We start from the raw sequence: 138,397 nt of genomic DNA, 5'->3' as shown, positions 1-138,397 counted from the left end.
ACTTCGAAAGTCAGGATTAAGGAGAGAATAGACAATACAGACAGCGATGACTGAGGAGGAATGTGTGCATGTAGCCGGGCCACAGGGCTCCTAAAAAATTAATTTGTTCTAAGTACTCAAGGCTGAAAAGGGGAGCGGAAAGTCCATCAGTCCTTCATATATATATATATATATATATATATATATATATATATATATATATATATATATATATATATATATATATATATATATATATATGTATATATATATATATATACATATGTATTTTAATGCTTCAGACAGTAAAACAGGAAAGAGGGAAAGTGTGACAGCACACACAAGCGCAGAGGTCCGTTTGAAACCATATGCCGTGGCAGTGTTTCATTGATTTTAATGGGACAGTATGATGTGGAAACATGACAGGAAACACAGGGGAGATAACCCAAGAAGCACTGCTATAAACTATTCCCAGCTGTGTGCATTAATCTGCTCAATGATCACGCCACCAAAAAGTTTCCTCAGTGTTTTTCATCATTGGCAGAGAAGGAGAGAGAGGAGAAAAACCTCCGCTTGTTCCTCTAAGTTCTGTGAGACAGGGAGACAGAGTTTCACTGAGAGATGGAAATAGATCATGAAATACAGAAACTGAAATGATTTCCCAGTCACACAGCCACTTACAGCGAGGAGGAACACACGAATGAAAAAGTCAAACAGACTGAAGCGGAGTGGATGGCGAAAAGTGATAGCATAATTCACAGTATATAGACATCTAAGACCAGTGCCGGAGCTGTTCAGATTTAACAAGGAGGGGTGGTGGTGGGGGGTAAAGTGCTGATCTCCTTCATTTTCCCAGAAGATATCACGTTAACTGGGAAGAAGCTATGCATATTTTTTAATGAAGTGGAGATACCACCCACATTCATCCCCAACAAATCAACCCCTGGGACTACAGTAGGAGTCGTGTTTGCATTTCTGAAGTGGCTTACACTGGCAAAAGTTACGGCAGGAAAGTGAACACCAGTCTCTGGTGTGCACTGTGTCGCTGTAAACTGCGTGATATTGTGTGCTGCTTCAATACGTTTCTCTTGTAGACCCATCCCGCAGGCTAAATGAATGAAACATGCATGTCCATTCTGCCCTTTTGGAAACACACACCCATACTTGCACACACATACACACAACTCAGACTTGTCTAGCAACACCTAGTGGCCTCACTTTGCTGTTACATTGTCAATATAAACAAGCTCCTTTCAGATAGCCGCTTCATTCTCTGTGCATCTACGTGTGCATTAATTCTTAGCAAGCCCTGTGTGTGAGCTACTTATGTGCTTTAGAAATAAGTATTGCTAAGATATTGGTGCAAGGCTGCTGCTTTTTTTTTTTTCCTGTAGTGCAATATGGATAATTAGGACTCTATTTAGGGAAAGGGCCAGCCCAGGAAATTCACAGGAGATCCTCACTTCATTAAAAATCAATTATCACAACACACGTGCTGGTGCAGTACAACCCTCAGCAACACGCGCTCACACACTCATGCATGTGCGTGACTCACATTACAGCAACTATCTTTGCCTTCCCAGATTCTTAAGCGGAATTCATCTCTAGTTGGTTCGCTCCATCTTTTTCTCCCTCAAGAGATTGTGCAGGCCTGATCCTCCTCTTAGCTGAGGAATCGCCAGCGCTGCAGTCCCGTTCTTACATAATAACCTCAGGATAACGCTCGTGCTCTGGCTGGCTGAGGACCCTGTCACTCACTGGGTCAGCTCCGGTTGGAAAAAAGTCCCACCCACTCTCAAGAAAGGCATGTGGCTAGGAGCAAAACAATCTCCAAAAACAGAAATGAGTGGCTTGTTCCTCTAAGAGTGGCTAGTGGAAGAACTGCAATAGACTTGTTCATGTTGTTTTCATCTGTTTTAGAAATTTATTTCCACCGCTTCTTTTAAGGTTTAAGTTTGCTTCTGTAATGGAAAATCATGAAATCCAACGCCCAAGAAGTATTATCATACATTCCAACTTTGAAAACAATAAGAACGCAGCTTTTTCTAAACAGCCAACAGATAAACGCGTCTTTAATTCTGCTACATGTATAATCCACTGCTGCAGCTACAGTATAGTCTGTATTGTTGACTGGATGTGGAAGTGGGAGTCCTTAAGTGAACAATTCAAAAAACCTCCGCTTAGGGAGGGCGACAGGACGAACGGTGATGATACACCGAGTTGGCTCCAAACACCAATGACATCATTTCCTTTAAGATTGTGACAGCTTAGCACATCATCGCGGTGACAGCCAGACGAGTGCAGCGAGTGGGTGGTCACCCTGGCAACAGCTATGCTGTCATGACCGTCTCCCTATATCCTACCTGACAGTCCCCATTGGCAATGAGCACAACACACACACACAGACACAGTAAACAATGCACACACCCACACATACACTCACACACACACACAATTTACCAAACACACACAGACATGTACACATACTTTATCTTTCTGAGTCTTTTTTTTATAAGTGAAATGCTCACTCAAACCATCCCTGAAACACACACAGAAACAATGCACATGCCCACACGCCCATGCTCTTTTGGGCATAATGATTTGATACAAAGACGAATACAATCTCCCATGGGGTAAAAAGGAATACAGTCAAGATATAATGTAATCAGTGTAGAGGACGAGGAAAAAATGTAAAGCGCTTGTTCTGAGAAATCAACAGAAATAATAACGCCGTATATCCACATCAGACAGCAGCAGGTGTGGGCTGAACGCATTCAGATTGTCTAAACCCACGGAGATTAACTTGCTTCACGATTAACATTTTGATCAAAGAGTTTGACTAAAAGTATGGGACTAACAGTGCCAACCGGAAAGAATAAGAGGATTGCGAGCGCAAAGAATGATTAGAAGCATGGCTGATGCACTGTTGTACTGTCTTCTGGTTATACGCAGAATGTGGTCTGTTGATACCGGCCATGTCCTGGGTGCAACTGACCTGTTTTACAGACTAAAAATAGGGGCGCACAGGCTGCGTTCATTGACAGCTCTGTGTATGTAGTCTGTGTGTCGTCCCAGTCCAGTGCCTTTCTGTGACCCAGTTTGGCGAGCTGGCCGAGAATTGGTGGAAATGGGTCACATCTTGGGCTGCACCAGAACTCAGAGTATACCTGTGATACCTTAAGCACACATTCAAACAGTGTGTCATTTTGTTGCTAGGGCTGTCATGGGTGGTCTCCTGAGACGGATCCAGTGATCCATTGTTCTGTATAAGCTACTAGGGATAGATAAGGGGATTAAAGACCCTTTTACATCAGCAGTTATAACTATGGAGATATGTGTAACAATACATCTTGAATCAGAGTACATAGTCCAGGATCACGGCAGCATGTAAAAAACGTTTCATGTCTCTCAGTGGCCACCAGGGGGCGGATAGGCAAACAAATGAATTTCTTTTCTATCATTATCTACATGTTCTTAGTTTTTCACCACACTGTACAGTCTTTGCGTTTCATGTTTGCGTAATAAGAATACAGTATGAATCAGGGATCGGTCATATATAGCAGTATGTGGCATATATACTGTAGCAAATACCCGAATCTTAAAGCAGGGATTTAAAAATCTCCTACAAGGCAAGCATATATAAAGATGCTGTTTCATTCTAATTAAAGAGAAAAAATCAATTACCTGGGTAGATCTACTCCTATGCCCTGTTAAAAAAAATGACTATGAATATGCAAATATGTTGGGTTTTTTTGTTTGTTTTTTTATAGCAATTTAAGATGTCAGTGTTTAATCCTGGCTCTGTTTTCCACATCTTTCCACACCTAAAACTGAGAGAAAGCATAGAGTAACGTTTCACTTTCTGAAAATTCTTAAAACATTTGAAAGCTTTTTTTTTTAGTGCTCCTGAAACAGATACAAGAAGTAACACTGACTAAAACCCATTTTTGATAATAATAAAGTGATCAGACTCCCTGAAGTGCAGGGGGATTACATTGAAGTGATTGTACCTGCGCAGTTGCTAGACAGAAAACTGCTTCCATTGATCCTGATAAGAGATTATCCAATTATGTATACTGCAAACTCATTCTGCCAGACACCTAGCATACATATATATACCCACAATCAACTCTGCCAAACCAAAGCACCTACACAAGATCAACAAAATACAAAAGTAATACTACACAAATCCAAAACTTGTAAGGTTGCTCTTCAGTGTGCACACACATACTTTAGACATACATCCATCGATGTTGTACGAAAGGTTTGGTGGCACGCACGAGAGAATCAAAGTTAGCTCAAGTTTGTACAAACACGAACATACGTTATATCTGAACTTCTCAGGAGATTCCTAAAATGTACAGAATTTCCCACAGGTGGGAGTATGCAAGGAGATTACATGTGAATGGCTATTTCAGCTGTGGCTAAGCCAGCGCTCAGCAGAGGAGGGGAACGAGCTCGTCGGGAAATAATTTAGGATTAGATAGGCGGTCTAATCTCTTTATAGAGACTGTGCCATCTCAGCAGCATACCTGCCTACCTCTACACCTATGTCATATCTCTTAACAGGAACTGCAGCTTTCACTTTCCATACAGTATGGACGCTAAGTTCAAAGGCACCCATGACAGGTGCTCGTGTGTGTTGAAATAGTTTCTGTTGTTTATATTCAGTGCCTTTGGTTGTGACTGTACATGGAGCTGCCTATACACAGTGAGTAAAACCTAAAATGAACAAAACGTAGTTCAATTAGTGCACATGTAGATTAAGGGCTGCTAAACACTAACAGCATTTGAGTTGGTGGACCAAATGTGTTTGTATATGCGTGCGTGTGTGTTTGAAAGAGAGAAAAGATAAAGGTTGAAGAGTAAGTGTGATCCTTTGGTTTTCTCTCATTATGGGCAACCTTTCTAACCCGCAGGGGTCTGTCCTTTAAGCGTAACACAAAGAATACACATGCACAATCTTGTTACTTTGTGTTTGTGTCCATGTGTATGCAGTCCTTGGTGTCCCATTCATTAGAAAACTCCTAGAAGCACATAATAATTGCCCAAATGTCACTGTGCCCTTGCGAATTTGAAGTTAACGTGACACAAATGCAGTATGCAGGCACACTGTTATCTCAATGAGGTCGTACACCCAACTGGGTTATGTACATTTACCATCAAATTAGACCACCAGCCGAGGTCTGACATCTGTGACATGACTCAACAAGGTGTTCACGAAACTCCAAACTAGGACGTATCCAAGATCTGATTAGTAACGCAAGTCTTTCTTGTTCTCGCTTTTTTTCTTACAGCCCAAATCGAAGTTATACCATGCAAAATCTGCGGAGACAAATCATCAGGAATCCACTATGGCGTCATTACATGTGAGGGATGTAAGGTGAGACTCTATGTGGCTAAATCAAAGTCTGATTCATTTGCTCAGAAACATCATATAGTCTATGCTCGACGGGTACCTGAAGCCTGTATTCTCTGCTGACATGTAACCAGGGTTTCTTCAGACGTAGTCAGCAGAACAACGCCTCCTACTCCTGCCCCCGCCAGAGGAACTGCCTCATCGACAGAACAAACCGCAACCGTTGCCAACACTGCCGCCTGCAGAAATGTCTTGCCCTAGGAATGTCCAGAGATGGTGAGGTCCAGTAAATACATATTTATATCTATGGTGCATGAGTGTGCAGGCAAATATATGCAAATAAATACATGTGCAACCCTCTCTGTGCAGAACAGCCAAAAATAGGATTATATGCAATCTTCTCTGACGCAGTCTGAGCTAGTGGAGCAATTTCTTTTCATCCTTCATTTTATTTTTTGTCCCCATAAAGCGGTCAAGTTTGGCCGCATGTCCAAGAAGCAGCGTGACAGCCTGTATGCAGAGGTCCAGAAGCACCAGGCACGGCTGCAGGAGCAGCGGCAACAGCAGACAGGCGAAGCAGAAGCTCTGGCACGCGTTTACTCATCCAGCCTAACCAACGGACTTTCCACCCTTAACCATGAAATTGGGGGCACCTATGCCAATGGTCACGTCATTGAGCTACCCAAAGGTGGCCATGGTAATGGAGCAGGAGTCCCCGGGGGTTACTATGGGATGGATTCCACCCAGCCGTCTCCAGACCAGTCAGGTTTGGACATGTCGGGCATGAAGCACATTAAGCAGGAGCCAGTGTACGACCTGACGCCAGTACCCAACCTGTTCAGCTATGGAGGCTACCAGGAGAGTCAGCTTGGGCCCAATAATGTCAGCATGGGAGAGCTGGGTAAGAAAGCAGAATCATTCAACGCTACCTGACTTAGCCACGTGGAAATCTGCATGTCTGTTCACAAAGTAGTCCTTTCAGCAGCGTGAGTCAGGGTCCTAATCTGAGAGCAGCACAGGAGATCAGACAGGCTTAAATTTACAGCTGACAAGGTGTCATACTACCGTATGCACAGCTAAGGCTGCTAGCACAAGTTAAGATTTATTTAAGATTAAGCACTTCAGGCTGATTCTAGAGAATATAAAAACAAGCAGAAAATGTACAAAAAGGACGATAGATTGCCCATAGTACTTGCCGCCCAATGTGCACAATGCTTCAGATTAATGTGCAGGTCTGCTTGTCCCTAAACTAACACACTCCATATACTCCTATATGCTATATATATAGTAACATTGTGTAGGGAAAGAATACGTGAATAATCAACATGAATGAATAATCTTCTTTTCTAGACCGTATTGCTCAAAATATCATCAAGTCCCACTTGGAGACATGTCAGTACACAACAGAGGAGCTGCAGCAGCTAGCCTGGCAGACACATTCCTATGAAGAGGTCAAGATGTACCAGAGCAAGGTGAGGTTTGATTTTATGACACCATCGAAACATGACATTTACAATTACAAAGTACCTTATATCTTATACTCTCCCTATATTTGGGTCTTTTTTCCCTTTTAGTTACATTAATTTAATTAACAGCTACTTCTAAAGTACTGAAAAGGATTAAGAACACACACATATACATTATATATGTGTGTGTGTATATATATATATATATATATATATATATACACATATATAGTTTTCAATGCCGTAATGCTTTGAACTTTCATTCAAACTCAGTTTACTGAGTTAGTGGGGTTTCTTTTACTAGTAATAGAAATGAAACACATTTGAGCATGTCAGTCATAGCAATAAAAATGTCGTTTATTTTATTTCCTCACATTAAATAACTAGGTACAAAAGTACACAAACATAACCTGGGTCTTTGGTTCTAGCCCCGTGACGTGCTGTGGCAGCAGTGTGCCATCCAGATCACCCATGCGATCCAGTACGTGGTGGAGTTCGCCAAGCGCATCTCAGGGTTTATGGAACTGTGCCAGAATGACCAGATCCTTCTTCTAAAGTCAGGTGAGCCACGTGAGCAGGCCAGGCCTATCTCTTTATGTAAGCAGAGGTCAAACTGTCAGTCAGCAGACAGTAAATATACTGTGGCTTCTTACTCTGGTTGGCTTTTAGTGAGTATATCAACTTCAAATTTATCACTATCTCTCTCCAGGTTGTTTGGAGGTAGTCTTAGTGCGGATGTGCAGGGCATTCAACCCTCTCAACAACACAGTACTCTTTGAAGGGAAGTATGGAGGCATGCAGATGTTCAAAGCCCTAGGTAAGATATTACTAGCTAAACATTTTGTCTTGGTATGAACGAGGAGTACAGCCAAATATTATTAAAAAAGAAGTGAGAGATAATTTAATTTTTTTCTTTTCTTATTGTCTGCCGTTCCCTGTGCGTCCCTCCAAGGTTGTGATGACTTAGTGAGTGCAGTGTTTGACTTTGCGAAGAGTATGTGCTCACTGCAGCTAACAGAGGAGGAGATTGCACTGTTCTCAGCAGCTGTACTAATTTCCACAGGTCAGTGTGAATCTGCTTATAATAATATATTATAATATTATAATAATGCATGATGCAAAGTGCATGGACATGAATTAAAAACACTTTAAAATAAGGTAGTTACTCTCTTTACATTCATCTGTATCAAGCAGCATAATCAGTCCTGACCACGTAACATTTTATACAGTGGCCTCACGGCCGTATCAATTTTACATTTAGCCCTTCAGTCAACTTTGTCGGCATTAAAAAAGTCTATTCTTCTTTCAGATCGACCGTGGCTGATGGAGCCTCGGAAAGTTCAAAAGCTCCAGGAGAAGATCTACTTTGCTCTGCAGCACATTATGCAGAAGAACCACATGGATGAAGATGCACTGGCCAAGGTAGGGCTGGAACTTATGGTGAGAGAACTTAGAACGGCATAGAGGCCTAAAATGCATGAATCTATAGGCTAAGACCAAAAGGGAAATCAAACATGTAGACAGGATCTCCTTTGGTAGGAAGTACAGGTGATTCAATGGGAAAACACAACAGAAGTAGCAGAACAAAGACTGACTTGTAGCCTTGTCCTCATCTGCACTTTGTCGTTCCTTAAATTTCCTCATCCTTGATCATCTCTCCCTCTTGTCCGGCAGCTGATCAGCCGAATCCCAACGTTGTCAGCCCTGTGCACACTGCACACTGAAGAGCTTCAGGCCTTCCAGCAACTCCACCCAGAAACAGTCAATGTCCTGTTTCCTCCACTCTACAAAGAACTCTTCAACCCAGACCCAAACTCTGCCATGGCCATGCCCAAGTGACTGCCTGTGGTCCACATGCAAAAAATGACGCCAGCAGAGGACCAAGAAAGTAAGACAGCCGCATCCAACGAGACGAAAGCAGCTATGTCGACTACGTCATCATCGTGGCAACCACATATTTCCGAGCCCCCCCAGGCACATTTCAAGCTGGTGGGTGAGGAGTCATCTGCTAGCAGCTTAGAGTTACCGCCAACAATACTAGGAATGTCCAGCACTTATCCCATTCTGTTCACCGATACAGTCTGAAGAATGTATATACAAATGAAACGTGCCCCGGGCCACAACCTGAGCGGGGCTTCCACCTTTCTCCTGAACTGAACTGACTGACCAGTAATGTACAGACTTTAAAATATCTAGGAACAATTTTAAGCTGTCAATCTTTAAACAAAAAAAAAGAAATTGGTAAGTTAAAATGATTTAACTTTGAAAAAATTATTTGAATTATTTTCCATGTGAAGATGGTGAAGCTGGATGGGGGAGGGAACTGTGGATTTAGAGAAGCTATTGTAGATATTCTTCTAGTGGAGAGCGGATTCCAGTATTACTTCTTGTTCTGTTAAAATAAGTTAGTCTTAATTTAAATATACAGCAGTCCACTGTGGCTGACTATACCGTGTCTACGTGTTTTTATTTTATTTGATAGTTTCTTGTGTACAGAATTTGTAAAGTTGAGACTTGTAAAACAACACTGGCTAAAAACCGGGATTCAATTTGGGTTTGTTGATATATAGAAGCCTTGTCTGGATTTTGTTCATATGTAAAGAAGGTACTACATCCTTCTGAACCTATAGTAATGTAAAGAGAGCATATGAAGGATTTAAAAAAAATGGCTACTGCTACTTTTCAAGCTGGAGATATATACAGAAATATTCTATTTTGCAAGAAAAAGAATCTGGCAGATTTGCCATCTTATCAATCGTTTATTTCTCGCTGCAATAATTACGTCCAATAAAAGCTGGACTGCTTTCGAACAATCAGCCACACACAGCTAATCGGAGACTAGGACCTTGCAATGAACCCCGAATCTCTTCCCAAATTCCCCATGTACCCAAACCTTTATCTCTCATGTATTAGGACCTGTCCGTAAAATTCTGGCAGATATAAGTGGATAGAAATCACGGTGAAGGCGTGTATAGCTATCCACCAAAATAAAGGCAACGAAAAATGAAACAAACCTGAATTGGATTCACAAATTTCCACTCACTCAAACCTGTATGAGTGCTGTATGCCTCATCCCTACAATCACTATTTGCACAATCATCACAGTCCATGGGGGACAAAGACCCTGTGGGCTGTGAATATGTAGGACCCTTTGTCTAAAGAGCAATAATTTTCACACTGCCTTTCTGATCTTATTCCTTTCCTCCTCTTCCTGCTTTCAGTTGTTCAGATCAAGGTAGCTGTTTTAACTAAAATGCACTATATTTCACTTAATGGTTATGCCTAACAGTCATTTCCATTGGCGGTACTCATTCCACCACCACAGACTCTGCAGTGTTTTCAGTAAAGAGAGCATTGACTTAGCGTTATAAATTAATCCAGAATAGCCTCCAATCATCTAAACACCATTTAAAGCTGCAATATGGCATTAACAATTTGAAAAAAGGAAAGTGTGATAGACAATCAATTTTTGCTTTTTATGTAGTCATTCCATAATTCTTAGCACTTACATTTTGTCTTAGTTTCTATGTTTTGTTGTTTTGGCCACTTTTTAAAAATCACATTGGCTCCACTGGGTATTTATCCAGGCATGTTGTAATTGGTCTTTTCTGGTGAAGGAATAATTTGAAATCTCATTGCGTAGACATGTTTCAGTGGTTTCTGCACACTAGAACTAGAAGATGCTCTGTGAATCTCTCCTGTAAAGTTATAAGTGCTGTGAAATCTCAGCAGCGCGGCTAAAGAGCTCTCTTTCAAAATAAGCCCAAAAAAGAGACACTTGACAGAACATTAGCACAGAATTAATCAGCTGATGATACTTTCATTACCCGAATACATGTTGGACTGACTAGCGACTAAAAATCGCACTTTTACCTCAGTTTTGAATGCTATGAATAATGGACTCTGATCTAGTGTTATTTAGGCAATTTTAAAACATTAAGCTTTTCTGATTTTTGCAAATGCACAGCGGCCAAATCTTTGACTTTACATCAAAGTTATGTACCCCTTAAGCCCGCTGGTACGCCTAACAGTTATTATCCTTCCATCATTTTTTTTCCATGTGGAGAACAACCATGAGGGAGCAAGTACCAATGTTAATGTTAGAAAATCAGCTTATACTGATCTGTTCCACGCTGCATCTATTTAAAGGTCCCCCGTAATTCCAGCATCTTTCCTCCGACCCCTGACCCGACCACAGATCATAGGCCAGTGTCTCTTTAAAAGACAATCACTTGCTCATTAAGGCTTGATGCACTACAAAGCATCTCTCAGGGAGCAGCTCTTTTTCAGATTTTGCATTAAGAGGGTTTAATATTTTTGCAAATTTACAAAAAAAAAGAATAATTATAAAAGAATAACTTTTTAGGATTAAAAAAAGGTATACGCCACCAGTGTATGCCAGCAATGAAATCTGCCCAGACAAGGCTTTGACAGATGTATGTCTGTGTGTATGTGTGTGTACAGAGCATGAATTCACTGTCCAAATATCTTTAGACTCCAGATTATATAGCAAAAATCATAATAACATAGCACTAAAAAAACAACAACTTGTATATCAGTGTGCTCTTTTCACCACTGTACGCTCATGTTTACTGATTCTTTTTGCTGCTTTTGGGACAGTGAGGGAAGTCCATTAGTAAGCTGTGACACAAGCGCCATCACAACACCGCAGGGACAGTGAATTCCAACTCTGACTACGAAGTTTTTGTGTGTGACGTTTTTATTATCCCTTGTTAGACTGTGAATCAGAGGGCTGGGATGGGGCTGTAAGGGGAGGTGGGGTGGGGATGTGCCGGCAAGAACGAGTGGCAACGCAACACTGTAAGTAAGATACTGTAGCAATAAGAACTGGAGGCATTTACTACTGTCATGTTTGCATTGTAAGATTATTTTTTATTTTATTACTACTTACTATTATTATTGTTCTTATTATGACTACTATTCTTCTATTACTATTAGCCTATTGTTGTTCTGTTCTATTTGCATGATGTTTCAGAGCAATGAAACATTTGGGGCTTATTGTGTTTTCTCTTCTCATGATAATGTGGGTTTCGTGGGAGAGGATTTTTTCTTTTGTTTTGTTTTTTTTTTTTGGCAGGGTGGGGAATGGGTTGTGGGCAAATTCCACATCAATTTAGTCGGTTCAAAGCAATTTTTTTCACATACTGAAAGGATTTTTAAATAAATGCTCTAATTTATACGTGACCAATTTTAATTTGTTGCTGGATTTGAAATGTTTTGGGGAGTTTTTTGTTCTCAACCTCTGAATGTGTGCGTTGAACGGCCCTTTCTGAACTGGCCTTACTGAATCGGATAACCCTTGAACCTGCTGTGGGAGAATAATCGATTCTGAATGTTATGGAGTAGTTTGTTCAGTGTGAGGGGCTGAACGCATCATGCGCCTTTACCACTCCATCAACACAGAATGACATCACGGAGCGCACAAACGAGCAGTCGTCGGCTCTTCGACGTGACTCGGACAAATTGCGCAGACAATTTTTTAAAACATGCTTAGTTTGAAATGTTTCCTACACTTAGTCGAACACAATCCAAACCTTCTTCTCCCTTTCCTGAGAAAAACCTGTGTGCGCGTGAATGTGTGCGTGTGAGGAAGAAAACGAGATGTGAGATGATGTTCTGCTCTACCAATGCTTTGTAAACTTTCTTGATGCATTACACATTTGTGCAATTGGAGTAGTGTTGAAAATTTGTTAATTTATTGTTTAGAATGTCTTTGCATCCCAGCAAGAGCAAATAAAACAAAATGTAGCAATCTGTAACCAAAACCTAAAAGGTACTTAGGCTACAGAACCTCTTTTACACAGGACTAACAAAACAACAACAACAAGGACAAAAACAGAAAAAAAAATACAAAAAAAGAGACATTTGTTTGTTTTCAAAGTGCCATAGCTAGTGAGGAGTGGAAGGATTGGCAGAGTGGGGCGTAGATGCTTTACGGTGTGAGTTTACTTGAGAAACCAATCAAAAAAGGGGAACTCTGAGGAAAAACCTGTATGTGATTACGCTGACGAACCGTTTTTACATTTTATGCTTTTTCATTTGGTGAGGACTCTGCTTGACTCTGAACTCTGACTCTGCCATAAATCCACGAGCTCTACTGTCCAACGCTTCATTTTCAGACGAGAACGAAAGAGTGACCGTGTGTGTGTAAAAGCATTCATCTGCAATAAAGTGAGTCACGCCCATAAACGATGGATCAGACTGGGTCGAAGTTCAGAGCCATGCAGGGGCCTTAGTGAGTTCTCCTTTGAGATGTATATACAATGTGAAGGTCTGAAGTGATTTTTTTTTGTTAAATTCTATATTTTATCGCTTTTGTAGACATTTTGTTGTGGGAAGAAAAAAAATAAAAAGAAATTTTATGGGTGAGATTCTGCTTCATTTTTCTAACTCACATACAAATCATAATATTATATATCAGATTAATCCATAATGTCTCCTGAGAAAATACAGCTATTAGTTATATACTGAACTAAAAATAGTACAAAAACTGCATTTTTTTTACGGTTTTTTCTATCACGAATTATCACATACAGTTAAATAACAAGTTATATTTTTATCTTTTTATATAAAGTTTTCTGATTACCGCTTTTCCTTCATTAACCCAGAAAATCTATAAACATCCTTAGTGCAAAATCTTTGGTATTATCAAGGATCTTTGTGAAGAGGCAGAACTTGTGTTTATGGAAGACACCTATAAAAGTTCCCATGCTTTCTTTTCCCTACTTCCTGAGTCAAAGGTCACTTCCTGGTTTCGTCGTCTTCTTGCTCTTCTGTCCCCGACGTTGGCTCCGCATCAGTGCTGTTCTCGCAGCTGTCCGGATGGTTTCTTAAATCTGAACAACAGAAACATCAGTTAGCGACATGTCGCTCCAATAACACAGTCATTACCACAAGAAAGAGAATACTGACAGGCCTGGGAGGAAATCCACGCATCCAGCATAAATAATTTGGTTTGATTTGTTGGTGAAATCTTGGAGAGGACACAAGAAGAGGAAGAGGAAACACAACGTACCTTTGAAATATCAAAACAACTGTGTCTGAGTGTTTGCGTGTTTGTTTGCTGGGCTTGTTTGTTTGTGAGCACAGTTTCTTTCCGCGCAGTTATCCTCTAGATGCCGGTATCATGTCTACCCAGAGACGTTAATTAATAGCTAATCAAAGCTAATGTCTCAGCAGCACATCGCCAGCACAAAGACATGATTAATACGTAATCAAAGGCCGCTCAGCACAAAGAAGGGCCCTCCCCCATGCCTCAAACACTACTGTTGTTATAGAAATAAACGAACACTCGCAGCTTAATTAGCTGGCTGTTCGTGTGTGCCGTCTTTATTTGAAGTTGCTGGGGATTTCTCTCTGAGCCAAGCTGGCCTCCTGAGTGATGACACCGAGGTGACATACAAAGGCATGTATGCACACATGTGCAAAAACAGGTACATACAATGAAATGATAATCCACATGTCACACACTGGATCAGAAAAAAACACTAGACAAGGTTTTGTATGTTTCTGACCTTTTAGACCTAGTCTGTGGCACCAGGCGCTGCAAGAGTGTTTCTGCAGGAAACCATTGATGCCAGCATCTCCAAGATTATCAGGTCCAAAAAGCATCTCACCCCTGCTAACACTGCAACAGAGTCAGTCAGAGTGCAGACTTTCATCAGTACATATGGGATAAAATGTGAATTTCTAAAATCAGAGAATATAAATATCACTTATACGCATAGTAAAAATGGTTAGTGCACCTCTGGTCCTCTGCCATAATGACTGTCGGATCAGTCAGCTCCTCTCCCACCCCTGTCAAAAGGAATAAAGGAACAGATTTTTAAAAAAAAGACTCAACATCTCACGTGTGCGACTACAAACATGCAAAGTAAAGTAAAAGTATCTGCCTTGTATGTCGAGCACCAGCAGCTCTCTGCGCGAGTACTCGTAGGTCCAGTGGGAAAAGGCTAGAAGCATTTCTTCCAGTGAACAGCAGGGGGTGATCTCTTCTCCCGTGTTGTTGTTGTATTTCATGAAGTCACCAGACATGTTCCTTTCAATCGTCAGCCACTGACCATTAGAATGCCAGAGGACCAGTGACACGTCAAGAAATCTGGTGGATAGAAGGGACAGTTATTAAATGCACGGACACACCTAACACACACACATAGGAAAGATAAAATAGTGACCTTGGTGAGTGGTGCAAATCATCAGGTTTGACTTGGTTAAACACTTGCATCATCTTCTGGGCTGCTCTCTGCTGCTGTATCTCCTTCGCAAACAGAAATTGATCATAGTGTTAGAAGTACTTGAAACTCAATTCAAAACTGTGAAAAGTAAAAGATTTGCTAACCAGCAAATGTAGACGAATCCTTGATTACTTTAAAGATTTACCCTTAAACAAAGCTGCAGTGCTGTGCTACCATGGAAGTACTTCTTACAGACACGAACCACCTCTGGTCTGAAACCTTTCACCACGTATACCAGACCGGGTCTGAGCACATCCTGTTCTGCCCATGTACAGAGAACTCGGCGGCCCTGCCGGAGGCCCCCATCCAAAGAGCCTTCTTCGCTCAAGAGGGGCTGCAGGATAGCAGACAGGCCTCGTGATGACCAGGAAGAGACTGAGCTGGATTCAGGGTCAGCATCAGAGGCTACTTCCTCCAGAGAGTAAATGCTCACCTCTTCACCTCCTACAGAGAATGTTCAAAAACTTGATTAAGTGCACAGAAATGGATTTTGGGGGTAAAACAACAGTAATGAAAAAGAAATAAATCCTAAATCAAACAAGCAAGTTACCCATGATTGAGACAGGAGTGAAAGGGATGGTCTGAGCCAGTCTCATCAAATTGTTTCTCTCCACGGCTGTTAACACACAGGCACGATACAGGCAAAACTACAGATGAGCTAATGTATGAGTATAATCACTGAAGAAATCACTAAAACAATAGATGCACAATACATGATCCTTTCAGGATCTATTATTTAATTTAGATAATTTTCTGCAGATCGTGTAAATACCTGAGTAGTGTGGATACAAACTGTCAGTGGACTGGAATGAGGAGTTCTTGGCTGCAGCAGGTAAGATTACAGGGCATTAAAAAACAAAACAAACACATCTCACTATAACAGACACTACATGACCACACGTTACAGAAAATGTATTCAAGCTGCACGTCCAGAAATACCTTCAGCTGAAATGGCACTCTGTATTCTGCAACAGGCATCAAGAAAACATTGTTATGTTTAAGTAAAAAGCTTGGATAAATTCAGGGTAAATCTGGAAGGCTAAAAAAGAAAGGAGACTTACGAAGACCTGCGGCTCATGGACCTGGCCCAGCTGTTCCAAGCTGAGTGCGTGGGGCTCCATACATCCTACCAGTAATCAAAGCAAGAACATAATTATTTTAGCATTACTATCGCTAATGTTACCACAAATAACAAAATATTGTTACCACACTTTACCACATCTTTACCTGATGCGAAAAGACCTGTTTCTGCAGCAAATCCAGTTGTTCAAAATCTGAAAAAATATTGATATTAACAGTTTTTAAGTAAAACATGAGAAACTTCAAGTGGTTGATAATTTAAACATCGCACATATACATATCAAACTTTGTTTCTTTTAATATGAAAAAACAACCCTTGTCGTTCTTCTTGTTCTACTGTACATACATACAGAGGAAGCAGAGTGATGCATACTAGCAGATGCTCTCTGAAAGCTCTGTGTACAAATACAACATGTACTCTATCTAAATGCAGGTCTTACTGAGCTGACTGAGGCTGGTTGAAGCCGACCGACTTGTGGGTTCTCCTATCAACCTCCGGCGCCTTCCCCAGCTGACATCAGACAACTGGGAATGCATGGCTCCCTATTTTCCAAAACAAATAAAGAGATGGAAAAGCTTCTCTGTAAAGAATCACCAAACGAAAATGAAAAACCCATTCACACAGATAGCAGGGATTTAGTTTTATGACTTTGTGCCATGTTTTGCACCTGACTGATCCTCTGCTATGAGGAGCACAACTTTTTTTATATTACCAAATCTAGATTGCTCTCTCGTATCTTCACGGTCTTTTTGTTTTTGCCTTTGCTGTCCAAGACCTGAGTAAAGTCAGATGATTTGGACCACTCTGCAGAAACACAGACGTACATTATCTGTTATTGTGTGTAAATGCATGATAAAAAAAAATAGACAAGGTACACACAGATTTTCAAAATTTCCTTTTGATCATTTTCAACAGGGACAAGATACAGAGAAAATGACTGCTTATGACCTGAATAAACCTTAAAGTTCTTTTATGACATTGTTAGTTCTGACTTGCAAAATTGTTAAGATTTGCATGTGCTACATATCACAAAGCTCTTCATGCAAACTCATTGCTTTAAACCATCAGCGTCCAAAGATTAACTTGATTTTCAAACCCATGCGTTATCATACCTTGGCTCCTGCTGCATCTTAGTGATGTATTGTTCTTTAAACCCCTCCTACCAAGCAAACTCTCATTGTTCATTGATTCATTGAGAGAAGGAAAGGATCCCCTGGTTGGGCTGAGGGGTGCTCCAGCGAAAGTCATATTCTCCATGCTGGATGACAAAGATCTGCAGTAGCCATACGGACGGTCCCTCAACAAACATGCCCACCTTGGGGATTTTATGGGTTTTCTCCACTGGTTGGAATTTCTGGACCGAGAAGTTGGCTGACTATCATCACAAGAAAAGGCAGGATTTGTCAAACCCTCTGAGATGTCTTGTGGGTCGAACAGAAAAGCACTGCTGGAGGCTCGGTGCACGTCTATGTTAGGCCGTTCTTCCTGTGTCTTTTCACCCTCTTTCTCTTCTTCTTCTTCCTCTACTTCATCCTCTTCTTCCATGGATGTTTCTTCCTGACTGGTAAACAAATATGGCTCACAAGTCCAGAATTTGAAATGGAGTGACTCCAAGCCTCTGGGAGAAAGAGGAGACCCACACTGGGATGGTTCACAGGACTCACAGGGTGTCTGATCTCTGACACCAACCGAAGAAATTCCTCCACTATTAAAGTGGGAGAGGGACGCACAAGACCCTGGCCCAGAAGCTCCCTGCTGATTCTCACATGGATGATCCTATGGGAAAAAAATAAGTGATTAACAAATTATTTTAAATTCTTTAAGTCAGTGGCTATTTAGTTTTAATGTTATAAAGCTGTGAATAGAATACATCACATTAAAATAAGGACTTTATGGATACTTTATGGATCTCTTTTAGCTTGTCTCCCCCTAAAGGCCACGTTCAGGTTTGCAACAACTACCTCTTCTTTCAAAGAGTCTAACATGACAAACGTTTAAGGATCAAAACATTGTATTTCCAATTAAGTGTGAGGGAGTAGTGCATTCTCTTTCCTTCTTATGAAACAACATTACTAGAAGACAACAGTAAGCACCTCTGTTGCCCTTTCTTCTGGTTCTTCTGTGTGTCCATATCTTCCTCCCCTGCTTCCCCTAACTCCTACATGGCACTCCTGTGATTCCCGTCTATTCCCTGCCAAAGTGTAGCCCTTTAGCAATGAAGGCGGGGTACTTTTATACGGCTTGGCCACTAATCGCTGTATATTAGCAGCATCACAGTCTGCTCCACTTCTGTGTGGAAGGGTCCAGCTGTGAGGGATGGCGTGCTGGGATGCTGTAATGAGTCGACACTGAGCCAGGCGTGTCTCCTCCTGATGTAGGTTGTTGGATGCAGAAAGAAGAGTGAGGGTGTCCACAGCCAGAGCAGAGAGGTCCTGGAGATGACCGAGCTGAGAGTCTAACTCTGACAGGTTATCCTGAATGAAGTTGACCTTCTCTGAAACCTCCCCCACCATCATGCACATCTCTTCTGTTCTGATGGAACAAACATGAGCAAAAATGGTGAATGACGTTTTTACGATTTATTTACTGACATTAAATGCTTTTTGTACACTAAACACAACCACATGTTCAACTGTAAATTCACACCACAAAAGGCAAGGGAAGCCTGTGTTAGTAGGATCACAATATAAGCACAAGCTATATATAAGCTGGTATGTGAGACAAAGTAAATAAACATTTAAGAATCTACCTACTTACTTGTTTGTAAGAAGAAGCATTGGAGGCACATTTAAAAAGTACTTTGAAACATGGAGATTAAAGTTATCGTTTCAAGTCAAACAACTGCCACGGTTGCTAGACCCTCTACATAATGTCTTGTGTAGATGAGTTAGTGAAATCCTACTTCAGAGTTGGTTTTAGTTACAAGGAAATTATTTATTTTTAAATACATAAACACGGTGTGGTGATAAGCACAGAAATACAGTTTTAACGCAGAAAGCTGCATCTGGTCAGAAGGAAAAACCAGAATTTAAGCCCCGATTTATGCAAAAATGAAATAGCTGGCAATGACAGATGCAAGAAAATCAATGGTTACACCCTTGTGCAGTAAAGAGGGTTTATGTTGTATTACAAGACATGATATGAAAACTGATCAAGGTGTTTCAGTAACTCTTCTACACAAGGCAATTTGCAATGTTTGCAATGGGTGCAGCAGTCATCGCAGTTGTTTGACTTAAAATGACAACTTTAATCTCCACATTGTAACTTTATTCTGAAAATAAAAATAAGTTTAATCTCAAAATTTTGGCTTTATTGTGAAAATGAACAATAACATTTTTATCTTAATGCGCCTCTAATACTTCATTTAAATCTAGTTACATGAGTTAACTGCTTTCATCTTGGCACAGTATGAATACCTCATTATTTATTATACTTATCAAACTTATCAATATTAAACTTAACAATGTGATGACAGACAGAGCGATTGTTCGTGTTATAGAAGGAATAATCTATTGGCTCTTGCATCGGACACAAAAGGAACTCTACATCAAAGCAATGATCCTGTGCATGCTCCCAAACAAGACAAATTTACAAGGCTACAAAGTTTCCAGCCATAGTGATATGGCAGGTTGGAGAGCGAGACACAGATCCAGCAGAAACACACAAGCGCTGGTAGCTCATCTTAAATAATTGGACAAAACAAAAGAAATGAGAAGCCCTTGTTTGCAGTCCTACCTCTCAGCTGTGACTTTGATCCTGTTCTTTTGACTGCTGAGCGGGCATTCGCTCTTCTCATGAAAATAGGCCTGCACACATTTCTCCTCAAACTCATGCAGCTTCTTGCGATCCTCATGGCCCAGATAGAGCTCTAGTAAAAATGAGTGAGACGGAAGAAGTGACAAGTGTAGAGATAGCTGCTAAACTATCACCATTTTCTTCCTTTACAGAAAACATGCTGTGGTACTTACTAAGTCCAGAGGCTCTCTCTTCCCGCTCAGCGTCACCACTAAATTTCTTGTAAACAGCTCTCAAACCCAGGTCCATGTGACTGAGGAGGTTTAGGGGCGGTGGCAGCCACGGTCTCACTTGATAGGTCATTATGTAGCGGTACCGGTTGTACTTCCACAGCTTGTTGGATGTTGATGCCATGTCAAAGTAGACGTTGCTGTTAACAAGAGTTTGGTTTATTGAAGGGTAGCCCCTCAAACAATTACAATAAACTAAGATTTTTCAATATGCTTACTTGAAAAATGCGATGAGGATGTTGACCATGATGATATACTGGACAAACATATACACAGCCTGAAGAAATGGTGCAACAAAGGATGCAGGAGGACATGAATCATCTTCCTCACATGCTGTTGACACACAAAAATACGCAGATCTTACACACAGTGAAATAGTTTTTTGGGTTTTTTTAATTCTTATTAATCATACAAAAACTATCAGAGACTTGGTATGAATCTCCTTCTGCATCATGAATGCTAAATTAGAACCAGATTCATAGAAAACTCTACAGGGACAAGAAAAGGGCACAGAGTCTTGCAACATATGGTATGGCCGACACAGAGCTCAGATTTTAACATCACTCAGTCGGTCTGAGACCGAGACCGCCTAAATCCACACTGGAGCAGAGTACATTAAAAAAAAATCTTTAAGTAAGAGAATTGGCACTGTTTACAGGGTAAAGTGTGAGAGACCTTGCACTGATTTGTTTACTGCTCTTCTTATGGAAGACACAGACATAGCTCTTTGGAAGCATTCAAAGATTATTTTTTGAACAATCCAAGTTACACCTTCAACTAAAAGCAGCAAAAGGACCTACATGTACTGTAACTCCCTTAATCATTTATACCAATTACATTTTAAGTGATTTTGTTATTTGCAGCATATTTTTTATGCACGAAGAATCAGCCCCTGTAATAAGTGAAGTTGTCTAAATTCTGAAACAAAGAACTCCTTTCAGCTGCAGTCAATAACAAGCACTGCAATACAAAGGTGAGTCAAGCAAAGCTCACCTTGTGAGGTAAGACTGTTTGAATGACCTTAATTCAAGTGGAATAGGATAAGTGACAAATTAGCCTTGCAGCAATCTTCGAGTCAGTATTTCCAAGAACTCAGGGCAATGCAAAAATCATAAAGGTTAAATTCTACTGCTTTAAAAAAAACCTTTGGTTAATAAGTATCTAGTGTTATTGGGCCACTAACGGTCTATCTCTGATGCATAGACCTCTCCATAGATCATCCAGTAGGGCTGGAAGACTATGTCTCGAGCCAGGCTCCATGATGGCTCCTCGTCTGGTGACAGGACAGCCTTCCTGGATACTCCGTAGGTCAGCAGCACTATTGCCATCATCACCACAATGTAAAACATGTTTCTGGTCTGGGCACAGAGAGAGTGAGAGGTTACTAAAAAATAAAAAAATAAAAAACACACACACACTTCTCAACTTTTTATGTTTCCAGTGAGTGCTGTGCAGTCTGTACCCACCATCTTAGTGATCATGGTGAGGTAGGGGCCAGCATGCTGGTTAACGGCCAGCAGATCCATCACCCTGATAAACCAGAAGATGATGTCCAGGCAGTATGTGAGGCGTCCTGCTGTCCGGTAGGGATCAGAGTGCCAACGCATTGCTAGTCCAGCCACGAAAAGCAGGATGGCGATGAAATCTGATATGTTCCAGTATTCTGAGAACCAAATCTTCAGCTTCTGGCTCAGTTTTGTTGCCTCAGACATTAATATCTAATTACAAAAGATAGAAATTTACATTACTACTGACTTGTGATTTTATGTTCTCCTGTAACACTTTTTAATATATTCTGCTAAGAACTGAACCTCTGACCTCTCTGGTTTTCTCTGCTGCAGTTGACAAGATGTATGCTATAACCAGCCACTCCTGAACACTGGGTTGATCCTCCATCTTCACCAGGACAACATAGGAGAATAACATCAGAAAGGCCAAGTAGGACATCTACAGTTGAATCAGAGAAAAGACATTCAGAGAGAAGGATGAGAACAATGTATAATAATCATTTGCATGATGCACTTTGAGAAAGAGAAATGTTTTATCGTGTGTTAACTAACATAAAAAACCTACCGTGTGAAACCAAAACTTGACAACAGGAGCTGTGTAGAAATCATAGAGTGTTGTGATCCAGGAAACACAGCGCACAGTTATAGAGGACATGGTTTCTGACACAGGACCAACACGTTTGTCTTGGAAAGAGAGTCCTTGCTCTGCATCACGACTACCCTGCATGGGTAGAGTAAATGAAAAAAAAGAAAGAAAAAAAGACAACCATACAAGTGAGGTGAAATACTATGGAATAGTGTAAGATATTAGCCAGTTGAAATTTGAAAGTACTGCACTCCTACTGTACCGTGTGATCAGAGCCCTTGGTGCCTGGTGCTGGCTTGACTGAGTCGAGTCCAAACAGCATTGCCTCGTGTGTCTGTGGTACGTGACACATTTCAGCTTTGCTTTTAAACTCCAGAAGTAGGATGGCAGGAGGCAGAAGAAGGCTCAAAATGATCTGAGAAAAAAGGGAGAGCGTGTCTGGCTACTTTAACAACCTCCAACAAAACATACTGCTTTGCAAAATATGAAAAAAATAAAACAACACTTGAGGTAAAAACACAATCATTTAGCACAACCAGGCTTTAATGGGGGTGATGAAAGCAGCTGGTGATGTGTGAACCAAAAGAAAACAGCAAATCATGGCTGGAGCGCTCCCTAGCTACACTCTACATGACAGGAAGATGTAACAATGAATGAAAATTACCGATGTGGTTATGTGGTGGAAAAACATGGCTTTAAGTTCGACCCTAGATATCAAATCCCAGGCAGAACTTCATTATGTGACAAACTGCTAATTCAAAATCTCCAGAATCACCTGAATGTGCAACAAGTGTGTCAGAAGAAAAATTCAACGACAACAGTTAAATGTAACTCCAGCACCCTACCTCACTTATTGCTAATATGTTTAATTCAGAATACTTTAACAATCCCTAAGGAAATTAGGCAAACAGACAATGTCAGAAGTGGGATTCGAACCCACGCCTCTAGGGGAGACTGCGACCTGAACGCAGCGCCTTAGACCGCTCGGCCATCCTGACTTCCTGTCTAACTGAATTGCAAATTAGAATCTGGGACATGATGAAGGTCAACAGGACTGAAACATTGCAATAAATATATTAGAAATAATGGCAAGCTTTTGCAGAGACAGTCACATTTAATTGTTTTTGTGGAATCTTACTTACTTACTGACAATACTGTGCAGGCTCCTGTCAAGTTACCAGGTTAAGTTACTTTTTTGTTAAACTTAAGTGTTAAGCTTTTGTGTTATAAGCACTACTTAATTTCGGATAGTTTTGTGCTTACATTTGACTTATGCTGTGTCATTATATACAATGCTGTGTCAGCACTATTATATTATAATACTGCTGCTGCTACCAGCTTGTAGCAAGAGATTCAACCTTTGAATTAGCTAGTCAGTCATCAATGATAGCAGGTAATAGGAAAAGAAAGATGGAACATGCCCTTCATGGACTAAAAATGCTGCATCCTGTGAGCTGCAATTGTTGATAAGACCTATTCACTATTTTTTTTTCTATAATTCTGCTGAAATATTTTTGTATAATTTTGAAGCTATATCGCCCACCCCTACCCTGTACAGCTTTCAAGAAACATCAAGAAATCAAATCTGATTATATTAAATACAAGTTTAATTTTTTTATTAAAAAAATAATAAATCACTGTTGGTCTCTTAGCATTCACCTGGAATGCTAAACCCACTTCCTATTTTTATTTTTATTTTTGCAGTGATGCAATTAAATGACACTGAAATATGATTTTTATCTGGTTTATCTGCAAAGTTTACCTTCAAGAATGAGTTTTTTCTCATGTTAAGTGGACCAGTCCAGAGATCAGTGAGGAGAGTCTGGGTGCAGGAGTGTGAGACGAATGGTCTGTGACATGAGGAGACAGCCATCTGCAGACAGGTGAAGTGGCTCCATGCCTCCATCTCATAAGTCAACAGCTTCATGGCCATCTGCTCGTTCTGACGAAACGCGCAATCTAACACATCCACCGCCAGCTTACCAAACTCACTGACACACAAAGACAGAAGAGATATGTGCATGTCAAGTCTGTGATAATTATAAAAATATGCAAGAACAACAACAAAAAACTCCACCAATAACACAAACAAAATCCACAACACAGGAGTACATACTTCATGTGTTTGTGTGTATTGTACCCATATCTTCACATATACAAAGTAACATATGAAGTCCTGAGGGGAAAGAATTATCTTGCATGGTAACGGTGCTTCACAGCTATAAAAGGTTTGGAGGTTTCTTGCATTTCAAATCTTCCAAGAACATTTCAATGAGACTCCAGTCTGGATATTGCCTAGGCCGTTCCATTCAAGGTCAGCTTCAAATTAAACTAAAGTTTCAGACACACCTTATCCTTAATATATCCTTCATAGCTGAATCAATGACTGCAAGCTGCCCAGTTGCTGTGAGACCGAGGCAGTCCCCAAAGCGTAACCTTTCCACCACGCTTCAAAGACCGCGAGAAATTCTTGTCCTAAAAATAACTCCATCTTTGATTTGTATGTCCAGAGCACATTATGTCAAACGTGTTGTTTCTGTCTCTGTGTTCACTGGGAAACTGTAGTTCTGCCTAATGTTCTTCTTAGACAGCACCTTAAATGCAGGTCAAATATGTCAATCTCTATCCGACTGTAGACGCAGGCACTTTGACACCAGAGTTACCTGCAGGCACTGTGATGACATTTTGAGTTGTTGGAGATTTATTTTTGCATCATGCAGTATACCCTTGAATTTGCTTGGGCAGTCAGTCCTGGATAAATTAGCATTCATTTAGAATTGGTGCCACTGTCTTATACCCGAGTGATTTATTTCAACTAAGTTGGAGACATTTTAAATCCCTTGCTAGACTCACAACACAGGCTTAGAGAGCTACTTAACTCTTGACACGATGACATCACATATTTCAGTAGAAGAGAGAAAACTAGAGCTTAGATGGAAATTCAAAAGGTATTCCATTATGTGCCACTTTTTCAGAGTGTATCACTGCTGTTAATAAGCAATGGATCACTGCTTGTTTAAAAATGTTAAATAAGTCATACAATTCAATGACACTCACAGTGAATACGTCTTGAATCGCTCTATAATGTTATCATCCAGGCTGCTTTGACGTGCTTCAAAGGCCATGGAGCGGTAAAGCTTGCAGGCCACCGTTGCACGTGCCAGCGCTTCTTCTCCATGTTGCCACAGGAACAGTGCCATTTGCTGCCTTTGCTGAAGGACTGCCCACACAAACAAGTCGTTGAAGTTGAAAGGAACCAGCAGTGGAGCATCATCAAGGCCTGGACTAGACACCTCCCCACTGGTACTGGGTGACACATCTTGCTCCTAGAAGAAAAAGTTAGATGTATGAAAAAAATAAGGGACAAGGAAATGAAAAAACAATAGATGGGAATGTGAGATTTTTTGTCATAAAAAATCTCACATTTTCAGTTCCTAGAAAAATTAGGAACTGTTAATCTAAATCTTAAAAAAATAACTCTAAACCAACCTTGCGTTTGTAAGGCTGGGCGGTCCTAAAGAAATGCAGGTCCTGGAGGCTCCTGTTCCTCGTAGAGCTTGGCATCAGTCCATGTCTGAGTTTAGAAAAGGTGGCTGAACTGTCTCGTCTACCATTCTACAGGCATCAAAACAGGCATTTGTATGAAAACTGTAAAAGTCATTAAACCAAAGGATTTTTAAATGGCTTTTATCAGGGTGCAGCGGGCAAAGAAAAAGAATACAATCAATCCTCACTTTTTCGTGCAATCGGCTGTACGCAGCTCTGAATTGTTTGCGTGTGTAGGTGCTGCGGTATGCTCCTCCTATGAGATATTCTATCACCAAGCCCATGTCAATGATCGAAAGACGATAACCTGCAGGAAGGGAAGTCTCCCCACAAACATATACAAACACGATAAATAAACATATACTGTGCACATGTAAATGTGGCTGCTACAGTAATCAGTATTTATAACACAGAAAAGGTGAGGGACCACCCAGGTCAGTGCACAGTTCCAAAGCTGGCATTTGCAATGCTATGGAGGAACATAAGTGCACATGGGAAAGTTGCACATCTGTAAAGGTCTCTTTAATGCTGAACAGGTCTTGGAGCAACATATGCTGACAATGCCTTTTTCGGGAGGGAAAGGGAAGCTAGATGTGCACCCACAGCTACTCTCAGTATCAAAACTCACCTGTTTTGCATCTTCAACGAGGTGGTGCAAGAAGCGGGCTGTTGGCCCTTGTGCCTGCAGGGAGGATTTTGTATAATTATATAAAAAAGAAAATGACAGTTAAGAGAAAATACAAAGCGCAAAATCAAAGCAAACCAAATTTACTAGTTAACGGCTGCATAATGCACATGCAGTCACAGCTCCACAGCTCAAATTGTTTCTTTAAGGAACTGCTTGTTCCAGCGTTATGAATAAGTGAAAAGGCTTTTATACACAAATATAAAGACAACATAGAGAAAGCTGAGGGTGAATGTATGGCAAAGAGTTCTGTGATTTTAGAAACATCCTAAACCAACTACTGGGAAAATATTTTGGATGCAACTGACCACAAAACACAAGAGATCCTGGTGCAAAAACACTTACAGTGACTGTGATTTGGATCAAAGCAGCTTTGGGAATTGTGAGAGAAACTCAAGAGAAACAAACATAAAGGGATTTTGTATGTTTGCACAGCAAAGTGAAAGCCAAACGCAAGAGGAAATACCCCAAGATAATCAAAAGTACTCCAGTGACTAAATGTTATTTTTTGAAAAATATATTTCACAGAATTAATTGTACTGTTCTCCTTGATTAATAAAATGATGAATAACAAATAAGAAAAAAGAAATGTCTTAAATATTTAAAGCAGATATATTAACATATTATAGTAACCATGTTGTAGAGCTCTTCAAGGCGATCGACTGTGAGGAAGCGGCTCATAGTCATGCCGTTATCAATCAGCATTTTGACAAAACTGACACGGTCCATCACCAGAGCATCCAGCATGGCTTGCTCCAAGGAGCCCACCTACACAAGTAAAAAATAATTTACATATCTCCTTTTTTTGCTTTAATGGAAAACAATTGCACTACAGTTTTGCATTAATGATTCCCTTTGTTTTTGACTTTCTCACCTGCCAATGCTGTCCATATACAAGGACGTCTTTCTGTGCAATGTCAGCCCTGTCCCACGCCAGAGTCATACTCAGCTGCTCTGACGGACTGGCCTTTGTGCCTGTTTTTGATTCAGAGCAACAAAACATATAACATAACTCAGATTTTCTGACTTACTAAGAGAAACGCTCCAGTCCCACGTTACTGAATCAAAGTCACTTGAGAGAAAATGTTTGATAATTAATTAGGAAACAAGTACCCTTGAGAGTAGCGGTCAAAATGGCAGCATCTGGTGCCATCTGGTCATCTGACTCAGAGTCAAAGATGGTTATCTGTTGTTCAAAGAAACACTGATTTAGTAGTCAATGTCCTCAGTCACAACACACACATGCCCCAGAGGCTGCTTTACTCACAGACTGTCTATGATCCATACACTGCAGCAGGAGAGCATAGAGGTCAGTGGCTTCAGTCCTCTCCATTCCAAACACATCTCCAATCGTGGTGAGGAAGTTCTCTTTAATGTCAGCTTCCAACGGTCTGAAAACAAACAAACAAACATAAAAACACAATCAGTGTACATTTGGGCCGGCTCGGCCCTTTCCGTGTGGAATTGCATGTTCTCCCTGTATGGTGCTCTGGCTTCCTCCTACAGTCCAAAGCTTGTTAGGCCATCCATCTAAATTGGCAGTAGGTGTGAATGTGATCCCAAATTGTTGTCTGTCTCTCTGTGCTAGCCCTGCAATATGCTGTTCAACGCGTACCCCTGGGGAGCACAATAGTTAGCGCTTTTGCTTCACAACAAGAAGGTCCTGAGAAGGTCGCAGAAGGTGGAGTCATGTTCTCACCGTGTTTGCGCAGGTCCTCCGGCTTCCTCCCATAGGCTAAAGACATGCAATTAGTGGAGTTGTGTTAATTGGTGATTCTAAATTGCCAACAGGTGTGAATATGAGTGCAAATGGTTGTCTGTTCCTCTATGTTAGTCCTGCATCAGACTGGCGACCTGTCCAGGGTGTACCCCACCTCTCGCCCTATGATAGCTAGGCTTCCGCTCCCCTTGAGACTGCATTGGACAAAAGGCTAAGTACATGGATGGAAGGATAATGTACATTTGAAACAATTTAATATTTGTAGTCCTGTGTTTTTGGTAAATGTTAAATAAGTCAAAATAAGAATCTAACAAACTAATTTATGAGCTTAGCAGAGCGGCCTTTTGCTTTTTTGCACTAAGAGGACACAGCTTTCTAGTTTCTACTTTCTATCTCATTTTACAATCAGTTAATTGCATCATCATCATCAAGTTTTTATATACACCTATTGGGTAACCCTTCCTAAAATATAAACGTCACTCAAATGTAGTTAGCAGGACACGATCATATTAGTAACTGTGTGTTTGGGTTCATCTGAGATGATGAAAAAACAAAGAATGTGGCTGGGGTCTAACTGCCTTTTCAAATAGTTGGCATATGCGGCTCAGCAGTAGTGTGAGGTATCTGATAATTGGAAGGTCAGTGGTTCAATCCCTGACTCCTCTAGCCTTCACACTGAAGTATCCTTGAGCAAGATACTGAACTCTGTGATCCATCTACTGGAGTGTGAATGAGGCTTGTTGTAAGGAAAGTACTTTGGGGAGATTCTCCCTTTGCCCATTTTTCTCTTTTTCACCTTAAAATATGCCCCAATACTCATGAAGAAGGTGTTATAACTTCCACTTTACCATAAGTATAAATTATGCTTGCTTATTAAACCAGTTGGCTCAAAAAGACCCTGCTATGCATCCACTACAGGCCTATACCAACCTACGTACTGTACCTGTCAACAGCAGTCTGCTTGTGTAAGAAGGCGAGTAGGTCAGCAGCCCTGCCTGATCCCTCAAACACAAACACTGGCACAGGGGGTACAGTGCTGACATAGTCCAACACTGTAGACACCACAGAAGGACCTCCCTCCACCACCACACACACCACAGGCACTCCTTGGTTCAGTCCTGCAAAAAAGAGAAGAGATGATGATAAGACTTCAGTCACATCTGTGTGCTTCCTATTTTGTTTCTTTTGTTAGTTTTTGCGGAAAAACAGAAAGGGACCCACGGGGATGTATCTTCTGTAGTTGTATGTGCTTCTCCAGCTTCCTTCTGAGGCCTTGCTGACAGCCATGTTTGCCCAGCGTTCCATCGTCCACCAACAGGAAGTGGGAGTGGAAACCATTGAGACAGGCTCTCTTGCTCAAAGGGTTTCCCAGAGGCTGGTAAGGCCTGAAAACCTGAAGCGATGTTGAATCAGTGTCAGTCAAAGACAAAGTAAAGCAGCGCAGTGGGATATGGTACTCTGCATATATCAAAAAAATGTGGTGAGGAATTAAGTAACGTGCAAAAACACAGTTTCAGTACTGACATCTCTGCCTATAAGGTCCATGTTGTTGTCAATCACTCCCCAGGGTGTGATGCCAACTGTGTTTCTCTTCCTCAGGTCATGGCTTCCAAAGGATTTAACTGCATCACCTACATATTTAGACACACCTGGAGGGCATGCAAATAGTAGCTGAATGCACAGCAAATACACAATAAGAACAAAAGCACTAAAATCCAAGGGGTACTTTTACAACAACCTAACAAAAATTAACCAAAACTGAACCTTCCAGAAACTGAACACAGATCAACGTAGTTTTTTTTTTCAGATGTAAGTAATGAGATTGCTGCCAGTCACTAACTGGAGATAGGCAGAAAATAATGCTCCACAAAAAATTGTAAAACTTACCTGTATTAATGCCGTCGGTGAAAATCCATGCCCCTGTGCTGAGGGCAGCAGTGATCAGCCCTTTGCTAAAGGCCTGATTGACTTTAGGTGGCAAGCTAAAATTTTCGGAGCCTCCGTGGACACTCAGCAGTAGCTTGGGTCTTTCCATCTGCCATTCCCTCAACATCAGCTGGAGTAATGCTTCTGGCTTGGAGTCGACAGCAACACGAACATACTGGAAAAACATGAAAGTTTTTCCGACTGAGAAGCTCTTTGTACTTTTCTGAGGTGCTGCTGAGCCCATTGTTTTGTCACTACATTAGATAGCATCTCTGCTTTCATGCATCGCGACCAAGCCTGCTTACATCATAGCAAAGCAAACTTTACGCAACCATCAAAATCTAGGTCTTATTAACAGAGTGCAAGCATTTGCTTCTATATTTGAAGCACTCTCTTGAGCGTGTGTACATTTACCATTTTACTTTTCAAAAAATGTTCCTTTGGCCTAGAAACACGCACAGAGCTGGTAAACTCACAGACCTTGGCTCGACAGACACGTGTGGCAGTATCTTCAAAGTCTACGGTGCCATAGGCATTGGTGGGACTGGCCCTGGTGTGGCGCTCCATAGACCACTCCTCTTCCACATCCTGTCCAGGACCAGGACAGAGGGACAATGGAGGAAGGGAGTCTTGCCAAGAGTGTTCCCCTATCAGGCGGCCGCAGCAACATCTAGCAAACAGAACGATATTGCATAGATGCATAGGAAGAAGCATCGCAAGGTAATTTTTTAGAATGATTAACTTCAATCATACTTTTACAACACTTTAGCATAATGTTGTTGATTTTAAATAAATTAAGTAGCTATTTCTGATAGTCTGCTATTAGATAATAGGGAAGAGGCCAAAAAACAGTAACAAAATTATCAGTGACACTTGACTACATGTTAGCTCCTCAAAATAGAGGCAGGGTTGTTAATAAGCAATAATAATATGCAGGCGCATGACAAGCCCTAAAAGATGAAAGAAATCCACCTGGACTTTTTAAACCAGCCTTCAGTGATTCTTCCATTTATTTTCTAAATCCCACACTTCCTCTCCACCTCCCTTTGCCCTTGAGTACACATTTCTATGTCTGGCTGTTGTTATCATTTAACAGACCATGAAAATCACACATTTCCTGCCATTTCCCCATAACGGTGCAGTGCAAATGTAGGAGAAAAAAGGCAGAAAAGGACATGATGAAATGCTGAAAGAATGAGGGTGGAGAAAACAATACAGAAGTATGTAGTAAGAAAATAAGAAAGAGTTTGGTAGGACAGCATCTTCACCACACAATTCATCAGTGATACCTTATCAAATTTTGGCAAACGTGGCATACTGGAATACATCTGAAAGAGACAGGAAGCAACGCGTTATCAAAACATCCACATGGCTGCTATTCCTGGAAGTAAGGGCTACATGCCAAATAGTTCTGCTCTCAGAAAAATGTTATTTCAAATAGCTGCTGTTAATGTTATACTACAATCTGTGTGTTTCTTCTCAGAATCATAAAAGCTAATCAGTGCAATCAGATCCCAGATTACCTGTGCTGATCCCAAGAGGAAGGGATGAACTTCACACACTCTCTCCTGAAGAAGGTTTCCTCAATCCAACACTTTCTGGACTAAAAAAAAAGAAAAGCAGAAAATATTTACTTACAGCACACAGATACTGGAGCTGTTAAGCACTATATTGTCTTCTTTATTGACTCGTATTCCAGGAAGTGGAAGCACATTAGTCCTGAAATAAAAAGCGCGTTTATCAGTGACCTTCTCAGTGAAGCTCATTTTAGTGTCGATCACATGCTGAGCAAACAGTGTAGTAAGTGTAGATCCCTCCCCATCACAGAAAGCTGAACTGCAAACACCTAAACCCTGAGCTGCAGCACTCAGCCCCTCCTTCCCCTTCACAGTAAACTTTCCTTCATGTTTCCCAGGAATATTTAACAATGGCCTCACTGCAGGGAGAGAACTGCTATCGGGAAACATGAGCACATACACAGACCTACACATCCTCTTCCTCTGATTAGTCTACACGGTTACTGAAGTAAACATTGCCGAAATGGAGCTGTTACAGTTTTATATGCACTAAATAAAACCGCCCATTGTGCAGCAGCAGGACCAACAGTTTAACACGTTTTATGCACAATGAACATCCGTGTTATGTTACTACACTAGTTCATTAAAAGTTTATTACTATTACCCGTTTTATCTAACTTAAAATCACCGCTAAGCGCTGCTAATATCACTGTTAGCAAACCGGTAACAGGGAAATATTGTTCAAATTTCTCATGAGTTCAAGTTCACATTTCGTTAAAAGTACACTTGTTGAAAATAAGCTGACCTACTTAGCAAATATATATATTTATATATAATATTAGCATATATCTTACCATGGCTGCAAACTTCATTTATAAACATGTTCGAGTCTAGCAAAGACACTCCGCTTCATCATCAAGCTCCCGACAAGGACTGAGCGCCCTTTAAACAGTCGCTGGTCCAAAGGGCAGGTTTCCAATAAGCCTTGGGGAGTTCATGGCCTCCTCCCTCCAGCTCGGTTAGGAGTGTTTCACCTCCTTAAGTTGTCAGTCAGGAAATGGTTGAGGCACTAAGGGTGTCTCCCCCTCTTTCTCATGAAGGAATGTGGTGATTGGTGACAGTGGACACTGGTGAGTCAAAAATCATACTTGAGTGTCGTTGCCAGCTCTGGCTCAAGCAAAGTTTCACACAGCCAAGTGAGGCTCAAAACGCCTGCAGTGGCAGTGAAATAAACAGGGTTGTATACTTAGTCAGGACAGAAGAGCAATTTTTCCATTGCAATAATAATATTAATAATAACAATAATAATATATGGCAGATGTCTGTCAGATAGATAAATCTTGAGCTACCCCTCAAATATTTATATTTAGCTAGGAAATTTAGAAATAGGTGCAGGTTCAGTTTTATTGAAACATCCAAACACACATGTAAATATGATATATAAGGCAAAACCAGAGTTTTGACAATTCTAGCGAGCTTCAAAGTCAAACTCTCTTAGGCAAACCTTCTTGTAATTTCTTCAAGTAGTCTTCAGGAACAGTTCTTCAAGCTTCTTGAAGCACATTCAAAGTTCGTCTTTACTTGTTTCTGCCTTTTGATCTGTTCTCTATCACCAGGATCCCACACTGCTTCAATATTGTTGAGGTCTGGGGTCTAAGGAGGCCAATCCATGAAAGATAGTGTTCCAGTGTGGGTTTCTTTTCAGGTATATTTATACCGTACCGACATGTGTTTGAGATTATCATCATGCAAGAATGAATCCACTGCCAATCAGATGCTTTCCAAATGGTGATATATGGTGAATCAAAATCTGTTGTGCTTTCATAATTGCATTAGTTTTGACAACCTCCAGAACACCACTGGCTAAACTGCAGCTCAAAACATGACACAGCCTCGGTCATGTTTTACACCTCTCTCCTGCCCTTCTCTTTACATTCTCATGGCAATTCCTACAGAAAATTTCAAATTTTGATTTTTCAACCCATTGGACAAAGGATGTTGAAAAAGGAGCAGCAAGACATAAGAAGACCATGAAGAAGATCCATGGACGTAGTGAAGGAGCACGTGCAGGGTTGGTGCGACAGAAGAGGATGCTCTTGATGGGGTCAGATAGAAGCAGATGTTTCACTGTGGTGGCCTCTTGAGGGAGCAGTCAACTGAAGATTCATCACTGCATCAGAGCCATTGCAGCTGATTTTCAGCTCAGTTCTTGTAATTGTGCATACATCAGCCTATGGCTGCACAATTATCCGATGCCCGGTCCACTGTTTTAAATTTAAAACCGAAGTGCTTTATAATGCAACATCTGACCGCCTGGATACGCCAACCACAGCTGTTCCCTGCACAACTGATGTTAACCAAACAGAAATGGTATGCAAAGAGAGCTGTGAGAGTTGTGCCAAAAGTGCTAATTCAATATTGTACCAAATTTAGATGAATAAGGAGGACCAGCTGAATTTTAACACAAAAACCTTAACAGATGTGAAAGCATTTTTTTTGTTACAGTGCAATAAAACATTTTTTTGTCACTATTTGAATAATCGTGACAAACAATCATGATTATTATTTTGGCCACAATCTTTCAGACCTAATAAAATGTGAATACATGTGGTATGAATGTGTTACAGATGGTTCACCGCTTCCTGTCCAGTATGTGGTGTAGAGGGTGGTCAGCATTATCGTTAATAAAACCATAAATAAAACCAAACAATTAAAAGAAAAGTCACAAATATATATTTTTTTATTGCCAATGAATACAAAGGCATGTAACAACCATCTCTAACTGGCAATCAGATGTGTACTAAATAAATGTACAACCAAAAAACATCTACAGTTCAGTCACACAATTTAACAAGTGCAACCCTACACAACTGGACCAAATTTGTTCTGAAAGGCAACTATTATCTGCAGACCAAGCATACATCTTTAATTAGATCTCTAATTAGTTAGACACATGTTTATATAATCCTACTCAACTGTAGGTTTGCAAAGTAAGGACTCAGCATTGAACATGGGAGATCAGTCACTGCTGTTATCAGGCTGTCTAAATGCTGGTCACACAAAGCTGCTGGATCTGTAAAAGGTTTGAAAAAAGTTCCACTTAGGTCTGTGAAATCTTGCATTAGACTGTTTTCCACTTAAGGGGGAAAAAAATAAATAAATAAAGCCTGTATTGCTCTACAGGGGCAGCCTTGGCAGGTTTCGGTTATCGCATCTCACCTTGATGCATTTCAAGTAACCTGTTCTTGATGCCTCTATTTGCTGAAGAACATCACATTGTCCTCATCATGTTCCCTTGCTTTAAACGGGGAGAGGCTGCTTTCAATAGGCCTCGCTGTACCAATCATCTTCAAGTCTCCATGGCGTCAGAAGAAGATGCTTTTGACTTGTCTTTTGTTTTGGAGTGGTCGCTTGCATCTTCTAGCAGTGAAAGGTCAAGCTGAGGTAAAGGCACCCTCCAATACTGGAAGGAGTTGTAAGTGCAGTCTTCAGTGTTTGCGTCCTCATCAGCCTGAAAGGGAACAGACAGATAGAAATGTAACGTCCAAACGCAACTCAGTGGCAACATTTTGTTACCTGCTGACCAATCAGTCCCCTTTTTCACTGGTATACACCATTTACACTAAAAACAAGTCTAGAATGTGTAAATGGTGACATCTAGTGGACACTTACTGTAATTACACCAAATTCAGTTGTATTGCATGGTCGCTAAAACTGCCGTGAACATCCCCGACTTCTGTTATATTCTCAATAACTTACTTTATCATTAGATTTGGGAACAGCGGTATCTGGCTCCTCGCTGTCCTCTCGTGGTCGTTTCTGGGAGCTCGTGACTGAGCTGGAGCTGCGACGGTCCTGGAAACTTCCAGACGTCTGCACCGCCGAAACATTTACTGCACGCTTCCTGGCATCGCAGTGTGAAGTCTTGCGATAAGAAGCGGTCTCTTCTTCGTCGAAATATTGCGGCCTCTTTCTGCAGCGGGTCCCCAGCAAAGCCAGGAGGGACGGCGGACTCACGCCCCCGGACGGAGCCATGCTCTCCGCCTGTATGTCAACAGCGCAAATGGAGCGGTAACACCTCTTGGAGGGAGAGTTGTGCAGCAGGGTGTCCTCGGCGCGCCTCTTTGCCATGCAGTCTGCCGGTACGCCACCGATGTGCACAGAAAACCTGAAATCCCTGTGATTATCCCTGTGGATAACACCGAAAGTGCGCAGGAGCGTGTTTACCGATGCACGATCTCGAAATGAGGAGCACCGGTAGTAGAATTATTGCAAAGAACCAATCAGAATAGAGCACCGCTTTCTAGCCCCGCCCAGAGCACCCAGGCTCCAATCACTTAACTCTCACCTACTTCCTGCAATTTATAACACTGCCTGATACTCATTGGTTTGTGTACATCAGGGCTCAGGAAAATATGTGCATTCACAAAAACACAGACCACACTGGGTGAGGAAAGTCCTTAATGCATTTTAACAGTGGACCAGCCCTGAGGAGTACGAACACACCTCAAAGAGCGTGAAGAATGGGATAGAGCCTTTCACTGGCCTGCTATCTGATCCATGCTACTCCCTAAACATCAGACCCCTATTTCTAACCACTGAGTGCAAAGAACAACCTAAACTCCCAAGTAAGCAGAGAAAAAGTATTGACCAGTCACACATATTAGATCTAAATGTGCATACATTCTGTCTCATTTCTCACTACAACCGCTCTTAATGCACTGCTTTCCTAGCTGGGTCTGAAAGGCTGATATCAAAAAACAAATCCATAGCTTTCTATTTGTAACTATCTTCAAGCCTATGAAATACTACCAGCACTGTGCCTGGCATAACTTATTTAGACACCTAAAATGTATCCATCATTTCAAGTCACTTAAAGAAAAACATAATTAATTCAGTTAATAATTAATAATTAATAGATTATTAATAATTAATAATCAATAGATTATTAATTATTTGATATTTAATTGTCACCAAACATTTGTGCTTTTTGCTTATATCTCTGCTCTGTTTTGACCTCATGATCTTTGTCCTTCAACATCTTTCAGCTGAAACACTTGAGATGTGACTGAAGTGCAGGCCTTCAGATTCATGGGGTTTGGTAAAAGTTCTGCATTAATAATTTAGGAGAGCCTGTGTTTTTTTATATACAGTCCTCCATTTTTAGAACCTGAAAACTGATTGGACAATTTTTCATGCAGTTTTATGGCCAGGTGAGGTTGGTTCCCTTGTTATTACATGATAAATTAAAGAGATAAATTATCTGGAGGTGATTCCAAGTTTTGGACTTGCATTTGGGAGCTGTTCACTGGAACTCTCAATATAAAGCCCAAAGAAAAAGCATACATTAGGCTGACAAACCGAAATAAACCTCTGAGAGAGATGACAAAACACTTTATGAGTGGTAAAATCAGCAACGCAAAAACATGCATAGGCCAGACATGGAAGTCTGCCAAAGGCAATTAAAGTTGACCACAGAATTTTTTCCTTCACAACATCCATCCTAGTGAAGAACATTGTCAAGGAGGTAGGAATGTCTACTAAATGCTACTACTAATCAAGAGATGGCTTTGTGAATGGAAAATACCAAGACTTTAATACAACATGCAAACTACTGGTTACACTCAAGAACAGGAAGGCCAGATTAGACTTTGCCAGAAAACATCTAAAAGAGCCTGTGTGGTTCTGGAAAAAAATATCTGGACACATGAAACCAAGATTTACTTATAATCTTGAGAAAAGTATGGAGAAGGAGCCCTGAAGCATAACCACATCATCTATCAAACATGGTGGAGCCAATGGTATGCCATGGGCATGTATGGATGCCAGTGGATCCAGGTCACTAGTATTTATTACATCCGCCAAGGAGGTTGTGTTGTTGGTAGCTTTTGCATGCATGTGTCATTCTGTCTGTAAAAACAATAACTCAAAAAGTTTTGACGATAACAATCCATTAAAATCTTGCTTACAACCACCAACGTCTTCAAGGTCAGCTCAATGATTTATTGGTCGAAAACTGACAGAAAAGCCTTTTACATGACAAGTGTCATGTGTGTTGTCGACATATAGAAAGCACGCACCATATTGTTAGTCATTGGTGCTAATTTCAGTCATTATAGAGATGTACTGTTTAAAGGTTGGGGAAACCTGCAGTCAGCTGAACTAAAGAAGTCACTTAGATTAATGACAAAAACCTTTCTCCCACTGAAAACACTACGTCCAGATAAACAGAATCAACTTTTTGGGACACCTTATAAAGATTATAAATAAAAAGTCACATTTGACCTCTGACCTCTCCTTTAAGGTCAATAGATTGATCTGAAGGTTATAATAGTGCTATATAGAGCTATTTAAAACTATGTTTGACCTCCAATAAGGTCAAACTTCTATTAAAAAAAGATTCTTCAAATTCTACTACCTTTGTTTATATTGGCAATATTCACAAGATGACACTTGTATATAGAGATTCTAGATATCGTCGACCTGTTGCCGTCTTTTCTGTTATGTTGGTGTTAATGTATTTGAAAATGTGTTTAAGTAAAACTGGAGAATCACATTTTTAAAATGTGCGGCTTTATTTCAAAGTGTGATGACAGTCCAAAACAAACAATATAAAAAAAATATTAGATGTAGTTATTGGCACATAAAAGAAAAAAAGAAAAAAAAGGAAAGATTTCAAAAGCAGGCATTCACATCACATTCTCCTATCACATGCACACACTAAAAACAAAATGATGGTCTTCGTGGCCAGCAGCTGACACACAAACCACAAACACAAAGTAGCAGCCAATGGTAAGTGATTCATCTCAGACCCAGTATTTTGACTTTTGTTCAGATGGTACAGATCACTTTACTTCATATCACATCACCTTACTTCATATTACATTCCCCATTTTGAGCCACTTCAAGGTCTTGTGGATTCGGGCAGACATTTTTAAAAATATATCTGGCCAAAAGGAAAAAATTCCTTTTCCTTTGTTGTCATTTCTCAGCCAAGGATTGTGCTCTTATGCTTTCACTTGGTTTTGTCAAAGGACATCTTGTCACGTCGGGCTGTCGGGACCCTCTCGGCGTGGCGACTTAGCAGCCGGTGGAGAGTTTTGTAGCTGGTCTTCGTTTTGACCGTTAAAGTACTGCAGCTCTGCAGGCTTCCGCACAACAAAGTAGGCACAGTCGTAAACGTATCTCAGCATCGACCGGTCGTTCTCTGTGTAGGTGGTCTGCATTGACTCCTTCTCCACCTGCAGGAGGAAGTTTAATTTAATTTTACTTCTCGAACAAGGTTTCGGACAAGCGTATTGCTGAGGCGGTAATATTTAGGTCTTCGGGTTACCTCGATGTGGAAGCCAAATCTGACCATTGCTGTCCTAATGTCTTCGTAGCTAAGCTCAACTGAGAGCTCATTGGCCATGTTCTCAAAGTGATACAGCAGTGGACCTTAAAAATATTAAAGAACATTTACACTGTTAAGTTCACCGACTTAAGAGGAGAAAATCGCATCCATGTGAAAGCAAGACTTGTGTTTCCTTTCTATTCAATCAAAACAATTTTGTTTTAAAACTCTGAAAAAGAAAAAAACTGAAGTATAAAGATCCCCTCTATTTATTGTTACGGCTCATTTTCTCTCAAAAAAAAAAACAACAACAAAAAAAAACAAGTCCAACATAAATAATTACTAATGTGAACAAAATCCAGCCCTATAAAAAGATATTACAGAGTGAGTGAAGAAGATCTAATAAGGCCTTAATGGGGGGGGGGGGGATGATAAGATGCAGCAACTATAACTAGCTTAGCTTAATGAGGACCTGCAGTAGTTATTAATAGTTTGAATACGGACACTCACCCAGGTTGATCCACACTCCACCAGGCTTAAGAATCTTCCAGATAGTTTCCACATACTCCAACACATTATGAGCCGTGTCGATGAAGAAGCAGGTAGCCACACAGTCCCAGGACTCTGCCAGAAACACACAATATAATAATCTTTATTAATACTTTTATGCATTTTTTTATTACTAATATTACTAAGGTGGACATGAGTGAGATGTACTCATTGTTTCCAGCACCTTGTTAAATCTGTGCCATCAAGAACTAAAGCAGTTATGAAGGCAAAGGGAATCCAAACCAGCAGAAGCAAAATGTACCTAATGAAGTAACCAGTGAGCATATTTTATAGTACATCCACATTGAAAAGTTTGAGTCAATTATATTGTGCTTTTTGTAGATGTAAAAATGTATACTTTCGACCTACATGAGTAAAGTTTGGTCCCTTTTTTAGAGATATCTCATAGGTTAAAGATACATTTTATTTACCTGGCTCATTGTAGACCTCCACAAAGTCCCCTGCTACCATGGAGAAGTCTGCACTTAGTGACAAGCTCTGAGGGTTGACATCAGGGAATCTGATTGGTCGTGTTTGGTCAGAGGATCGCTTGTTGTTGCTAAACTGATGGATCCAGGGGTAGAGTGTCAGAGCATTCACCTTTTCACACCTGAATAGAGCAGTGAAGATTGACAAGGAGAGTAAGAGTAGCGATTACAGACGCAAAAGAAAATATTAGTTAAGGTGTCTGTTCAGCCTGTGCATTTCTGTGTAAGTGTTACCTATTGAGAACAAAGTTTGAGGAGAAGAGCATGAAGAAGCTCCATTCGTTTCCCTGGCACATGTAACCCAGCCGAGCTATCTCCCAGGCTAGACGGCCAAGCCCAGCACCCGGAACCAGCACGCTCACCTTAGACACATCACTGATATAATAAAATGCACAAAATGCACATATCACATAGAAAAAAACTGTGTAAGTCACATAATCACACCAAGATGTTGAAACTATAGCACACAAAAAGCTGAATGCACATATTCAGCAACACTGACTTTCTCTTTATTGGCATGCATGTGTGTGTCCAATTTACCATGTAAGCTCCTTACTATTGATCACTTGGGAAAAGTCTTTGGATCTCTTGGATGATGGGCTTATAGCAGGAGTCCCTCTCAGCCTGGCCTGACTCACTCCAGTCTCTCACAAACTGTTTTATGGTGGACTTAAGTTTGTCCATGTCAAATGTAGAGGATGGACGAATCTTCCTTGGATCCTCCTGCTAAAAGAATGGAGACATAATTAAGTCACAGTCTTTTTTCATCTGCTCCCTTTAGGGGTCACTACAGAAGATCATGTGCCTCCATCTCATCCCATTCCAAGCATCCTCCTCTGTCACACCAACCATCTGCATGGTCTCCTTCACTACATCCATGAATCCTATCCATTCTGGTCACACTCAATGAAAACCTTAACATCTCCAGCTTGGCCTCCTGTCTTTTTGTCAGTGCCACCATGCTCAAACCATACATAACAGCAGGACTCACTACCATCTTGTAAGCCTTCCTTTTCACTCATGCTGCTGTTCTACGGTCACAAATCACCCCTGACCCTCATCTCCACCCACTCCACCCTCCCTGCACTCTCTTCTCCATGTATCTTTTGCACTTTCCATTGCTTTGGATGGTTGACCCCAGGTATTTAAACTCATCCACCTTCACTACCTCTACTCCTTTCAGATTCACCTTTCCAGGTAACTCCCTCTCATACACACATGCATTTGGCCTTGCTTTTCTACTGACTTTCATTCCTCTTTTCTCCAGAGCATACCTCCACCTCTAAGGCTCTTCTCCTCCTGCTCTCTACTCTCACTACAAATCACAGTGAAGTCTGCAATAAATCATAACTCATGGAAACGTCTGGTTGACCTCATCTATTCATCATCACTGCAAACAAGAAAAGGCACACCTAACTCCAACCGATTATTAACTCTTACCTCAACCTCACCACTGTCTCGCTGTCCTCGTACATGTCCAATATCCTGGCTCATCAGCTTTATCTCTCTGTAGTTGCTACAGCTCTGCATAGCTTGTTCTTGAAAATCAGAAGCAGTAGACTTCTTCATTCCTCAGGCATCCTCTCACTCAAAAGATTGAGTTAAAAAGTGCACTGCCCTCTCCTGCACACATCTCTATACCACCCAAGGTAAGTCATCCAGCTCAAACTGCCTTTCTATTCTTCATCTCTTTCATAGTTGTCCTCACTTTCGCCTTACTAATCACAGGAAAAAGACAAAACACTAAAAAAAAGTAGAAACAGCCAGCTCTGGATCTGTGATTACAGTTCATACAGCAGATTTAAGTCATACCCTCTCTCCGTATTCCATGTTCTCAAACATGTGGAGGCTGTGGTGGACGATAGCCTGCAGCACCTCCTGGTTGTGGTCCGCACACTGGCCAATCTGGGCTAGGTTGGACAAAACGTGCGGCAGCAGATCCTGGTGGTGTTGCGGAAGACTCTGAAACTGACGCTCCGCGCGTTTGACCTGCTCCTGAACATGGATCCTGGCAGGAAGACACAGAGCTGAGACCCAGGCTTCACCAGCTACACTGATCACCATAACCATGCTGTGCACAAGGTTCACTTTTTTTCTCTTTCACTGTATTTAAGTGTGTTGTGAGCAGTGTGAAAGGCAGAAAGGGCTGATCAAAAGAGGTCAAATGCAGCGAGCAGAGTTAGTTCAAAAGTAGGTGTCGCTATTTAACGTTTAAATACAGTTTAAGCACATCAGTAAGCCCTTTTTTTCCTTTAGACTTTGTGTTCTTCTCTATGCTATTATTTGCTAACACTGCCATGTATTGACACAAAACACCCGCGGCCTGTCTTTATTTCAAAACACCTTTTCATACCTGTAATATCTAAAAGCATCAATTATTCTCCAGAAATGTTTCCTTTCCAGCCTGGCCTCCTCCTCCGGGCTGTATTTTATTCTTTCTTTTATATAATGTGGTCCACCTTTAGCTCCTTCTTGTCCTGTTGTTTCAGCCATATCTTGAAAAAAAAAAATCCTTCACATCCAATCAAAGCGAGGCAAACTTCTTCTTCTTCTGATTGGTTTTCAGCGCAGCAGACTCTACGAGGTGCAGTGCTGCCACGTAGCGTCAGGTGACTAAACTACACTTTGACTTTAAAAAAATCTATAAATTAACAATTTATTTTACATAAATACAATAAATGAATACAATATTATACAAATATAAAATAAATAGAGACAATAATGCAACTCAGCTCAGTAAAAGCATTCTGAACTCAACTCAGAAAACATACTCTGTTTGCTGGCATGCACCTTTCAAGAGAATAAATAAAATGTATTTAATGTAATAACATGTAATAAACGCTATTTGTACTCACAGTCAAATAAAATGTGAAATATTGAAATGACTATTTAGTCTTTTCAGTCTTTTTTGACATAAAGTGCAATAGTGCATGACTTGATAGTTTAAGACGTATGCATCTTTATCTCACGCCTTTTTTGGTTTTCCACGTGCCTGGCCCAGAGGTTTCCAAGTGTGTTAGTGCAGAAATGTGTAAAATCTATGCATGTCACACATTAACGCATCATTATTAATAAAGATGATTGAAAACATGCTATATTATTGTTTACCCCTGAGAAAAGCTGATGCCGGGAATCCTGTTGTTTGTATTTTATTTTCTACTTGTCAAAAACATGTAGAACAATACTAAAACCATGCAGTCATAAAGGAAGAGACATGACAAGTGAGTGTTTTTTGTTTTTGTTTTGTTTTTCCGAGTATTTTCTGTTTACTGCAACAACCATGGAAGAACACAAAGCATTTCCTCCATCAGATGTTTGGGTTAATAATCTTTCCCATAAAAACAATGTTTTCCGTGTTACGCTCAGTGATGATGACCATAAATGGGCGGTTAAACTTCAAGACCGGGACAATCCGGAGGGACATGAGCATGATACGGACTCGTGTAGCAGCTGCTGCTGTGGCTCCAGCCTCATCAACATCCAGGGTGGCTTGGTGTACCACCTACAGCGCAGTGGAGTGAGAGACATGTGAGAGGATGGAATAAAAGGGAGAAATGTGTGTTTAATAACACTGTCCTTACCTCTGAGACTGCCACTTTATGCCCCTCTGAAATACCGGTCAAATTTGCACTATCACGAAACATGTCTGCCATTCCCATTTCAGTCAGCACTTTGTTCAGTTTGTAGGAAGTCTTGATGGAGAACTTTGGAACATATATGCTGTATCTCCTAAAATTTGTGAAAGGAATCAATAGTATTGATATTCATCCGACAAACATATTCAGGGTATGACAAAGTATTTTTACTCTTCTTGATTTCTTAGTTTTTGCATGTTTGTCACACTTCTATGTTTCAGATCATCAAACAAATTTTAACATCAGACAAAGATAACTTGAGTGAATGCAAAATGCAGTTATTAAAGGATCATTTCTTTTATAAACAGAAAAAAAGCTACCCAAACCTGCCTGCCCCTGTGTCGTAAACTGCCCCTCCTTGTTAAAACATGAATTTACTGTGATTAACCACACGATTAAACACAATTTCATAAGCCACACCCAGGCCCGATTACTGCCAGACCTGTTGAATCAAGAAATCACTAAAATAAAACCTGTCTGACAAAGTGAAGCTAAAAGATCGCAAAAAGCAACACATCATCTAAAGAAACTGCTGGAGAACTAAGTCAGTGACACCTATCAGTCTGGAAAGGGTTACAAAGCTTTTTCCAAAAAGTAAATAAATCTTGATGATCCCCAAGACTTTCAGTATGTGGACTGACATGACAAAGCTGAAGTTTTTGGAAGGTTTGAGTCCTGTTACATCTGGCGTAAAACTAAGACAGTGTCCATGAAAAGAATATCATAGCAACAATGAAACATGATGGTGGCAGTGTGATGGTCTGGGGCTGCTCTCCTGTTTCAGCATCTGGGAGACTTCCTGTAATTGGTCGAACCATGAGTTCTGCTCTCTACCAGAAAAGTCTGAGGGCGAATGTTTTGCACCCTGAAGCTCAAACACACCTGAGTTATGCAGCAGACAATCATCTGAAACACACCAACTGAAATCCACCTCTGGTTGGCTCCAAAAAAACAAAACAACATAGAGGTTTTGGAGTGGTCAAGTTGAAGTAAGGATTTCATGTTTAAAAAAAACAACAACTCCAATGTGTTTGAGAGTGGGCCAGAATCCCTGCAAACGCCTGATTGCACTTTGTGCTGCCAAGGGTGGCCCAAGCAGTTATTAGGTTTAGAGGGGAATTACGTTTTCACATAGGGATGGGCGGGAATGGGTAGTTTTTTCCACTTAATAAATGAAATCATCATTTAGAAACTGCATTTCATTTTTACTCTAGCTTTCTTTGTTTAATCTTAAAATTTTTAAGTATATGTAAATATGATGAATGTGTCTAAACCAAGAAATTAAGCATGATTTGAAATTCTACCCAACCTCTGCTTCTTCCATTTCAGCCATTTGTTGACATGGCCCGGGCTAATGGCGTTCTCCAGCGTTGCCATATTATCAGGCAACATCAGCAGCATGGAGTGGGTGCCGTTGAAGGGCAGGTGGAGGACTGTTGTGTTAATGGGCTTGTCATCATAAATATCAACATCCTCTTCCATATTCATCATCTGGACTGGAACCTGGAAATGTGACAGTTTATTGGAAAACAGGTTGAATTAGGCGCAGTGATGTATAATTATTGCAACTCATCTCAGTTCTGAATCAGCTGTTTGAACCTGAACGTTCTCCGCATGGAAATGGTCGTCTCTGGTGTTCCGAGGATTGAACGGAGTTTCCCACTTTCCTGTTTTGCGGTTATGAGCAGAAATAAATCACACGTTACAGATGACACATCAAACTTAAACCTTGGAATAAAAGAGAGACCAGCCAAGTCTCATCTCAGTTGACCTCTTACCTTTAAAGTATATGTAGCTGATAAGATACATGACTGTGTTTACATCCAGGCTCTCAACCAGCTTGTCAATCTTCCCATTGGTCTTGGTCTCCACATACTTGTTGATGGTACTGACACTCTCCGTGGCTTGGGTGAAGTCAACATTAAACCCTTCGGCAAAATAGGACTGCTTCAACACCTCCAGGAACTCGGGTTGCGGCTTAAAACGGTTGTCCACGAACACGGCAATCCCCTCACTGGTATCACCACTCTTTGCGTTTTGCAGGAGCGTACGGAAGGACTGATCTACATCTGCTTGCATGAGCTGGGAACTGTTGAAACCTAGACCACTGAAAAGCTGCCGGTGGGTTTCCCCCCGGGCTCCTACGGACAAGGCAGCCAAGGCAGTAGAAATACTGACTGGTGAGAAGAAGATGTTTTTGCCTTGAAAGTCGGGATGAGCTGCTAACTTTCTGTACAGACGGAAGGCAAACTCTTTGTTTGCTGTGGACACCTGTGAGAGGCTGCTGTCAGTTTCTTGGTCTTCATTGGCATGGCCCAAATGGTGATGGCCTCTACCCACGCAGAATACTGCTGATAAGATCCAGATACCCAAGGCTGCATGCATCATGGTCAACTGAGACAAAAGTTCAAAAGTGATTGTTTGTTCATGTGGGTTATGCAATATTTGCTCCTGAAAACAGTCAGTTTTGCTCTTTCGTACTGTGAACTGAGTTTCTGACCAACACGCTATGCTGCAACAGTTTTTGCTAAATTCCCAACAAATTTCTGTGTTTCTTTATCTCCTCACTCATTTGAAGCGGAGGGGCCAGATTTAATCCCTAATGTTGCCTACTTCTGCTCACCCATCAGAATTTACTTACATTAAAATCCAAATTGGCTGTTTTGTGTATGGGCTGGTTAAATCTGTTTATAGACTTCATGATAATTAGCTGCAAATATTCAGCGTCATTAAGAAGAGCTTAAAATCAAAGTTACAACTTACAGTCTACAGATGTTACATATTAAATATAACCGTGCATCTGATGGCGGGACAGTTAAACACGCTATTAAAAAAACATATCGCTTACCTTCTTCTGGTTGGAGCTCACTGTATGTATTATCAACCACAGAGAGTAAAGCTGGACAGAGGGAGACCTTCTATTTATGAGGACGATCAGGCCGAACTTTGACTTTGTTTGCTCTTTGTCTGAGCCTCTTATTTGCTCAACCTCTGCATTTGTTCTGCGCAATGACTCCCCTGTAATCATGGCATCAAACTGAGTTTACACAGAATGCACAGAAAAGCCATTGTTTGTTAACGCAGGGGTACAAAAAATGCCATAGGTGATCACTAATCACCAGGTGTGCTATACAGTATAGCAGCTGAACTTTGATATCACCCTGTTAACACTGATGTCAGAGAGAAATGTTTATCTGTTGTGCAATGAAACACTAAAACACTTTTAAAAAGTTAATTTCTTTATTTCTGTATCAGCTATTAGTCGAGTTAAAAACGGGCACTGATTTCAGTGCAGTGCTGAAAAACGCATTTAATATTTGGCCATTAAGAGGAACCATGGAGCCACATTACTGTGCAAAGGTCTTGAGGTACCCATTATTTCTTAGTATTTTGTTGGGAAAACGGGAAAACAGTTATCGAAACAAATGCAAAAATACATGTTAATACACTATCTAAGGCAAAAACAGAGCTTAACAAAGCTTGAATGCTAATATTTGGTATGACTACCTTTACTCTTCAACACAGCCTGAACACTCTTAGGCTGCTTTCTTGCATTTTCTGTAAGTAGTCTTCAGAAATAGCTCTTCCTGCTTCTTGAAAGACCTTCTTTGTTCTGTTCTCTGTCAAGATGATCCCAGACTGCTTCAATAACGTTGAGGTCCAGCTCTGAGGAAGATCCATGACTGATAATGTTGCATTGTGTGTTTTTCTGTCCAGGTATACTCTGACTGTGGCGGAAGTGTGTTTGTGATCATTGTCATGCTGAAAAATGAAGCAATAACAAACCAGATGCTTTCCAGATGATATTACATAGTGGGTCAAAATCTGATGGCACTTTTCTGTGTTCATTGGTTTTGACAAGATCATCAACACCACTGTCGTAAATGAATCTCCAAACCATGACAGCAACTCCATCGTTTTTCTCAGATCTCTAGTGTCCCTCTCTCCTGACCTTCCTCGTACATACTGGCAACAATTTGAACCCAAAATTTCAAGTTTGGATTCATTCCATAAGACTTGTTGCCACTGATATTCTGTAGAGCTCTTGAGTAATTTGGCAAGAATTAAAAATGGCATCTTAAAAGATCTCAGCCTTCCAATGAGAACATTTCTGATGAGGCTTCAGCGAATAGTAGATGGATCACCTGAAGTGCCCAAAACATAAATCGGGTCAGGATTTGTTCCTTTTTCCACAGACAATGACTTTCAGATGCTGCATCTGCTGTAGATAGCTTTTTGTATTTTTGGCCTGGCACTTCTCCTTTAGTTCTCACACTGGTCCATTCATTGAGTTAGGTGCCTTTTTTATACTGAAGTGATCCATGAGTCAGTGTTAAATGGCTTAACAACATTAGAAAACAACAACAACAACACATTCCTCTGAAAATAGTCAGGTAGAAGCAGCCAATGTCCAAAGAAAGAGTTTCAGAAAGCCTACAGAACTATTGATCAAGACCACGTTTAAAAATTACGAAAAAGGTTTGGTTCCTCAAAAGCAACATATAAAGAAATCAGTGGTGGCTCAAAACTTTTCCACAATATTTATGTAAATTAAGCTGACTGCTAAACATCTTGTAAAACATCAGTCCATTTAACATGTACAAATTTAATGTTTTTATCTTAACGTTCATAACAATAAAGACTAAAGAAAGGATCACATGCTGTAAGACCCCAAAGTAAAAAGCAAGAAATCTTTCATGCAACACATATCATCTTGACATTAAAGATCAATCTTCTGGACCCATGAAAGGTGACTAGTAATGCTGTTAGACGGGTTTCAGCGATGTTTGCCAAAGAGCTGCTCGTCCAGTTTGATGAGCTGTCGAAGGAAACCTCGGTTAGGAATCACACCACGGCTCTCTTTCACAGCACAAATAGCCTTGACAAGAGTGAGGTTCTGCTTCAGCATCAGGTAAGCCAGGACCAGGGTGGCAGAGCGGCTCACTCCTACATGACAGTGGACCAGCACTTTGCCTTCACAGAGAAATATTATGTTAAATTCCACACATCAAATCTATTTGCCTTTGAACTGTATTTATATCATTTTTAACCTTCTCCTCTTACCTCCTCTGCTCAGACCTCTATGGATAAAGTCTGCTCCTGCCTGGAAGTTGACACTCATGTCATAGTTACAGGAGTCATGAGCCTCTATGCCCATGTAGGTGATCTTCATTCCCTCATAGATATCTGGTTGTCCCTTACGATTACTGTGAGCTGCGTTCAGGATGTGAGTGATGTGATTCTTGTACAAATCAGCCTGGTTCTCTGCACTGTGTCTGGAAAACACACCACTCTGTATTCAGACAGTAGGTTATACGGCATGTATGCAATATTTCATCGTGATAAACTGATCCTTAGAAAAACACTTCAAGCATGCGAGTTCGAACATTCGAGACGTGCTTTCATGCCAAGGCATCAGTGGAAACGCTTAGATGGCGTTGTTGTAGTTTATGCAAGTTCCCACTGTGGAACGCAGCAGGACAAATGTCACGTTACTCATTCTGCATTTGAATCAGATTTATGATCAGCTCCTCTTTCATGTATGTGGAGTGAATCCAGGACTTTTACTGATTTGAGTATTTTTACTAAGTGTAAGATGACTCTCTCAACACAAGAAAAACATTTGGAGATTTACAAGTCGGGAAGTTTCCTCAGAGTCATAATCTCAATTTGAATCTACTGTATATAAGTAAATACTAATGCTAGAGGAATAGGTGCAGTTAGATTATGTCAGAGTTCATCAAAAGAAATAAAGAGGAGTTACTTACTGGTCACCAATGTACAGCCTAGGCCACACTTCATCTGCATGACTGATTATGGCTTTGCCAGTATACAAGAGTTTTTCCAACTCAAACACAGCTAATCCAGGTGAACTCAGGTCAATTTCCAATTTCCGCGGAGGCGGCTCTGCATTCCACCACACAGGAAGTTTTGATGTATAGGACATCGCTTTTTCTGTCGACATGGCAATTTTATCTTTTGTAATGATTTGCTAAGGGTAAGCAAAAAGTTTAAAAGGTGAAAAAGTTATGGAAGAGTTTGCAGAGACTACCTTTTACAGCTTCGCTGATGAAGAAAACTGCAAACAAATTATTCCACAGTTGGTCGTCTGTAACCAGTGACTCAAGTGGAGCAGGCTTGTTTGGCTCAGATTCACTCACCGGAGGGTGTCCTGTGTGTTGTCAGGCCATTTGACCCTTGAATTAAATTAGATTGCACTTGGAGCCTTCATGGGCGGGCATTAATGCTTTTGCGTCCAAATAGCTGTCTATTTAAAGAGCTCAATGCAGGCCTGCAGCTGAAGGCAGTGTGACCTCCAAGCACCAGTTTCTACTTGATAAAAATAAGCAGTCTTCCAATTTTTAAAACTGAACGACATTTAGAAATGTTATATGACCGATACCTAAACCGTCTGATATTCATGTGTTTGGTAAAGGCAAAGCAAAAACTAATTTGATCAAAAGTTAAAAAAATATACTGACATTTAATCATTTTTCTGCCCCCCTCCCACATTTCACTTGTGATCTTTTCACTGTTTATCAGGCAAAATTCCCCATCTTATGTTGGAAACATGCATTAGATCTAAAACTACACAGCGAGCTGCATTTGAGCAGAAGGGGAAATGAACACACAGAAAATGATTTTCTTTTCCATGCAAACCTTGTGATATTTTTATATTTTTTTTTCTCCTAATTATATAAAACCATCCTCTTAAATATGGCACTTTTTGCTAAAACACATCAAGAATGTCTGAGGAGGGAAAAACAAAACATACATACACACACAAGAAAATGGACAGTGATGCACACACAAAAATCCGTTTGATATAAACATAGATTTTTGTCCTCATTATCAAAAGGACAGAAAGAAAAAACATTTAATCCAACCTTGTCCTTCAGCGTAAAACATGACTGAAAATGTTCAAGTAGAGATTTCAGTTTTATATATATATTTGAATGTTCAAAGATGGAGAAAAGGAACAGCTTGTCCAGTCATACTTAATCAAGTCTTTATCAGTGAAACACATGGCATACATATGTAGGTCTGATTCTAGGTCTTCATCAAAAAAGATGAAATAATTGGGAACAGCAATCTTCTGGGGGATTTTCACTAATCTGCTACACTCAAGGCCCAGTTCTGAGCTCTGATATCATGATTGTATCAAGTGCCTATCTGACATTACAGTGCATGCAGGGCTTAAACTGAGTGAGAAAAAAAGAAAAGACAAAAGAAATCACTACACCTACAGAGGCGGAGGCATGGAGAGGTACATGGCTATGGACAAAATGTATTTACTCTATTAGGCGAAAGCACAATTTCCTGATCATGCAAAGGGACCATGAGATGAAACGACAGACTGCTAAAGAAGTGCAAGAGCTGATACACTTTGGATCAGACTGAAACTGACCCACATTCCTGAGGGACAGCGTGATGATAATCTGCGTCATGAGTCAGAGACAACAGAGAGCTGCAATGTGGCACTACACAAGTTCAACTTCCAGTGACTCGCTCCTGCTTTTGCAGCTGATAGAGTCACTCACTGAGGCTGACGCAGACAACCAAGACCTTTCACGTCTAATACCACCATACCTTTTATACCAGCATTATTAGGCTTCAAAGTTTGATTCCACGTGCCAGTAACTGCTGTGTCTTTTTCTTTGGTCCATGCCACCTTTCCCAGGTGTTCTATAGTAACATGGTGATGGGGGGAAAAAAAAAAAAAAAAAAAAAATATCCCTACAACACTGGTCAGCAAAAGAAGACAAGAACCTGAACATGTCCATGGAAGATCAGGAAGATGAAAACAAAGGGACCCACAAGCAAAACAAGTCCAGCTCAGAAAGCTTTCTTTTCCAGCTGGTCCAGAATGGCCTGGATTCTCTGTACAGCCTCCTTTCGGGCTTGCCGGACATTCTCCTGTCCCTGAGTCTCCACAGAGTCTAGCACCAGCAGCTCTTTGGTAAGCAGTTCCTCCAGACAACGATAACTCTTGTCTGTTTTTTTGCCAACAAACTCATCAACGTCTTCCTGAAGCAGCAGTACTCTGGCCATGACCTGCTGGACCTTAGCCAGACTGGGGTTATCGCTCAGGGGCTGAGGGCCAGCCTGACTTGGAGTTGACGCTGGAACCAAAGGCGGGGCCTCAGCTTGCGAAGCATTAGGATCACCTCTCCCAGTTTTATACATTTGTGGAGGAGAACTTATTTCAGTAGGATTACCACTGGGGGGATTCGGGGATGGTGCTGGCTTCGGTTTAGGTCCCACCGGTGGGGCGCGTTGGTGCTGTTGGTCCTACATTAACACAAGAGTTTGAAAAAGATTGCGTTTAAAAATGTTTGATAATATAAGGATACAGGCTGTAAACTGACTCAAATAAATATACTTCAGCAAAATTTGGTATTTAATTTTTAGAAAATTGAATCCCTCCAAAAACAGATGCTATCCACCCAGAATAGACGTGTGATTACAGAAAACAAAGTGCAATGGCTGTTCTAGTTTTACAGTTCATCATGACAGTTGTAATACATTGTGTGCACATCTGTGTTTCACAAAAAACCCCAAAACAAAACAAACAAACAAACTTCTTAAGATGCTTACCTTGGGCTGGTACGGTGGAGGAGCACCTGTTCCAGTTCCTGGCCACGCTGGAGGATGTGGTGGACGGACTGGATTCCCATAATGGTTTTGTGGAGGCTGTTGCCCTGGCGGCCATGGCTGCTGTGAGGGTACATATGGACCAGAGTGTCCCCATGCATCAGCCTGCGGGCTGGGATGAAGTGACTGACCAGTTGGGTATGGGGGATTTGGAGGCAATGCATGGCCACTCTCACTGTAGTGAGGGTACGGTCCGGGAGGATATCCAGGACCCTGAGAGCAGAAATAAGACAAATGTCTCACATTCAGAAAAAGTTTCTTTTGCGTTTGAAAATGACATCTGTTTTTAGATTAAAAAATAAATAAAAATAAAATTACACTGTATAATATACCTCATTTGTAAGACTTTATTTAAACTATTGTTATATTTGAACACTGTGTGCGCTTAAATGCACCAACCCCTTGGCAGTGTGGCCCAGGATAGTGATGATGTTGGTGTTGAGAGTGAGGCTGTCCAGAAGACCCACTGCTTTGCTCTGCATGGCAGCCTTGGTTAGGATAAGAACCCGGAGCTGGTCTTTGAGGGTCAGCACAGTAGAAAGGGTTGGATGGGTGGAAACCACTTGTTGAATACTGACTCTGTGCTGGACTGTAGACTCCATGGCCGTTTGGATAACCACCAGGCATTACCTATGTGAAAAACACAAGAAGGGGACCTAGTTATTTAAAATAAAAAGTATAAATCCATCAGAGACACAACAACTTTGACACGATAGATGTTAATATGAAAATATAAATTAAAGACATTTAAGCATGAATCCACTAACCCAACCTTAGAGTTAGAGGGACTGGTTATGCTGCATCTGTATATCCATACCTGTGGATTGTACTGTGGCTGAACATCTGATCCAGAGGGATAGGTATTTGCATAGTGCCCTGTGGAATGAGACTGAGGATACCAGTAGTGTGGAGGGTAGCCTGGATACTGAGGAGCATCCTGCAAATACAGTCACAAAGCATGGTTGGCACCAGAGTACTTACAAGTAGACATTGGTATGACACAAAACTTTAAAACTACGCCTTCAACGTCACTACCCATCCCAGGACAAACAATAACTGTGCAAACAGGGACATTGATTCATCTGCCTGCGGAACCAGTTATGCAAAATCCTTAAGTAAAGTAAAACTGACCGGAAATAAAAGGGCCCAACATGTCACAAGAAAGACACGAAATACTCACTCATTCTTTCAAACACGTGGAGTCTTATTAACAGTGGCGTCACGTCAAGATTAACGTAAAAGTCCCGGAAAACAGCTGAACTCTGTCCTTAGCCGTTACAATTACATAATGCTAGTTAGCTCAGTTAGCCGCGCAGCTAGCATAGACAGAGCTTTGTGCGAGCTGGCTGAAAATGATCTCGACCACAAATTCACGTTTTTCTCTAAGGTTTAAAGACACTAAAAGAGAGTGTGAATACCACGAGAATATGTCTGAGCTGTGTCCACTTACTTACCATACTGTTATTCCAGTTCCCGTGATTATTTCCCGAGTTGCAAGTCGAGGGCCAGCCGGGTTTCAGATTGGACTGCATTTGATAATGATGATGCTTGGACTAAGCGCTCTTACCGGCAGCCGCCCTGTCATCTGTCATTGTGGGGGGGGGAAACAAATCTGCAGCAAGCCTCGCGTTACTTATCGGATGTGTCAGGTCGTCTGAAACGCCAGCAGCAATGTTGCCGTTTTCCTATACAAGTGCGGACCCCTCGGTTGAAGTCGGGAAACGACTGAATGACGTGAGCACCCCCGTGCTGCGCCTTTAATAGCGAGCACTGCTAAACTTACAGAGGTCTCACTCCGCCAGATTTTTTCTGGCACAACCAACATTTGGACGGAGAAAGTAACGCCAGGGTCTACCCTCATTACACTAGCTATAAATTTATGATATGATTTTAAGACGTCAAACGTCTATTTTCTGGGCGTATTTCAACAAAAATATACATTTATTTACATAATGTACGGCGTTTTGAATTGTTCCGGCTCTGTGACCATTGTTGTGTATATACGATCTTTGCCGACGCATGCGCGCCAGTAGACGTTATTAGCCAATGGGGGAAAAGGTCATAAAAATAACATTTTAAAAACATTAACTGCTATTTTAATCTTCAAAACCCACCGATGCCTGAAGTTATATTTATTTAAAGATGTATTTTTTAAAGGGCCGTACCTGCGTGTTAGAAATGTAGTGAATCGACAGCGCACAAAGGGTTAAATGCTTACAGGAAGTTCATCCCTGGCGTGTATAAAGACGCTTCCTGTGCTAATTTTGTGAGAAACATGTATTGAAACATTAATGGCTTGACGGTATATATAGATACAAGACTCCAATAAGCAGCAGCACAAGATGAACTACGTACCAGGGACGGCAAGCCTCATTGACGACATCGATAGTAAGTTGGAGGAGTGATTTGATGGAGCCGATTTGGTTTAAAAAGAAATAATCGTGTCAAGATGTGCAGCATCGTGTCCGACGCAATCTGGATCATCTGCAGCGGGTTTAAATTGTCATTTAACTTGCTCCTCTTGTTTGTATCCCGCAGAGAAGCACCTGGTGCTCCTCCGAGATGGAAGAACATTGATTGGTTACCTGAGAAGCATTGATCAGTTTGGTAAAACTCTTTTAATTATATCCACCTTTAGTATTGTTTTTCTGAGTCGGGTCACTGCATTGGTTACAGCAGGCTCAGTTTATCTGTCATTATGATTCCCATGATCGGGTCTCTTCTTTTCTGCTCTTTATTTACCCCGGTTCTTTTGTCCTCCAGCCAATTTAGTTTTTCACCAGACAGTTGAGCGCATCCACGTGGGCAAAAAGTTTGGTGACATCCCCAGAGGAATATTCATCGTGAGAGGAGAAAATGTGGTGCTGCTTGGAGAGATAGTAAGTAGACATAATCTCGTTTTCACTTTGGTTTTTGAAATGGTCAGAAGGATGCAAAGTAAGGCTCAGTAGACATTGTTGCTTACATTTCCTTATGTCCTTCACACACTGCATTGATACAGTTGTGAGAGTAGGGGTTGACATAAATGGTGGCTAAGGGTCCTCGGGCTGGAGCCTATCCCAGTTGACACAGAGTGAGATCTGGCCTTTCTCTCAGAGAGATGCACAGCCATTCATGGGCCAATTTAGAATCACCGATTAACCTAACATGCACAAACAGATGCCAGAAAGACTGTCGGGCTCAAACTCCTTTCTAAGAGGCAACAGTGCAAGCTGCTGATGCATCCTTAACATCTGACTCTCCTTAATCATGCTTGTCTGATGTACGTCAACAGCCAAGGTGACGCATTACAGGGACACTGCGGTGACACAGGACCTTCAAGGCCAGCACACTGAGCAAAAGTGATTCATGAACTCGTCTTACTCTGTTATTCCTATCTAATGCTTGACAGCAGTACTCTGCTGTTAAAGGGATCCACATCATGCTGTAACAGTGCAGCATGTCATGACGTAAAACTGCTTCAGTCATAGCAGAGGCTCGACAGTACCTGTACTCTGATCTGCTTCTCAGCGCTTTAGAAGATGTTGCTGCCTTTTGTGACATTTGCCTGATGATTAGGTTCATTTGATTGTTAATTTATTTCTGTTCTGAAATGCTGATGGAAATGGAACGGCAGTGATTAACTACTTGGTGCCTTTTGGTGAGCTTGCATCTGGCAAATCATCAAATCCTGTGTCATATCAGCAATGATATTGAAGCACAAAAAGGCACATAGTCGCAGCATACGACATCTTCTGCACACATTCATTTATGTATAGTTTTGAGAATGTTTGTCAAGCATGAATGAACAGCATTTCTGTTCATGCTGCTTATTATCAGAAAGCAGTTTGTGATTGATGGTTGGCATGAACCATGCAGTCTTCTTGAAGATTTGCAGATGTTTCATGCCTTCAGTTCTAGGAAGTGGCAGGTGTGCAACCTGTCCTCCTTAACTGGAAAAAGAAAATGGCTTTTGGAGAAATCATTAGCACAGAGGTTCACTTTATTCTTCCACATTATTTGTGTTTGATAAAGACACTTGTTTGCTTCATTAGTGTAATCAGATTGTTTGTCAATAATCAAATTTTTGATCAGGTATTTTATTAGTAATAATTCAAAGTTACAGAACACCCAGTAATTCCAATTAAAATGTGTTCAGTAGTATTATCTGAGTGTTTCAGGCCTGTGCAAGATGTGACACGGTCTCTCGTCTTTACAGGACATGGATAAGCCCTGTGACACGGTGCTGCAGCAAGTCTCCATTGAAGAGATCTTAGAGGAGCAGCGGCTGCAGCAGCAAGCCAAACAGGAGACAGAGAAAGTCAAAATGCAGGTCCTGAAGGACCGAGGCCTGTCCATACCCAAAGCTGACAACCTAGATGAATACTAACGCAGCCTAGTTGCCGTGGGCCTCTTTCTCAGTTGGCATTGGACTGATAAGTTTGAAGTTGAACCTGAGAGCGCATGGGAGCCTGACTTTTTGTTTTTAAGTGGGCAGGACACACCATTATACTTAGTCAAGCTACTGTGATGTACTGTATCGATTTAATTTGAGTTTTGTAAGGGGGGGTGGGGGGTGTCAAGTCAAGAAAGTTTAAAAAAAAAAAAATCTTTTTTTTTCTCTGAAATCACTATGTTGACAATTAAGAATCAATAGCACTTTGTATTCTTTCATCATGTGGCAAATGTTTAAATAATGTGGAACTGCTATTGGAGAGGGGGGGGGGGGGGCAGGACTAGTGCTTTGCCCCATTAAAGAGTTTAATTTTTCATGATGGAAGCTCTACTTGTGTGGGGTGGGAGGGGTGTCATGCATTAAAGGGATGTGAAGCTCGTCACTTTGGGTCAAACAGGGCCCGGTGCCCTTTTTTATGATGGCGCCACAGACACCACCAAGCAGATCACGTTAGCCGCTGCAATGTGACATCAAACCGGACACTTGTGCATTTGTTATGTGAGGAAATGCCATAATTCATTGTGGTAATTGCACTCAGGCAGGCGGCATATCGGTGCATCAGGCTGCCCCACGTCCTGTTTATATAAATGAGAGCCCGGCCGCACACTGAGAAATCGATCCTATCTGCCTTCAGCGGTCAATAATAAGCTTGTTAATCGTTTTGACTGATCCATCGTGGCTTCTGTGGAACGGGGCAGCCGCGAGATTGTACTCGCTCCTGAACGAGTTATCCTCATGCCACATGATTAAGCACTTCCGGTGGCAGTTTAATGTATTTTTCTCCCTTTCGTTTTATTTTATACTATGAACCCAGAGCCTGACAGCCTGCAAGCCATAACGAAGTTTCCACATATCAAGTCTTATTATATAAAGTGCAGTTTCCGGTGAAACTTCAGCGTAAAGTGCTTGTCTTCAGGAGGAGGGCAGAGGACCCCACATGAAGGTTTGTCGGTAACGTTAATCTCGAAGCAAACGCTACAGTGGACACTTGGACTGACTCGACCTGATTTCTTCACAAGATCCTTTTTTTTCTTTATACACTCCTGCCTCCATTTCACCAGCAAACACTCATAAAGTTGTAAAAACACAATAATACAGCGACAGCGGGCTTATGATGATAAGTTTAAATATGAAGAAGCGAGTCATTTGTAAGAAATGAACACAGCTTTATAAGTTAACGGTTTGAATCATATTTCTGATTCAATGTCCTGTCGGACATTGCTTTAAAATCTTTGACAGATTTGTTATTATTTTAAGTAAAAATGCGATTTAAAAGGGGCCTTTTTCGTTCATTTTGGAGCAGTAAATGGCAGTGTATTTTTGCTCGTCATCAGCTATGCCAGAAGCTCATCTGTGGAGATGTTTAGAGAGAATTACAGTTTAATTACAAAGCTAACCCTTCTAAAATGTGGATTTGCTCCTTGCTGTCATAAATCCTTTGAAAATCCTTACCTTACAAAATTACTGGATTCCTCGCGAAACGGCCAATCACCTGGCATTCAGTCGTTATTTATTTATATATTTTCAAAGGTGAAATGCTTGTTTAGCTTTGTTGATTCGCGAAAGTGATCCATAACGTTATGCACACCAGTTCTCGTATGTAGTTTAAATTTGAACACCAGAGGGCGACTTTACCTCTTACCCTTTTAATCTTTACTGCCACTACGTCGGAGCACCTGTGCTTGCGTTACTGGGACAGAAATGGAATCACTTTGGCGGAAAGAAGAACACTAGTTGTAGAAACTCTTGGGTATGAGATTCATGGCTACTCGAGGTGAAACGTGCGGGACCAAAGAAAATGTGAATGTAGAATCCACAAAAAGCATTTTATTAAATGTGTCGCTTCCTCCAGCGAGCCAGGCAGTTGTAGTGTGCTTTTATTTTGCAGACACCGTGGCCTAACTTCTGGTACAGACTGACTGTGTGACTGTGTGACGCCGCTTGACTGAGAGGCCCAGCCTATTTTGATTACGCACCAACAGGGGAGGAGGGGGCCCGCTGATGTCCTCTCTCGTGCACTCAGCCAACCCCTGCTGCTGCTGCTGTTGTAAGGTAAAGCTGGCGGTATCCTAGTGTACCCTTGTTAAGGATCCGCCGCCGAAAGAACCGGGTTTGCAGACATCGGATCTTCCAGAAATAATTATTTTATGCGTCGGGGAGATTTCCTACCTAAATTACGCATGGAATGGTTTTGGGGGGATTGGAGTAGAAATGCAGCGCCGCACTTCCAGCCCACAACAAGAACCATGCCCAGCTTACACTGCAAGCAAATTTATGACATCCTGTTTTATCCTTTACGACTTTGATATGAGTGAATTTTACTCGGATAGTGACCAGGAGTGAAGAAAAAGAAACGCATCGCACAGAGCTGAAGGACGCTGTATTCGCCGCAGACGTTTGTGTGCCGAGAAACCTCTACGTTTAGGATTTTTTTTTCTTTTTCTCTTTTTTTTCTTTTTGATGGAGCTGGAGAACATAGTAGCCAACACTGTACTGCTAAAAGCCAGAGAGGGTAAGTTGACACAAATAGTAAGCAGGCCTGCTTTTGTCATATTTTGAGCTGTGCAGAACAAAAAATAATCGTAAAGATGACGGCAGCCTGCAGACTGTGTGGCTCATTACGGCAGGTAAATCCTAAAGATGCAACAGAAAAAAATCGGGAGGGGGGTGCTGTGCAGACAGTGCAGACAACATCAACGGAACACCGCGAAACTGCTCGTCTTGTAATCAGTTATAGACTCGAGTCAACCAAGATCCTTGCACATTTTGACAGATTGTATGCGCCCCCCCCCCCCCCCCCCCCATTATATATATATATATATATATAAATATATATATGTTGGGGGACGGGGGTGGCAGGGGAGGGAGGATGGGAGGGTGGTCTGCCTCCCACATCCGCTTTCGCTGTCTGTGCATATGAAAGCGGCTCTTTCGCAACGTTATGCATGCTGGAGCAAATACAGACACGGGGAATAACTCCTTTCTAGAGGGGGAATAAAATGAGCTTAGGCTGGCTGACATTTGAACGGTGATCCGATGACGTGACTGGTGTTGAAATCTGTGTAAAGGGCCCCTGCGGAGAGACGGACTCTGGTTATCTGTGTAGAAGGAGTCAAATGTCTGAAAAGGCCAGTTGCAGCCCGACAGCACGGTCTGAAATATGAAAGCGCACGGTGTCATTAAGAGTCAATTCTGAGGAAGACAGGGTTGCGCTGAGGGCACGAGGAAGGCCTGGAGGTAAACGCCGCGCACTGTGTGATGCAGTGACCGTTTTGGTCGTTGGGATCATGTGGGCACTTTCATTTCAGGTTTGGGGCCTGTGGGAAGTTACAAAACAAAATTCATTAGGTTTCGCCTCATAAGGCCAAATTAGGGAGTGTTTTGGTTGTGCAGCTATAAACAGCAAGATAAATCCTGAGAGAAATAGCCATCCTTTTCCCTTATTCAGTCTGGGTAATGTCCAGAAACTTAAACAAAATGAAAACGGATTACATTTTGTCCTGAGTGTACCTGGGTCCCTTTGGGATGCCCTTTGAACCCTCCTCAGTAATCCCAAACCTGTTTTGGGAATCAGCGGGGTTTAAAAACCACCACTCACACTCATCCCACTTTATTGTCATAATTATTCTTTTTTTGTTTTGTTTTTTGGAACTGGTTGCAACATTTTTCTGTCTTTCTGTAAATGCATCAAATCTTTTGCTTCAGTTTAAAGTGACTCGGTGTATGTACAAGTGCAAGTGTACACAGGTCTGGTTGCAGGGAAGCTCATAGTTTGATGTGGCAAAAGCCTCTGCAGAGTTGCAAGATGACGCAGGAAAAGACTTTGGTTCTCTCGCAGCTCCTTCCACGCGTGTTACAACGTTGGCACGTTTTTAAAATAAATGGGCTTCTTGCACATAGAGCTGGAAGTGTTTCATAGGCACTAATAGAGTAATAAAATGAACCAGAATGGCGACATGCTGTCAAAATCCACACGAAGAATGCCTTCGCCCGTGGGTTGGACTGGACGTTTGTTTTATGGCAGCAGAACATGACTGGGCCGAGTGAATCAAGCTTCATGAATTAATAAGAGCAGTTAATGACCCGTGACAGATCTCGCTTGTCCCAGCTGCTCCAATGGTGTGCATCTGCCCTGACTGTGTGTGTGCGCGTGTGTGTGGAGGAGAGAATAAGGCCTTATACAATTATTGGATGAGATGGATCTTTGAATTAATAGCTGAAGCACGACTTTCTCGGCAGCTTGATCAATGCCTCTATAAATGTAGCTGTGTGGGACTGATTCAACAGTTGAATTGGAGCCGGCTGCAGTGCACACACTGAACAATTTCACAGGTTGTTGCGAGTGCATTATTGGTTGTATCCTCTAATGGTCTAAATCATTAGAGGTTTTGTATTACGTGATGCAGTGCCAAAGGCTGTGCACATCCATGTCTGCTGCTGTTAATGCTGCTGCTTTCTGTGCATGCATGCATTTAAGCAAGGCACAGTACTGTACACACAGAGGCTCATTTTAGATCATGCACTAGCAACAGCGAGAGAATGCGAGTGGAGCAAAGCGAAGAGTGTTTTTTTCCTGTTTGTTTATGCGAGCATATCTCCAGCCAGGCCTGAACTGAGAGGCAAGCATCCTCTGTCTAAACTTCTCCAGCTACGAACAACAGGAAGGCCCAGTTTACACTGCAGTCTTTGGCTTGTTTATGCCAGCATCCTCACACCTCCCAGATCAGTAAAACTGTGCAAGTGGGAGAAAAGAGGAGAAATAAGAAAGCTATTGATATCCCCGGGCCAAGAGTGGCAAAACAGGCCTCGTGCCAGCCTCTTGTTGCTCTTTGAATCTTCAGTGTCAGTAATGGCTGCACTGACGGTGCTGGTCTGGCATTTGCCGCCAAGTTTGGTGAAGGCTCATCGTCGCTTATGAGTATTCAGAGATAATTTTGAGATTAGTAACTAGCTGGAAGATTGGAAACACTTTAGAAATGGAGGATTTCTAATCAAAAGAGTGCTCCGTTTAATCACAGTAAAAAACCTAACTTGATTTCCGCAAGAGGAATTTTTTTTTTTTTTTTAAAGAGAGGGGCTCTGACCATATTGGACCATTTTGTTAAGTGACCGCTGTCTTACATAAAGCTCAATGGTATAATACGCTATCAGTTTGATGCAGCCCATAAGCTATTTAATCAAATTGATTGTTACATAACAAACTGAGTGGGCTACTGCCATCCGAGCTCCATCTTCCTGTAGAGCTCCTCTCCGGTCTCTGCGGAAGATACTTTATGGATGATGAGTATGCGGTGAAATGAAACACTTCGATGGTCATCTGAGTATCATCCGACAGCGACAGCACTGCTTACTGTGTCAGAGCAGCAGGGGGAAACACTGGTGCGCTGGCCTTAAAAGCTGTGATGTCTGTGTGAGTTTGTCAGCTGAGGAAATTGGGGCTTTACAACAGATCAAAAAGAACAAATGCACTTAGGCCTGACAGGGCTCTTTGTTTCAGTGGGATCTGTTACACTGTGGCTTTTAATGTTATACATATAGCTGACATACAGTCAGAGCGAGCGAGCAGGTATAATATCAGAACATACTGTAGACTTATGTGTGCGATAGCCGATGAGGGGTGTGGGGCGAATTCCTTTGTTTAAATGTAACCTGAACTTAGCCACTGTGACGCGAGCAGCATCGGTGCAGTAGACCCTTTGCTTATTGTGTGTGTGTGTTCACAAGCCTCTGTCTGCCTGCCTCCCCATTCACAACTCTTGCTGGCAGCAGTCGCAGATTCCAAGCCAGGCGAGTGAACGTCATCGGTTGTTTAAGTGAATGAGAGCAGGGGAAAAACTGCATTGCTGCATCCAGATGCCTTTCTTGAATTGTGGTAACAGAGCCCGGGCATTTAGTTTGGGCGACTAGACAGAATTCCACTCCGCTGCCTGTGGGCTTTCTCATTCGAGCTGCAGTGTTTTTTGAATGTTGTAGTTACATAAGTAAAACTCCCGTTATATAAAAAATAAAAGCAGCTGAGGTGCTGTGGATGACTAAAAGTGATAGAAATACAGCAGGCAAGGATTTATTATTTAATCATCACTGAACTGAATTCTCAGTAAGCCTCCTTTCTGTAGCCTCTTAATTGAACTAGTAAATGTTTTGTATTGTTATGAAGTTACCATTGGTAATAACTAGGGAACAGCTACTACGTAAACCCAGAGAAACTACAGCTGAAATATGAAGAAAAACTCATTTCTTCACCGACCCAACAGCAGTAGAAACAAGCCCCAGTTTTTCCACGACATTACTCGACTTTTACAATAAATTCATGTGTGATCTCATGCATGCTGTGGTGCAAGTTCATGCTGGTTGCATAGAAAAGGGGACAGTCTATCACCATGTGAGACAAGACAGCGCAGTAATACCACGGAAAACTTTTACAGTCCAGTTTCAGCTTAGTCACTAGGTAGATTGTCATCTTTTTACTGAGTTACTTTGTTGTGGTTAAACAGGCGATGGCATGTTCTATTACAAAGGTTATGAACATGATAATAGTGCAAGCAATTGCACAGTTTCAGGTTACTGGTAACTTTTCGAAACATTACCCAAACGAGGTGTATGTACATATGCAAATGCACATTAAACACGGCTAGTAAGCGCTTGTCATTCTGCTGAGACGGCTTCCTCGCATAACTAAAACAGGTTATTATAGTAGTGAGAAGGCAGCCGTTGAGGGCAGCACAGGGGTGCAGTGGTTAGCAATGTCACCTCACTCCAAGACAGTTTCTGGTTTGAAACTGTCGGCCAGCTGGGAGCTTTCCGTGTGGAGTTTAGATGTTCTCCCATGTGCCCGCGTGGGTTCTCCGGGTACTCTGGCTTCCTCCTGCTGTTGAGAGACCATGCTTGTTAGGTTAACAGGTCATTCTCAATTGGCTGCAGGTGTGGATGTGAGAGAGTGTGTTGTCGTTTGTCAGTGTTAGGCCTGTGATGGACTGGTGTGTGACTGTGGTGTACTGTGCCTCTTGCCCAGTGTCAGCTGGGATAGGCTCCAGCCCCCTCCCACGACCCTACTTTGATAAGCAGGTTAAAAAATAGATCGTGCTTGTGCATAAGTGAGAATACAAACAGGATTCACTTCAAATTTTCTAGATTTCACGTGTGAAAACAGCTTTACTGAGTAGATTGTGAAACAGTCGCGGGGACCTACTGCTAGTAACACAAAACTTCCTGAAGAGTGTTACCAGGTGTGCTGATGTTATTTTTCAACCTAAGTATAAAAAAAAGTCCCTTGTCAAAAATGTAAATGTTTGAAACGTTTTTGTAAGGAAGTATAACCATGCAAAACAACTTTATAAAAAAGCAGTTCATTGGAAAGTACTGTTTTCATTCTTAGATAGTACACAGTTAAATTTGGGTTGGACGAAATTTGGATATTTACAGCTGTAATTTGAATGGACGTCTGTCAGAGGACCTCCTTTTTTACACAGTACCTGATTATACCTGACTTATTACAAAGCGAACACAGTCACAAATACATTGTAGTTAAAGTTAGTAATACCTTTTTTTTTCTTAGTGTTTCAGCTGTATATTTACTGTATTTACCTACTGATCATCAGTGGTAATTACTCTAGAATACACCCTAGAATTTACCGTGTAATTGCCAGTAAATAATTTGTAATCGGTGGAGTGAATGGAAAAGGGTTATGATATTATCAGCTATTTACATAATTATTTAATCTTTTGTGACATTTTAAGGCAAACGCCAAAAAAATTGCTTTTTTTTAGATTTACTCGATTAATCTACAAAAAGAAACAGCAGAACAATCGTCTTAACTAAACCAAAAAAAAAGCATTTACAGCGTTATCTCAAATATGTGGGGTGCAAATGGAGGAATCCATAAGGCCATTCTTGCATTTAGAAGAATAGAATAGAATAGAATAGAATAGAATAGAATAGCCACTTTAGTGTCATCCAGTTTAGTGCACATCACAACGAAATTTCTGTGCATTTACTCGTTGTCAGACTGTACAATATAAATCTAAAGGTATATAAAAGGAATCTAGGATATGTACACGTAAGAATATAAGAGACATTTGTGTGTATGCACTGCTGTTAGGAAAAAACTGTTATATACATTAGGAAAAATGACTATATTGCATAGTAATAATAGCAGCAGAAAAATATAGTGTAAATTCACCATTCCAGGTATGAAATTGCATTGCCCTAAATATACAGTCGCTGATTATTTTGATTATTTTGATTATTAACTCAACATGGCTGTGTCTTAAATATCTGGAAGTCTCCAAAAGTTTGTCAGAGTCCCAGATTCAGTCTGCACTAAGCTCTGATTGGAGCATATTGCGTTTGAAACCAGTCCTACACATTTTTTATGTTTTTTTGCTGCAGTTGTTCTCTTAAGAAGACATTTTATTACTACATAGATTACTGGCTGATAAGAACTGATTAGTCATTGCTGCTAGGAGAGTTACAGTTAGTCTATTGTCTTTGCAAGAGATTTACAGAGGGTTGTGTGTGTGGGAGAGGAGGTTGGAGGGATGTCGGGGGTGGGTGCTTCAGCGTTCGATAGAACAGCAAACCTAAGCAAGTCCAGCTGCTGTCGTTACAAGTCGCAAAATGTAGTGAAATGAGCTGCACGCTCCACTATCAAATGCACAACACTGATCTTTGTTGTTTGCACCTGCCAGCTAATGATAATCTGAGTATGAGCACTATATTGCAGACTCTGTAGTCTCTGTTACGCACAAACTTTCTGCCCCGTTTTCATATAAACAAAAACATTTGCCTGGAGTGCTCCTCTCTCAGGACCTGTCTGAAAGGACGGAACCGAGGAATAAAACTGTCAGCTTTTATTTAGTAGAGACTCTTATTGGAGGGAAACCAGCCTCTCATTTCCTCACCGGGTCCTCCTGACAGGAAAGAAGTAAAAGATTTTTTTTTAAAAAGAGGACCTGAAAAGAATATATCGCGCAGGACTGTTTATGGCGTTTTTGTTCACGTATCATATTTGTCACTTTTTTTGTTCTTGTTTTTAACAAAAGGTGATTCATTTGAATACGACATGGATGGGACCACATTGGCAATGCCCAACTATCCCATTGAATCCCAATATAGTGTGTTTTCTGGAAGTGAGATCACTGCTAATGCTGTTAAAAGTATATTACAGATAGCTTGAAAAAATTCTCAGTCCCCATAAGATGGAGTCTGCTGACTCTAGTTATTCTTTAGTGCCGTGCCAGGCTGGGAATTGTGATTTTTTGAGCTCTTTGAAATCTTTTGAAAACTTTTTGTTGCCCTCCAGGTGTGCAGATCTTAACCCTTTATAGCCTGAACCACAAAATAATTATTTAAATTCAGTATTAACTAAACCATATGACAATATTTTAAAAGTAATTAAATATCCATTTGCATATATGAGTCTTGATTTATATAATATTTGCTACATCCAGCATATTAATATTATTATTTTGTAATTTATTGCTTTAAAATGCATTGCTCAGTTTATCCAGGTTTTTCCAAGGGGTGAAAATCACACTGATGATGTAGTCACAACAACTCACAAAACCTCATGTATCAAATATGATACATTAGGTATTTTAAAGGAGGAATTTGTCATTTGTTTTTTTCATTTTCATTTGTCTGTAAATTCCCAGACATACCCACAGTTAGATCGCTGTTAGCCTGGCAGAGCTGCTTGCACGGCATGTCTTCATTTACATTTGGGGTATTATATATGACCCTGCATGTACAGTTCACACCATTTCAATTAATATTATTGAAACGTTTTTGCTGTTTAAGTTTGTTTTTTGTCTGTAAATTCAAGGATAGGGCTTCCTTTATTGGCTCTTCATTCTCTAACAGCAGTTTTGCACTGAGATTATAACTCAAAGACGAAGCAGAGATACCCATATCTCCACCGACAACACGCCACAAGGCTTGCTGTGTTTTGAGTAGGAGTGTGACTCATTTTTTCTTGAGTAGAAAAAAATTCAGCTCTCTGGCTCCTACTATCTCTATTGTTATTGCTGCCTCTACCCACACATACAGTATACGTAACTCAGCTGGATGCAACAAGTTCACGCCTGTTCTCCAGGGGTTGTCGAGTGGAATTCTGGGAAATACAGGAGATGATTTTCTAAAGTAAAAGTAGACTCGGTAAGCCGAGTGAAAGTAGATGGAGGAAAAAATGTGAATTTTATGCACTTGTCATTAAAGTACTCCAGGAATGCAGTCAGAAGCCTCTCAGACACACAGGTGATTACTTAAGTACTGTTTCATCGTGTCTCCATGTGCTTCCTGAGCTCTGCACTGCTGCCATATTGCTTTAATGGAACAGCTGATGAAGTTTTGATGTGCATTAATCCAATAATCAATACAGTAACTTCTGAACCTTTCTCTCTGATATCTCCTGCTGGATGAAGAGCTAAATGCCAGACTGTATACGTCAATGCAAACACACTCAGAACTTACATGATGTTAAATGAGGCTGTGTATTTCCTTTAATGTCAGGACAATTAAACATAAAGAAGAAATGAGGGATCTTTTATGTTTGAGGAAATACACAACTGTAAAAAAGTGCTGATCCAGCCTCCGGATCCAAAAAAAATTGGAAAAAAAGGCTCAGGGATTTATTAAAACATGTTTTTGGATGTCGGTGATGATGTTGAGGTCCGGGCTCTGTGGAGGCCGATCATGACCGATCCATGTTTTTACTGCATTGGCAGCATGTTTGAAATTATTGACATGCTGAAGCTGTTGCCAATCAGATGCTTTCCAGATGGGAGTGCATGATGGATCAAAATCTAACAGTACTGTTCTACATTCATAATTTAATCAATTTTGACAAAATCTCCAAATGCAACTCCAAACCATGACAGAGCCTCCACTGTGTTTTACGGATGGCTGCAGAGACTCACTGATCAATGTCTCTGAACAGTGAACAGCAGATGGATCTGTGCTAACACTTCTTTCTTGACTTGTCCAGTTTCTTTATAATTTTTAAGGACACACGGCACACCATGCCAGGTTTCCCACTAGTAGCCTTTTAGGAATCAGTGTGTCGGTGTCAAAATAGTATTTTGGCATTTTTCCCAGATTAAATTAAAGACATGGGAGCAAATGATGTGTGTATAGGCTGCTAGTAACAAAGTGCCTGCAATTTAAAACTGGTTCTTTGCAAAGTTGTCTGTTATGTGTGGACACAACACTGGTTCGTCCCTTGAGTTAGTTGCCTTTTTTATGCTTGAATGATTCATAGGTCAGTGGCTTAACAAACAAACAAAAAAATGGTCAGGTAGAAGGACTGGAGTGAAAAGGCATCCAGTGTCCAATGAAAGCCTGGAGAACTATTGCTCAAGACCACTTTAAAAAACAATACAAAACAATCTGGCTGCTTGGCAGCAAAATATTAAGAAATGAGGTGTGGCTTTTTATTTATACATAACATATTGTTATTTATAGGAACCTATGACACGGGGATTCTTTAGAGTGCATTAGAGTAAAATCAGCTAATTTATTTGTACAATATTGTAAAAACATAAATCTCGAGTAAAGCTCCAGAGAGTTGATAAATGAGGTTGAAAGAGTTCATTAAGGAGTTTGGCTCATTTAAGGCCAAAGCAGATTTTAAAGACTCTTTTTTTTCAATCGAGGCATGTTGTCGTGGCAGGAACAAAAGAACATGCAGTGTCATCGCAGGAGCAGGACAAGGAACAAATATCTTTATGAAGAGACTGCGTGTTTCATGCAGAAGGAAAGAAAGCACCCACCCAGTAATGTCAGTCCACAGTGCCCCATGAGTTCTATCACACTGATGAGTCGACTCTCTGCCTTTCAAGCACTTTCCTCAGTGTTTGCTCACTTAACTGCTGATTTTCACTCTGAATAAACTAAAAATCATTCCTCGTAGAGATGTAGGACTGTATCATGACACTGTTCACACTACCAAAACATTTATCGAGGTAAACAGATGCTATAATACCTCGTCAGAGCACAGGAGCATCCTGTTACGGCTAGCTTCATGTGGACTATGCTCTGTCCTCTTGGATCTTTATGGATGAGCAAACAGCAAGTATTACCCAGCGTGCCCTGCGCTGTGTGTGGTCCTTTGATCGGACAGCACGGTGGGTTATATAATTTCAGGGTTTTTTCGTGTTTTTTCCCCCCCGTCACATTCCATACTTTATATATTTATAGAACAGGAAACTTGTGGCACCTGACTGTTCCCAGACAGGATATGTACCCTGCCTTCTGCTGCGCTTGTCAGATTTCTGTCCTTGCATGCAAGTTTTGACACTGAGTGTCTTCCTACACCGTGGCTGTTTTGCTCGTGAACACATGAACTTTAACAGGCGCCGCTTCTCTAGTGACAACTGCCACAGCGCCCTAGCTCTGAGGTCATGGACTGGTTTGACCACCTCAGTTTGTATTAACACATTGCTGCTGCCCTTGGGCTGGTCTCTATTAATAGCAGTAATGTTTACAAGGACATAAAGACGGGGAAATGGGCAGTGTTGTGTTGTTTTTTTTCCCCTCAACTCTTTGTGCAAAAGTAGCTGTTGGCAAAAGGTTAAACCTGGAATTTATGTCTCAATCTTAAACACGTGTCGAATGCGGCTACTTCCTTAGGTCAAGCTAGATTTGGTTGTTGTTTTCAGCACACAGCTCACTAGGTTGTTGGGACACAGCTGAATAGAACGCCAATACTGTTGGTGATAACATCTCTGTTTTATTGTCTATGACTGATTTTGAGTTTATGACCCCTCATTAAGCGGTTCAACATGTGACCCACACAGCAGCCAAAAGAAGCCGAGTGTGTTGCCAGGTAAAAAGGTGCACGTCATCAATGTTTGCTTCAAGCATTTCAGCAGATGTTACAGGCGGACCATCCAGTTGTTATTATTGTGATATACGTGGACACGGGAGCTCATTTAGGATGGTAATAAGAACAGAGGCACCGACATGACATCATGGTGGAACAGACCAACAAAGACCGTCTTCCTGCTATAGTCCACCCCTGCTGCTCAGGTCTGGGCAGTGTTTCCCCTGCCTTCCTGTGGCATACACGCACGCACGCACACACACACACACACACACACACGCACGCACTTTTAATATGTGGATTAAATCTTCAATAATGAGTCTTTCACATCTTGTTTTGGTTTGCTTTCAGTGCTGCTGGCTTGACCTGATAGGCATGCGCATGCATATATGCTTATATTTTAAATAAACTGGTATGCAGTGTAGTACCTTTAATCTTTATTTACATCTACATTCCTGTTTATACTGCATATATAGGAGCAAAATTCACACATGGTGTGATGCCCAAAAAAGCAGTGTGCCAAGGTATGATTTTTGTTCTCTTTGCTCCTCTTCTGTCTTTGCAGCAGATGGATATCTAGTACGATTTAATCACATTTCCCGTGATAAAGCAAACCCGTACATTACACTTTACAGCGCCTCAAGAAGCACAAAGAGGATGTTTTGCAAATGCAAAGCTCCCGTCTTCCTTCGATAATATGCTTGCTGGGTGTTTACCACTTGTGTTTTGCATACACAAGACCATTGGCCCTTACCTGGAGCTCTCATGCAAATAAATCCCGATCACCGAACGGTTGGATGTGCCGGGAGGGATGGACCGAGGGGAACAAAGGCATTTGCATCATAGTCTGGTGCTGGTCGGCCACAATGTATTTGTAACTCGCTGACCACCACAGTATGACTCAACCGCGAGGCCGACATTTAACAGATCAGACAAAGGAGGTGATGTGGGAATAAGCGAGAGTTAGATAATCAGAAAGGGATAGTGAGTTGTTTGTGAACAAAGAGGGTCAGTGCAGCCAGGAGATGAGAGTGAAGAGTCACTGAAACCTACTCAAATCTTGCACACTTTTTTACACAGTGTAGGTGTAGAAAATAGCACATATTCAGAGCGCTCTGCTCTGCTCACGCTCGTGCTCTTAACATCACATTCTGTTGCAGATGTTATTGCATATATGCCAGATGCACAGTGTGACAGTCAGGATGTGGTTTCAGCTGGTTGTCCACAGCACATCTAACTTCATGTTTGGAGTGAGATTGTAAGTGGAGGTGTTCGAGGCCTCAGAGATGATGTGTGTGCACGTGTGTGTGTGTCAGGCACTAGATGTTAATGGCTTGGGTTCTTTTGAGTGTCAGCACTTTGTGTGTATAACCTCAAATCTAAGCAGGGATGTTTTCGAAGGTGTGGATGGATGGGGCCTGCAGGATTGCCACGAGTTGATTAAATTGAGCACGAGGACAACACTAGAGAGAGGTCACAGTAGTGACATTGTGCGCGCACACACACACACACACACACACAGATGTTTGGGATTCGGGTAACCCCCTGGTGTTACGCCAGACGGTTGACGTTTCCTCTCTGACCTTCTTTTTGCTTTACTTGACATGCCTTGATGATGTCAGAGCTCCTAAGCATGAGCATAAATAAAGGGTGGCGACCACACTGCCCACATGGAACAAATTAGACTGACAAGTTCCTGTGTGCAGCAAATCCACGCCACGGCACATATTTCAGCTCGTGTGTAAGTGGCAGACCACATAAGAGTGAGAACGCTTTAATAGCGAAAGAAATAAACAGACGGCCGTGAACAAGATGGTTTATGGAGGATATTTACGAGCATATTCATACTTTTAAGAGCCAAGTTTTGTTAAACAGGAACCTAGAGTTACAAATCTGGACGTAAAACGAAACATGTGAATGTTTTTTTCTTCTTCAAAACATGATTTCGAAAAGTTAGCACTTGCTTTCATCTTTGTATATCTAATACTGTTGTAAACTTTTCTCAAATCCTGCCAGAACATTTCGTAAAGCCGTGTAACAGCAACGTGTCAGACAATTTTTTCAACCTCTTTATAAATGATTGAAGGCTGTGCTTTCTTAAGCCCACAGACAAAAGAGGCCAAAGAGCACTAAGGCTAAACAGAACTTTATTTGTGGTTGTTACATTCAGATGAGGAATAATTGATTCGTTATATTTGCATGTTTGTGGGAGTGTTTGGGTGTGGTCTGTGTTCTGGTCTTTGCACCACACGGGCCTCGAATGTTACAGTGGGACGAATTATAAATATGCTTTCGAGCAGCTTTATTTGCAGTGATGAATGAGAGAAATCGAGGGGTTATAAAAATAACATGAACAGCGTGACAAGAGACCACACGTAGAAAAGCCCAAAAAGGAGGCGAACCACTAATCTATAGCACTGTTCTATTTTTATGGCCAAGGAGCTGTAAACGTCCTTAAAAAAAGTCCTAAAACAAAAGGGGGTTGATAGACTTGAAACAGCAAATGAGGTCAGTGATTGGCTGGCAGCAAACTTGGTGACAGTGATGTGATGATGACAGGAAATCTTCAACAGCGTGTCAGAAGAAAAGGGAAAAAGATACTGGATCAGCAGAAGAGCAGAAGGTGATGCCAGGAGTTCCAAAAAGCAGGAAAGGGGGGAGGCGGGGAGGGAGAGAGAATGAAAAATAAATAGGCTTGGAGAGCAATGAGAGGCAAAGAAAACAGGACACAGAAAGAAAAAGAAGGAACTGCATTATTTGTGGTTGTCTCAGCATTGTGTAGAAGTTGAATGCCTGGGTGGAGCGCCCGTGTTTGGTACAATTATTTGACATGGCGTTGACCCTTCACAGGAAATCTATGCCATTTGGTTGGACGCTTGTATCCACAAATGCCTCACACTAGCACAAGTGCATACATTTTTAGCATGGCGTCCCTCCCGTGGGGAATGACCTTCTTCATTCGCTGTATTCTTTTGCCTTTTTGGCAGATGTCATGTTTTCATTAAAGGAGATTCAAAAACTGGAGCACACAGCAACGCGCTGGAATTTTTGTGTGGGGAGCATAAGTTTACATATGAACTGTTTACAGAAGCGATTAAATAAGGAAGTGCGCCTGTTTATAGCTTAGTTTCGTCTACAGTAATGTTAATGAGGCGCAGGTGCTCGAAGTTAATGATTGTCTTTGGGGATATTTTTATTCGGGTTATTAATACATTCATGCTTCGTGTTTGTCTTTGGTGATACGACTATCATTCTGAATATGTGAGCTTTGCTGACGTAGGGTCCCTTATCTTTAACACCCCTCCTCCTAAAAAGAAAAATACTGCAGTTCTAATAAGAGTCAGTACAACCTTGTAAAACTTTCTATGACTCAAATATGTAAGAAGTGGATTGAAATACTTTTGTATACTTTGCTGTGAAATCATCTGTTCAAAAATGTTATGTCAGCTTGTGATGATGGAAATGATCTCTAATTAAATCCCTTTGTGCCTGTATAATGTATGGTTATGGCTGGCTGTTGCAATGTAATCCTGAAAGTATGACACACGAGGGTCATACTTGGTAAGTGAATAATAACCATAAGTGTGTAAAATGAGGCTTTTGTACTATGTGGGCAAAATAACCCATACCATGCAAAAGTCTTGAGCCACCCCTCATTTCTTCATATTTTGTTGTAATTTTTTGAAAAGTGGAAACTGGTCTTAAGCAATAGTTCTCCAGGGTTTCTGAAGGTCTTTCAAAGTGTTTCTTTCAACATTGGCTGCTTTGTTAATCATTTTTAGTCCAGTCTTTGAGCCTGATCATTTTTCTTAAGCCACTTAACACTGACCTATGAATCATTCATGCTGTAAAATTGTACCTAACGCTGTTGTCCATACACACAACAGACAATTTAGCAAAGAACAAATCTGGAATTGAGTCTTTAGACTCTTTGTTATCAGCAGCCTGTCACAAAAACATATAATTTGTTCCCATTTCTTTAGTTCAATATGTGAAAAGTAAGTAAATTAAGTAAATACTTTTTTTTATATTCATAGAGCACATTTTAAGATAAATATCACAAAGAGCTTCACAACAAAAAATAGTTAAAAGTTATCAAAGATTACACAGTCTGACAGGCATAAATTTTTCCACCAACAAAGTGGTTCCCAAAAACCTATGAGCTCAAAACTTCATATCTCAGCATGTTGTGCAGAGTGTCCTTAAAAACTTGAGGAAACCGGACAAGCGGAGGGGGAAAAAGTAGCAGGCCTACAGCACATGGAGAGTATCTGAAAGTCATGTGAAAAATTTGAGTAGAACTCATACAGGACCCGAGAGATGTATCTTGTCCCTCAGTTGATCCATCTAAAGGGCAAGAAGAATGGTGCGGTAATTATATGCTGTGTTTCCATATATATTTGCAAATGTTTCAGCAGATGACTGCATCTATTTCCTGTTTTCCCAGCAAAATGGAAAAGAACTGAGTTGTGGATTAAGACTTTTGCACACTAATATAGAACATCCATTCTGGGTGCAATATATTTCAGTATCAGACATTGTAGCACACTTTTATGATCTTGCAGAGAGAGTGACAAAAACATGAATGGATGTATTCATGTATAAGATAATGTATTTGCTGTTAGATTAAATATTACATATAGTAAATATAGAGTAAACATTTCCTTAGTCAGTGATGTATGTATATATGTATGTTCTGTCTATACCAACATTCATGTGTAACGTAATTCAGCAGTCAGCACTATGTCTGCTATGGTTCAGTTGTTTGACTGTTGGCTTACTTTATCTTAGTCAGTTTATGGCTTTCTGGGGAAGAAAGTTTCCCAGCTATGGTCTAATATCACACCAAAACATGCTAATTTGAGACTAATCTTCACCTTGTTGAGTGCAATTTAATTTTCTTGGCAAGTAAATCATATAATATTACAAAGGCAACAGTGAGACGCAGAACAGACTGCAGAGCAGGAGGAAAGGATGAGACAGTAATGCAGCAGGATTGATGGGAAAACTGCTAAAAGCTTTCACTCAGAGCCTCCACAATGACGTAGGGCCTCTCGCATTCCTGGGTTATTACTTAAAGATGTCTGCTTGTCATTGCTCTCAATGCCTCTCACATTGGGTGAGCTGCTTGCAGCAAATTTCCACTGCACAGAGCGGTTAAAGGAAATCCCTGTCATTTCATTAGAGCAGTCGTAACATATTAAGAAAAAATAACTTTGAGACGAACATGGTGTAAGGGCGAAGTGAGCTGCGGTAGAAGTACGAGGTTAAAAGTTGCGTTTAATCGCATCTGGTGGATACTGTGAGAAAAGGTGATTTAGACATGGCTTTGATGGATAATGGGAAAGCGGCCAAAGTTAAGAGGCAAAATAATCAGTTCCGTCGATGACTGCACAGTCAAATTTCTTCAGAAATCTAAGTAGGCGATGTAGATCTAAGTGGTTTTTGTTCGTGATGGTGTTACGTAGCTGCAGGAAGCTGATGCATGATTATTCAGTGCAGTGGAATCCAGTCTGGGTTCTGATGGGAACTGAGCCGGTCAGAATGGGCTTTCTGTCTGTGTGGACACAAAAACACACACACTCATATTAAACACACACACACACTGTTCCACTTCCAGCGAAACCACTCACATGAAAAGTGAGCAAGAAAGTCAGTGGAGAGAGGAGAGCGTTACGGAGGAAGTGAGACGTAATCTATGAATTATATATACACGCTGAGACTATGATTTCATTCAGGGGAGAGCCCACACACAACCCCCCTCTTCCCCCACTCTTTTAGCCATTGGGCCTTCATTTTCTCCTCACTGACGAAAATAAATGTGGACAACTTTATTAAGTTCTTTCAGTTGAACATTTTTAACTCTTGTTTTACTCTGTCACCACAGGTGGAGGAGGGAAAAGGAAAGGAAGGAGCAAAAAATGGAAGGAGATCCTTCGTTTTCCCCATATAAGCCAGTGTACTGAACTGGGAAACAGCATCGGTATGTGTTTGTGTACTTCCTTCATCTAAAGAGAGTGTGTTTGACTGTTTGTTGGCAAGGCTGCGTTTTAAAGTCTGTGTTCATTTTATGTTTTTTCTTTTGTTTGTTTTTCTTTTGCAGAGAGGGAATATTTCAGCATCTGTGAGAAACAGCCTATCGGACGACTTCTCTTCCGTCTTTTCTGTGAGACCAGACCGAAACTCCAGCGATGCATCCAGCTGCTGGATGCGATGGTAAACATGCACGCACACACGACTTACATCGACCTCTTTTTTATATTTGCATTAAAAATATCATTTTTTTAAAAAAACTAAGGAATAGAAAAGTCAACCATCAACTCCTTGTGACAGATCACACCAACCCTCAACCAGTGATTGTAACTGAACCTGATCTCAACAGGATTTCGGTCTGACATGTGTACTTTTGTTGTTTTTGTCATCTTACCGCTGCACAGAGTGTCTTTGAAACACAATTTAAAGCTTTGACTTACACATCCAGTGTCATTGCATTGATACAGTTGGGATCTGAATTCCAACACTAGGATCCCACCTAGAAATATTTTGCTTTAAAGACTTTTTAAAGACTTTTTTGGAGAACTTCATTCACCATTCAATGTTTTGCAGATTTTTCTTTCATACCCTTTTTTAAAATGTTAAGCATTAATACTGATAAACTCCACACAGAAAGGCTCCAGCTATTTGGCAGGTTTGAACCCACAAGCACCTTGCTTGTGTAGCAGCAGTGCTTCCCCAGATCATAACACTGCTCCCCACAGGGTAGTATGGTAGGCACTAGGCATTATGAGTTCATCTCATCATGATTTGCCCATCACATTGAATCATACATCAGACCGTGTGACCTTTTTCCGTTACTCCGATCTTTCTGTCTGTTTAGCCTCACTCATAAGTGGTTTTCTTTAGGCTACACAGTTGTTTAGTTCCAGTCCCTTGAGTTCAGTGAGCTTGTGGAAATACTTTTACTTTCACAGTCAGACCACATTTCTTTCTATGAGATGATGGTTCACCAAGTTTTAATGAAACTTATTAAAACAGTTTTAGTAGTTACAGTTGTTAGTTGTTTTCTTTGCTAGATGCAGACCAATAATTTAGCCCTTCTGAGACAGTGTAATGTTTTTACCACGACCATGGAGTACCATGTCTTCCAACAAGGCTGTTTAAGAAATGAGAAGCTACTCACTACAGCAGTTAGGGTTAAACAGCCTGTAGCCAGCTGAAACACATTGGACAACTGTAGTTGTCCAATGGAGGACTCTTACTTATTTGCCTAGTTAAATCCAAGTTTTGTTTGGTTGTTTTTTTCCCAGGCAGAAGCACGCATTATGACACCTTCATTAATAATGATTTTGTTATTGGAGTTTTCTAGGAGTGGAGTGCTTACTAGAGGGATTCTCAAACAGGAAGTTTTAAACTTTTCAAAAGTGTGAATTTGCACAGAACTGAATAAACAGCATAATGTAAAATGTTAGTGCCCTACGTTATTTCATGAAATTACATTTGAATAATCCACTCTGGCCCTCAAAAGTCAGTCTTGTGGAAGCTCATATTAGAGTAGAATAAGAAAGGTGTCTCTGCATTTCAGATCATTTTAGATTTGACAAACTAATCAGTCACATCCTTTTCATGGGTAAAGGTAAAACAAAGGTTTCAGAAACATAAACTACAAATGCACGGATTGCAATATTGTGAAGAAAGTGTGAAGAAATCATTGAACTTTACAATATAACCCAATCCACGGTAAGCTGCAGGATCATCTTAAACTGAAACAACTGAAAGTAAAGTGCTCTGCTAGTGGACAGCTGTACAAATAAACAAAAAAATTGCTTATATAATTTTCCAGTGCGTTTTTAACTTCACCAAATAACAGGAGAATGACCTTTTTCCCTTTTTCACTTGTCTCTATAATCTTCCCAGTAACTTCTTTAATCTTTTGCTCATGCTGAGGCTGCTAGCTTGTGGCTAGCTTTGAGCTCTGGATTGCTGGATAGCCATTTTTATTTTGTTAGCTTCTTTAAAATGTCCAAGCTCAGCTGGGTAAGTTTCTGTTTAGGTTTGTTAGAATTTTGTTGTGGTTCTCCTGCAGTTTACTTTGGCAAACTCTTTATAACCGCTCACGGGAGGTAGAGCTTTCACGCTAACGACATGCGGCTAACAGTGTGTACCTGACTATTTGCCTGCAACCCTGTCCACATGCTGTGTATCACCGGACATGGTCAGGAATGCTGGAAAATGGCTGATTCCGCTCCCTTCCTAGTGATCTCTGTTAAACATGAAAGGATTTCAAAGGCATTATATTACATCTACTTTATAGGTGACGTTTTGAGAGAAGTAGTTTGCACTTCGACTTTATATCATCTTGCAATGACGATTTGTGCTTACTCATCCTCTTGTTTAAAAAATGAAGTAAATAATCACCTATAATTTTGAATTCATCTTTCAGCCAAAAAAATCAATGGTTATTTCTGGTCGCCACCCTTTATTTATTTTCTTTTGCATGGAATTAAAGGCTCATCTAAAAAAAAAGACTAAAAATGTTAAGTAGTACAGTTCCCTTTTATTGTAACCTGCGTGTGATCAATTATGTAATGGACAGCGTGTTCTCGGATGCGAGTATCTGGAGTAAAAAAAATTGTGTTTATTGCTGGATAAATGCAGTCCTGGAAACACACACTCATCAACTTTTTTAGTGTACTCACTCTGATTAGAGCGCAGGCTGCAAAAACGCCAGTGTTGCTGGGTCACACAGCAAGAGGACACAATTAAATGGAGTAGTGATTATTCAACCATCCAGATCCCCAATCTATCCAGCTTTTTGCCTCCTACCACCCCATGTCCACGTCTAGACAAAATACCTCCCACATGACACATTTAAGTCTTTATCTATCTATGCCCAGAATATCTTAGCGGACATGTGACGGGCAGAAAGGACGCATTGTTTCCCTCGCCAGCCCCTTCCAGTCCCAGTGCACCCCCGTCTCTCCACTTTTCTGCCCACTTTTAACCGCCCAGCCCTAAAAGTGACCATCACCCCCTCCATGCCATCCCCACTCTGTGTAGGGGGAAAGCACTTACACACACTCAAGCCAAGCACGTGTTGGAGCTAATTCTACAGTCCATGTGACAAACTCAGCTTTATGCACCCCATTTGACAATTACTCAGGTCTGAGGGTGTTTACAACCAGGCAGGTGGTTGTATTCCAAGTGATTAAACAACACTGCAGTCCATTGCTGGTATGAGATTTACTAGACAGTGTTATTGTGTAATCTAGTGTGCAGTAATTAGTGTGATCTACAATTTACAGTAATTGTTGTTCTTTTATGTATGCAGTTTTTTTTTTAAACGTGTAAGCCATGTGAAAGTATGAGCACAGCGGTTCAAAAGGAGGAGGGAGTGTTTGTGCATGTGTTTTTTCAGTGTGTGCAACTTAAGTGGTTCCAATGGTTCCTCTTACATCATGAGAAGGTGTTTGTATGTGTTGGATCTACTCTGCTTCCAAAAGGCTAAAGAGGCGTCTTCTTTCCCCTTTGGCTGAACCCCCCCTCCCCCCTTTTCCTGCTCCTCCAGCAAGCGGTGGGAGTCAGACAGCTCATTTACTGTGTGTGTGTGTTTCTCTGAAACCTCTGATAACAAAGCCTCAGTTAATCAACACTTGGCAGCAATCACAGCGCTCTCTCTCTCTCTCGTTCTCTGTGACTTTTAGTCATAATCTTACATGTTTATGTACAGTGTTGGCTTCTTCGTGTTTCATTCTGTAGTGTCTGTGATGCTGTGGTTTTTTAAAGCCAGTTTTTCCTTAAGCTTCGAGCTCATGTGTGCTTCCATCATATATGCATATGTGCATATCATATATACATTGATGTGCGTGTGTGTGTGTGTGTTGTAGTGGAAAGCTGGTGACGCTGGTGTGACACACTGTGACACTGCAGGACCTCAAGGAATCCCACCGTGTTTACTGTGTGGTTGCCAGGCAACACAGGGCCATGTTGGAAAAAGCCCACTAATAGAAACAGCCATGCCAGCGTGCCGCATGGATGTCATGTTGCCCTCCCCCTCCCGTTTTTGAGAGGTTAAAAGTGCCGGCTTCCAAATGCGTCAGCGAGCTTTTCATGTCACTGCCCCTGCGAGAAGTCCAGTGTGTCCGCCGCGTAACGACCCAACCTGTTAGTGTCATCAGCTGCATGTGTGCAAACACGGAGCCAAGAGCAGCATATGTTTATGTGAGAGTGACAGTGAAACACAGATATACAGAGAGTGAGAGGTGTGTGTTTCTGTAACCGCACAGCAGCTGTTTCGTCTTTCAAAGGAAAAAAGCAGGAAGAATTCGAGAGACGTTTGGGTTTTTTGGGGGGACTTTTTTTTTTCCACCGTTGGAGTTATGCATCCAGTTTGAATGCCTTCTAGTCCGAGTTCTAAATCATCATCAGTGTAATTTAAAAGGATTTTAGTAACATGTCATTTATCACAGCTGACTTTCTCTGGTTGAAAGATTATAAAACACTTTAGTTGTGTTTAGTTTTTCTATTATCATCATTTCCTCCTGCACTTGTTTGAGGGGAAATTTATTTCCTTGTTTTAAACAAATCTCCTGCGCAGATTATAGATCTCGTCGATGTAAATTTGTGATTTGGGATGCTTGAGATAAAAACCGGTTTGACTTGGCTTGACTGGGAGAGAGAAGTTATTATTTTCATTCCAATAAATTCTGTTATTCAACAACTGCAAAAGAATAGTGGGTGTCTTCCAAGTCCACTGGGACTTTGTGGTTAATAAAACATGTAGTCATGGTTTGCCGCTAGAGAAAGTCAACAATCAAGCTGTTACAAATGTCAGTGAAGTAATTAATAAAAGGTCAGATTGAAAGACAGTTTCACAACACCCCATCCAATAAATCATTGCATTACTAAATGCTGTCTGTTGTTGTAGATTTGAGATCTATAGAAGTCTAAAGAAATGTTTCACAACTTCACAACAAACTAAATATCATCTTTTACATCTGAACTTTGAAATTAGCCAATAATTGATCAAGTGATGTAAATGCCACTGTTTATAGTCTAGAAAACGTTCATTACATAAGTTGCCTTGTTTGAAATTGGCACTGATAAATAACTACTTGTCCTTGGACCAAAGACTGCAAACGATCAAGTGCACGTTAATACTTTTGTCACATCTATAAAAGTATGTAACACAAATCTATAACAGGAGTTTTGTTAACAACACTGAGTTGTTCTCTTGTTTAGGAAGACTATGAGGTAACACCTGATGAAAAAAGAAAAAGCAGAGGGTGCCAGATCATCAAGGCCTTTCTATCAGAAAATGTAAGTTTCCTCATTTGATGCATTTTAAAAACTTTCGAGCCTTCTTTTTTTCACACTTTGCTTCAAAAGAAAACGTTGTAAGCAGACAAGCAGACGGCAGAATTAAAGTTCGCCAAGATGCCTGCATGGGTTTAGTAATCAAGTGTACGCATTAAAAAGTCAATGTATTGTTACTTCATCGTCAATTAGATCAGGCGTTTATGTTATCTCTTTAATTTGTAGTGTGTGTAATAAAGAGTGACGCATTCCTGTATGTGTGCTACTGTTTACATGTGTTGATGTAGTCACCTCAGCGTGTAGACATAGCAGAGGTTTTTGCAGACCAGTGCAGAGAGAACCTCGAGCTGAGTCCATGTAAGGAGATCTTCAGCAACTGCCGCAAGTGAGTTCCTCATTCATTCACGCTCACCTGTTTGCAGGACTCTCTCTAATTTGTCTCTGCCTTGTCTCTCCATTTTCATGGACCATGCACCAGGGCTGTCCATGACTACCTGAGTGGAGCTCCATTTGCAGACTACCAGAACAGCATGTACTTTGACCGCTTTCTACAGTGGAAGATGCTGGAGAGGTTGGCTGGGTTTTGTTTGCTTATATCCATTTCTCATCTGTGTAAAAAAAAAAAAAACACTGAAATTCTGAATGCAGACATTTATAAAATGTAATTTAGTAGTTGTAGTCAGGGATATGAATGTGGGGAATAATCAGTAATCAGGATAATATGGATTACATATCATTTATTTGTAAAATGACTAGTAAAGATCACTGTCCTATAAATACAGCAAGGTTAAAATTAAAGTCGAGATAAAAGTTGATATGTATAACGGTAAATAAGCTCACATTCATTCAGTGCTTCTTTTGTCTGATTATTTTTGGCGTGGAGTTTGACGGTTTTAAAACATAAATTAGCCGCTGTCTGTTCTCCAGATCACATTGTGGTAAAGATTCAGTGAGTCAAAGAAACAACCTAAAAAGAGACAAACATAGACTCCAGCGACAGGTAAATAAGGAAAAACCCAACATAAGTAAAGTCCGCATTATGCAAAGTCTGTATTGACTATAACTGTGATATTTGCAAACGAAATATCACTATTATGTTAGTAATGGACATTTGATAGTCTGGGAAATAACTGTGTCATCACCTCTCATGGACATGGCAACCATTCGGGGAAAAGTTGGGATCCTGTGTAAAATCTAAATAAAACAAAATGATTAGCAAATCCCATGAATCCATAATTTATTCACAATAGAACACAGAAATTATATCAAATAATGAAAAACTCTAACTGAATGTAACTGAAAAATTATTGGCTCATTTTGATGTTGATGTAGTTGGGACAGGGCCATGTTCACCACTGTGTAGCACCCCCTCTTTTATCAACAGCCTGTAAACGTTCAGGAGTTGAGGAGAGCAGCTGCTGGACTTTTTAGAGAGGAATATTGTCTGATGAGGGAACAGCATCATCAAAAAAACGAACCTCTGCCTATCTATACTTACTTTTTATACCCAATCATATTACTGGCCTGTTGCCACGTCACCTAATTAGTTGCAAAATGACGTGTTGCTGCAGTAAAATTGAAAACGAGCTCCATTTTTTCTCCATTTTAACCATCAAATAGGTTTTCTGTGTTCTGTTGTGAATAAAATATGGCTTTATCCGAATTCCAAATGATGGCATTCTGTTTTTATTTACATTTTGCACAAAATCCCAACCTTTTGGGTTTTGGGGTTGTTATTTTTTTTCTTTAAAGTCATTTCACAATGAATAAAATGAGACATGAATTGAATACAATGATATTGCAATAATATTATATCTAGAACTTTCTGTGATAATCATGAAATGAAAGTCAAATGTCATGACAGCCCCAACAACCATAATTTAAAAAGTTAAGAAGGTATAATTTTCCGGATAAGAAATGACTTGGATAGAATTACACCTCATTCTAAACAGTATAATGTTTTATGCAGATGGCATGTAAATAAACAGCAGTTGGAAGTAAACAGCAGGCTTTCAGAGCAGCCTTGATTGTATCCGTGTCTGGAAAGTGAAATTATGTACAAGAGGTTCCATCATCTATACAGGAAACAGACTCAGGATGGTATTGAGTTCTGCACGTAATGCCTGTCTTAATCAATACTATGAACATCTGTTAATGGGTTTTGCTGTGCCTGTGTTTTGCCAGGCAACCAATCACTAAGGACACGTTCAGACAGTACCGAGTGCTGGGAAAGGGGGGATTTGGAGAGGTGAGAGACCCGGAGATAAATTTTGATGTTGACATTAAAAGTATTGCCATGAAATGTGAAATAACACGGTGTCTTTAATCCTCAGGTATGTGCCTGCCAGGTTCGAGCAACGGGGAAGATGTACGCCTGCAAGAAGCTGGAGAAGAAGAGGATAAAGAAGAGGAAAGGAGAGTCCATGGCTCTCAACGAGAAGCAGATTTTAGAGAAAGTCAACAGTAGATTTGTCGTGAGTAGAAAATTAAGAGGAATAAAGTGCGGCATTGATGCCTTACGGCTTCTGCATGACAGTTCTTGTCTTCAACCAGGTGAGCTTAGCATATGCGTACGAGACCAAAGACGCCCTGTGTCTGGTGCTGACCATCATGAATGGCGGCGACCTGAAGTTTCACATCTACAACATGGGCACGCCTGGCTTCGACAAAGACAGGGTCCAGTTTTACGCTGCTCAAATCTGCTGCGGTCTCGAACATTTGCACAGGGAATCGATCGTCTACAGGTAAATGTCACACAGTCTTAAATGCATTTTAAGGTGTAATTCAGTCAGAGGAGAAAAGCCTTTGAATGTTAATGTTTTTTAAAAAATTTTGTTTAATAATGTGTGTTGTGAACTGATACTTTATGCTTTAACACACTTGCATGCTGTGTCATCTTTAGGGATTTGAAACCTGAGAATATCCTATTAGATGACAACGGTGAGTCTTGAAGTTTCAGCAGTTCTTATTCGTAAATATTGCGATGCAGCATTTTGCATGTTAAATTGCACATTTACCTTATGATAAATTACAGCCAGCTAGTTTTGCACAAAGAGCCTGTCAGGTACATGTGGATAACATCAGCAGTTCTACCTTACCTCACCTCACCTCACGAACACTCTGTGTTGCAGGACACATTCGCATTTCTGACTTGGGGCTGGCTATCAAAGTGCCTGATGGAGAACTCATTAGAGGCAGAGTGGGGACAGTAGGCTACATGGGTAAGAAGCACTGTAGTCAACATTTTTAAAGGAGAAGGGTAAAATGTGCAAGTTTCATTAAGTTTCCCCCTTGGGTCTACAGCTCCAGAGGTGATAAATAACGAAAAGTACGCCATGAGTCCTGACTGGTGGGGACTGGGCTGCCTCATTTACGAGATGACCGCCGGGCGATCGCCCTTCCGCGCCCGCAAAGAGCGAGTGAAACGGGAGGAAGTGGAGAGGAGGGTGCAGGACGAAGAGGAGGAGTACAACGACAAGTTTACAGAGGACGCCAAGGCCATCTGTAGAATGGTGAGGCTTGATGGAGAGATGTTTGTATAGCGAGAGATGAATGATGAACAATTGAGTGATTCATCTCTGCTTCTACTTCACCCAGCTGCTCACCAAAGACCCTAAGCAGAGGCTGGGGTGCAAGGCGGATGGAGCAGCAGGCGTCAAGGCCCACTCGTTCTTCAAAAACATCAACTTCAAGAGGATGGAGGCTGGAATGGTGGAGCCTCCCTTTGTGCCCGATGTGAGTTGTTGATATTATTCTGCACTGGAGGTTTAAATCAAACTCACTGCTAAAACCAAGTATCCTTACTGACACTTCCTGCGTCAGCAAGGACATTTTTTAAGTTTGTTATATCAGTGGAAATATTCAAAAATAGCCAGCATAAAAAATTTAAAAAAAAATTAGAAACAGCAAGCAAAATTCCATGATGATAAATTATCTATTAAGATAAACTTGTTTTCTGTTTTTCCCTTCAACCCAATCTTTTTCATGGTCATTGCCCTCCCTCAGCCTCGGGCAGTGTACTGTAAGGATGTTTTGGACATAGAGCAGTTCTCCACAGTCAAGGGAGTCAATTTGGACCAAACAGACAATGACTTCTACTCCAAATTCGCTACAGGCAGCGTTTCCATCCCGTGGCAGAATGAGGTAAGCGCGTTCATGTCATATGGCATTTTAAACGCTCAGTGCGCTTCTCATAACTTGCTGGGAAAGCTCACAAGTTTTCCTCTTTCTGCTTCTTATTCTCATCTTATCCAGATGATAGAAACCGAGTGTTTCAGAGATTTGAATGTGTTTGGGCCACATGGGACAAGATCTCCAGATTTGGACTGGAACCAGCCGCCAGAGCCACCTCGACGCAGCCTGCTGGACAGGATCTTCAGGAGGCATGTAAGTGAACGGACAGGCGCATTTGGAAAGCAGGCAAAGCCAATTTCGATTAACCCACGCAAATCTATCTCTCTTTTTCTGCCGCAGCACCCAGAGGTGTCCATTTCCAACAGCCGTGTGCAGTCTTCCAGCGTAAACTCTGTGGACTCCATGTCCAACTCTGCCCCCTAGTGGCATCGTGGCTGTGTGGGCGCCCCACACACACAAACACAGAACACATACACACACACACATATACCGTGCAAAGGGAAGGAGCTACCGAGGGCTTCCCTCCTGCTGACTGGTCCACTGCTGGGACCTGAGCAGCAGCCGGAGACAGCCGGTCTAAAAAGCCTTGCTGGTCAGTCCATTGGGAGGGGGGGGTGGGATGGGGAGGGGGGATGACCATGCCCTAATGTCCTGGGCATTTGAAGTAGGATGGTCAGTGTTGCAGAGACTTTTGGAAATATTTAGACAAACCTTACCTACCCTCAGGATTGTTGGACTGTAGAACAGAGCCACTGATAGTGATGAAATTAAACAAAAAAAACAAACAAAAAAAAGGATAGAAAACAAGCTAATATTCAGGGGATCCACTGTATAATAAAGACCACCACAGGGAATCGAAGATGGGGTCTTGGTGAATTTTTATTTTTTATTTTTTTGGTTTATTTGTTTATTTGTTTTTCCAGACAAAAAAAAGAAGAAAAGATTATCTTTTTTTCCAGTCACTTTCAGTCATGTACTTTTTTTCTGGCCTGTATCTCGTACCGATATCTCTCCATCTATCGACAGCACCCCCCGCCTCCCCAGGCGTCGCCATCTGCACAACTCTTAACATGTTCTTTCTTTCTGCATTTCACCTGCCATACCTCAGATCACTCCTAAACATTCAGAACACATCACCTCAACAACCTCAACACATAAATGTACATTGCCTTGCGTACACTCAGGCCAAAGATTACGGTTTAGTTTTGTGATACTGTTGTCATTGTTGAATTTTTGGGTTTTATTGAAGGTTTTTTGTTTAGTTTTTTTTAGCCGTTGTTTGGAACAACAGGAGGATCAGAATGCGTGATCCCTTTTCGACACTTTTTTTTCTCTAAATATGAGCCTGCAGACATATCATACTGCTTAAAGCACACATACATACATGCATACAGTACATACACAATCAGATCGACGCGCACACTCAGAATTGTGAGACTCGTGTTGTGTTTTCATTGCATGGATAAGTGTAAGTATGGACAGCTGTATCCCTTTCGCTTTTGCATACCTCATTCCACTGATGTTACCATCATATACACGCAGACGTCCCCCCCTCCCTCGGTTTACAGTGTCACTTTATATTTGAGATTATGTGGAGTTTGACAAACTAATTAACATGCTGTACAGAAACAGAACTCTACTTCTTTTCTTTTTTCTTTTTCTTTTTTTTTTCTTTTTGTTGTTTTTGTTTTGTTCGGTTTTGCTCAGATTTTCTGCACAGTCCCCACAGAGTGGAGAGGAACACATGCACTCAGCCTGACCAAGTTGCACAATTTCAAATAATGTCATGCTGTTTTGTTACCAAATGAAAATGTTTTACCTCTGATCATTAAGGCACATTATTGTCGTGATATTGTCACATGACGCTTGTTTTTCTACATCCAAAACTAAAGTGTTCTTGTTCTCCCTATGCCTTTTTGTTTGTCCATGTAAAAGATACTGCTGCATAGACATTTGCTGTACAGGTTATGTTATGTTTTAGCCCTCTTACACCTACCCTCAACTCGCTCTTCAAAAATGCCTCACAAATCTAAAGGGTCTTCCTCTTGATACCCTGTGTCTTCGATTACAGTTGGACACACAGCTATGTGAAAGGTTTGCCTTTTGATTTTTTTTTCCTTAATGAGTCCAGTTCAGTCACGCTAGAGCCAGGAGGAGGAGAGGGAGACACCAGAGGATCTCCGCGCATAGAAGTGGCCTTCTCGCAGCAGCACCGCCAGTTAAAAGGGAGGAAGAGTTCAGGCTCTTTTTAATTTAAGAATGTAGTATTTTCCCTGTTTGAGGTAGTGAAAGCTGGTCCATGCAATACTTTTTAATCGTCCTTACCAATCTCACACAAGCCTTTTTTTTTTCCCTCTGCGTACTTGATATGAAAAAAAAAAATCTGAATCAGACTGAAGTGCCTCCTTGTTAGCATGAGCTCTCAGACAATGCCCACACAAACATCAGCACTTTGTTTATTCTCTGACTGTCATGCTCTGTTTGCTTCGCTGGGGGAACGTGTCAACACCAATACACACAAACTCACATGGTTTGTTGGAAGTGAAGGGAAGGAAGAGCAAAAGGATGGAGAGGAGTGAATCAATGAGGGAATTTTCCTTCTTAAATGTGATATACAGCAAAGTGCTGAGTGCATGTGAAAGCCAAACCCACTGTGTCCTTCAAGTCCCAATAAACTCTGTATTATAGTTTGAGTACTCTACAGTTTGTCTATTTATTTCCCTGCCTGCTCTGTGCTGGTTGCAAAGACTTTATCTTTTTGTGATATATACTGCATTAGTACAACTTTACTATGCTGTAAGAATGTTATCATTTAGGGCACCAGTGTCAAATATAAGGCCAGGGGTCAGAATCAGCCAGGCGAAGACTCCAAACCTGGCCAACTGGACACTTCTGGAAAGTAGTGCATAGATTTTTAACTTTTATAGCTTTAGTGCGTTATTGATTAAGACTGCCCACCGCAGTAATTAACTAACAGGTAAACAATCAAATACTGGGAAAGTTCTTGTTTTTTCTTCCACTATTTGTGAGTCTACAGTAAATTAACAAAAACTGTTTATATTAAATATAATAAAGACTGTAATTTTATGCTTTCATCGTGTAGTTTCACTGGTCTGGCCCCCCTTAAGATAAAAGCAGCTGTATGAGCTTGACAACCCTGATTGAGGTTTGTTTTAAATGTTTCCTTTACAAACAGATGATCTGCAATATGGGATTCCCATAGTGTAATATTTTACAAGCAAATAAATGCAGCGAATCATTGTGCAGTAACTAAGTTCTCATAGGCCATGTAGATGTTTAAATGTGAGTACAAAATGAAGGGGCAAAATGTGTAAAAATATATTTTGTAAACCATTATGAGGCCTCATCCATAGCCAGAGTTTATGTTTTTAAGTGCGTACATTGTGTTAATATCATTCTATCATAGCTTCATTTCCTTGTGGATGCCTCCATTTTCCACTGTGGAGGCATTTTGGCTCAATCTTTAAAGCATTGCTTCAGTTCATTGAGGTTTGCAGGCAACTGTTTATGCACAGCTCTCTTGAGATCTCAGTAGGTAGAGTGGTCGCCCCATGATTGGAAGGTCGGGGATTTGAATCCACTGAACGGCTACCCTGAGGTACCCCTGAGCAAGGTACTGTCCCTACACACTACGGTGTTCTTCCCTCTGAAAAAACAAAACAAAAGCATACTTGTTTAATCTTTCTCTATTTGTACTGTAATAAACTTTAATTTTTAACATGCTTACTCAGGACTGCAGAGTCTTAGATGTAGCCTTGTAACATACTTTGTGATACCCAGCTAATCAAGTTTATTGATTTGCAGCACCTGGCTGTTACTTTCCCTCTTAATTCCTATAGAAGCACTGAGTAAGTAAGGTTTATTTATATGACACTTTTGAAGAACAAAATTCAAGTTAAAATAGCATAAAGTAAACTAAATAAAAGCAAGTAATAATGATAAACAATGTTCTATGAAAACTTTATTTTTTCCACGACTATTAGGGGAATAACTGTACATCCAGTACATGTCACATATTTACGTTATTCACCTTTTTGGTCCTGATTTTATTCAGTATTGTGAATTCACAAAAACAGAAATTTAATGCTGGAGGTTGAGTAATGAGCACAACATCTTTTTTCACATAGCCTTTTAAGTATCTCACATACCTTTATTTATGCAGAAGTATTCAATCCATATGATATGAAAGTTAAAGAAAAGGAAGAAAAAATTGTCCTAGTGTCAAGTCAAACAAATGTTGAGGATATTAAGCCAAAATGTTAAAACTGCATTACATATCATCAGTTAGTAATGACTCCCTGTTCCAGGATCAAAAGCTAGAGCACTGGGGCGATCGTGGCAGTTGGCAGTTCGTCTTATAATCGGAAGGTTGCCGGTTCGAGCCCCGGCTCGGACAGTCTTGGTCGTCGTGTCCTTGGGCAAGACCCTTCACCTTTGGCCTACTGGTGGTGGTCAGAGGGCCCGGTGGCACCAGTACGCCCCAGGGCAGCTGTGGCTACAATGTAGCTTGCCATCACCAGTGTGTGAATGACTGAATGTAGTGTAAAGTGCTTTGGGGTCCTTAGGGACTAAGTAAAGCGCTATACAAATACAGGCCGTTTACCATTTCACTTACAGAAATGTAGCTTCTTTTAAGACATAGAGTTTGATCCCTTAACCTTTACCAGCCTAGAATCTACACTGTGTCCACTGTGGATCAGAAATGGTTAAGACACTAGGAGTGTGTGTTCCCATGGTAAATAAAAGAAGTCACCCTGCAGAAGGCCAAAGGGACTGATAGATGATTCCTGTCATCAAGCCAGAGGGACATGAGGTTGTAGGTTAAGGCGATCGCTCTTTTTTGGTAATTTATTTATTCGATAGTGGGGATTTTTTTAGGGGGTTTTTTCTGCATGCATTCCTGTTCACTAATCAGATGACCTGCAACTCACTTGACAGCTTTCTGTTCCCGTGACTCTGAGCATGTGCTTGACGTGCGGGGCCCACTGAGGCAATATTTCTGTTAGATAGCCAGGGTTTTTCTTGGAAGAAGCAAGCAAGGTTCACAAAACATGTGAGCAGCTTGATAAAATATGTTTTTCACAGATGGTGGTGCAGCATCTGATGATTAACCAAGCCTTCAGGAAGAACTTTCAAGAAAAGTGTGATGTAATGGGCAGGCGGCAAAAGATTTATAGTGAAGTTTGGTTGCTTGCATTCAAAATTTTATTACTCTCTTATTATTGTTTAATCCTAAAGTATGTTATACAAAGTCAGTTTTTCTAGTATAAGGAACGCTTCTGTACGTCTGTTTTGTATGAGCTGTTGTCAGAATATCGGCCGTGGTAAATACTGTAAATGTAAAAAAGATGTTTAAGGATGTTCAGTTCTCAGCAGCAAATTGTTATTCATACTTCCTGTCAGTTTGCACTTGAACAAAACAAAACATTTTGACTCTCTCCCTGTTTCTTCACAGTCAAAACACTCAGAATATGCATTTTTGGCAGAATCACCCACAGTTACGTACTTCCTTCGACCTCAGGGTTACTTTTTGCTCCGGATAACTACAGCTCAGTGCATAGATGTGCTTTTAATGCTTGCTTTTTACACATATTGTTGCAAAATCAACCATTTTTGTTCTTAAAAGTTGTTTTTATTTTAACCTTTTGCCCTAACCTAAATAAAAATTCCCAAAGGGAAATCATTTAATATGTAATGTAGAGTGTGAAGAAACACAGGGCCGTGGCCTGTGCATCTTAATTTTATTTGCTCACTGATAAGGAACAATGCTGCCCCACATGGTGACATAGCTAAATGTGGGATAAACATTTTCTGTAGAAAAAATATGCAACAATAAATCCTAAAAACCTTAAAAAGATTCTCAGCAATAGCCACTGAGATAGTTTATGAAAATCCACCCTATTTATCCATAGCTGAAACCTTTGCAGTTAAGGTCTCTGAGACTTCAAACACGAGCAAAACCCTTTACAGCAGATGTCTTACGAACATTGTCCATTTAAAGCCATCTTCAAACACATTTTGCTGTTGTTGTTGTTAAAGGGAGCCCAAAGTCTCCAAGCACAACATTAAAGTTAATGTCTGATCATTTCACTCAGTTATATTTCCAAGTACCATTGAGGGTTCAGTCATACTGGGAGAAGAAACAAGCTAAACTGAATGGAAAATTTTTGCCCTCAAATTCCAGAGAGTGTTTAGCATGTAATGGGCCATGAAGGGATGCATGAGTCACTCAGGGTCTCTTGCACTGACCTCTCTTTTGGGTGTTTTCATTGCTGACGAAAGGCTGTTTCTCCCAGTGTCACCCACTGATATACTAATGTTTGCGTCTGCGTAAGTGAGCGAGGAGGAGGCCCGGACGCTGGACACAATCCCACAGAGTGTTTGTGAGAGTGTGGGGCATTCTTGTTGCGTGCACGATGCAACCTTGGTGGCATGGCCGTTGGTACAGTGAAATGTGTGTGTGTTTATCTACACAGTGATAGCAAGGCGGCCTTGTGGGCAGTGCTGCTATATATATGGACCCAGGAGCTGGGCCATTTAGAGCATTCACAGCTCAGAGAGAGTTTGAATCTCTGCGATCTTCTTGCCTTTATACAGTTTTTTCTCAGCGCTCTTCGAAACTGAAAATGCTGCCCGCTACTTTTAAACTGTGTGCTGGCATCTCCTATCGGCACATGAGGAATATGACAGGTGAGTGAATGAATCCACAAATTCATCCACAAATTCCAAGTTGCAGTCTACATGCCAGCCTGATGAGTGAAGAAAAAATGAAGACAGATGTTGTTCGATAATCCTTCTGGAAGTTCTGGTACAGTGACGGAGTATTTTCTGTCTGTGCTTTCCAGGTTTGAGGAAGAATGCCATGGTGGCCATTCATCATGAGCTGAACAGGCTGGCAGGTCCAGGCCCCAGTAACTGGATCAGCCAAGTCCGCCGTCGAAGCTCTCTTCTCAGTGAGTTGTTGTGATTGTTTCAGTCACTGTAATGCAAAAAGAAAAAGTCATGCATGATCAGATTTTTTAAATCATAGAATAAGACATAAACAGGTATAATTTAGATAACTGCAATTTGGTTTTAAGGTTCTCAGATTGAAGAAGAGGGTTACAATGAGGAGGAGATGTCTTATTTGAAACAAGGTGAAGATGCACTGCAAAAGGCCATCAGAATCCTCAGCGAGCAGGACGGCTGGACCACTGAAACTGTTGCTGTGCGTGCATACATTATTGGTATCAAAGTCAAGTGTTTTTGTATTAGCTCCGCTATGAAACTTCAGATTTTAACACTTCTCGTCCCCATTTCCTCTCTTCTGCAGGCGAATGGAGACAAGGTCCTGAGCAAAGTGCTACCTGATGTCGGGAAGGTGTTCAAGCTAGAAGTGATGCTGGAGCAACATCCTGATGATCTTTACAAAGAGCTAGTTGGAAATATGGAGCAAATGGGGGAGTGGAACCCAAATGTGAAAGAAGTCAAAGTAAGAAAGTTGAAAAATTAATAGTTATTGCTTCTTTTATTCTGTTATTTTAAAAGCGTACACTTACAACATGTTACACAAATATATCCAGAAATGTTAATTAATGATGCTTTACTTCGGGATTCTCCAGATTCTCCAAAAGATCGGCCAGGACACGATGATCACCCATGAGGTATCCGCAGAGACCCCCGGCAATGTGGTGGGACCCAGGGACTTTGTCAGTGTCCGATGTGCCAAGCGGCGAGGCTCCACCTGCTTCCTGGCAGGAATGTCCACTCAGCACCCAAAAATGCCTGAGCAGAGGGGTGTTGTCAGGTAAGCAATGGGGAGCCATCAGTCCGGGGCATTACTTTATGGATGCACAGACCGTTTGCGTGCAGATTATTTTAAAGTGACACTGTCTGTTAATCATTACATTTCTCAGAGCGGAAAACGGGCCAACCTGCATAGTTATGAAGCCCTGCGCTGAAGACCCAAATAAGACCAAATTCACCTGGTTACTAAGTATAGATCTGAAGGTATGAATGCTCACGTTTGCATCTTCCCTTTCACTGGTATTAGATTTGTGTAAAAGCGTCATTTGATTCAAACTGACACTGGTTTTGTCTCTGTCATTGGCAGGGCTGGATCCCAAAGACAATCATAAACAAAGTGCTCGCTCAGACGCAGGTGGACTTTGCCAGCCACCTCAGGCAAAGGATGGCTAACAATGTTTCTGTGGAGATGTCTCCTGCCTGGTGACACTGGATGTCTATTGAGCTTTGGCACCAGAGACGTGGCAGAAGAGTAGCCTCTGCTCATTTACAAAAGAAAAAACCCAAAACAAAACTCATATTTATCTGCTTAAACTGCTGCAGTCGGTAAATGTGTGTTTTTCTTTCCCTAAATAATAGAAAATCTGCCATGATTGTCTCTAACACCAGCCTTACAGACTGTGTGCTTTCATTGTTTTTAACCAGGTTAGGAATTGTCGCCTTTGGCTTTTAGTGTCTCAGGTCCCTGCTTGGGTGTTTTAAAACAACTAGGCTAAAATCCTTCAGAGAGATTCAGTCTCAAACAAGTGCCCTGTAAATCTAATGCTACTGATTAAAGGCAGGCGACAGTCATATAATAAAATTGCGGGGTTTTTAGAGCACATAATAACACCTTTAAGAGTTCTAATCACAAAATAAACACTAAACTGCAAAGTGAAGAGAAACTGAATGCCATTTAAAATGTATATCCAACACCACACCACTATGAACTGCAATGTTGGGTTTGTGGACTACTGATTTTAAGAGTCTGGGTTGGACCTTTCGCCTGTGGCTCCCACCCCCTCAATTTGGAAAAAGGCAGGAAAATTGGAGAGGATCATCAAACAGACTGAGGGCACCAGGCGTATCCTCCATAAGGTAGTAACATATCAGTTTTCATATCTTAACTGTTAACATCATGCTTTCTTGAAGACCCAATATTACCAAAATGAGAGCATAAAATTCAAATGAAATTCAAATGAAAATGTTGAAAATATTCAAAGTCATTTGATTTTGAGCCTCAGTTTGAAAGACTTCTGCATAATTGGCCGTCTTTTTTGGAACCACTGAAGTCACCTCCTGCTGGCGTGCAGGTTTAGGCACCTAAGCATGATCAAGAGGCTATAAGCTACTTTTAGCTTGTGCCTTATTCACAAAGAGTCACCACAGCAGGAAACTGACACACAAACTGTATGTTTGATTTGGAAGAGTTTCCCTGTTCATTGGGGCTTGTGTTTTCCACAACCCCAAGGAATTTGTGCCTCTTCCCAGGATATTTTGCTTGTTAGATTAATCTTAATATTAATATACAGGCTATACAACATTGGATGTGCCACAGCTATCTTAACTGAAGAGCCATTTGACTGCGAACAACAGCAACTGAACTTAACAAGAAGCTTATGGTCCAAATCCAATTATGAAGTGAAATGTAACACATGCAAAGATTAAAATCTCCACTTCTCCAGTTAGTGGATTTTGGCTCCGGTGTTGTTCACTCCTTGTTGTTTTCTTTTCTAAATTTGATCAGGCCAAGCTTGGAGAATGAGAATTTATCTGTTAAATTTGAAAAGTCACAGAGATTGGAATTCTCTTTTGGGAAAACACGATTTAGTCATTTCCCCTTGAACAGAATGTTTTAAGTCTGATTCAGGTACCCATCAGCAAGCATTGTAAAAAAAAAAAAAAAAAATATTAAAACTATTTAAAACTGTAAAAGGAAATAGAAAAATAATAATCATGTCACAATTTCACTGGCCTCAACGTCTCCCCCTCCTGGTAAGACCTTCTGCAAAAGTCAGTGTATGCTTTCTGACATATTCATACATCATCATCATCATCATCATCCCACTTTGGCAGAAAACAGTCATTTATTGCCCCTGCCTCTGCTGCGAAATTGCACTTTTATTTCATTGTTTTATTTATTGATATTGTGCAGATGTATTTGGCTATGAGCTATTGTAACATAAAGCGGTGTTGAATAAATGACAGCAGCATCATTAGTGTGTGTGTTTTTGTGCTTTTTATTATGCTGTTGATGAATGATTTCTCTGCCCTTTCCTGTTGGGAAAAAACAGATAACATTAAACACTTTAAGTGCCATTTGCTTGACTTTTATCTGATCACAGAGAATAAAAAAATGACAGAAATTCAAATCCCAGTGACGGAAAAAAACACACAAGTAAAACATCAAGCTCAACATGAAACTAAAACTCATCTTTGAAATAGCACAGCAATAATGATAAGAATTATTCCTCTTTGACGGGGAGGCGATGGATGGATTTAGAGGCTCTTTTTAAACCCGTGATGAATGTAGCTCATGAAAAATGTCTTCCTATCCCTTGATGAGTTTTCAGGCTGAGCGTTTGCCAGAACGAGCAGGTGTTTGGCCACTCCGAAATGTAAGGAGTCCAGCAGCTAGCAGTCCTGTGCGAGCCAGCAGCACATTCCCCAAGATCCAGTAACAGTGGATTTCAGCCCAAACAGGAAATCTCTCCTCCATTACTGCCAGTTGTGTAACATTTTGCCTATTCTGTGTAGTTTTAGTTGATCCAAAATGTTTTGTAACTGCTCATTTTCTTGGCAGGGCAGACAGCAGGGACCGGGATTAGTTTAATTGCAGAGTATAGGTCTGACTTTCCATTTCTAATAATAAATATATTAACCTGTGCTACTCGGGATGATGCGGTTATGTCATGCCACTAAAGCCTTAGTCTAGAGTGTGAGGTCAAATGAGAGTCATTTTCCAATTCCCCCATAGGGCTTTTTGAGAAATCCGGGGGTCCAGTTTGGTTGCATATAACTGCATGCACTTAAATTTTTAAAGCATAGCATCCCCAAATGCAGCTTGTTTAACGCATACCAAAGGATGTTCCGGGGGTAATGACTGACATCTGTTTGAAAACAGTAAATTGCTCAAAATGCTAGAGTAAGTAGACGTAATGTGAGTTGTAGCCATTTAGAGATAGTCTTTCATTAAAACGAAACAATTCTTGGATTCTTGGATAGGAAAGAGGAAATTATCCAGTGCAGATAAGCTGTGTAACCAGGAAGACTAAAAAAAGAAAAAAATATCTCCTTGGCACTGACAGCCTTGATTTTTTTTTCAAACCCATTTCCATCTGTGTGCCCTCATGTGGTCTAAATTGAAGTCTGAATTTTAGGCGCATTCTTTCAGCTTACAGAAAGGGAGAAAGTGCCAAGTCAAAAGTAAATTAGATTTTTTCAGAACCTTACTTTATTATTTCTGTTTTCGTTTTTCCTTTTTATTTCTTTTCGGAATAGATTTTTATTTTTATTTTTAACTACATATTGAGCAAGAAAAAGGAGCGAGAATCAAAGGTAACGGAAGACGTCTCGATCTCCCACAGCTCCTGTATACCTGAGCTGGAGAATGCGATGACGTAATGAAGATAGAGTCGGACAGGAAACCACAATTCCCAAGATGCACTCGAAATTACCGTGGCCACTGGACGGGGGAAGGGAAGCTGAGATTGGAGGGAGAAACAATCAGAAACTGAGGTACTTTTAAAATGCTTCATATCACGTAATATTTTCAGACAGGCCGCGGGACGCAATGTTTCTGCTGCATTTGCTGGAACTTGGAGACAAAAGCAGATTTATTCGTGTTGCTGTTGGATTTGGGGACAGATCCCCCCTCCATCCCTGTTACAGTTCAGCAGAGCTACAGCTAGCCCGTTAGTTAGCCTGGCAGCTGGCTTTTCATGTGTCAAAACCTAACTAGGACTGGAGTCCTTAAATGCAGGTGATTTTTTTATATACGAATTAAAATGTTGTGGTGTTTGCCGTAAATTTCGGCGGGCTTGCATGCAGTATATGCGCCGTGGCATTCTCCGTTTGAGGTGAAGCTGTAGCTGCGTCTTTGTGCCTGCGGGGTTGCTAGCTGACATAATGCTAGCTTTTCGGTTGCTACAGATAATGGTAGCTGTCAGAGCGGCGGAGCGTTACTGTAGGCAGCTGTCACCTCACTAAGCTGAACTTATTCGCTAGTTTTTTGTTTTGTTTTTGTCGCGGCTGTGTGCTTGCTTTCTGTAGTGCTATCCTTTTATTTTAAAATTGCTGTGATTTTTTTTTTTTAACGAATGGGAAAGTATGCAGAGCTTTTGCTTTAGTAAAAGTAGCAATATTACGCTGTAAAAAAAAAAAAAAAAAAAAAAAAAGAACGAAAGAAGGAAAAAAGAAAAGAAAAAACGCTGACTAGTTAAAGTCATGCATTGAAAATGTTCTTGAGATATAAGTATGAAAACCAGTGCTTGGGAGGAGGTATTTATTTTACACCACGCAATATACTCTGACCCTCCCACACAGAGACAACATTGGAAGAAACAGGGTCTTCAGTTCAGGTATTAGATGTTTTTCTTTTTTCACAGCAAAATAATTTGGCCCATCCTAACAGGTAAACGCATAAGGGAACTATTTTTGTTCCAGGTGTTGTGATGTATTGTGACTTAAAGGATACGTGATGAACCTTTGCTTGTTTTATTGTTTTTGATATGATGAGCCAAACGTGCTGGGAAGAACCCATAATTCTGTGTCTTTGTCGCCTGTTGGTTGGTTTTTCTGTTACTTTTGTGTAGCCATTTATTAACTTTGCGTTTTTAAACCACTGCCTTTCACACAGTGTCTCCTGCCATACAACAACTCTTCATGACCCCACATCTCGTTGCACAGCTGGAGTTCGGATGTTTGATGCCATTTCACGTGAGGCCAGAGACGTAGGGCTGCTTTGGTGCTTGTGAATACTGCCTGGGATACTTTGGATTTATCTCAAGTGCCAAAGTGATGAAGTGTCTCGGACAGGGAGAGCCCAGCCCTGAACAGGAATGTCATTATTCTGGTTTTGGGCACCTCTGGAGGGGCTAAAGAGAGCAGGGCTGGTCAGTGGTGGAGAGAAAAGAGGCAGGTTTCCAGGCAACTTGTGTATTGATGGGTAGCCATTTCCTCCAGTCAGCTCTCGTGGACTGATATCTGTAGATTCCTGTCAGCATCCATACTCGTGGTTAGACTGGCATCGAAAACCACACAACTATTGCTCTTGCGTGAATATGATGTTCAAACAACACTTTTTTTTCCTCCCGGCGACAACTTTCTAAAATCGACCCGGTGACTGTGGATGTCGTGTTGTCTACATATATGAGGGAAAAATGATAAACGCATAGATACTTGCAGTAGCTACAAGTGTGTGCAGCTGAAGCCATGGTGGCCCTTGCATCAACTCATCAGCCAATCTCAGTTTATGACTTCAGAAGTCTTTAGAGGCCAGGATCAGAAACAAGTTCAGCAGACAACGCGCTCACATGCAATGGAAGAAGACATTGATGTCGCCTCCCGCATTGAGGTAACCTTATTTGACCTTTGTTTTAATCTCATTCCAGTGTTTAGATTTACAGGAACTTAAAACCATTAAAACCGAAAGCAGCACCTGCCGTGTTGGTCAACAAAACAGAAGTACTGCCATCTGACCATTGTTGCTACGGAGATTTTTATTGTTCTCAGAGGGATCATTTTTCCCTTCCTGCTCTGCACTTTTGTTTAATGTCACATGATGTACTTTGTTTAAGTCCTTATGTCTTATGTGTTTAACCTAAGGTCTAAGGTCAACCTTTCTGTTATCAGTGGCAGCTGACAGCGCATTTCCTTTATCCCCAGCTTGGTTTCCTAGCCAAAACATTACCTCTAGCTCCCTGGCCTCTTTGCTGTCCTTGTGTACAGTTTCATTTGTAAACAGTTGGATCAGTAAGTGTGTTTGCAATTTTGGTGCAACATAAGTCAGGTTATGACCATTTTCCCCAGTGGATGTGCACCCCTAAATTACTTTCATAGTTTTTAAGCATAAGTGTGCCACACACAAGAAGCATCCCAGTAAAAGTGGCATGTTTCCAAGCGGGCCACTTTCAAAAGGATACCTGTTATTTTATTTGGCCTAAATATTTAGATACTAAATATTTCACTGTTAAAATTTTTTTTTATCATATGTGTATTAGTTTTCAGGAATTGCATATGGCCTACAGTAATAACGCGTTGCTCTGTCATGGAGGGGGTGAATGCTTCACTGTTTTTACGTTGTGTTTTTCTAATGCACCTGTTCTGTTGCTGCTGCTCTGCTGTTAGGGTCTGAATGGTTTGTCTCGTGAGTGTAAACCATTAGAGGAGATAACCAATGGACACTCCAATCATAAGCCTGTGAGTACACTTAAAAATCACTTCTCATTGATTCATTCTCATTAGATTTTGCTTGTGTTGGGTCCTTTTAAAAAAAAATCTACATATTGTCTTTTTTTTTTCTTTTTTTTGCTTTATAGATCATGAATGGACTGGTTATTGGTCATAATGTCAAAGACCACACCAATGGCAGCGCACCACTCAGATCTCTGCCGGTAATTAAAGCCTATTGTTACTGTCTCACTTCCAACAGCACACCACTTCCTTGAATTTAATGTCTCCAAATATTTTATTTTCCAGATTTCAGCATTAAAACAGAATGGTCTTCTGCAAACCCTGGCAGCTGGAGACCAGCCCAAGCCTGAAGGTAACATGAACAGCCTTGATTTTTGTCTCACATCCTCTTCTTGTGTGCGTGTGTGTGTATCCTAGATACAGAGCAATTATTGCAGGTAACACCTGACCCAGGAGTTAAGGTTGCCTGGTTGTAGGAAGCACAGGAGGCACCCTGGAGGGTGCAGGTCTGTTAGACAAGAAGGATTCATGACAGGGGATTGACTGGGTGGACGTCACCATAGCAAAATAGCTCACCCTGTTGGAGTGCTTAGTTAAAGCTGTGAACCAAATGAAGCTGTTTGTTGAATTAGCACGTTTTCTTTCCTCAACTTTGTTTTCTTTACAGATGATAAGGAAAATGTGGAGTTGGAAAAGGCCAGGCAGGAGTGGGAGGCTCTAGAGCACACCCAGCCAGGTCAGATAAATGTTACTGTTTGTAGGAGAATGATAATGACTTTGCTGATTTTTGGTCTGTTAGTTGATGGTATAATAATATAACTGTAATATTGATCTCCCAGCTCTCACTGAGGACTTAAACCCAACCCCACTTATCTCCTTCAATGAAGCCCTGCAGTACTTTCAGACCACAGACCTTGGGGATTTGCTGGTAAGGAATGCTAAAAACAAAACTGCAAAGAAAGTAGAATGACAAACAGAGGAAATCTGAATTAGGTCTTATTCATAAAAATCACTAGTCTTTAGTGTAGTAAATAAAGAAATGTAAAGTATGAGAATGATAATGCATTTGAAAACAAATAAATAAATTGTTTTGATGGGTATACTTTTTAAATTTTTCCTCAATGTCCACCTGCAGAAGAACATCCAGCCAACCATTCGCAGGACTGGTCTGGCTGCGATCACACACTTCCTCTTTGGACCTCCGCGACTTCACAGGGAGCTCCTGGAGGAGAGAGATCTCGTCTTTGCCATTGCACAGTGTGAGTGTGTGTTAGAGGGTCTGTTTGGTCTAAACATCACACAAGTTGTTAAAACTCCTTAAGTGTTTCCAAAAACAAAAATTAGGTCTTTTGCACATGTGTGTTTTACTTTTCTTTACATAGGCCCTGTTGACAACAGCCAAACGGTCCACATGCGTGTCCTCCAGACCATTTATAAGAAGCTGATTGGCAGCAAGTTGGACTGTCCACGGTATGGTGTACACTGGGAAAACATTGGCTTTCAGGGTAAGACTCTCTCTATTTTGTTGTAAAAAGGTAGTTCTCAATTCATAATTAATAATATGACATCACTCCTGTGCTAACATCATGCTGCTTTGCCTTTATTTACTTTCTGTACTGCAGGTACAGACCCTGCCACTGACCTACGTGGCACTGGATTCCTGGGACTGATGCATACTCTATATTTTGTGATGGACCCAGAGACTCTACCCTTGGCTAGAGACATCTACAAATTATCACTACACCCGACACAGGTATTACCTGGCAGTAAAATTTACTCTCACAAGGCAGCTTGTTCAAGCCAAAGTGGGAAAATGTGTTCATTTGATTTAATGATTGTCCCTCACTGCTTCAGCAATAATTTCTTGTGTTTTTGTCTGTTTTAGAACTTTCCATTCAGTGTGATGTCAATCAACATGACCCGCATCGCTCTGCAAGTACTAAGAGAGGAGGCCTTGTCCAAGTGAGACTCATATTTGTTTTGTTTTTTTTAATTATCCCATTTTCAGAAGTGTGTTTGATGGGTGTCACGACACCCTCTGTCCTTTGTGTTTTGTTCATACCAGGGAGTGTAATCGTCGTCAGCAAGTGGTCGGCGTGCTGAACGAATTCTACGTTGCCACGTATCTGCACCTTTATCAACTGTGGAAGACCCAGCAGAAGACCATCGCTGACTCTGGCTTTGTTCTGAAAGGTTGTGCTTATAATCACACTAATGCTACCTCTTACTTGTGATGCTGCAGTCAGAAGCCAATTGGCACAAAGACTGGAAACATCAGAAAATTAATCTGCTTTAAAGAGCAAAGTAAAAAAAACAAAATACAGGTCCAAGGCCAGCCTGGTACAAAGCCTTTTGTCAGATGAAAACCTGTGATTTTTACATTTCTGCTTTCATATCCTTAACACAGATGAGATTATTGAACTTTTTCAATAATTGGTTATTGGTTAGTGAACTGTTTCACACACCGTTGATAGTTTTACTCTTACCTAAGCTGCAGCTTTTGGCTTCATATTTAGAGACAAATATGCGATTGGTATCATTGTTTGAAAGCAACACTCAGCATCCAAGCAAATATGGGATTTCCCAAAATGTCAAGGGTCTTCCTTTAGTCTAAGTTAGGGGTCTATCCATTGAATTCCACACTGGAAAAAACACAGATTACCATTCCTCCGCAAATCTCACATTTTCTGTGTTTCGTAACCCTCAGAGGTGGAGCTGTTTGCCAAAAAGAACCCCAAGCAGATGCTGCGCCGGCTAGAGGTCTTCCTGAAAGAGAGGCGGGCAGGTGGAATCCCCCGTGGGACGTCGCCAGACCCTGTGGCTCAACAGCCCTCTCCCAGCCTGGGGGAGCGAGGGGCCAAAGCTGGCACTGCACAGGCACGCAAGGGAAAGGAGATGCACTTCACAGGAGTGTGTGATCTACCGCCAGACATGGAGGGAGAGGCCAGACTGATCTAAGCTAGACTCTATGCGAGTGTTTCTGTGTGTGTGAGTCTATCTATTACTTTATGTGCGAGTGGCTTACTCGGAGCTAGAAGAAGAGCCCCACAAGACCATGATCTAGGACCTGCTATCTGAACCTTATCAAACACTTCCACTCCTTCCGTTGTTGCTGGGGTGCTGCACTTTGATCAGATTATGCTAGGGGATCTTTCAGAGTTATGTTTGAGTTTTGTTATTAACTTATTTATTAAGCATGGGTGCATAGAACAGATATAAAGAGGTCAGAAACTCAAGATGTCACAAAAACAAAATAAAGTGAATATTTGCACTTTTCTGTGGATTTTGTAGCCAAATCAATAGCTGCCAAATTATTGTGGTTGAAGTCTACCTGTCTAAAAGTACAAAATATACACAATTTTGTTCCAAGGATCTCTTATCCAGGTTATCTAAATGTTATAGAGAAGCATGGCAGAGAGTGTCTTTTTTTTTTTTTCTTTTCCCAAAGGCTTGGCATTCTCCTTTGCACCAAAATACTGCTCCGTCACATGCAATGTAACTGAAGAGCAGCAATGATTGGTATGTTGTTAAAGGCTATCTTAAAATTATGGTAATGCGAGATAACATGACCAAGTCTGAATCCCTGCTTTAGAGAATACAGTAGCAGGTTTGGTGGGAAGAGGAATATGGAAAATGGTAAATGGTTTCACAGCTACACTGTAGGCTTTGAATGCAGCTTACTTTAAAGGTCTGATCACCTTGCATTTGCTGTTGGTGTGAATGGCATATGACATTTGGACATCAGTCGAAATGTGAGGTTGTAGTCAGTTTTAAGTAGGTGTCTGTTGCCAGAGGTCTAATAGACTAGGTCCAGAGCTCCCACTTAATATGGGGGAATATATTTTAAATAATATATAAAAACATATATATATACACACACACGTGTGTGTGTGTGTGTGTGTGTGTGTGTTTATCTATATAAATAGATAAACTATATATTAGTCCTTTATTAAGGGACAGCTGTCCCTTTAATCATAACGTTACAGTTGTGTGTCAAAGCACTTCAGAATTGTGTTACCAGACTGATGGCTTGGTGACGGTGAGAACGGTTTGAACACTATAAAATTCCACCAGAACAAAATTCTTAAGTCTCTGCTTTTCATGGTTAAAGCAAAGGAGACACTTTGGCTTCAGCTTGGTCCCAGCTGTAGCCGAAGGTCTGGTTTGAGCTTTCTTACATTCCGTTAAAAAGCATGCGATTGTAATTTTTTTTTAATTTTTTTGACCAGTTTAAAAATTTATTCCAGTGTGTATGAGTGTGTGTCTGTGTGTGGGTGTGGATGCATGTGTGGTTAAAAACAAATGAGCTGATATTGATGAAGGGCGCCTCTCCCAGGAGATGTATGCTACAGTATGCAATCCCAGCTCTTACTCTAAGATAATCAAAACGCTAGTGCCGTGTGATGATAGAAATCGTTCCTAACTTCAGGGTTTGTGCACTTGTGCAAGCGAATGTGTGTGAGTATGTTTGTATGTGTGTTTCATATGACAGGAACTGACTACAGATGGGGTGCTTTCCTCTGCACACAATAAGCCAGCTTTACTAAGTACTTGATCCATCAAGCTGCATAGATGGTACTTCTGTCATTTTAAAAATGGTACATAACATTTGTGAAGACAATATTTCTCCTAAAACAAACGACACACAGACACACACATCCTTTGGTTTGCGTTTTTAAATAATCAAATGTTGGTTCCAGGCACAGCTGGTTGCAAGCAGCTCTGTGGGCTGAAATGGGTAGAGCTCCTCAGCAAAGCTGGTTCCTGCTTTGTGCTAATGTGAAACAGTCCTCCATCTTTGTAGTCTCAATCTGTAGCATGTTCAGGTAGCACTAGTACTGTAGCATCCTATAGCCTCCTCCTCTTCGTAAAAGCTTGTTGATGTCGCGTCTCAGTTACAGTCTGTAGTGTTAATGAGTGCGCAAACTGTTATTACTATAGCACATACATTTTTTTTTCTTTTTTTCTTTTTTTTTGCAAAGCCTCCTCGAGTAGATGCACATTTAGGTGGCACAGCGTGTGTTTTGGAGAGATGTGGGCTAGGCTCGATATGTTTCTGAGCTCAAACTTGTCTTCTAAGAAGGTGATAGTAAACCCGGTGCCTACATCCAGCAGAGCCATGTGGGGCAGAGTGCAGGTTTGTCCTCTTACTTTTGTCTTTCATTCGAGCCATCGTGCCACGGTAGACTTCATTCATTCGCGTGACACAGTACGCAGAGTTAATGTTACCCCTAAAACATGCCATATTAATTAATATATACTGTTAAATGCACAGGCATGTGAGTTTTCGATGTCGGCATCTATTCAGACGATTGTCCATCGCCAACTTGCATTCTTCTCGTCCACCGTACAATTTCAAAAGTGAGCTGATGTAGTTTTGCCAATTGTTTGCAAGTGTTTTGATCGATCAGGAAAATTTGCACTGTTGTAGATATTTGATAGTATGTGTGACGTATGCAAGAGGAAGCAGGCCATCTTCAATAGCCATATTGTAACGTTCATTATCACCCACATCATGAAAACGGGCTTTGTGAAGTCAGACTCCCCTCCTCGCTTGAAAAAGTTTGCACCATGGTCTCATATTTAGTTTTATTCAATTACAAACTGAGGAGCAGTACAGTGTATGTAAATCAGGAAGTTTGTATATAGAGAATTAATGATTGTAACTGTATGATTGTCTGTAGGGCATTATATTGAAACACACTGCTTACCTCAAGACTTGAGACAAATCTCTCCTTTCTCTCTCTATTTTTACGTTTCCTTGTACCTAGGCCTTCTCTCATACTAATTGGATATGATATGTAATGTATATCCTCCACCAGAAGCACTACGTAATAGCAAACTAACACAAAAGCTGGTCAGTGTTACGTGTATTCTATTTAAAGACACATTTATCGATGCTATATAGGCCCACGCGCACTCCGATGCACATCTGCAGATAAAATTCCTTTTAAAGACATTCTATAATTGGCTGATGTTTACTTATAATGTTGAAATAAGATCGCTTTCTTGTGGCTTCAGTGATAGTATGGTATACTTTTGCTGTGATTCAGTGTTTTGTGTGAGGAAAACACTCAGAAACAATCCTGTTTTTACAGCTCCAGTCACAAACAGTTCAATATATGATTGTTAAGATAAGCTTGATCATCAGTCATAATGCTGATTACGCTTTGACCTTGGTGTGTGTGTATATATGTATGTATGTATGTATGTGTATATATATATATATATATATATATCCCCAAACAAGGCCTGATTTTATCCTCCCATGTTAACAAAAGTTATATTTTCAGCAGTAATAGATCATGTTCTTATGATTTGATCATCATTTGGAGCCGCTTCAGTTGAGAAACCAGAACCAAGAGAAACATAAAACGGGTTCTTGCAGGATGTCAGATGCTCTGAGAGGTGGGGTCTGAAGTTCTGCTTCCTACAGCAGCAGCTTGGCAAATACAATCACTTCTCTCAATATCCTGCGCTTTATATGAAGGTGTTTTACTGTTGCTGTCGTCATGTCCCTCAGAGCATTTTATGACTGTACCTTGATTGTAGAAGCCCTATTTTATACTGAGAGTTATTTGAGAATACAGTATGTGCTGTTGTACATTAAATGTATTGTATGGAGAAAGCTAAATAAATGCTGTTTAAAAACTGTTTCTCTGGGAAATCATTGAGTCATCATAACTTCCTCTTAAATCTTATAAATTGTCTCATAACTCTGTCGTATGCTATGCTATAGTGATTTCTAACCAGAGGTGGCCATCAAGTATGTGGAAAGCTTAACTTTCGGTAAAGATGACCTGCTAAAGTTCAAAGTGAGCATAAGAATGAGGAAGAAAGCTGGTTTAAGTGTCTTTGTGGTGTGTTTGTTGGTGGCAGACAGGCTGGTCTGAATATTTGTGAAACTGCTGGGATTTTCCCAACACAACTATCTGGAGTTTACAGAGAGTGGTCTGAACAAGAGAAAACATCCAGTAAGTGGCAGTGCTCTTGGGGAAAATGCTTTGTTGATACTAGAGGTCAGAGAAGAATGGCCAGAGTGTTTCAAGCTGAGAGGAAGGCAACAGTGACTGAAATAACCACTTGATACAACCCAAGTATGCAGAAGAGCAACTCTTAATGCGCAGCACATTGAAGCAGAGGGGCTTCATCAGCAGAAGACCATACCAGGTGCTGCTTCTGTCAACCAAGAACAGGAAACTGAAGCTACAAATTACACAGCGGACAACAGAAGACTGATAACATGTTGGAAAAAGCATGGCGCCATCCTGCTTTGTATCTAACATTTACAGTACTGGTGGTGGTGGAGGTGTAAGGGTGTAGGGGATATTTTCTTCCCACATTTTGGGCTTTTTACTACCCACTGAGCATTGTTTAAATGTCATGGTCTACCCAAGTTTTTTTTTGCTGACCATGTCCATCAACTGTTCGTATTTACTAAACAGTGATTTCATTGTACTCAAACGACTTCCACAGTCGCCAGATTTAAGTCCGATAGAGCATCTTATGTATGTGGTGGATTTTGTTTTTTTTTTAAAGAAACTTTACAGTTGGATTAAAAAGGTAATAAATGTATTTATTTTTTAGCAACTAATGAAGTGTTTATTTTTTTCCTGCAACTTTTTCCTCTTTTGCAGAGGTTTTTAACTCTGTTCTTATCTGCGCTCTGCAGTGCGTCAGTACATTTTTTGCAGTTCAGCCACTAGAGTGCACACTTTTAACATGCTGCCATAGAGCTACATGACTCACATGGTGTTTCATTTATTGTGGTGCTGCAAAAATAATCTCACGCACAGAGCGAGTCTGCCAAGACTAATCTGTTCAGTTGCATAAGCTGAAGTTTGATCTGTTTTTCCAATTCCTTGTCAGTGTTTTTAGTTTTCAAAACAACATCGGTGAACTCCTATTAAAATTAAACCTGATCCTGATTCATTTTGCCTTTCCAGTGTTTAGTTTTTAGTGAGCCTCATAAGTCCCAGCGCTGCTTCAGTGGGGTGGATCGGCAGTATTGGCAGGCACTGATTAAACTCTTAGACTAAAATTCTGCCCCTCATCTTTCATAAGATAAGCAAATTACTGGCTTGTTTACATGCTGGTGTGTTGAAAATGTAAATCAAACGAAAGAGACTTTTGTACAGAGTTAACAAAGATGCCTCAATGGAATCTTGATACTGGATGCTCTACATCTGCGCCTAATCAGACTTGTGGCTCCAGTCCCACAGTGCCAGATGACTGGGATGTGGTGGACCTGCTGAATCACAGCAGACACACACAGGACGAAAGAAAAAAATTCTAAGCCTTTTTCCCCCCTTTTCTTATGACCTGAATCAAAATCACCCTTCCCTAACCTATTTTCCCTTCCATGCTTACATTAGCAATGTTTTATTGAAGGAGTGATTTCAGCTGAGAGCAACCTAACTGACATGATTCCACTCAGAAACCCTTTAAAGGATTAATAATGTGAAACGGAGAACTCAGCCACATATCCAGCATCCTACTGGTGTGTCAAGGCCTCTGGCTTCCAAGTCAGAATGACGAGAACAGAGCAGGGTTGACTTTTATGAATCTGTTTCCATTTGTACCTAGTGAGCCTGCTGGATTACAGCCTTTTTCTCTCACTTTCACTCTCGCCTTCCCTCCCCCAACTCTGTTCCTCTCTCTCTCTCTCTCTCTGATGTCATTGTTTCCTGCCCAGTAGATTCTGATGCTCAGTTCAGGTCTGTGTGCACACACATTAAACATAATGCACAGCACTCTGCTTGAAATGCTGACATATAGGAAATTACAGACACGTACAACAGTGATGTCAGCCCCATTTTCAGTCAACTCTGTGAAGTGCTCTGGTTTCTCTTGTCTGCATTGCAGACATCAAACAATGTGCGAGTGCTACCTGTGGCCATGTCACCTTTTGCAGGTTCATTTAAGGTCTTGTAGGATTACCTATCTTCTCTTTGTGGTTATCATCCACTGACTTTCCTTCAGAAACTATAGCTGCCAAAAAAACAAATGCTAGAACTGTTGCATTATCTATAACATCACTCACATGATTTACACTGTTGTAACATATTAGCTTCCAACAAATAAAATCATTCCATTTGTGCTGTAATAATAACAGCAATAGTAATAATTAAAGTTATCCAGCTCTGTGTTAGTTCCAGCTCAGAAGCCCTGTGCTTGACCTTACTGTAGTCCGAGATTTCTGCAGCATTCTTCACAGCAGTAGTCATATCCCCCATCGATAAGATTGCACAACGCCATAGTTTTCTTAAAATCAAATCCTGCGCAGTCTGTTTTCCTTTTCTGTTTCACTGTCCTCTGAGTCTGAGACAGTACGAACTAAATGATTTTAGCAGGTTTTTGTGCACTTGGACGTCTGTACCTGTGTATCTGTCTTGTTCATCATGGTCTGAAACCCATTCAGAGGACATCTCTTCTTTTTCTGCTCCTAAGCAGAGTTTATAGGAGTTCTGCGGGCTTCACAATGCTTTTTACCACATTGCTTAATATCTGGATTCTAAATCTAGAAACTGAAATGATCTAAACTCTTAGCCTAGACTTATTAATGGATCAGTCATTCTTCACTGAGACTAGCTGCAACATTTTCTACACACCCAGACTTTAAAGGCCCTGACAGGCTCTCCAAACAGTGGATAGAGTAAGAGGAGGATGGGGGATGGTTTAAAAAAACCCCACAGCAAATGTTAATTCTGTCATCTGCTCAGACAATTCTCATACCCAGCGTGTGTATTACTCCAACCCCCCACCCCCACCCCCCACCCACCCACCCTTTTGTGTAACACAACTTTTTCTCCAGAAAGGAGAAAGAAAAATACGTAACACTCAGAGGAATGAACGACAGTGCACCACACTGAAGTGATGGAAAGCAGAGATCCCCTTTTTTTTAAGTACAAAAGAAGAATTTATGTTTTACTCCTGCCTGTTTCCCATTTTTTTCTCCTCTTCTTCTTTTTGGAATTCCTCACTCTGAGGATTAGCTTGTGTTTGTCCCAATCCTCCCCCTTTTACCCATTCTCTCCTCCTCCTCCTCTCTGGCTTGTGGAATTCAATGTCCTAGGAATCACTCCCCTCTCCTGCTGCTTTGTGGTGACTGAGGAATTCATCCAGAGCCGAGGACGAAGAAAAATTGGCGTTTAACTCCAGGAGGTGTAAACCCTGCAGTCTGGGGCCCTCACCTGCCTTCCTTCATCCTCCCCCTCCAACTTCTGTCTGAGCACTGCACCTGTTCTGACTTGTCGGCCAGGTGGAGGGGATCCTCTAGCCTTACGCTGTTTTTTCAGCTGACCCTGGCTTCGGGGTAATTAGGAACCCTGTCTATTCATTTGACTGGATTACTGCTTTGCTTTGCATCTTTTTCTTTCCGTCTGTCTCTACAACCCACCTCCCTTCCCTCCCTGTGTATCTCTACCCCCCTCCCACTCCATCTCTTGTCTAGAGCAGTCTGAGGCTGGTTGACACTGTGGCTGTGTGGGTATGTGTGGAGTTGCAGAGGTTTCCCTTCTCGAGTAAAAGTGTGGATCACAAGGAAAGAGCACACAGGGGGGCCTAAGGGTGAAATTTAACCTTCTGGCAATTAAACTGGAGTGAGTGTTGAACGGTTGTACAAACTCCAAACCAAAGGATTGTGCGAGTTGGAAGAGCAGCAGGTATGAAGAGCCAGGCTGTGACTGCGTCTGTGGCTCTGCTGGCCCTGTGCTGCCTGCTGATGATCCCTAGAGGAGGAAAGAGCGCCGGGGGAATAGTTTCTCTCCGGCAGGCTGAGGATCAACTGCGAGACGAGTCGCCGGATGACCCAGAAAGAGAGCAAGGACTTGTAGCAGACTTACTCCCAGAGGAGGGCGGCATCAAGACCAAGAGAGACGCAGAAGCCAACCAGGCAGGTAAGTGGAAGAAATTATATTTTGTACTTCTAAAGCACAGATGTGTTATGCTGACAAGATATCAGAGCTGCTGAGGTACTGCTTGAGTTGTGGCATGACATGGAGCAAATGCAGACACAAATACACAACGATTCGGTCTCTGACAGCTCCAACAGCGTGACAAAGTCCATGTGCTCGCCTGTCCACTCCTGCTTCCCCGCACAAGGGAGCGGGACAGATGAGCTGGTTTAACTCACACCAGACAAGAGAAGAAGACACTGAGTCGAGCATCTTGCAGACAGATTTTTTTATGACGCGTACCTTTTCCACTGCCTCAGTTGCTCAAACCCTGCATGAATAATGCTGACTCTTCTGTACAGTCCCGCTAACACACTTCAAGCAATAAGCCCAGTTTTTGGAGCTATTAAATAAGCTCTTTGATGAGTCTCGCTTATGCTGCTGAGGTGAAAGTGGTACATTTATTGAGTATCTGGACAGATTTTGTATCATTAAAGCTGAACTGTGGTTAATAGAGCACAACTAATGGAAAGAGAGAAACATGGTTTCCATGAAGGTGCCACAGGACTTGAGGAAAAGTCAAAAGGAAATACTGATGGACCTCAAGCAGCCACTGAAATGTAACTGGCAGTCTGGACTTTCCTTGGAAACACTGCAATGTGATGGAGTGAAGAAATAGTTGCATAATCTCAGACCCAAGCCTCATAAAAGAACTAATTGTGTCTTTAGCTTCTGTGTGCAAGGAGGAATATGTTTTCATTTCAAAAGGTTTTGTGACAGAACCGTCAGGAGTGGGCTCTGGAAAACCTCTCTCTCTCTCTCTCTCTTTCTGCTGCTTCTTTTCCCTGTTTTTCCAGATATTTTAGGCCGGGTGAGGAGGGCACCTGATGAAGACAAGAAGAAAAAGAAGGACAAGAAGAAGAAGAACAAAGAGCCAAAAGACCCCAAAGCCACCAAAAAGCCAAAAACCGACAAGAAGGGAAAGAAGAAGGACAAGAAGACAACAACCACAACTTTACCCCCGACCACAACAAGTGAGAATAGAACGCTAAGCTTTGAGCCTGCTTCACTGATCACTTGGATTTGATTGCTGTTCAATCTTGTGTCCGTCTTATATTTCCAGCGATCCCAACGGAGCCACCCACCGAACCATATACAGATTACCCCTATCCCGATGCCGGTGAGTGGCACACACGCAGGGGCTGCTTGAAAAATATTGACTCAGTTGACTCCTAAATTTGAGTTCATATAACTATATTGTTAATATGTGTTAATGTTAATATGTTAATATGCTGTGTGTTAAACTGCCTCCCACTACTGGCTTGGAAAAACTTGTTTAACAATTAATTTTTTTTTAAAGGCTGGGAATATAAGAATATAAATGGGATATACACAATATAAATGGAAACTTCAACCATTGTGTGCATCGAAGTCTGAACAGGATTTGCTCTGTGCTACTGCACCTTTGAGAAAATTTATGTAAATCGTAAAATTATGTCATTCAAGTCCGTTTTGGGGTGGACCAGGAGCATAAAAGAAGTGGATTTGCCTCTGGTTTGTAGACTTGAAAGCTGTAACCTCAAACATTTTGAGGGCTGGATGTGAACACAATGGTGAGCCTGCAGAGGAGTGTGAGATGAATGTGAGAACCTGAGGACACTGTCCACATAAAATCTGACCATTCAAATCATGATCATGCAATACTGAAGAAGATTTCAAACACCAGGGTCAGAGGCCATAAAATGACTACAGAAAAACTTTACAGGGATGATTAATCTCATTAAAGTTTTATGCAGCATGACTTCTTTGTCCCAACACTGTTGAATATTAGAGAGTTTAAGTCACTTCCACATTAGCTTATTTTGTACAATACTAGATTGTAGACAGATGGAGGAATCGACCGTGACATCACCCATTGGTTTCTGAAGTCTGGCCTTGAGATGAGTGTTTCAGCTGTTTCTGCCATCTTGGTGAAACTGGAGCTCATGAGAGGGCGGTTTTATACCGCAGATAATCTTCCATTTTGATACATGGTATGACCAAGATTTTTAAAACAGACCATTTTTATCCAGCATGACCCAAAACGAAAGACTGAGCTCAACAGGAAAGTGTTTACAGAGGTCAAGACAGCAAGCTGTTTTCACACAGATTTCTATAGGACCAGAAGTCTTTAGTGCAACCACAGCTATCACCATCTGGTGGCCATCCAAATGCAGGATCCAGGCACTTTGACATTAGGCTTAGTAGCTTCTGCACCCAGAAGCTACTGAAAATGACAAAACTCTGCAGGCATAGAGTTAGAAAGATCAAGTGTAGCCCCCTCCTCATTTCTGAGCCAGCTACCAGCTCAGTGTTACATTAGCCTCACATGACACACCTGAATCTCTAAATCACAACACTGAAATGAAGACTGAAATGTGGCACACACACTTAGATGTAAATATAGCACCTATTGTGATTGGGCAAAAAGTTGTGCTCTTTTATGATTTTTTTACCCATCGAGGGTTACAGTGTTGTTTGTTTGTTTGTTTGTTTGTTTGTTTGTTTGTTTGTTTGTTTGTTTGTTTGTTTGTTTGTTTGTTTGTTTGTTTGTTTGTTTGTTTGTTTGTTTGTTTGTTTGGGGGGATTTGTTGTTGTTTTTATTCAAATACAAATTTAAAACTAGAAATATGTCTGAGTAGTGGTGTATCCTTGCTTTCCTAATACACAATATCCTGACTCTTGGAAAACTAGTAACATTATGGGTAATTACCTGTACTTTTGAAAGGTCGTTTTTTTTACAAAAAAAAAGAGGAAAAATAATTTCAGATCCAGTTCAAAAATCAGAACATTATAAAATACCAGAGAACCATAAACATATTTGTGTCCAGACTTGTGAGCCCACCATCAGCCAGCTTTTGTGTCTGTTTCCCTCTCAGAAACTGATTACTGGAACCCAGAAGATGACTACTGGGGTCCTGAGCCCACACCCTCCAGGCCAAAGCCTGAGGCTCCGATCACAGATCCCCCATACGACTACTGGAAGCCAGACGCCCCCGTAACAGATGCCTATGAAGACTACTTTAAACCAGATGAGGAAGACCCAGCTGCTCTTGTAACATATGCCTATGATGACTATTGGAAACCAGCAGAGAAAGAAGTGCCCACTTCAGCGCCTGCCATCTACGATGATTACATGAAGCCAGATGAGACAGACCTCTACACCTCTGTGACTGATAACTATGACAGCTACTGGCAAGAAGTAAACCCAACGCCTGCTGCCCCTGATACAAAGCCTGGAACAGATGACAGCGATTACTGGGATGCCACATGTACGTATAAGTCTTTTGTGTCTTTGTTTTGATTGAGGATGTTTAGTGTGGAGGCAGTTTATGTAACATGAATAAGATGATGAAAGCATAATCCATGTGGCAAATCCCGGGGAGGTCACTAGAAACAAATAAGAAATAAAATAATTGTTTATTTATGGGGGGGGGCTGAAACAATTCTGAGAAATATCATGAATTTACTTAACTAACAGGGGTGTTTACAGGAATTTTTCAGTGGGGTAGGCCAAGGTGTGGGGCACGAATAAGGCAGGGGCTCCACAGGCAATTGCCTTAAATTTGTCTTAAATATTTTTTTTTTAATCAAAAATGCAGAAAATTGGTATTAAAGAAACTGACAGCAAATAATACTTTTACAAGCAACAATACTTTTACAAGCAATTTGACTCTTCACTTAAGTAATAGTAAAGGTTTTATCATCAGCTTGTACTTCAGAAAGCTTGCTTTAGATACTTTGAACTGACAAGAAACTACAGCTTTAAAATAACTGGTATAGAGTACAAAATGTGACACTTATATACAAGATGTAATGGAGTAGAAGTAGACAACAGCATAGAAATACTAAGGTACAAGTAAATTAAAACCTTACTTCGATGAAATAGTAAAGTAAATTCTCTCATCTGATGATGTTAGGTATTGTAGCATTAATAATAATCTACTCCAATAGTATTAAAAGATTAGGAAACACCCTCACCAGAGTCGAGACAAATAGTTTACTCTCTGTCTTGTGAAACTTGACATTTAAAATAATGGCAATTAGTACAATTTTTTGTTTATATCTTTAAAAGTATGAAAGAGTCAAACAACAAGAACTCAATTAGGTCAAAATTTCCCCTTTGTCTTATCATTACTGCTTTGCAGTGTGGAAATAAAAACTGCAGGCAGTGGTTAAAAGGGATCATTGTCAGAGTTTAAAGTGCATTCTTTTAATGCTAATTGAGAAGTCATGTGTACAGAAATAGTTACAGAGTCAAAGGTGTCTTTTTTAACAGTGCTGGATTGTATGATATTATCAAGAAGCTTTTAAATTCATGATTTAAAAAATGAAATATTTCAATTTCCCCATGAAAGTGGTCACTTGTGCTTCTTTTCTTCAGAAACATACTAGATGATCTAAGACAGCGTTAGTCTTTGTGAAACAGAAGGAAAGAAGCAAAGAAGGACACAAAAAAGGAGTAAACTGCACTATGGGAGACATTTACAGAGAGTAGGCCAGCAATCTGTCCAGGATGTACCCTGCATTTTGTCCTCTGTCAACTACAAAAGGCTTCTGCCTCTTACCAACCCTTATTTGGATAAGTGATTAGGAATAGGATGTTCAGTGATTAATCAGCTGGACACTCAGTAAACTCGGTGGTTTGTTTAAGCTGAAGGAACTGCGTAAACTTCTGATTAAATAACGTTTAATAACAGATACCCGCTAATCTTTTGGATCCGATTTTCAGACATATTGGAGAAAACTTTTATGAGCGCTCTTTATTTCTTCCAGCTGAAGTCAACAGAGGACTTTTTTTCCACGGGATGAAATGCATGCTGGAAACAGTGTGTCGTGCAGACCTGTGACACTCATCTGGATTGGAATGGCATGCTCTCATTACTCTGTGTTTCCACACTACTGTACAGTACCTATGCTCCTTCAGCATTTCCAATGATTCACTCATACTTGGCCATTCTGCATTCTTGCTTATATTCTCCCATTTCTCTGTCTGTTACACTTAAATCACCTCTCAGCTTGACCTTTTGAATTCTTCTTCCTGCAGATGAGGTGCAACCGTCACCTGATGGTAAAGAGGCCAGCCCAGAAATTAAGGTGGAAATCCTGCCAGGTGACTGCAGACTCTCATGACAAAATCAACTAATGTGAAACCTCTAGTAAGCGTTAAGATACAAATGAAATAGCCAGCCCATACTTTGTGCAACACATGAGAATAACACTGGAGCTAATCTATGAGCTGACCTGCCCTAGTTTACACACAGGAGTGGGTGGGTTTATTTCTTCCACACAGTCAACAAAACTTCCCACAGTTTTCTTGTAGAGCAACATAAAGCCCTGTGATCAGAGCCCAGCAAAGTTATGTTTCTCATAAATGGGGAATTGAAGATTTAACAGCTACGTTATACAGCGGGCATCACACCAGCATCAAAATAGAAAACTCCTCTTGTGGTTGAATAATTCGGGCCACTGCTAAGTTGTAAAATTTTGCATGTAATCCCATAAAGCCTGACTCTGTAAAGTAGCGGCGCCTCCGAGGGGCTGAACGAGTCGTCTGACTTCGTGTTTGTTCTTTTTTGCACAGAAGAGCCCACCGCCACCGCGCCCTATGAGGGGACCTGGTATGATGATTACGACGAGTACGGGATGAGTATGTGGCCGCCCGCTCACACACATGTGAATCACAACCATACTCGAATGTTTTCTATTATTGGTTTAGTCACAGAGAACTTCCTGCCAATAAAGCAAACAGCAAAAGAAAGGGATAAACAGCAGTTGGGTCAATAGCTTTCAAGTGTTCCTTGATGACCCGTTTACATTTCTTAATGACTTGCAAAACCACAAAAAAAGAAGCATGCATATACAGTACACTACTGTGCATGGCTCTGTGGTAATCATTGTTGTTTCTATGAAATTATAAGTCATTTTCTTTCCTTTGTTGTTGTTGTTGTTGTTTTCAGAGAGAAAAGAAGACGAGACCGATGAAAAGTGGATGGAAAAAGAGCGAGAAAGAGCAGCCAAAGAGAGGGAGAGGGAAGAAAGAGGTAAGAAGACCCACATGGGATTCTTCTTTTGGTTATTTGCACCACCGTGCGTAATCCTGTCAAAGCAAAGAGCGTGCCTCGTGAACCCAAGTGGAAAAGTACTAACAATGATGTTGTCTCCCCTCAGTCATATCTAGTCATACTAAGAGAACGCAGATGTGATTTCCATGCATACAAATGTGTGCGTCTCAGGCACTTGCTTTAACTTGCATGACAGGGACAAAAGTTCACCCCACCAAAATAAAACGGAGATTAGGGCTGTAAAGAGTTCAGAAATCTCGTATGGGCTGGGCCCAAAAGCAAAGAGCGTGAGATAAGCTAAGAAGGCTGTGCCGGCATCGGATTGGAAGTGAGGGATGAAGAGGAGTGACAACAAAGGGAGAAGTATTTCAGCTCTTTTGTGCCACGTGTCTGCTGTGCGTAAAGTTGAAGGGGTAAAGCCCAGAGCAAGTGATATATAACACCACCAGGACTGGTGTTAATGAGGCACTTCCTGTGTGCACTGTTTGACCCAGACTAGGTCTAAGGTGAAATGGTTTTGCAGACGTTTCTGAGAGTTGCTGCATTCCTCCGTAACACAACTATGTGCATCTACAGATACTGTGTAAATGGGCGCGTGTGTGTTGTGGGTGAGCGAGCTTACAACATGTTTTACATTCTCACTGTCAGCCATGCAACCAGCATCACGCTCCAGTATGTGTCAGAATATGAATAATGACAATGGGTGAGAGACTCGGCAATCTTCCTTCATGGTAAAAGTCCAGGTCAGGGGGATGATGATGATGATGATGATAGTTTCAGAGCAGACTTGGACTTGAAGCTAAATCATAACATCTGCTGTGCTTTGTTTTTTAACCATACTCTGGCCCTCCAGGTCCTCCTGAGGACTTTTGGCAAATAAAAATTGTAAAATAATACTGAGTTCCTCCATCATTTCTGGGCAGAGTGAAAGAAAATAAAATTCAGCCAAGACAGCGCAATTTATTTTGCATTAAGACTGTTTGTCTGGCCTCGGACAGAGAGAGCGCAGAAGCTAAAGGAGGCAGAGGAGAGAGCCAGGAACAGGCCGCGTGTCTTCAAAGAGCCAAAGAGTAAGTCAACATCTGTTCAAATCTGGAAAGTATACGTAAGCTTTTGCTGAATGTAATTAACACGTTATTTAAATGTTCTCTTTCTGCTTGGCAGAGTGTCCTCCCCTGGGGATGGAGTCTCACAAGGTCGAGCCAGATCAGCTTTCAGCCTCTTCTATGTCTCAGTATCACTTTGCACCTCAGAGGGCGCGCCTAAACATGCAGGTACACAGCAATCAAGGCAGGGCCATGCACTTACAAGCAGGCCTTGAAAAAACCACCAGCTGCCAGCAACACTGAAAAATACTGTTATTGTTAGGTCTGTCACTTCCAGGAGCTGCCTTAGTGGTACATGCTTGACGGATCCTTTTAAGTCCTCAGTATTTAAATCAACAATGTGTTTTGGGGAGGGGGGGGGGTATCCAAACTTTTCTGTTAATGGATGCAAAAGTAGATATGTTGCTTTGGCACTTAAGATACTAAAAGGGTTCAAGTATTCAGTAGCATGTGTCTCCGTGGTTCCCAGGGCTCCGATGATGAGGACAACATAAGAGGTGGAGCGTGGTGTGCAAATTCAGAGGATGCTATCCACTGGTTTGAGATAGATGCTCGGAGAGCGACAGAGTTCACCGGAGTCATTACTCAGGGACGGGACTCCTTAAATGAGTAAGAGACAAACAGACACGCAGACATAAATATGCATCATTTGACATTCCTAAACCCAACAATTTGCCCTCTTCTTCTTTCAGCAATGACTACGTGACATCCTACTTCCTGGCTTTCAGCAATGACAGCAGAGAGTGGACCACCATCCACGATGGATACGCCGACTGGGTGAGTTCATCTAAAACTGTACCACTTCCACAAGCACCAATACTCGTCTTCCTCTGCCCCTCATTCACATGTCCCCTCTTGTCCAGTTGTTTTTTGGAAATAATGATAAGGACACCCCAGTGATGAACCAGCTTGCAGTGCCCGTGGTGGCCCGCTACATGCGAATTATCCCGCAGAGCTGGAACGGCTCTCTTTGTATGAGGTTGGAGGTCCTAGGCTGCCCCCTGCCTGGTGAGTCGTATACCCACACACTCACACACACCTTAAACACAGAAAATGAATAATTTTTGCTGCTGTTTTCTCCAAACAGATCCAGTTAATGTTCTGTACAGGCAAAATGAGGTGACTCCCGTGGACTACTTACAGTTCAAACACCACAGCTACTCGGAGATGGTTGATGTGAGTTTCCCTGCAAAGTTTATCTACTGGCTGATAGAATTCCAGGAGGTTCGCTTTAAATGCTCTAATATAAATTGCAGCTTCATTCCTTCTCAGTTTTTCATTTGAACCACCAGAGACCAACATGACATTTCCACAATAACATAATATTCATTATTAACCATCTGCTTTGTAGTGTGTAATGTAATCAAATACAATGCTTTGCATATTTACTGTTGTCTTTATCTCACCTATTCAGCTTATGAAGTCAGTGAATGAGGAGTGCCCTAACATCACCACCATCTACAGCCTGGGCCGCAGCTCCAAGGGACGGGAAATTGTTGCCATGATAATCTCTGGCAACCCCACAGAGCACGAAATAGGTGGGATCTCAAGCAGGAAACGGGCAGATAGCCGTGTTCTTATTGTAATGTGTGCTATAACAACACAAATGCTGTAATGTGCAGTATTTCAAACAGTCTGGGATGCTGATTCGTTGAAATTACGCTGGGTTCATGGCACCACTGTGGTATCCCACAAATCCTAATAAACACCAGGCGGACACCAGCAGATTAAGGCTGACAGACAATTACAGTCTCGCCCCGGTTGTCCCCACAGGTGAGCCAGAGATCCGCTTCACGGCAGGTCTCCATGGAAATGAGGCAGTGGGTCGGGAGATGATCCTGCTTCTCATGCAGTACCTGTGCAAAGAGTATAAAGACAGAAACCCCAGAGCCCAGCGCCTGGTGGAGGGAATACGCATCCACCTGGTGCCTTCGCTCAACCCTGACGGACAGGAGGAAGCTTTTGAAGCGGTCGGTGTAAAAAACAATCAATCAACGACAACATGTTTTAAATACTGTCTAAAACAAAGAGGAAATGTCTGTGAAACATAGTGGGCTACTTAGATGAGTATGTCCCTTTTACCCAATTTCTACTCTGCAGGGATCAGAGCTGAGCAGTTGGACCACCGGTCACTTCACCAATGAGGGCTTTGACATCTTCCAGAACTTCCCTGATCTGAATAGTATCCTGTGGGATGCTGAGGATAAGGGCATGGTGCCTAAACTCACCCCCAACCATCATGTGCCTATACCAGAGCACTTTGAAGCTAATAGTTCGGTAAAGAAACAAACAAACAAATATCCATATATAGAGAGCGAGAGATAGATATAGATATAGATATAAATATATAAAGCCTTTGAGACTAACCAGGTTGTGGTAAACAAAAACAAAAGTATGTTATATGAGATTCTGATCCTCTGTCTGAGTGATCCTGATCTTCCTGCTTTTGTTCCAGATTGCTGTGGAAACCAGGGCCATAATCTCCTGGATGAAAAGCTATCCATTTGTGTTGGGCGCAAACTTCCAGGGTGGGGAGAGAATTGTGGCCTATCCTTATGACAGCTTACGTCTCAACAAGCCTGCTGAGAGCCAGAAACCTCGGAGCCGCAAGAAGAGACAGTATGACTTGTTTCCCCTACCTGTCTTCTGTTGTTGTTTCTGTACCTTTACGTACACTCGTATTGTCCAAATGCAAATTTTTCACCTCTGTGAACCCCCAAAATAGTGCTTAATAATTCATTTAGAATCATGTCTGCAGGTATGAGGATGAAGGTTTTGATGTATCTGAGTGGGGAAGGGGCTACCATGAGGAGCCAGTGGAAGACTGGAGAAGCAGAGGGTATGCAGAGCCAGAAGAGGAGTGGCGGGGCCATGGATATGACCATGGTCACGACACAGGCTATGACCATGGTCGCGACCCTGGGTACGACCATGGTCGCGACACAGGCTATGACCATGGTCGCGACCCTGGGTACGACCATGGTCGCGACACAGGCTATGACCATGGTCGCGACCCTGGGTACGACCATGGCTATGACCCTGGGTACGACCATGGCTACAATCACGCGTACAACCAGGGTTATGGGCACAGGGAGGAAGAAGACGATGACAGAGGAAGAAGTGCAGGCTACCATTATGCTGAACCTGAAGATGAGCCCCGCGTGACTGCAGACGAATCCCTCTTCAGGTGGCTAGCTATCTCCTATGCCTCCACACACCTGACCATGACACACAGCCATCACGGATCCTGCCAAGGAGACACACCAGGAGGGGGTCTTGGAATTGTCAACCGGGCCAAATGGAAGCCAGTAACAGGCAGTAAGTAGAGACCAGTGCGTTTAACTTCCCACGTATGTTTATAGCACACCCTGGTGGACAGTAGTTGCAATACATGCTCTTGATCTTCCCTGCAGGTATGAATGACTTCAGCTACCTGCACACCAACTGTTTGGAGCTGTCCATTTTCCTCGGCTGTGATAAGTTCCCTCATCAGAGCGAGCTGGCGTATGAGTGGGAGAAAAACAGAGAAGCAATGCTCATCTTCATGGAGCAGGTTAGTCCCAAACAAACACAAACTGTAACCTGTCCTGACTGTGCTTCAGTCTGCAGTGAAAAGACTATTCAACATCCTGCTGGATATAATGTTGGATTTTAAAATTTCTCAAAACAAAATAAAAATACCTAAAACTGTGATTTACAGCATTGTGATTTTGCAGTTATTCCTCCTCTGTATACATACATACATATATATATATATATATATATATATATATATATATATATATATATATATATATATATATATATATATATATATATATATACATATATATATATATATATATATATATATAAATTATTCAATGATAAAAACAATTTGCATATCACTTAAAATAGGCCACTCAAGACTCAAATGCAAAATCAAAATGGGAGTAGGATCAAATATGATTCTTTTGTAATAGATGATTTTTGAGTGGAATCATTTTAGAATAACTGAATTATTAAACCACAGCTTTTTGGATCAATCCAAGTATAACTGGGCTAAATTTTACTCCAAAGTCCACTCATGAAAAAATGAAACTACTGATTTTACTGAGCAGTTGACGAGAACTACTACTCAGCAACTGTACCTTGTACTTTGCTTCTTTCACTCATGTAACTATTTGTGTACTTCAGGTGCATCGCGGCATTAGAGGGATTGTGAAAGATCAGCAGGGGAACCCTATTGCAAACGCTACTGTATCTATCGAGGGGATAAATCACGACGTGACCACAGGTCAGTATACTGTTCACACCATCACTCAGGATGTAATAAAACATAACATAGCTCAAACTGTGCTCAACACTACTGTTGCCATTGTAGCACCAACGGGGGATTATTGGCGTCTGCTTAACCCCGGGGAGTACCGCGTGACGGCTCGAGCTGAGGGCTTCTCCTCGTTGACCAAACTCTGTGTGGTGGGCTATGAGTCGGGGGCGACTGCCTGCAGCTTCAACCTGGCCAAGTCCAACTGGGACCGCATTAAACAGGTAAGACTGTCCCAACTTGAAGTGCCTCAATACATGTGCATCTTAGCAGTACTCAGTAAAGCATCTTTGTTTTTTCTTTAATTTTTCTGCAGATTATGGCCCTCCACGGCAACAAGCCAATTCGAATTGCCTACAGCAATAGCAGAGTACAGTACACCACAGTCAACAATGGCCACAGGAGTGTGATCGGTGCCAGTAATGGGTCTTCCACAAATTCACGACTCAGTCCTGAGCAGCGACGGAGGCGCAAGATCGCTCTCATCCGTCGTCTTCGCCAGCGGAAATTAATGAAGGCCATGTCGATGAGAACGACGTTACCCCCTACAACAACCACAACCACAATTCCCACAACAACAGAGGCCACCACATCCTGGTATGAATCTTGGGTCTGGGGAGAGGGACAGTCCTCAACTCCCGGCGGCTTCACAGACTCCATCATGGACTATGACTACAAGATCAGTGACTATTAAAGAAAACACAAGTGGCTTGTTTCAGTAAACCACCGTCCTCTCTTAACTGTAGTTCACGTTGCCGTGTTGTACTTAGAGCTGGCTGAAGAATCAAATTAGGGATCTCGTCTTTGTACGACATAAGCAATGGGAATGTACAGAATATCAGCTATATTAAAATAGTACATCTGTTAATCAACATTTGAAATAAGGTCTCTTCACAGAAATGGAACCGTTTTATTGATTTCTTTTCCAAAGATCACACTTCATTATTCTCTGACTCGTTCAATCACTTCTACGAATGCTTCATGAAAAGAAGTTTATTGTGGATGCACATAAAAAAACAGTTATTTACACGATCTTCACATATGGCAGAAATATTTTTACAGTGTGAACATTCAGTAAATGTGGGAGAAGTTGGTAACAGATGAAGGAGTACAGAGGTTTTTATCATGTTTTCTCAGACACAGATGGGTTAGAAGAGTTATTTTTCAAATAAAGGCTTCTTATTAAACCACGAGGGTCTCTTCTTTTCTTTTTCATTTGCTGGTTTTCTTTCAGTTCAATGAAAAAAAAAAACCCCCAAATGTTATTTTAACAGAAACACTGAAAGGAACCCATGAGGTAAATGTATCTTATTGAAAAGCTTCTGTGTTTTTTGGATTGAAGTTCATTTGATTCTTCTGTGGCCAAAACAAATTAGTCTTAAAAAAAAAAAAAAAAAAAAGCATCAGCTGTGTCCTCAGTGGCTTACGTTCATCTCACTTTCCTCATCTTCATCTGCAGAGAAGGCAGAAAAGCTGATTGGCTCACAGTGAAGAGTACGTAAATTGACGAGGCACGCCATCTGCGTGCTGCTGAATTCTGGAACGGTAACCAAAAGGACTTCCTGGCCATCCGGACCTGGCGGGATGAGAATACGAGCAGCAACAGTTAATTATTTATTGCACATTAGTCTGTGTGAATAGTACATTTGAAGCTTAAAACAGATCATATGATAACATCCACAAAGTTTCTTCAGTTTACATGCAAATGGCATGCACTAACCTTTGATGAGCTTGGAGTCGAAAGTAGGGGCATTGCCACTGAAGTAAACATGGGGACACTCTTCCAGGATGAAAGGGTCTTTTTGGTAAAATGGGTAACAACCTGAGCAATTCAGAGAAAATCTTGTCAATAAATCAATAGTGTGTTTAGATTTACCAGAGGCTCTGCATCTTGTTCTGTATCAACTAACCTAATGTGTCAGGTGCCGTCGGGGCCAGATGTCGGAGTCGAAGCGTTTCCTCTAATATTTCCAAGTGGCTGTCCCTGCTGCTGTACCTCTGAATGTCACAGACGTTCTGCCCTGATGTACCGAGGAACCTTCAAGGAAACAAGCAAATACATGTAAACCTAAACATATCTGCACCTAGGAATGAATATTAAAGTGGACATGAGGCATAAATGGAACCCTGCTCTGAAAAACTGACATAGGCTAAGTGCGTCTATGAAGTTGGATTTAAGAAATAGTGCTAAACACGTTGAAAATTTAAACTGTAAGCACTTATTTTTCAAATCCAGCTACACAGACAGAGTTATATCCATGTTAGTTTTTGAGAGCAGGGCTCTATGGTGTAAATTAGCCTGTATACTTGTAGTGCTTCATGCCCACTGTAGCAACATGTGTGACGCTGCTTACCTCACTCCGTCTATGCTGGCGTGGTATGGATTGGATGCCAGCTGTAGTGTGGGGTAAACAGACGACAAGGGGAACATGCATCGGTGGAGAGGCTGCTGTGGGAGGGTGTAGTTGGTGGGGTCGTACTGGCCAGGCATTACATCCACAGGAACCGAGGCCTTAATCAGCAGGAGACAGTAATGTGTAGCAAAAGAAAAAAACAAAACAGTAGAGTTGTTTAGACGGTAATAATCTGTGGTTTTCCTCTTTTCCTCCAGTCCAGTTTATCCACCATCACCCTTCTGCACATGCCCAAACCACCTCAGCCTGTCTCTCTAACATAGTGTCCAAACCGCTCAACCTGAGCTGTAACTCTGATATATTCATTTTCTAGTCCTGTCCATCCTGCTCACTCTCCACTCTGAGCATCTTCAACTCTGCCTCCTCCAGGCTCAACATCCTGTCTTTTTGTCAGCACCACCCTCTCCATACAATACATCATATATTACAGCATGTCCAACTCGTCCACCTTTACGCCACTGCTCTTCTTCACCTCTCTTGTGCAGTCTTTGTAGGGCTGCTACGATTCATCGGCATAATCAATGACGTCAACAATGAAAATTTAGCGACATGTAATTTTATTGTCGACGTCTCACATTCTAATACCACGTAAATGTGTTTTTTAACTGCAATACACTACAGGGGGCCATGGGGGCAGTATCCCCTATTTCGTCTGCCAAGACTGAACTCAATACTAAAGAAGAAGGAAGTAGTGCTAACTGCCAAGCAGGACAGAAGAAAATGGAAACAGGGATTTAAAAAAAAATGTGAAAGAATTTCACAGAAAACAAATAAAGTAAATGCAGACTGTGCAAAGCGGAGCTTTCCTCCCAACTTGCTGTGGGACGAGATAACAGGGTGACATTCACAGGTGGGCAGATGAGATACTGGAGCCCAGAACAGGTGGTTTGCCCACAGGAAACGGAGATAAGAGTTATTGAAATAATCACAGACTAATCGACTAATTAAAGAAAAATTGGCAGATTAGTTGACTACCAAATTATCTTTAGATGTAGCCCTAACTCCTTGCTTTGGATGGTTGACCCCAGGTACTTAAACTCATCCACCTTCACTACCTCTGCTTCTTACACCTTCGCCTTCAAACCCGTCTCCCTCTCATTCACACACACGTATTCTGTTTCGATTCGACTGACTTTCCTCCACCTCCCCAGCTTCTCCACCACCTGCTCCTTACTCTTACTACAGATCGCAGTGTCGCCTAACTATATCATACTCCATGGAGATTCGTGCCTGAACTCATATGCCAGCCTGTCACCACTGCAAAAAATGAAGGGCTCAAAGGCAATCCCTGATTTAATCCCATCCCCATCTATCATTCCTTCCACACTTTCTCATACAGTATCACAGGTCCTCCCTTGGCTCTCTTGGAGGTTATGAATCATAACATAAACATTTATCATTAAAGTAAACTGTGTCAAAATCTTCAGACTTACCACCAGCTGAAGCAACAACTCATCTAGCAAACGAATGGCATCCACACTGCCAGCTTGAGTCTTCTTAGTAAGATACTTGGCCTGGGGGAAAAAACAAAACAAAAAACCAGAGAAAGGGTAAAAAAAATTTTTTTTATGTTTCAAGTAAACCTGTTCACATGAGTGACTTGGGAGGAACGTGACTATATGACAAGGTTCAAACCATTTTTCCCACCTTTGTTGATGCATCCTTGTCTTGAGTGTTTTGACTCAGGAGGTTTCCCGCCAGCAGAACCCTGGAAATTGTTGCTGCACCACTCTGCTCCCCAAGGTCACCGAGCTGACCAGTTACCATGTCGACAAGCAACTGTAGGCCCAGCATGCTGTCAGCATGAGTACTGCCAAGACCCAGACCTGACGCCAGGAGCACAAACCTGTATGAAGGCAGGCAAAGCAATTAATGTTGTTTATCACTACAGGCAGGAATTTACACCAGTTATATGTGTTTTCATACCTGTCAGAGTCAAGTGCAGGTCTTGCTTTCTGCAAAGGAAGATCCGCTGTGCAAAAGTCCTCAACTGTGAACTTCCCATCATTCCTCTCGGCACCATATACTGCAATGACGCTGCCTAAGAAAGACAACAAGAAACACCTACATCAGACTCATACATCCACAGCTCATGTGATGCTGACATCCTGAAAAACTACCAACCTGTGACACACTTGTCTTTGTCAATTTTCCCCTCTAGTTTAATCCTCTGCAGTTCATCCTCCAGAATCAACTCATCTGATTCATGAATGTATTTTGCTCGTGCAGGCTGGGGCAGGAGGTTGTGCTGGAGAGCAAGGAAAAAGAAAGTTGTTAAGGTACAATCCAGTAGCTGCTTTCAATGTGTTGGGTGAATTTAGCACTACTTCCAACCTCCTCACTGATTTCTTTCAGAATAGATGGCTGCAAGTCCATACGCTTGAACAGAGTCCCTACAATGCAACACTGCTCCGCTGTTTCTAGATCACACAGCTTCTTGATAACCACATCTGATCCTGACGGATACAGAACAGAAAAAAAACAGATTAAGAAATAGAAATCAAGTGTTTCAGTGTCCCTGATGTAGGTAGGTAAGATTGCTCTGAGCTTACCCCACTTCTGCTGAGCTCTCTCTGACAGCAGAGGCCTCATCTGCATAAGTCGTGCTGCGTAAATGTGAGCATACTGGCGGCTGAAGCTCCGCTCCCCAACTCTGTAGCGTTCAGAGCACTGACTATAAGCCAGAGACGTTCTCTCAAACACCGGGCCCTGGTCCTCTGAGGCAGGACGGCAGAGCAGAGAGGAGCCCTCCCTCTGTACACTTAGGTCTGAGAACATGACTGTCCTGAATAAAAGCACAGGAGGCATAGAAATGGGTCTATTTTAGATTTCAATTTAAAGCACAGTCCACTCAATAACGTGCTTACAAGTGCAAGTAAAGTTGTCTGGGTAAACATCCCGACTTTTCATGAGAATACCCTGAAAATTAATATAATATGACAGATATAACGACCTTACCGAAGAAAATAGACGTTTGCACTTCAGCTGCTACTCCTCTGAGATCAAGTGTGTGTTGATATTTTCAGATATCGACGATTATTTTCAGTAGCTTGCGAGCAACAGGAATAATTCCCGCGAAATCACCCGCTCACCGGTGACAGTCTCTATGTACGAGGGCGAACTATCGCGAGAAGTAAGAAAACATAAAAAAAAGTCAAAAATCTAAAGCACCCGTAGTAAGGAACGAAACATATATACAACACATTTTAGACAGCCTTGTTATTTTTATACACTTACAATTTTACATATTTTTTAAATAACTGCATCGTTTTTGTTTTATTGTTGTTTTTTCTCGTACCGTCGCACATAAACTACGTCGCCGATGTCGCAACGAATTGAGGTCACAATAGCGTAGCGGTAGCACGTACCTTCGCCATTTTCACAGCTCTTTGTGCGCTACCGTTTGCAAAGAGTTTCTGTGTTTTTAACAAGCCATTTGCTACTTCAGATTTTAAATTCATTGCGAGAATGCAAGGAAACAGAGGCCCCCAGCAGAACCGCGGCCCAAACCGCCCGGGAGAGCAGCTGAAAGGCGAAGGAACAAACAGCAACGGGCAGCAGCCAGAGCCCAGCGAGCAGACCAATCCCAACGAGGCCTTAACCCTGGACCTGCAGAGCTTCAGAAAGCCCGGGGAAAAGACCTTTACCCAGCGGAGCAGGCTGTTTGTAGGTAACTTACCAACAGGTGTTACCGAGGAGGACCTGGAGAAGCTGTTCACCAAGTATGGAAAAGCCAGCGAGATATTTATTAACAAGGAAAGAGGCTTCGGCTTCATCAGGCTCGAAACGAGAATCATAGCAGAGATCGCCAGAGCCGAGCTAGATGATACCCCCTTCAGAGGCAGGCCCATACGGGTGAGGTTTGCGACACACGGAGCTGCTTTAACTGTGAAGAATCTGCCAGAGTTTGTGTCCAACGAGCTCCTGGAGGAGTCCTTCGCAGTCTTTGGCCAGATAGAAAGAGCTGTGGTCATAGTGGATGACCGAGGGAGGCCTACGGGGAAGGGCATAGTGGAGTTCACCTCAAAGCCAGCTGCAAGAAAGGCTTTGGATAAGTGCTCTGATGGTGCTTATCTTCTGACAGCTTTCCCCCGGCCTGTTACAGTGGAGCCTATGGAACAGTTTGATGAAGAGGAGGGACTGCCAGAAAAGTTGGTCAACAAAAACCAGCAGTATCACAAAGAGCGTGAGCAGCCACCACGATTCGCTCAGCCCGGCTCCTTCGAGTATGAGTATGCCATGCGATGGAAGGCCCTGATGGAGATGGAGAAGCAGCAGTATGAGATGGTGGACCGCAACATGAAAGAGGCGCAGGAGAAGCTGGAGGCTGAGATGGAGGCGGCCAGACACGAGCATCAGGTGATGCTGATGAGGCAGGACCTCCTGAGGCGGCAGGAAGAGCTGCGAAGGATGGAGGAGCTCCACAATCAGGAAGTGCAGAAGAGGAAACAAGCCGAGCTCCGACAGGAGGAGGAACGCCGCAGGAGAGAGGAGGAGATGAGGCTGCGCAATGAGGAGATGATGAAGAGGCAGCAGGAGGGCTTCAGGGGCAACTTCTCTGAAAACAGGGAGCAAGACATGAGGATGCATATGGGTGGTCATGGGATGCCCATGAACAGAAACTCTCTGGGTGGCAGCTCTGGTCCAGCTGGTACTCCTGGCTTGGCTGCAGAGAATTCACCAATGTTGCCAGGGCCAGGAAACAACAGCATGCCTGGGGGTGGTCAGGGTGGCTTCCCCAGAGGCCTCCCTGGGCCTGGAGATTATGGACCTCCCAATAAACAACGCAGATTTTGAATTGCAAGCTTAATTTTTTTTTTTCCCCCACCCCCCCTTCCTTTTCATACTCACTGTACTTTTACGTTCGGCTAGTGTTAACTTTTGAACTTGGAAAACTGCATGTCATTTTTTTTGTACCTGCCTATTTGTACTTTTGATTTATTTTTAGTTCTGAAATGTAAAAACTCCAAATGAGCCATGTGTTTTACTTTACTTCTCACATTAATGTATTTTCATAGGGGTAGAAAGGGCTTTTGTCCTGGTTATGATAACTTTTCTGGAATAAATTCCTGATTCCCTAAATAAAGGCTTTGGTTTATTCAGAGCAGAATCACCTCAGCAAGCTCAGGATTGCACACAATAGTGACTTTTGTCTGCACAGTAGTGTGAGTAGTATTGTCACTAACAAAGTAAAGAGTGGTATTTCTGGCACTCAATATTGATTATTGGTCATCTGTGCCTGATTTATTAATTACCAAAAAGTGAAATGCAAATGTCAGCAGTTTATAGCAAGTAAGTCTTATCACAGCTTTGATAGGTTACTGATAGGTTGCAGTTAAATATTAAGCGAGAAACATGGGCTTTTGCACAGTCGTTTTTCTGCTTTATTTTGATAATTAGGAGAGAAAAAAAATGCCTCACACATATTGAGAACTTCTTGCATGTTTTGCTGAATACCCATATCTGGCTTCCTACTGATAGTGGAAACAGCAATGTCACAGTAATTGACAGATTTCAGTTGATGTTTTTTAATTGGTTATAGTGGTAATTCACATCAAGTAGCCTCAAGACGTTTTATATAGCAAGGTAAAGCCCCTTCAGTATAAGAGAAAACCCTGATGAGGTGATGATCCTCTATGAGGAAGCATGTTAGGGGAGCACAGAGAGACAAATCATCAGAGAAACAAGATAGAAGTTTTGGACTTGTACTCGCAGCCTATAAATGCCTGGAGAGTGAGGGAATAAAAGGTGAGTAGAGAAGAAATGCTCAGTGCATCCTGGGAGGTCCCCAAGCATCCTGACAGCAGCACAACTAAGAGATGTTCATCTTGGTAGATTCAGCGCTGCCAGGCTCCTCTCATGGGCACGCATTTCAGATATGATTGGACCAGGTTATAATTAATACTTTTTTAGTGAGGGGAAGCATTTTAAATTCAACTGGAATTCAACCAGAGAGCCAGCGAGGAGAAGCTGATACAGGAGAAATACGATCTCTATTTTTAGCCTCTGTTAGTCTTGTGGGTGCAGCGTTTTGGATCAGTTCAAGGCTTTACAGTTACAACAGCTACCTCACTGAAAATAGGAATAATGAATGTAAAAAAGTGGTTTATTTTTGTTCACCTAATTATAATTAAAAAACAAACAAACTTAAATGTGTCCCTAGCGCGGTTACTCCAACCTGGCAACATAAAAGTGGTTTCAGATCGATAAGAGCTCCAAAAGGTGTTTTCTGCTGCAATAATGGGCGCTTTACAACACCGCCACAGCTAACGTAGTCAACTGGTTTCCATGATCAGACAGCTAGTTAGGAGGCAACTTTAGCGACAACATTCAGTGGTGTAAATCTCAAAAGTAAACGCAGTGATTCTGTTATTATGTTATGTGTGAGTTAGGTTCACCCGACCTGATTTTTGCAGCGCTATTTGTATTACATATAATTTAGATCGATCCCCGTAAATCCAGAGCTTATAATGGAAGAAATGTCCGTATACAGTTACCTCGACGCAGTGTTGTTGCACTAATGACCGTCATCCACCCGCAGATTACGCTACTGGCGCTCTTGTCTCTCTCTGCTCTCAAACTCGCCATCTAACACAGGTTAGCCTCGCAGATGTGAAGGTAAAGGAATGCCACAATGGGACGTGGACTGCAAGTTGAAACCGTATAGCCTAAAATTCTAAACCTAAAATACTTCAAATGTCGATTAGCAGAAAGAAAGAAAGACGTGCCAAATGGCAGTCCAAGTGAAGTTTATCCTGACAGGTAAGAGTTAACGTTATCAAACAACTTACCACACATACACACACACAACCCCGTTCAGCTATCTTAGTGAGGACCTTCATTGACATAATGCTTTCCCTAGCCCCTTACCCTAACCCTAACCATTGAATGCCTAACCCAAACCCTTACCCTAAACCTAACCATAACCTAATTGTAACCCTGACACTAAAACCACATTTTGAGCCTCAAAAATGCCTTTAAATGCCTTCAAATTTGTGAGGACCGGGTTGTGTGTCCTCACAAGTGACTGTTGGTTCTCACAAGTATAGTCGAATGCAGATTTCGGTCCTCACAAAGATAGCTAGACAGGAACACACACACACACACGTCGTTTCCAGTTCAGGTTACTGTAGCAGGTTTTTGTCACTGTCACTCGCCATTACACCTGAGTTTTGTGGTTACAATAATAATTAAATATTTTTGCCTCATTCATAGTTTTGAATGGCAGCAGTGCACTGTCGGTCAGTTTTAACTTTTCATTTAGATTTATGTTTTGTGATGAATTATTTACAATATTGATTATAGTGGGACTAAATATATCCTCTGGGGGATGGAGGCGTATCCCCACCCCCTTGTGCAGGCTGCCGCTCCCTGAGCCTGGTTGTTCTGGAGGTTTCTTCCTGTTAAATGTTTTTCCTTCCCTGTCTCCATGTGCTTGCTCATCGGGGGTTGTTTGATTGTTGGGGGTTTCTCTCTTTTATTGTAGGATCTTTACTGTACAATACAAGCAGCTTGAAGCAACTGCTGTTTTGATTTTGCACTATTAGTGAAGACATGATGTTTGCTTCAGTGGAAATTAACTTTACCCATTAATTACTGACATCGTAGTTTTACTGTGCCTGATAGAGAGAGCATCTTTTACATCAGTATTAGTGAAAAAGCATTTTGACATACAAAAATGCAGACAGGTTTTGTTTCACCACTCTTCCTTTAAATAACAAAAACTGCTTTGAAACATTATGTGTGGCAAAGAGCTGTTATCACACTTAATAATTAACATGTCTTTCCCTATGAGCACAGTGTTTTATTAATTGACAAGTAACTCCTTGCATGGGGATTTCACCATTTTGTAATCTACACAGGTTGTTTGTGACTCATCCACTACCAAACCCAGTGATTCAAGCTTCCTCCCCCCACCCCCCCTCCTCCTCCTATCAGTAGCAAGAAAAGGTAAACACAAAAATCAGCAAACTCCTGTTTTGTTTTTCTGTAAATACCTAATACCTTTTAAAAGCAATTTCTCCCTTTCATTTTCCTGGTTGTCTCCGGCTTCCCTTCAGTGGCTCCCCAGTATAAAATCACTGAACTAGCCGAGGAGAAAGCAGAGGGTTGATGACTGCTCAGTGACAAAGAAAGCATAGTCCAAACACTCATGCCCACGCAGTGTGAAACAACACAGAGGGCAACAACCCTTTGAGAAGAATCACAGTAAAGCTACATGTGAACAGAGCTGTAAATGGTACTGATTCATAAACGGAGGGTGGAGGGCAGGGCAGTATCGGTTAGAAATTGTTTCTGATTTTGACATATTTTTCATTTGGTTTTTGTCATGCTTAATAAAACAGGATAGATCATTCTTATGATCAGGATGATACAAACATGGTTCTTTGTGCAGCCATGTAATTTTATTTTTTTATTTAAGTCTAAATGGAAAAAATTGCGATTTTGTTTCATAAAGAAACTTCTTCATCTGTTTTCTTCTTCTTCTTTTTCTTCTTCTTCTTCTTCTTCCAGCTGCTTCATTTAAGGGTCACTGAAGTGGATTGTCTGCCTCCATCTCTCTCTTCTCCGTAATCTTCTTTCTTTTTCCTCGTCAGCTCCATATTCAACATCCTTTGTCCAGTATATCCACTATCCCTCCTCTGCGCATGTCCAAACAATCTCTCTAATGTTGTCTCCAAATTGCTGAACCCGAGCTGTCACTCTGATATATTCATTTCTAACCTTGTCCACGTCAGTCTTAATAAGTGACCATCTCAGCTCTACAGCTCTGCCTCCCATCTTTTTGTCAGAGCCAAGTCTCCAGTCTCCAAACCTTACATCATAGCAGGCCTCACAAACATCTTGTAAACTTTCTTCATCTGAAAAAATCAGACTTGTCAGTAAGGGCTGTATTGATGGAGTGAAATGACTTTCAGTTCCACAACACTTTGTAGCTTGCTTCTAACAGGAGTTAAAAAAAAGCTGAGGTCATATAATCACACTTCACTGCCTATTTTTTTTTAAAAAAATGCATCTTTTCTTTTTTTGATAACAAAGTGAAGCACAGTCAAAATCCTTGTTAGTTTGCACAAACGTCTGATCCTAATGTCATTACAGTCTGTTGGTGTTACAACTATGTGTCTTCTAGCATCAAATCTTAATAATTTATATGTATGTAACATGAGGTTTTTCCAAAGATATAAAGAACAAAATAAGCACAGTAGACCATAATTTATAGAAACAATTTGACGAACCCTTGTATATTGAATACTGACCTCTGGTGGTCCCCAGAAAAGTAATATTAATATAACACATTTATGTAATCAATAAAAATAAATAAATGCACAAATAAATTTTACCAAATATATTTAAAAGGCAAATTTTTAAGAGCACTGAAACACAGTCCTCCAGCTACTCCAGAATCTTTTAATTTTTTAATATCCTCCTGAGAACCAGCCTATTCATTTATTCTCTGTCTTCTGTAATAGACATTTGTTTTTGGTCTATATCTTTTGACTTATTTGAGCTACCCTACTAAGTCCTGATGTACTAAATAGAGGACATCCCAGGCTTTCCATCGATAATTCATGTGTTTGGGTGGCCTCTTTCAACTCCAACGAGGAAGGAAATCACAAAAAAAGTTCAATGGAAAAGATTCTTTTTTCCTCGGTTCTCAGGAGGATATCTAAACAATAATTTCAGAAATTTCAGGGAAAAATAGAAGAGCTAATCAGTTTATCCAGAAAAATGAAAATATAACATTTGCATATGTATGGTTTTCATTGGCTGTGAGCTGAAAAGTAAACGGGTAAAGCTGTGGAGTAAAAAGAGAAATATTTAGTTATGAGAGTAGTGAAGCAGATATATAAAGTTAAACAAAATGAAACAAACGTAAAATACAAGTACACAAAATTTGTATAGGTGAGGTACAGTTTAAGTAAAATACCACTAAATTTGGAGGAAAAATCAACTACATGTAAAATATCAGTGTCTGAATAACATCTTAAAGAATACAGCTAATATAAATATATATTTCTACTGTTATTGGGAAAAACACTGATGATATTTGCAGATACTTTTCTAAGGAAACTACCTTTCACCTTTATCTGAGTCCAACAAGTCAAGATAATTAGCTCTCCCCAGATCAGGTCAGCTTAACATGAACTCCATAAATAATGATAAGGAGCCCATCATAAAAAGGGGACAATGTACGCTATCTGGATACAAGATCTGTTTTCTAAAATGGTTTAGATAGGCATTATTTGAAGACTGCACCCTGAATGATACAGCTCTTTCTCTTTTCTTTTATGCCATGAAAATCTAAGACTATTAAACTCACAATTGTCTGTGCTGTAGCTATTTAGTACATGTCGATGTGATAATATTATTAATATTCAAAAACTTAAACATATAAGCCTTAATATATAATATACTATTACTGTCAGTGTGTTAACTTCAGTAGGTACGTTCTTTTTATTTCCCATAACCCCTTTAGAGAAGTTTGTACGTTTTTTGTGTAACATTTAGTATTTTGCCATGATTAGAAATAATTACCCTCCTCCTTTATCTTCTTCTTCTACTTTGTCCTTAGCGGGCGTCCGGCGGCGGTGGTCGGCCGCGCAACCAGTACGCTGCTGTACGTGCAGCAGGTTCTCTTGCTTGACCAACGATGATCTTCCACGCTTTTCGATCTAAGGCGATGGTTCTTGCCTGCTCCTCCTTTATACAGTTTGAATTAAAAAAAAAAAAAAAACACTTGATAATATCAGTGTACTTTCTACTTTTAGCACGTACTAAATATCTACTGTAACGTTGCACATGAGTCTGTTACAGTATTTAAATGATCTACTATATATAACAGACCGATGCATAAAATTGATTCAGCTGTTTATTGCATACTGGTGTCCCACACTGATAGAGGTGGTTGGTGTTCTTAAGTTAAAAAAAATCATACTCATCAAAATGTATCACATTACGTCACATGACAGATAGTTTTTAATGCCTAATTCACTTTGATGCGATCAGTTACAACATTATCAAAAACATAAATGACATTTCTCCTGCTGTTTTGAAACAACAACATAAAGGCAAACATATAATGCGATACTTATACCTATATGTATGAAGTACATATATTTTATACTTCTATTTTCTTTAAAATTAGTTACGGTTGTTTTGGATTGTCAGAGAAATGTTGATTTAGTGCAGAGAGTCCTCAGACTTTTCTAGCATGAACCAAAAAGGTTCACACCTGTCCCGTCAGTTTCTCAGTTTCCCCCACCTGCAGTGGCTGGATTGCCCACCAGTGGGGGTCATCCCACTAATTTATGGGTCCTTTTATGCAATGCTGTCACCTTCTACTTGACAATCGGGTGTCCTGGTGTTTTGTTTTGTTTTAAATGCAGGTTACTGACAACATCACATTTATGTTCATGTCTTTTGTGCATGAAAAGTATCGAATCCCAATTGAAAAAAAAAAAAAAAAAAAAAAGTGCACTACCACCAGTCCTGCAAAGGAACTGCTTTCAAATCCTGATTTACTTTAAAATGTTCTTCATTTTTATTTCCAAAATGAGCAAATGTTTTCAATTTCTCAAGGTCTGCACAGTTGTTTCTCATATAAACAATGGAATGCACAGCACACAAATTGGTGCATGATAACGATCATCAAAAACACAAGGTAATGAAAGAAACAGGTTTAAATAAACACACAAAAACAAAATAAAAAATATAAATCATTTGAAAAAAAAAAAACCCCACAGAATCAAAACTTTGATTGGCACCAAAGATACATGATACGAAGTAAAGTGCTGTTTCCAGCCCGACTCAGGTGCAAGTTTAGTTGGAGCCCGTTCTCACTCCCGAGGCGTAACATCCCGACGTTTTGTCACGTCCTGCGGCGTTCCTGAGGAACGCGAAAGGTGACCTTCCACGTTGTTATGGTACGCGGCGGTTTCCAGCCCTGTACTGCAGCCCTAAACTTAACCTTATCACTAAGCCTAACCATAACCTTATGCCTAACCTTAACCATAACCTTATGCCTAACCATAACCTTATTCCTAACCTTAACCATAACCGTATCCCTACGCCTAAACCTAACCTTATCCCTAAGCCTAACCATAACCTTATGCCTAAACCTAACCATAACCGTATACCTAAGCCTAAACCTAACCTTATCGCTAAACCTAACCATAACCTTATTCCTAACCTTAACCAGCACTTTAATGAGGTGAAATAGTGTTTTCTAAAGCGATTTTAAGGGGAAAAGCGAAGATGTGTAGATTGAGTCCAAACGGTTCTCATGTGTCCGCAGTTTTCCGATGTCGTGACGTAGGAACGCCTTGGGTGCCCGAAAACGTAATATGTTGACGATTTGTCACCTAGCGTAAAATGTTACGATTTGGGAGTGAGAACGGGTTGTTAGTTGAACCAATTGGAGCGGTGATAGTGGATTTCCAGTCCGAACAGTGTTTACCTCTAAGAAGTTAGTTTTTCAGTAAGTTCTACAGGTCTGCACATTCTAGAAAATGTGATAGAACCTTAAAACGTGTATGTAGACTCTGTCACTAATTACAAAAGTCTGAATTGCAGCAGCATATAAATCTATTCCATGAAGATGTTTTTCCTTTTAAGAATAGAGAGGCTTATTAATTTTTGGCTAATCTTTGCAAAATCATTTTATGGTTGGGCAGAGTCCTTTAAGAAATCGCGCTCATAAAGAATAAATGCCAGGGTGCACCGCATCTACCAACGTCACAAAAACATGATATAACAGAGTGAGAATAAAATAATTAAGTGATAAACAGAAACGTTTGGAGGGTGTAGCATCAGAAATAGATTTGCTCTGCTGAATAAAACCCGCTCCCGTTACTCTGGAATTGCACAGGGACTACTGCAATCGCTCTGAAAATCGGCGCAAAGTAGATAGAGATGCTGATAAATCCTAAACTTTTACCTTACGATATGAATAGTTACAAAATTCAGTTATGCTGCCACTTATCACGAAAGAACAATAAATGTCCTCATATCTTTGCCATTTCTTCCCATCTTCTGCACCATGTCTGTTTATCACAAATTTAAATGCTCACGCACCTTCACCCTAAAAGCTCAGACGATAGCATCTGGACCATCGGATGTCTTCTTTATCTCAGCTGTGACCTTGACATGTGATAAGAGCATTAATTACAAAGTTGATCATGTCGTCTTGGCATGCTTACAGACCATCACTGGACTTGAAAGTAATGTATTTGTATTTATTTAGTTTTTTTCTAGTCCTACTGACCATTCAAAGCACTAAATGACTTTTAGATTAAAAAAGAATTATCCATCATATCATATCATATCAGGAACATAGACAGGTATTGTTCTCTGACTGTACCCTATAGATCAGATAGTCACTTTGATGATGGTCTAAAGGTTCAGTAGTAGTGTGTGTACTTTGGATGTTTCCTACATGCACTGTTCTGAAAACAAGCAACAACAGCCTACACATGCTTATTGCTGTAAAGGGATTGACACGATTCAAATCACTCAGAATGTTTATCTATCGTCAATAAAACTACAAATTTCCAGGCGGTATCAGTTCAAGTATCAATGTAAGATGAAGCACAAGTGAAGAGCTAGGTGTGGCTTAGACGTCTGGGTGGGATTTTGTTTCTCCCAGCTCTGCTGAATCTCCCCAGCAACCCTATCAAAATCTATTTTCTGTGTTAATTATCAAACAGAGAAACTGGTAACTTTCGGCCGTGATTGGCCAGCAGCAACATCACACCAGAACACGTTTCTCCTTCCGCAGCCCTAACACTGTAAGACAGACAGACAGACAGACAGACAAACAGACAACAGGAGAGATAGGACAAGCCAGACAACTCACATCACCTCTCACCTTCTTTCCTAATGCATCCTCTAATAGGTCAACAGTGAAACACTCCTTACACTCTTATTTTACTGAAATTTAAGAAACTGACTCTTCTGTTGTTGAATCGTGCTCAGGAATCATGATGCGTTTTGCAGCCCTCTACATTTTTATAAATATTGTGGTAAGTCTTTTCTTCTTTTTTTTATTGGGGAATTTATTGCAGTTGTGCACTGGTTTCTATAATATATTGAAGATGCAATACTGTACATTTTTCAGTTAACAGCATGATGAGCTTGCATTGCTCTGCTCTACTATTAAAACCTTTTGGGTGGGTTGATCTGTGATCAACATTTAAAACTAGAAAGATTAACATTTATATTCAAATGCTAAATGAATATAACTGTTTAAACAAGCAATCAAAATGTATTTTTATAGTACATTCGCAGATAAGAATCCCAAATTAAAAGCAATACAATAAATAAATATAAGTAAGTAGTGATTTTTATGTCCAGAGTTG

The 138,397-nt window shown here is 41.1% G+C and overlaps 14 protein-coding genes and 1 non-coding gene across 20 annotated transcripts in view; 7 read left to right on the top strand and 8 right to left on the bottom strand.

The window, feature by feature from the left end:
• rorb (RAR-related orphan receptor B) overlaps positions 1-11,574 on the top strand; it is a 20,605-nt gene extending 9,031 nt beyond the window's left edge. The window contains exons 1-10 of one of the 2 annotated variants that reach the window (XM_063489551.1): positions 4,448-4,690; positions 5,277-5,362; positions 5,473-5,614; positions 5,808-6,239; positions 6,689-6,810; positions 7,233-7,365; positions 7,514-7,621; positions 7,757-7,867; positions 8,114-8,226; positions 8,479-11,573. In XM_063489551.1, coding sequence (XP_063345621.1) covers positions 4,672-4,690; positions 5,277-5,362; positions 5,473-5,614; positions 5,808-6,239; positions 6,689-6,810; positions 7,233-7,365; positions 7,514-7,621; positions 7,757-7,867; positions 8,114-8,226; positions 8,479-8,643 — 1,431 coding nt within the window. In that variant the 5' untranslated portion in view covers positions 4,448-4,671 and the 3' untranslated portion in view covers positions 8,644-11,573. Of the gene's footprint in view, positions 1-4,447; positions 4,691-5,276; positions 5,363-5,472; positions 5,615-5,807; positions 6,240-6,688; positions 6,811-7,232; positions 7,366-7,513; positions 7,622-7,756; positions 7,868-8,113; positions 8,227-8,478 lie in introns of those variants that run through there. The other variant, XM_063489552.1, reaches the window with a different exon arrangement.
• A 1,757-nt stretch (positions 11,575-13,331) lies between these two features.
• Positions 13,332-32,655, bottom strand: trpm6 (transient receptor potential cation channel, subfamily M, member 6). Of its 2 annotated transcripts, XM_063489549.1 has the most exons (40): positions 32,508-32,655; positions 31,660-31,739; positions 31,426-31,464; positions 30,617-30,806; positions 30,098-30,311; positions 29,735-29,859; positions 29,432-29,603; positions 29,154-29,328; positions 27,758-27,881; positions 27,604-27,676; positions 27,365-27,465; positions 27,124-27,258; positions 26,434-26,487; positions 25,994-26,128; positions 25,749-25,874; positions 25,317-25,585; positions 24,022-24,250; positions 22,522-22,674; positions 22,239-22,394; positions 21,984-22,112; positions 21,632-21,883; positions 21,349-21,523; positions 20,384-20,498; positions 20,109-20,305; positions 19,876-20,008; positions 18,234-18,672; positions 17,253-17,916; positions 16,853-16,944; positions 16,580-16,682; positions 16,287-16,333; positions 16,121-16,185; positions 15,999-16,024; positions 15,832-15,882; positions 15,610-15,675; positions 15,205-15,503; positions 15,000-15,082; positions 14,718-14,923; positions 14,571-14,622; positions 14,340-14,452; positions 13,332-13,661 (listed from the first exon to the last, which is right to left on the bottom strand). In XM_063489549.1, exons 1-40 carry the CDS (start codon positions 32,523-32,525, stop codon positions 13,567-13,569), a joined length of 5,970 nt encoding a protein of 1,989 aa, XP_063345619.1. In that variant the 5' UTR covers positions 32,526-32,655; the 3' UTR covers positions 13,332-13,566. The 2 variants fall into 2 exon arrangements, with proteins under 2 accessions (XP_063345619.1, XP_063345620.1); XM_063489550.1 differs by lacking the exons at positions 13,332-13,661; positions 14,340-14,452; positions 14,571-14,622; ... (11 more) ...; positions 18,234-18,672; positions 19,876-20,008 and having other exon boundaries at positions 20,129-20,305; positions 21,371-21,523.
• trnal-cag (transfer RNA leucine (anticodon CAG)) lies at positions 23,175-23,257 on the bottom strand. Its single transcript has one exon. It is a non-coding gene; the product is annotated as a tRNA-Leu (tRNA).
• Positions 32,656-34,397: 1,742 nt separating the features above from the next.
• wu:fa19b12 (uncharacterized protein LOC560551 homolog) lies at positions 34,398-35,897 on the bottom strand. Its single transcript, XM_063489553.1, has 2 exons — positions 35,413-35,897; positions 34,398-35,164 (listed from the first exon to the last, which is right to left on the bottom strand). Exons 1-2 carry the CDS (start codon positions 35,782-35,784, stop codon positions 35,003-35,005), a joined length of 534 nt encoding a protein of 177 aa, XP_063345623.1. The 5' UTR covers positions 35,785-35,897; the 3' UTR covers positions 34,398-35,002.
• A 2,328-nt stretch (positions 35,898-38,225) lies between these two features.
• Positions 38,226-42,516, bottom strand: carnmt1 (carnosine N-methyltransferase 1). 2 transcript variants are annotated; one of them, XM_063489734.1, is made up of 8 exons: positions 42,377-42,516; positions 41,836-42,031; positions 40,580-40,746; positions 40,258-40,398; positions 39,967-40,145; positions 39,497-39,610; positions 38,987-39,090; positions 38,226-38,894 (listed from the first exon to the last, which is right to left on the bottom strand). In XM_063489734.1, exons 1-8 carry the CDS (start codon positions 42,514-42,516, stop codon positions 38,697-38,699), a joined length of 1,239 nt encoding a protein of 412 aa, XP_063345804.1. In that variant the 3' UTR covers positions 38,226-38,696. The 2 variants fall into 2 exon arrangements, with proteins under 2 accessions (XP_063345804.1, XP_063345805.1); XM_063489735.1 differs by having other exon boundaries at positions 40,580-40,749; positions 41,836-42,487.
• Positions 42,517-43,330: 814 nt separating this feature from the next.
• On the bottom strand, positions 43,331-46,046 carry LOC134639229 (alpha-1-antitrypsin-like protein CM55-MS). The gene is made up of 5 exons (XM_063490345.1): positions 45,437-46,046; positions 45,258-45,325; positions 44,968-45,161; positions 43,605-43,752; positions 43,331-43,525 (listed from the first exon to the last, which is right to left on the bottom strand). Exons 1-5 carry the CDS (start codon positions 46,044-46,046, stop codon positions 43,331-43,333), a joined length of 1,215 nt encoding a protein of 404 aa, XP_063346415.1.
• Positions 46,047-48,435: 2,389 nt separating this feature from the next.
• LOC134638228 (dual specificity protein phosphatase 26-like) lies at positions 48,436-49,605 on the bottom strand. The gene is made up of 3 exons (XM_063488750.1): positions 49,427-49,605; positions 48,723-48,934; positions 48,436-48,632 (listed from the first exon to the last, which is right to left on the bottom strand). The coding sequence occupies exons 1-3, from the start codon at positions 49,603-49,605 to the stop codon at positions 48,436-48,438; spliced, it is 588 nt and encodes a 195-aa protein (XP_063344820.1).
• Positions 49,606-50,162: 557 nt separating this feature from the next.
• bag4 (BCL2 associated athanogene 4) lies at positions 50,163-54,027 on the bottom strand. The gene is made up of 5 exons (XM_063489337.1): positions 53,768-54,027; positions 53,131-53,250; positions 52,713-52,943; positions 52,257-52,526; positions 50,163-51,950 (listed from the first exon to the last, which is right to left on the bottom strand). The coding sequence occupies exons 1-5, from the start codon at positions 53,843-53,845 to the stop codon at positions 51,495-51,497; spliced, it is 1,155 nt and encodes a 384-aa protein (XP_063345407.1). The 5' UTR covers positions 53,846-54,027; the 3' UTR covers positions 50,163-51,494.
• A 505-nt stretch (positions 54,028-54,532) lies between these two features.
• Positions 54,533-56,996, top strand: lsm1 (LSM1, U6 small nuclear RNA associated). The gene is made up of 4 exons (XM_063490134.1): positions 54,533-54,701; positions 54,852-54,920; positions 55,077-55,192; positions 56,512-56,996. The coding sequence occupies exons 1-4, from the start codon at positions 54,656-54,658 to the stop codon at positions 56,680-56,682; spliced, it is 402 nt and encodes a 133-aa protein (XP_063346204.1). The 5' UTR covers positions 54,533-54,655; the 3' UTR covers positions 56,683-56,996.
• A 1,758-nt stretch (positions 56,997-58,754) lies between these two features.
• grk5l (G protein-coupled receptor kinase 5 like) lies at positions 58,755-87,717 on the top strand. The gene is made up of 16 exons (XM_063489477.1): positions 58,755-59,260; positions 75,457-75,552; positions 75,673-75,785; positions 80,808-80,885; positions 81,170-81,267; positions 81,361-81,453; positions 83,067-83,130; positions 83,216-83,356; positions 83,436-83,626; positions 83,785-83,822; positions 84,014-84,103; positions 84,186-84,394; positions 84,480-84,617; positions 84,888-85,025; positions 85,137-85,268; positions 85,356-87,717. Exons 1-16 carry the CDS (start codon positions 59,209-59,211, stop codon positions 85,437-85,439), a joined length of 1,755 nt encoding a protein of 584 aa, XP_063345547.1. The 5' UTR covers positions 58,755-59,208; the 3' UTR covers positions 85,440-87,717.
• A 3,946-nt stretch (positions 87,718-91,663) lies between these two features.
• On the top strand, positions 91,664-93,275 carry star (steroidogenic acute regulatory protein). Its single transcript, XM_063489794.1, has 7 exons — positions 91,664-91,727; positions 91,883-91,990; positions 92,117-92,244; positions 92,350-92,508; positions 92,639-92,823; positions 92,933-93,026; positions 93,130-93,275. The coding sequence occupies exons 1-7, from the start codon at positions 91,664-91,666 to the stop codon at positions 93,247-93,249; spliced, it is 858 nt and encodes a 285-aa protein (XP_063345864.1). The 3' UTR covers positions 93,250-93,275.
• Positions 93,276-96,469: 3,194 nt separating this feature from the next.
• elmod3 (ELMO/CED-12 domain containing 3) lies at positions 96,470-105,871 on the top strand. 3 transcript variants are annotated; one of them, XM_063489489.1, is made up of 13 exons: positions 96,470-96,539; positions 97,660-98,376; positions 99,150-99,221; positions 99,341-99,415; positions 99,501-99,567; positions 99,883-99,951; positions 100,055-100,143; positions 100,351-100,474; positions 100,598-100,720; positions 100,838-100,968; positions 101,101-101,177; positions 101,281-101,408; positions 101,923-105,871. In XM_063489489.1, exons 2-13 carry the CDS (start codon positions 98,275-98,277, stop codon positions 102,171-102,173), a joined length of 1,308 nt encoding a protein of 435 aa, XP_063345559.1. In that variant the 5' UTR covers positions 96,470-96,539; positions 97,660-98,274; the 3' UTR covers positions 102,174-105,871. The 3 variants fall into 3 exon arrangements, with proteins under 3 accessions (XP_063345559.1, XP_063345558.1, XP_063345560.1); XM_063489488.1 differs by lacking the exon at positions 96,470-96,539 and adding an exon at positions 96,548-96,783; XM_063489490.1 differs by lacking the exon at positions 96,470-96,539 and adding an exon at positions 97,217-97,381.
• A 3,404-nt stretch (positions 105,872-109,275) lies between these two features.
• On the top strand, positions 109,276-122,817 carry aebp1b (AE binding protein 1b). The gene is made up of 22 exons (XM_063489283.1): positions 109,276-110,113; positions 110,968-111,144; positions 111,234-111,290; positions 113,029-113,421; positions 115,197-115,262; positions 115,734-115,799; positions 116,110-116,193; positions 117,213-117,284; positions 117,379-117,488; positions 117,790-117,929; positions 118,013-118,097; positions 118,184-118,328; positions 118,408-118,496; positions 118,735-118,858; positions 119,094-119,290; positions 119,421-119,597; positions 119,776-119,939; positions 120,079-120,638; positions 120,734-120,873; positions 121,497-121,596; positions 121,684-121,850; positions 121,943-122,817. Exons 1-22 carry the CDS (start codon positions 109,882-109,884, stop codon positions 122,318-122,320), a joined length of 3,723 nt encoding a protein of 1,240 aa, XP_063345353.1. The 5' UTR covers positions 109,276-109,881; the 3' UTR covers positions 122,321-122,817.
• Positions 122,818-122,927: 110 nt separating this feature from the next.
• pold2 (polymerase (DNA directed), delta 2, regulatory subunit) lies at positions 122,928-127,122 on the bottom strand. Its single transcript, XM_063489284.1, has 11 exons — positions 126,999-127,122; positions 126,593-126,825; positions 126,375-126,496; positions 126,165-126,288; positions 125,967-126,081; positions 125,688-125,886; positions 125,474-125,554; positions 123,981-124,138; positions 123,537-123,664; positions 123,347-123,448; positions 122,928-123,202 (listed from the first exon to the last, which is right to left on the bottom strand). The coding sequence occupies exons 2-11, from the start codon at positions 126,816-126,818 to the stop codon at positions 123,042-123,044; spliced, it is 1,416 nt and encodes a 471-aa protein (XP_063345354.1). The 5' UTR covers positions 126,819-126,825; positions 126,999-127,122; the 3' UTR covers positions 122,928-123,041.
• A 253-nt stretch (positions 127,123-127,375) lies between these two features.
• On the top strand, positions 127,376-129,190 carry nono (non-POU domain containing, octamer-binding). Its single transcript, XM_063490569.1, has one exon. The coding sequence runs from the start codon at positions 127,509-127,511 to the stop codon at positions 128,835-128,837; it is 1,329 nt and encodes a 442-aa protein (XP_063346639.1). The 5' UTR covers positions 127,376-127,508; the 3' UTR covers positions 128,838-129,190.
• The last annotated feature ends 9,207 nt before the right edge of the window (positions 129,191-138,397 follow it).

The sequence above is a fragment of the Pelmatolapia mariae genome, linkage group LG12, assembly GCF_036321145.2.
Source record: "Pelmatolapia mariae isolate MD_Pm_ZW linkage group LG12, Pm_UMD_F_2, whole genome shotgun sequence".
Taxonomy (NCBI): domain Eukaryota; kingdom Metazoa; phylum Chordata; class Actinopteri; order Cichliformes; family Cichlidae; genus Pelmatolapia; species Pelmatolapia mariae.
Note: the sequence above shows the minus strand (reverse complement) of the source record. Positions and strands in the feature narration are given on the sequence as shown.

Excerpts from the sequence above, each read along its gene's own strand:
- lsm1 (XM_063490134.1), top strand. The coding sequence starts at position 54,656 with ATGAACTACGTACCAGGGACGGCAAGCCTCATTGACGACATCGATA. Across the intron at positions 54,921-55,076 it reads GAGAAGCATTGATCAGTTTG|CCAATTTAGTTTTTCACCAG; the intron begins GTAAAACTCTTT and ends TTTGTCCTCCAG. Across the intron at positions 55,193-56,511 it reads TGGTGCTGCTTGGAGAGATA|GACATGGATAAGCCCTGTGA; the intron begins GTAAGTAGACAT and ends TCGTCTTTACAG.
- wu:fa19b12 (XM_063489553.1), bottom strand. The coding sequence starts at position 35,784 with ATGGCAAAGAGGCGCGCCGAGGACACCCTGCTGCACAACTCTCCCTCC. Across the intron at positions 35,165-35,412 it reads TTCCCAAATCTAATGATAAA|GCTGATGAGGACGCAAACAC; the intron begins GTAAGTTATTGA and ends GTTCCCTTTCAG.
- pold2 (XM_063489284.1), bottom strand. The coding sequence starts at position 126,818 with ATGTTCTCAGACCTAAGTGTACAGAGGGAGGGCTCCTCTCTGCTCTGC. Across the intron at positions 126,082-126,164 it reads CAAAGACAAGTGTGTCACAG|GCAGCGTCATTGCAGTATAT; the intron begins GTTGGTAGTTTT and ends TGTCTTTCTTAG. Across the intron at positions 125,555-125,687 it reads ACAAGGATGCATCAACAAAG|GCCAAGTATCTTACTAAGAA; the intron begins GTGGGAAAAATG and ends TTTTTCCCCCAG.
- grk5l (XM_063489477.1), top strand. The coding sequence starts at position 59,209 with ATGGAGCTGGAGAACATAGTAGCCAACACTGTACTGCTAAAAGCCAGA. Across the intron at positions 84,104-84,185 it reads GGGGACAGTAGGCTACATGG|CTCCAGAGGTGATAAATAAC; the intron begins GTAAGAAGCACT and ends TTGGGTCTACAG. Across the intron at positions 84,618-84,887 it reads AGCCTCCCTTTGTGCCCGAT|CCTCGGGCAGTGTACTGTAA; the intron begins GTGAGTTGTTGA and ends GCCCTCCCTCAG.
- LOC134638228 (XM_063488750.1), bottom strand. The coding sequence starts at position 49,605 with ATGTCCTATACATCAAAACTTCCTGTGTGGTGGAATGCAGAGCCGCCT. Across the intron at positions 48,935-49,426 it reads AGGCTGTACATTGGTGACCA|ACACAGTGCAGAGAACCAGG; the intron begins GTAAGTAACTCC and ends TGTGTTTTCCAG. Across the intron at positions 48,633-48,722 it reads TAGAGGTCTGAGCAGAGGAG|GCAAAGTGCTGGTCCACTGT; the intron begins GTAAGAGGAGAA and ends TTCTCTGTGAAG.
- trpm6 (XM_063489549.1), bottom strand. Across the intron at positions 27,466-27,603 it reads TTTGACCGCTACTCTCAAGG|GCACAAAGGCCAGTCCGTCA; the intron begins GTACTTGTTTCC and ends AATCAAAAACAG. Across the intron at positions 20,499-21,348 it reads CTATGCATCAGAGATAGACC|CATGTGAGGAAGATGATTCA; the intron begins GTTAGTGGCCCA and ends GTGTGTCAACAG.
- aebp1b (XM_063489283.1), top strand. The coding sequence starts at position 109,882 with ATGAAGAGCCAGGCTGTGACTGCGTCTGTGGCTCTGCTGGCCCTGTGC. Across the intron at positions 110,114-110,967 it reads CGCAGAAGCCAACCAGGCAG|ATATTTTAGGCCGGGTGAGG; the intron begins GTAAGTGGAAGA and ends CTGTTTTTCCAG. Across the intron at positions 118,497-118,734 it reads GCTACTCGGAGATGGTTGAT|CTTATGAAGTCAGTGAATGA; the intron begins GTGAGTTTCCCT and ends TCACCTATTCAG.
- carnmt1 (XM_063489734.1), bottom strand. The coding sequence starts at position 42,516 with ATGGCTGAAACAACAGGACAAGAAGGAGCTAAAGGTGGACCACATTAT. Across the intron at positions 39,611-39,966 it reads GGAGGTCTACAATGAGCCAG|AGTCCTGGGACTGTGTGGCT; the intron begins GTAAATAAAATG and ends TGTTTCTGGCAG. Across the intron at positions 39,091-39,496 it reads TGGAGTGTGGATCAACCTGG|GTCCACTGCTGTATCACTTT; the intron begins GTGAGTGTCCGT and ends AATATTTTTAAG.
- star (XM_063489794.1), top strand. The coding sequence starts at position 91,664 with ATGCTGCCCGCTACTTTTAAACTGTGTGCTGGCATCTCCTATCGGCAC. Across the intron at positions 91,728-91,882 it reads GCACATGAGGAATATGACAG|GTTTGAGGAAGAATGCCATG; the intron begins GTGAGTGAATGA and ends TGTGCTTTCCAG. Across the intron at positions 92,509-92,638 it reads CAAATGTGAAAGAAGTCAAA|ATTCTCCAAAAGATCGGCCA; the intron begins GTAAGAAAGTTG and ends GGGATTCTCCAG.
- LOC134639229 (XM_063490345.1), bottom strand. The coding sequence starts at position 46,046 with ATGATGCATGCAGCCTTGGGTATCTGGATCTTATCAGCAGTATTCTGC. Across the intron at positions 45,326-45,436 it reads CAGCTACATATACTTTAAAG|GAAAGTGGGAAACTCCGTTC; the intron begins GTAAGAGGTCAA and ends ACCGCAAAACAG. Across the intron at positions 45,162-45,257 it reads TCCATGCGGAGAACGTTCAG|GTTCCAGTCCAGATGATGAA; the intron begins GTTCAAACAGCT and ends TCACATTTCCAG.
- nono (XM_063490569.1), top strand. The coding sequence starts at position 127,509 with ATGCAAGGAAACAGAGGCCCCCAGCAGAACCGCGGCCCAAACCGCCCG.
- elmod3 (XM_063489489.1), top strand. The coding sequence starts at position 98,275 with ATGACTTCAGAAGTCTTTAGAGGCCAGGATCAGAAACAAGTTCAGCAG. Across the intron at positions 99,416-99,500 it reads CACCACTCAGATCTCTGCCG|ATTTCAGCATTAAAACAGAA; the intron begins GTAATTAAAGCC and ends TTTATTTTCCAG. Across the intron at positions 99,952-100,054 it reads TCTAGAGCACACCCAGCCAG|CTCTCACTGAGGACTTAAAC; the intron begins GTCAGATAAATG and ends TTGATCTCCCAG.
- bag4 (XM_063489337.1), bottom strand. The coding sequence starts at position 53,845 with ATGCAGTCCAATCTGAAACCCGGCTGGCCCTCGACTTGCAACTCGGGA. Across the intron at positions 52,944-53,130 it reads AGCCACAGTACAATCCACAG|GTAATGCCTGGTGGTTATCC; the intron begins GTATGGATATAC and ends TTTTTCACATAG. Across the intron at positions 51,951-52,256 it reads CTCCACCGTACCAGCCCAAG|GACCAACAGCACCAACGCGC; the intron begins GTAAGCATCTTA and ends GTGTTAATGTAG.